Source organism: Pungitius pungitius, chromosome 7, assembly GCF_949316345.1.
Source record: "Pungitius pungitius chromosome 7, fPunPun2.1, whole genome shotgun sequence".
Taxonomy (NCBI): Eukaryota; Metazoa; Chordata; class Actinopteri; order Perciformes; family Gasterosteidae; genus Pungitius; species Pungitius pungitius.
The window spans coordinates 13,452,210-13,596,388 of NC_084906.1; the positions used below are offsets into that span (position 1 = coordinate 13,452,210).

The window sequence follows — 144,179 nt, forward strand, 5'->3', positions numbered from 1 at the left end:
ATTGTGAATGTTGTGCATAGGGAGAAAAATTTTGATATATGGACACATGTTTTGACTCTTCAGTAATGTCTGACGAGGACAGATGATTCTGAAGTTAATGTGACATTATGTTCCATCTGATGTCACCTTCTCACATCTGACTTGTTTATCTCAAAGGCTTGAAGGTTTAGTCTGGGTAAATCCATTGCCTTGTGAAAAAAAGGCTTAAATATATTTCATAATAATGTATTTAGATATTGTATATGTCCGTCACTGCTGTTTATTTGAATGTCCGAATTACTCAGAGGGTTCTATTAGCGATCAGAAGATAATATTTCCATTTACTTGTCTTGCTGGAAAGGTATTTTCTTGCATCTGAACTGGCAAATAGTATATGCTATTACCCTTTTGTCTCATTTGTTTTTAAGTTTTAAATACACTGAGCTTTGCCGGCCTATAGTGATTAAACATAAATAAGTACCTTACTAATAGTGCTTGTAGTGTACATAAACATCTAGAGGAGATCTTTTCATTTCTCCAGCTTCATGCTGTATCCTTTTAATATAAAAACCCTTAAGATGTATCCAGCATCTGATTCCCAAGATGGAAACCATTAGGATGTGGATACTATTCAATGTTGTGTATAAGTAGTAAGAGAAAGCTGAAATCAATCCGTGAGAGTTAACTTGCTGATGGTTTTAATAACTTCTATCGAGTATTGACTTTAACATGAGCAAATGAAGCTGGAGTTTACATCTCAGTTGCACTTTTCCTCCAGCTTGGCCCTATATGCTGCCAGCAGTTTTTGTGAACTACAGCTCTTTCCCACCCTTGGATGGATTTAGTTTTTGTTTCGGAATTCACATGGATTTTCTATTTTTCTTTGCTGGTCATCTTTTTTTTCTATAGCCCATACTAAACTAATCAAGAAAGCGAAACTATACATTTTATATTCAAGAAAGAGACTATTTTAGGGGAGGAAATGTAAGTGTGCCTCTGCAAATCAGGATGTATTCAGCCACCACATTGTTGGATAAATGTGCCGGCCTGCATCAATGCAATTGACTCAATGCATGTCCCAAAGAAATTCAACTCTCTAGTTCCGCCCTCCATGGTGAACCACAACTTTCTTTTAGGCAGGAAAATGGACAGCAGGAAAAAACTCATCAAACTGCTCTTAACTTCTTTGGAAACTGTTGCTCAGACCAAGATATTAGACCAATCGGACTTCACCGCCATCAAGCACATAACCTTACAGCTTAGCAGACAGCCTCGCCACTCATTCTCTCAAGACATGACTGTGTCAGGTTCAACTCATCTGTTGTGACACTTACCCTGCTTGGCACTATGATTTCAGTAAAACTGGTGTTGCTGTCACAAGGTCCAGCCACAAAAGGCTAGGCCGACTGGCATAAGCTAAATCGATACCATATGTGTGTGATGAGAAAACGTGTTGCTGCACTCTGGTTTCATGAGCACATGGTTATGGCAGAGATGATGATATAACATGCTGAAACGAATACACCTCATTTGTTTTTTGTGTCAGTTTGTGCTCATCTGGTGAAAAGTTCAAGTGGTAATCCACAAGATCCTTATTTCGTCATTCTGGCAGTATCTTTGGTGTGAAGCGTTCAGGGCTGTGGTGTTCCTGCACTGCACTCCGCAGAGTTCAATTGTCAATCAGTACAGTTTGTGCATGATGTCTTTTCCTTGGATTTTCCTTTTGTGCCAATTCATTTTGTGGCTGTGACTATATGTGCACTGCAGGTCCTTTATTTTATGTATTTTTGTTTTTTCAACTGAATAATTTGCTGCACTTCACACTTACTGGGCGCCACAAGATCTTCTTCTACTGAAAATCCACCAGATACAAGTCATTGGACAACAAATCAAACATTTTTTTAATGGCATTTGCTAAATCATATATTGTCATATTAACTGGAGAAGCCAAATGGAAATGTTATTGGAAGGAAAGTTAGGCTACTGATGAAAGATATTATCCCAAAGGTGTTCAGAACAGAGAGCAACAAATGCTGACTGAGCCTTGTCTAAATATAAGACGGAATTATTGTTTTGTTTCATTTCACAGAATTTCTGTTTCTGTTCACCTCATTCGGTTTTCAATCGCACACATAACAACATCACTCCTCACGATCATTGGGAAAAAGAGAGCTTTTTGATACATAGTATAAAATAGAGGTTTGATTAGAACTGTACATTCATATCCTTGAAACCAGGGTCGACAAAAGCCGACTCAAAACTAATATTTTACTCATTGCCACTGATCTGTAACCATGTAGCCCTAATTGCTGACCAAAGTCACATGCCTGAAAGATGAAGTTTAAATGACGAATGGGCACCCTGTTCTTGTTAAGGAAACAATTATCACTATCAAAGCATATCCATCTTCCTTTTAACAGCTAACGCCCAGACCAAGATGATTTACATGGCGACACGCCGCTCACCCTTGAGACAAAGAAAACGAAAAGATCCAACTGTCACCATCTCTCATGTTACATCAAGACCTTTGAGTCTAGATGGATCTTTTGTTTTTCTACTCGCATGCTGTAACAGGTCATTTTTGTAGGGAAACACAGAAATCCTGTTGCGTCCTGACTGTGAGAGAACTTCCAGTTGGATTATTTGAGTCCATTTCAAGGTGGTCCCCATTCGTGGCTAGAGTTGCCTCTCGCCCGTTTGCAGTTGAGACGTTTCTGTTTTGTTTCAGCTTGGTTTTCCATATACCTGTTTTTGCACAGCTGTTTTGCTTTCTGTGAAATCTGGTACACTGTGTGCTCTGTGTTAATGTGCTTCAGAGAACTGTTCAGCTCCAATTAGAATTGTGTTCAACCCCCACACTTACACATAGGGACACACACGCAGTGGCGGTAGCAATGGTGGCCGCCATGGAAGGGGTCCGTGTGTAGGTCTATAGTCATCCTCGGGTTAATAAGAACTGGGAAATCATACATGGTTTGGTTTTAAATTATGACCGATGAATGGCAACCCAAAGTGTCTTTGTTTAATTAGGGCCCGAGCCATTATAAAATCAGAAAAACAGAAATTCCAAAAGACCAAATGCAACAGCTGATCAAGTTCCATTGAGGGCATGGGGCAGTGTTATCTCTAGACAAGCTGTCCTGCTTACAGCCATACATTGACACCTTCATTATAAAAAATGCAAGCTAAAAAATCCAATCCTGATCTATATTTGTGGGGTGTTGAATCGTTTTGAAGCATGTTAATGCGTAATACGTGTCTTAAAAGGTTGTGGGGAAATTCCTCAGGAAAAGTGACAAACGTAACATGTGGGATTGGCAAGGTTTGGTTTCACTACAAAGGACATGAGCTGTGTTCCTGGCAGATCTTAAACAAAGCGTGAGTGGAAGGAAATGTCAGCAGGAGCAGCTTCCTGTACAGTAAAACCTGTTGCAAAATATACTCATTCAGTTCAAGGGTTTATGTTTTTTGTTTTGGAGGAAACAGCTGTGTTTGAATTGCTGACTCTTATCTCATAAGGTCATATATTTCAAGTTAAATGTGGTTTCCACCCACAGGTTTAAACTTTATGAATAATCTCTTGTCTAGGAAGCATAAAGCAATGTTTATGTTGTCCATCCACATTTTAAAATTCAGCTTGCCAAGAAACCAAGACCTTATGATTTCTGAGTATTGTAATCATTAATGGGAGGCTCTTCTGGGCTCACAGTTAGACCCCTTGAAGTCAACTGGCTGAGCAAAGCCTGAGTCATAGCAAACATTTAGATTTTCATCCATTAAAGAAGAAGGACAGGAGTCTACCAAATCTTTACAACATAAGGAATATCAACAGTGTTTCAGAGGTGGAGAACCAGGGGCCTCTCTGATCATTCCCAACCCAAAACATTTTGCGTTTCTCATCCTGTCCCACCTTGGTTGACCTTTATTTTGGCCTCCTCAGATACTCCCTTTATAGCACTGCTAATGTCAGTCAGAATGAGTGGTGAAACATTCAAATCTCGTAAAACATAGTTCCCCAAGTCTACTACACCTATCCACCCATACAAGAGAACATTAAAAAACACCAAAGAAACAAAACTATTAGCAACTCCAACAGAATTTATAACAATGACGCCTAATTCTTCACACTTTTCCTGGAAGCCTTGTTGGATCAGATCGGAGTGAATTTAATAATGTCAAAATTGACTTTAGAAACTGTTCTCACTTCTATAGTACCTGCAGTATTTTAGCTGTGACTGCTACAGGCATTCTAAGCAGAGTTTAGCTGCCTCAAACCAACCACCATGTAGACATCCCCAGCCTGAAACGTCTCAGATGACCAAAGTTCTTTAGGGATTAGGGCCACAAAACCACAAAAACAAAGCAAGTGTCATTAAACAAATGGGCTCCTCAGATATGGTCTATAAAATGCAGAATAGTAATTTTATTGGACATTCAGTCGGAATACAACCCTTGGGTTTGTGTAGTAATAGAATGCTATTACCCGTCCAGTTCCCTTATGTGAAAATGGGTGCAGCCACTGGAATAACAAACGGAACTATTTGATATAGAATCTGTCTAAGAGATGAGATATTTTAAGGGAAGGAGGGGAGGGATGCAACCCGAATTAACCTGCCTGTGGTGATTTTCGACTGCACAAGATAAGCCAAGGAGGCATAAAGTTTTCCACCCCTCCCATTGAATGCAGCATAAACGCCAATGATCACTTGGAGGCTATACTAATTATGTGGGTCGACACTGAATATTGGCAAAACAATGAAAAGGAGTGTTTGCAAATCACATCGGCAACGGACATTATTTGATACAAGTTGCAGTTCTCGTCAAAGTTGTCGATACCAGCACAGCAAAAGAAACAGTTCAAAAAAAACGTTGAAACAAATATGATTTAATGTTTCTAAATATATTTAATATAAATAATAGGTTTGTGCCTCAACAGACTACATCGGCATATGTAAGTGTTCAATTAGGGCCATTGTTTTCACCCTGAACAAAGGAGAGAGTTCAAAAGGGGGAGTGGTAGTGGGGGTCTCCGTCGCCTAGTGAATTAGCTGAACATTTCTATTGCTTTTTTTGGCAAAGGACCACTTCCTCTAGCAGTGTGTGTGCTGTGTCCCAGGTGTGCTGTTCTCGGCCTCAGAGCTCATATTAAAACACATGCGGCAGACCGCACTGGGCAACAGTCACCAGCCACTTAAGACTCCACTCAGACTCATTGCTTTTAGGTTTTGCACTCTGATTGTATTCAGAAGGAGTATCTCACATTAGACAGCTAGTCGTTTTGTTCACAGCAAATTGTATGGTTTTAATTAAGCTTCTTTGTCAAAAACGGATTATTATCCTGAAAAGGTCAACTAGAGTGTGCTCTTGATCTGTCATGTCAACTTGCATAATATATAACAGTCTTTTCAAATGATCTCCCTTCATCTGTTTCACCTACTGCAATATTATCTATGAAGATTAATTTGGCATTGTTATTCTAAACCGTGACCCCCTCATTACTGGTGGATTCAAATGAGTGGCGAGCTAAGAATTAATATATGCTCCAGTGTTTAACACAAAGCTAACCCTGAAATATGTGCATGCATATGTCTAGGCAGCACTGTAGTAGTCAAAGTGCTATAACTTTGCCTCAGCAATTAACCAAAAACCCCATGTATGTTTTTAAAGCCTATTTCATCTTTTGATAATGTTGGCTGCCAGGCGGCAATCCCTAAGTCTTAAAAGTGAAGCTAACGCACAATTCCTAATATACACAGCTCCTTTTGTTGAAAAATAAGTCTAATTGCAAAGATGAATTCAATTATGTGCAATTCATTTGTAAAGTCCACTATCACAGATCACGAATTTGCCTCAGAAGGTTTTACAATCTGTACAGCATATTGCATCCTCTATCATAGAACCTCAGAAACCAACAAAGGATCCCTCTGCAGGGATGGCCAGAACAGCAATAGATTTCGTCTAGAGAATTAACAGTATAACAAAATAAACATATTCAATCCAAATTATGTAAATTGTATTGTATAATTTGTAGTAGAGATATATATCCAATATATCCAATTCTATCTGGATGTTCTCAGTCAGTAGTTTCCAACCTTCTTCAGTAGTGCATTTAGAGTCAAATAAATGATGAATCAGGAAATGCTTTTTGGTGTGGCTACCTCGAGATTGACACGTCGTTGATCTGATCTGGAAGTCATCCATGTATTGAAGATATATTTTTCAGCGTTTAGTTGACTTCTACAACTACGAGTGTCATTGTGATTGTGACGACCCCTCTTTGCCACTGCTTGGTGTCTCTGGAGGTGTTATAGGTGCGCTTGGCAAAGGGTCATCAAGAGAGTGGAAACAACTGAGGCAATCAGCAACACTGGCCACATATGGGCTTTGTGTGCCAGTGCACTCTATCAAAAGGCCCTCTGGTCTCAGGTGGTGGCTCCCTCTTTATGCCCTGAGACACCGGGTTGGCTGGTTGTGAAGAGCTTGGTTTGGGTTTGGGTTACTACTTCCACTTTCAACATGTACAACTTTTTTTTAAAGTGTTTCTGTATCACAAGCAGGCTAGCTTTATTTTCTATTGCATGGACAGTGTTAGGAATTTAAGTAGAAGTGCACACCTAGCGGTGGGAAGTATGTTACATGTATCAATGTTTAGTATAGAATTGTAGTTGTGTGATTTTAGTAGATATTACATTTGTATGTTAAATAAAGTGAATGTATTATAGTCAATAACAATTTAAAGTCATATAAATCATATAAATACTGTACACATTAACATCCTGCCATGATGTAATGTTAAAACCTGGGGACAGAAGCTAATTTCTGTCTTGATGGATTTCTTCTACTTTTCCCCAGAGAGGGTTTTTTGTAGGAGTTTTTTCTCCTGTCAGGTATTAATTTAGCAATTGGATGCAAGACAGCCGCATGAGGCAATGTGTTGCACCAGATAAACTGTGATAAACCATTAAGTACTGTGATCTTATATGTTGTGATGCATTGGAATGTGAGGGAGAGAGAGACAGAGAGGGGGATCCAGAGTCACACGTGGCAGTTCACACCTTGATGTGAAAAGGCTGGACCAGGAAGGAGCCAATGACATTCAAATACACCCAGAAGACCACCCCCCCCCCCCCCGGGAGCTTCAAATCATCAAACCGGGAGAAGAACAGGCAGATTTTTCCTGCGGCCTGAGGAGTCACTTTTGACTTGGCCGGGGAAATCTCTATTTCGCGAAATATATCACTATTCACATTTTATTTCACTTTGTAATTGTGGGCCTTACTGTTTGTTTAGTTATTAAATACTTTTTGATTTTTAAAACCCGAGCTAGTTGACTTTTGATTCACCGTATCCTGCCTGGACGAGAACAGAGGGAAGCTGGTCTCCCCTTCGGCCTTCAGAACCCAACAACAGCTCAACACAAAGGGCCATCCCAACCCAAACAGCATACCTCTGTTCATGGTTACCATTTCTGCCAACTACTAAAAACGAATGACTCAACGCTGTGGCTCAGGATGCACTGTACTTCAAAGCCAAAAATAAACCATTAGGTAGGTTTGTCTATCATGAGCTGGTCAAACCTCAGGCTCACCATGGAACCAATGGCGGTGGGGCTTCGGGTCAGACGCACTTCGTCCTGGAATCCCCAATGGTTGTTTGTCTAATCTCCCCTTGGCTTTCGTCAACTGCCAAGACATGGCAGAGGTCCTTTATGTAAAACTTACCAAGATCTTCCCCTTGGCGACGCTTACTGGAATTCCACTTGAAGCTACAGTTCCTGTCACTTGCAGTTGATGAGATGGGTGGAGGAGGAATGGCCTGCTGCCTTCACCACAAGAGAGCAGAGTTCCAACTTGCGTTAGGCCGTAGCAACAAAGCGAGGCTGGGGATGCTTAAAGTTCTTATCTTGAGCTCTGCCGTTGGCCCTGCCTACAGGAAGGGAATGGTGACACAAATCCCCTGCTCATTCTCCCATGACGACAGTTTCTGTGCTAGCTGAACACTGCCCGTTTCCTTCCTCACAAAACTTGAAGAAAGGTTGTAAAAAAAAAACAATGACATCATATACATGACGTCACAAATAGGTACGGGAGTTTTAGATGAATGGAGTTTGGTTTGCTCACACATTTTTATTCTTAAAAGGAAAAGTCATGAAAAGGGCACTAACGTATTAAAGGTAATTAAACCTAGAACATGACTATAATGCAAATTACTGAGTAGGAAATTGCTTGGTTATTACTTGGAGAAGTAGCAAGTTTCCCCTGTCCCAATCTTTCTTCTCCAAACTTCCAAACAGTGTTTGCTGGTTTTATTTTGTTCCTGTGTAGTCTTAATTGTTCTTGTTGACTCATGCGCCGACTCCTCTGCTGCAAAATATGCCACCATGCTCTCACACGTCTGCTCCATAACTTATTTGTTTAACTTTTTTTTGTGGGAAGTAACAGTGATTGAATTTACACTTTTACATTTAAGAACAAAGGAGAAACCCTTTTACAATATTAGATAAGCACCATTTTAACTCCTTTATTGACTTCTTATTTTCTTTTTCGCAGCTAATGTTTTGGTCAATAAAGTGGTTATAGTATACTTTTAGTGAAGTTTAGTACACTGACATTGCCCTTAGTACTTCTTTCATTGTTTTTCACTTTGTATTTGTATTTACCAATAAACTTATTGCACGTTCACTGATCTTTAAATTCTGTAAAAAATGGCCTGGAAATATGGTTGATGATTTTTACGTCTTTCAACATTGTAAAAAGTTACATTTCTGCGGCATGACAAAGTACTCTACAGTTGGCATAAATTTATCTCCATGCAAACCCTTTCAGCCAATATGTGCTGACACCAATCCAAACTGCCAGTGATCATTTTAACAATGCTCTTCAGATCAATGGTGTGAAAAGTCGTTTGGAAATACATGATCTAAACTAATTGTCCTGCTTTTAATGACACTAAGCCTTGTAATCAATGCCAAATTGCGCTAGTCAAACATCTTGAGGTGTTTTTTTCCTACTCAAAGCACCACTTTTGGGTTTCCAGTCCCTAATTTAGTTCAAATCAACATCTCCACCCCGAACAAAAGGTCTACCTCAGATGACTCTCAAAACAGATCACACAGGATGAGTCCAGATCTCCAACCGGGCTTCCTATAACCTTTGAAAGCCCTCAGAGGAGCGTATGGTCAAGTGTTTCAGCGAATGAAAAAGGCGGATGAAAAATGATGATGTTTTTCTTTGCTGTGTTTCCTGTCCAGTTGGTTGAGCAACTGCTTTTGATTTTCAATAAGTAGAAATAGTTGATAGAAGTAGATGAAATTCACAACAACAGTATTGCAATAGTGAGTTCACAGTATAATTACTGCATACTTATCTAATGTCAATTAGTGGTAGTGGTAGAAGAGAATAGTGCTGGAAGTTGATTTTTCTCTGGTCAGTTTACTGAAACTCAATATTATTTGAATCTGTTTAGTCAGATTCCGAGTTTTGTTTACGGGAACAAAAGGGAGAGTTAATAATAATAATAAAATTCCTCCAAAGCACAGTTGGAGCCGGTGCTTATCACACTTGTCGAGTTAAACCTGAAAACCACAACAGTTGGTTAGTTAATTGAATTTCTCATTTAATCTTACAATTTTATCTTGAAAGTTGTAGTTACAAGTCAAAAAGCTAACTTAGTTAATATTGTATTGTTTTATTGGTAAGCTCCTGTTTACAATCTAAACTCCCGCATGTATTTCCCTTAGAAAGAGATCTGACATTACTTAACCAGAAAAGAAAGTGGCTGAGGTTTAACTTGGCCAATGACACCATTAAATGTTTTTATTGTATAACTAAAACGTGAAAAATGTGCAGTCTAGCAAGCTTCTCAGTCAGAAAAAAAGAAAAGGAGGACCGAAGAGGCAGAAAAGAAGAATCTTCCTCAAACTGGATACAGCAGGGCAGAAGATAACTTGGTGAAAGAAGCAGCAACACTCGAAGAAAATGGCCGACTGCCAAGAGAAGTTTGGTGGACCTTGACTGACAAAGTACTTCACTGCAGCAGCCACTTAAGGTCTCTTTGGTGGAAGCTTAAAGAGCTTTGCGCTGAAACAAGCTCACTCGGCCCAGTGCATGTGAACAGTGCACACACACATGAATGTGGTCAGACAGAGCAATATTCTTACGAAACCAACATGTGCACACTTGAGAGGTCTATATTAAGCTTCTAAAGTGCAATAGAAATAAGGCTTATGGCCACGAAAATAAAATCCATGCCAAAAAAGTCAGTATTAGACAGACCACACAAAAACTCACGGTGCACAGTGCGTTTGATCATGTCCAGACTTTCGTGTATTGCATTATTCCACAAACTCTAGACCTCTTCTCTAATTATGCATGACAGTAATCCGCACCTTAACCTTAATTCTAAAAAAGTTATGATGGAATCTCAGTTTCACGCTCATCACTTTAACCACATAAAGTATTAGAACACAATGAACCCATAATGTATTTGTGTTCCACACACACACACATTTGCTTTCACTATTGATCATCAGTGAAACACACATGCACATTTCATTGCACTTGAGAAATTAGTATAAAAAAACAGTAATATTAAGTCCCGGTGTTTGAAGTGGAAAAAGAGTCTTGCATTCAGCCGGCTAGGAGTAATATCATCCTACTCCGCCTGAGGCATCGCAAGGTGTCTCCAGGTGCTGTAAGATGGTAAAGTACAAACGCTTTTTGCAGAGTATATAATAAGGATCTGTGATGCATCCTAATTCAAAGGGTGAAACCGCTACAGGAAGGGGCTTTCACTGAAGAGCAGCAGTTTTACTTCAAGCGTCCAGTCACCAATCACTGGCAGATCAACCTGGGTTTGGATGAATTATAGTTCATATCGGTCATCATATCTACGAATGTTTAATTTCATTCATTGGCGTTGCAGGTGCTTGGATTGGGGACTGATGAGGCCTGAGTTGAGAAACCTGTGGAAGTCGGCTAGCTCTCTTTTTCTCTCTTTTCTCCAACTAATAACTAGGCCATGATGCATGGCCGTCGGGGTTGCTGATCCTACCGATTGGATTGACCCAGTAGTAGACTATGGCATAGATTGCTACCACAACTGTTGGACAGTGCACAGGCCGGCGTTATGCTAATGTGAACTCTGTAAAAGGTGACATGGCTGGTTTGCCAGTGAGGTAAGGTAAGCTAATATTAGCTCATTGAAAAAGGAGCAATGCGGTCACCAAACTGCTTCATGTCTAATTACATGCCATAGGAACCTGACCGCTCCAGTGCTTGACACCGCCATCCGGTTCTGCACTGTTTTAGGAAACAAACGTCCACTTCCAATACTCACCGCCAACTACTTGTGCACGACAAATGATGGCAATAATTTAGGAAAAAGCTCCACCCAGATGTGAGGTCAGCTTCAGGTCTTATAAAGTGAAGAAATCTTACTTTTACAACCACCCACTCTTTGTCCACTGAAAGATTTCCCTTCCGTTCCCCAAGTGTATTACTTATTTGGAGAACCTAATAACGATTATTCAGGGTGGTAGGGTGGCCTAGTGGTTACAGTGATGGCCCCATCATGTAGAGGACAAGGGTTCAATTGCAGAAACAGCCGTACATCCTGGCCAAAAGCCCTTCAGCAAAATACTGAAACCACTCAGTCACTGAAAGTCACACTGGATATGACTGGTCGCCACATGTTAACATGCTCCGAAGGAAGTGGTGTTTTTCAAATTCTCATAATAAAACTAGAACGTTAGGTCCTAAGCATTAAGCAATAAGCATTGTGACTCAGATAAACATGCAAAAAGAAATTATCGCATTGCTCACAGTCACTATACATTAGAACAGCATGTCATTGATGGGAAAGACACACATGGTGGAATTAGAGTTCAGCTGAAAACTAGGCGAAGGATTGAGAAAATGTAGGCTTTTGTGTTGGGATGAAAGGAGATCATTATTGAATATTGGATACTATATTCAATCAGCATATAATTAACGAAAACACAAATTGTTATGTTTTCCTAAGCTTTCCTAAGCCCAATGATTTGTCCCATTTTATCTGGTTGTTGTTTTAGTTTCAAATCCTCCAGATTAGCTGGTAATGAAAAAAAGCTGAAAATCTGACCTGAAATAGGGACAAACGGAAACACGGATTGGAAATGTGAGGTAGGCCCACGCCCTTGAGTATAATGCTTCCGACATGGACTTTATGGCCATTACAGGTCCCTAATGTCATTCCGCCGTACAATTCCGATACAATCAGGTCCGGGCTTGTCTTTAAGGATGACTTGTGAAACCCAGCCAATGGAAAAGTAAATCTGCATAGCAACATTGAGGTGATGGTAAAATCACTCACAGACAGAAGCAAGGATCCTCAACCTGCCCACTTAAACCCCATATATCACAATCACAGCAATAAGGCTACCCTTCATTAGAGATGTCTATTTGGCACAGCAATATGTAAATCTCTTTGTTGTTAGCTAAAACATGATGGAAACTTGTTCCTCATTCTCACTACCGTCGCAAGTTTAACAGCTTTTCCATGGGAACCTTCCCGCCAGCTGCAGGAAAGGAGCCAAGAGATGCAGGGTTTGAGTGTGGGTTCGGGCGAGCCTCCATTGAACCGGTGATCCCAGCAAGGCGGTAAACCTCGGAGTGCTTCACTCATTCCTAACGTAAAAGCCTGGTCAAGGCGTCAGGCCTGGCTAAGCAGAAACAGCCCTCCCTGGTCAAACAGCGAAGATCCAAACTGATTCTAAAACTGGAGCTTTAATTTGAACCCAATGCTAATGCTAGAACCGCCACATATTTTTTCCTACCTCCTAGTTCCTACTGTTTGCTCAGCGTTCTAGTTTACTAAACTGGTTACTCTGGGTATCCATGTTTAATACTGCATTTCCAACGCCAACCTTGAGACAAAACATTCGAAGGACCCTTCCCGTTGTCCAGTTACTGCTAGTTCACTAGCTTCCGGATGGACGCCTCACATGGCTCGCTAACATGACCATTGTTAAAATGAAAAGGTCATTATATTAAATAATGAACTAGTGTGATGTAGATCTACAGGAGGAGATGTTCCACTGAGGTTATGGTACAGTTAATCTACATTCATGCATGTCACAGAGATTTATGAGAGCGGTGCCTAATTCTGCTGGACAACCGAGTTTTCCTTTAATGTGTCAAGTGAGATGCCTTTCCACAACGCTACAGTTTCTGTCTTCTATCGTCTCTCATTTTAGTGGCGTGCTGGGCGAAAAGGGATCTTTATTAAGTTAGCTTCCCACTGTAAAGCTAACTGCCATCAAGCTCAAGATCTTTTCTCAGGTCTTAGTCCAACAGGTTTCTTTTGATGTCTGAGGATCCCAGACCTCTGCCGTGTCATTGTGCATTGGCTTTATGTGTCATACAAAGGTAAATCAGGCATTCATTCTGGTCAATCAAACAATTAAAGAAAATCAAACAATATAACATCTGCACAGTCATACGAGATTGAAGCCATGCATATCGAATTCAATCTGAGGCAAAAAGAGTTTCAAGACTTCAAAACAATTCCAATGTGTTGTAATTACCATCACAAACACTGGCTTCACCAAAAAACACAAAAATTATAGCATATGCAAATCACACACATACTGTAAATATAGAGAATTTGTATTTTTGCCATGCGCCAATATGCTCATTATAGACCTGTGTGGCCTTTGCGCAGGTCTACGTAACTTGACGTCAGAAATCACCCACTAAATAGGAGGCACATGGGAGTTTGGAGCCACGGTTATTTTGAAAACTACATTGCTGGAATGGCCTGGTTTGTCTGATCTGGGTTGGACCTCCCATCGTTCCCATGCCGCTTGTCAATACTCTGGTGTGCAAGTGGCTATCACAGCTCCAGGTGGCAGGTAAAGGCGCTTAAACGCAGGTTTCAGTGAAAGGCAAAGACATAATGCACCTCATTTCCAGTTAGCCAGAAAATTATGTACTTTTCTCCAGGGAGAGAGCCCGATAATTTATCATAGGTATCGTTGTGAATGGTTTTCACTATGCAGACTGATTAGAATAGGTGTGTAATAGTGTGCAGTGAATCAATTCTCAATAGAAGAGTCAACAGGCAACATTTTATTAATTGTGATATTGCCTGTTATGCTGCATTAAACAAGAACTGTTAAACAGGCACCAGAACAATAAGAGAAGAAGAGAGAACAATAATCATCAATACTAAATAAACATTCAATCTCACCATGATAGATTTCATCCGATAAAATAAATGGGAGGTTTCTTCTAATTTTCCATCGGTTTCTTCCGGCATCTTTTAATACCTGTTTTTTTTCTTATCCTATAAAAACACGGCTAATTGTTCTGTCTAAGTTTCACTCATTTTAAGCAGCTCTAGGTCAATAAAACGGCGGCTGAAGTCTCGGCGGCTGAAGACCATTTACTAAGGTTTTTAATTTCCCATGTGTTTGTCCTGACACACGTTCCTTGTTCTTGTTCAAGTTAGGTCAAGTAGTGACCTCATATAAAGCCTGTGCAGCTCCGGATTTGTTGTTCAGCTCTGCACTGGGTGACATCACTTACGACATTACGACAAGAGTAAATAAAAATATTTCATCTCATAGAGGAAGACTTTTTATCAGACGGTCAATTCATTGTATTACACCTATGTTATTATACTACATATTACCAAATAAATTACATCAAATAAAAAATAGATCTTATACTACTAGTTTGGCTAATATACTTTACTAACCCTACAATTTAGCTTTATTAGCTTTAATATATTGAAAATACAGGAATAACATCCTGTTCTGTAACTGTGAGTTTAAATATAAATTATCCATAAATCACATGTTTTGGAAATACTTTTCTCATAGTTAAACAAATATTAGTTTGTGATATAGTCTAATGACTGTATTAAGAATAAAGCAAATTATTTTGAACTAAGTGCTAGAGAGGCTCAGAAAGTGTGTGTGGCAATGCTGTGCATAAATGCTGTTAAAAAACAGGCTGTATACTATCACTTTTACCATTTTAATATTAATGATAACACTGGAAAGGGAATCAATAATAATGGGGGCCGTTTAAATTTAGTTTTACATAATGAATAATTGTGAGGAAGATTACAGCTAGTTTATAACGATGTCGCTAGGAAAAACATACTGACCTAGTAATATTGTTGGGCCAGTATTCGCCAATGTAAAAAAGCGAGAAAACATCTCTTGGTCCACAAAAACAAAATATCTGTCCAAGCATAGCTTTTGATTTAAGAGTAGTTCACATGTTCATCACGGCTCCGGTTTGGAATGTTGGCTGAGGCAATATAACATGAGAACATAAAATTACACATTTTCTTTGGGGTGGACAGAAGCCTAAATAGTCAGCTGTCGTGTCATTAAAAACAGAAAAATGTTTTCTAAATGTTACCTATTGTTAATTAACCCTTTTAGACATAAGAATTAGTAGAAGAAGCATTTTTGGAAATTGCCTGTGTTTTTTAAATATAATACCATGGATGTTTGATGATATCATGAGATGTAACTTCTCACAGACTCATTTGTACATGACTGAACTTTTTCCACTCATTAGTCATCTCAGTGTCTGCTCAAAACCGATGCGTATATTTTGGTTGTGGAATTACAATAAAGTAAAAACACAAGTGCATGCTTTGGAGCAGGCAATAAAAAGCTATTGTTCACATCCACTAGTGGCTTCATCAACGTTGAACATGAAGCGGATTTTGGCGGGACTCTCCTTATTTTTCTAATGGGGTCCTGTTGTGTTGCTGTAGTAACAAGCAACACAACAGTAAAAAGTGTAGTAAAAAGTAACGCTTTTTCCTGTTGTTTTTCATTATGGTTGATAAAAAATTGAGTGATATGTGACCAAATAACAAGTAATATAATGATTTTGATAAAAATGTAGGCACCATAGAGACAGATGTTAAAAGGCCTAGTCCACACAAACCATTGGTTAGAGAGAAACAATGGAACCACTAAAAAATAATTGCAGTTGGTGGAAAGATGGACTGGTCTCTGCAGGAGAGGATAGAGGCATCAGAACATAAGCTATATTTTCCAGAAGTTGAAAGAAGGGAGGATTTTATGACGTAAATCAAACAGTGTATTTTAAAACGACAAGCATGTGCAGGAAAGATTGTGTATATATTACACAAATATGTTTTATTCACAAATGTAAAGGTTACATGAAGTGAAAGAAATGAATGTACAGTATCTGAAGACCACAGGTTCAATTCAAACGTATTTCTGCAAAGAGTTTCATAGATCTCATTGCAGAGATTATGTGCCACTGCTCTCTTATTGGCCACAGAATCAACAATGGGACACGGCAATAGTTGATAAAGGAGAGAATTCTATTGTAACGACCCACAGAAAAATCATTCAAAACATAATTGCGTGTCTGTGTGTTTGTTTGAATGCACAGGATGATACTGACAAAGGCACTAAAGACGATTAATACCATCACTTGAGAGAATTGAATTGACTCCCTAGATATAACCTCAATTGTAAATCCTATAAAACATGAAACGGATACATGCAAAGATTTTTATCCACGGATAAGAATATAAAATTGCATTTCTTAGTTCTAAAATATTTTTGATCTCGGCTTGTGAGTATACAGGAATATCCATCCCTTGCAACTAAAAGCAAGCCTGTTGTTGGCACATGCAAAAGCCTTGAGAGCACTTGTGAAAAGCATTAAAATTCTCCACGCAATAAAACTGTTATTTATAGGACCGTAAGAGCCTTGTAGTTTGTCTTACACAAACCCAAGAGGATGAACCCTTGGCTCTCAATCCGCTCATAGACTCATTGCTAAGACCACGTTAACGTATGGCTCCTTTCCTGGTGGGTATAACTTCCTGATTAAACCAGTGAAGTGCTTCTTCTTTGTTTCAGCAACTTGACAGATTTTTTCAAAATAAAGCGGATAAGAATTACTCCAAAGACAGAGACAGAAAAAAAGGGGAACAAAAGGACGAAGCAATTAGCTGCTCACAGAAACCGATGTGATGTCATATGGAAAATTCTGTGACATTGTTAAACTGCACAAAAAGAGGCAGACTTATGACACAGCACTTGCGGCATTAATTAAGAAAGAATGTGTAAGAAACTTGTTAAAGTTTAAAAATAAAGGAATTAGCAATGAAAGTAAGATGTTCAGCAAAAAACAGTTGTCGAGGACACAAGGTCAGCCGAGTTCAACAGTTCCACAAGGATGTTGTTGTTTTGGTTGTGGAAGACTGCAGATAAGTTAAGATATGAAGTGTCTACCTAACGAGACCGGGTTAAGGGAGTGGGATTGTCTTTTTCTGTATTTGTTGGAAGGTGACTCTGAATTAGGCGAAAGAATTTGAAGTGTGTCCGTGATTGATGGATAACATTTTGATGATCCAGCAGAATGTCTGGTAACTTGCATCTGAACTTATGATACTTTTTTTTTTGCTTTTGGATTCAACTTCCCAAGAATCAGTAAATACTTTAAATACAGAGAAACATAAGGTGATGACTGACAAATGGGCCGTGATATTTCGTTATGAAAAGAAAATGAGCAGAGTTTGTGCAAACGGCATTCATTTCGACACAGCACTCCCGTAGGTTCTAGTACATAGAAGCAGAGTGTGAAGTAGATCAGATGAGCTGTTCTGGAGATGTGCAAAGACCAGACGGACAAACAGAGATTCTTTGAAATGATGAAATGTATCTGTGACAACAAGTGGGTGAGTCTTTGCAAGTTCCATTGCAGTCTGACACCAGAGTATGGCATGGAAGTAAGCATATTCTACAGATCGGTGACTTTTTTTTATAACTTTTTGGTTTCCATAAAGCAACGTGGGTTGCACATTATTTTTGCTTGATTTACTCGCCATTAAGAAGTGATTACGACATTCATACCACGACTGCCCACTTTCATTTATCACTCCTCCGGCAGCTTTCATTTGATTAATGTCGGTGTCGGTTGAAAATAATAGTCATCAAAAACCTTGATGGCAGAATAAAAATAAGTATGTGAATTCTCAGATCAATGGGAGGATTCTGAAGACAATGAAATGATGTCCTGGAAAAAGGCAAATTACCTACATGGGTGAACATTATTTATTTTTCAAATGCATGTCAAATCTGATGTTTTACGGGAATCTTTTTGTCCTCAGCGACTCACACATACTGTATACGTGATGTGGAGTTAACTTACAAAATCTTTTAAGCTATACTCAAAAATATTGTGCTATCAGATCGATGCAACACAATATTGTTTCCCAGTTCACCAGAAGTTTTGAGTCTGTTGTTGTAGTGTCTGTGTTACGTGTAGAGAGATGTGTGCATGTGTGTTTCTCTCTCTTACTCTCACCTCCCTTTGTCCTGCAGGTGAGGGGTGGAGGATGGCCTGCCCTGCCTCCAGAGCACCCTGTGGATTGGCTCACACTCCGGCCATTTCAGCCAATCAGAGATAGAGAACACCATTTTAAAGCTTCTCTCTCTTTTTTACTCGCTCTCTGACCTTGTCCATTAAGGTTTGTGGTGGGGGAAGTGGTACTGAGGTAAGACTGGGGTACCCTGTACATGCATACACGCAGACACTATTGTTACTCCACTAGATTACGGGTTGTTGCCACCAATGTATTTCTATTACTTTTGGACACTTTTGTAGAAGAGAGTCACGCCTTTTTTTTTCTTTTTTCTTTCCACACAGTGTTGAGCTAGGCCTGATTTTATTGTACTTTGCTTATTTTGTTTGGCACAACATCTACATGTACATCTGTTATGTTAAATAAATCTACTTTAAATAACTCCCTTACATAGTCCCGGAATTCTTCATTGGGTGTCCACGTTATTGTTTACCCCTTTAAAAACTTAACAAGTGGGGGCTCGTCCGGGATTAACCTGTTTTTCCTTATGACAATCAATGGGAAATTACTCATGGTGTTTGTTTGGCATGTGATTGAAAAGGAGTTTCAATTTAAAAGATTTTGTTGACAATCCCTCGTTTGACAAAATGTTGATGATTTTGTAGCACACTTTGACCTTACTGTTCACAAATACGGACCGAAAGAAATCAAATAAAAAATTAGTTGATTTAAATGTCCTTAGTCCTGCCCAGCCCGAGGCTGAAGTTTCAACTAATGATGTTCCTTCTAATACAGCAGGGGTCTTGTCCAGCCAGCTGTACTATTCACACCTCCTACAGCCATGCTTGGAAATCTGCACCAACTACGTTACCTCGTTTTTATCCTTTCTCTCCTCCACACCCTCAAGGGTTCTGTTCAAGTTCCAAGCTCAAGGTTCGCTTGACTCGCCTTCAGCTGGAGGCCCAAGAAAAAGTCGGTGCATAAGGCAGAGTATGATCTCCGCCTACAGGTACGAAAGTTAGAAATTGAAGCAGAGAAAGTAAGACTAAAGCAACTTGAGTTGAGTCTCTGAAAATCTCTTCCAGTCACTCGTTGAACATGTCCGACCGGTCTACACCTTTTCAAACGGTATCCGGTAAGCAAAGTTTTGATGTGAGTAAAAATATTTGTCTGGTGCCAGCATTTCGGGATGCCGACGTTGATTCATATTTCAGTGCTTTTGAACGATAGTTAGTGGGTGGTTCGACGTTGCAGTACTCCCAGACTTGCCTGTTGCTGGTGTTGATTTCCTCCTTTGTAATGATATTGCTGGGGGGAAAAGTGAGTTCAACTCCAGTGGTCATGGATGTCCTTGTTGTAACCGACACTGCTGGTGGCAAGCAAGAATCTTTTGATACCAACAAAGTGATACAACCCTAAAGAAACGGTGTCTTCTGTTCTTAGTGTTGACGATGCAAAGGGAAAAAAAGTAGCCTACACCATGGACCATGGGTTGCTGATTCGCCATTGGAGTGGCAATGTCTTTGATGGTGAGGACTGGATTGCAACCTATCAAGTTGTGGTCCCAACGGCATGTCAATCTCAGGTTTTGCCTCTGGCTCATGACAATCCGTGGACATCTAGGTATCATGAAGACGTTATAATAGAGTCCATTTTTCTGGCCAGGACTCAAGGCTGATGTGGTGTGCCATTGCTGCTTGTGTCATGCATGTAAGGTAACTGGCAAACCAAACCTTGTGGTTTCTCTTGCCCCACTCTGTCCCATACCCCTGATGGGTGAGCCATTTGAAAAAGTTATGGGGGGCCATTACCAAAGACCAAATCTGGCAAACAGTTTCTTCTAACTTATGTGTGTTTCCACTAGGTTCCCAGAGGCTGTTCCGCTACGGAGGATCACAGTTCCAGTAGTCAGTACAGACCTTATGAAGTTCTTTATGAAGTTTGGTCTTCCTAAAGTGGTTCAAACCGATCATGGTACCAATTTCACGTCCCGAGTGTTTTCCCAGATTCTGAAAACCTTAGACATTAAGCACATATCTTCAATCCCATATCATCAGTAGGTTATGAAACTTAGAGCTCGTCTTCAGAGCGCCTGCTCTTTGTCCAGAGAATTTCTATCCTCAGGTGAAAATTAAGAAATACAATGATCAGAAAGCCACTGCCCACTCGTTTCAACCTGGTGACAAGGTTTTGATTCTTTCTATCTCTGGTTCTGAACTATCTGTGAAATTTTCCGGTCCCTATGTTGTGGAGAAGAAAGTTAGTGACACTAACTTAATCATTCAAACTTCTGACCGCAGACGCAGAATCAGATTGCCACTGAATATGAAGCCATATTTTACAGCAGAAAATGGAAGTGGAACGTCTGGAGTTCCTGAGATACAAAATGTGTCACCACTTGCTCTTTTCCCAGCAATTCGTCTACTTATTCCTCAGTATACAGGAATGAATAGAGATAGGACCGGGTAGCTAGTATGAGTAATGATAATCACTACAACTGAGAAAAGGCGCTAAAACTTAATCAGAGAATTACAAGGAAGACGTCACGCTGTTTTATTCATGTCTTACAAGTGCACTTCAGAAGCCTCAAATGCTAAAACGAATGATCTTGTAAGACTTAACAAAGGAAATATTACACATCAGTGTGAGTCGTTGACAGACTCTTTCCACTTTAATAGGCACTGAATAGATTCCCCCTGTTTAAAACAGAGAAAAGCTTACAGGAGCAAAAGGACAGTTGTCTTTGTTTTTTTTGTTTTTTTTTATCTATGTTTGTTTGTTAATAATTGGCTCTTTGTGAATTGGTTTTTGAGACACTTTCTATCATTTTCTAATTCAGACACCAATTGTGGGTTTTAATGCCAAGATCTGCTTTAGAAATATTCATCAGAATACCACAGCACTTCGCTACTCAAGTTAATAAAAATCCAATAAACCTGGATATACGTTTATGTCTCAGTAAGATAAATGTGGAACATAAAATCTGGGATTTTCATTCACTCCTCCTCTGCTGTGAATAACGAGGTATCCTTTATAAGATGGTATTGATCCAGTAAACATGTGACTATGGGGTATTCACTTTTCGGCACAGCAAATACTGCCACTCTGTGTTCCAATACGGTGCTGCCTGAGATTGCAGTTCTGCTCTGCTCCAGGCTGCAGACTGCTCAGGAATCCCTTCATACTGCAAAAGGTCCTCAAAGTCAAAACTGGCGTTTCTACACCATACCTGTATTTTTGATCTATTAACAAAGATGGGGATTACCACATCCATCTCAAATTAGAAGATAAGGCTATAAACAATTATTATCAGCACATTAGAATATGCTATAATGATAAATACTATTCGATATTGCCCACCTTAACACTGAAGATGCTTCTTTAAAGTTGTAGCATATCGGTTTTAATGTGGTTAAAAGTATCTGTTCAATTATTTTCCTGTGGTCCTTTATATTTTGGTGTTACAAAGATTCATTTCAGATTGGTTCCTCATAACCCTGAAAAGCCATCTCAATTGTATTCTGGATCTTCAGTGTGCCGTAAAGACAACACGAGACGATGCATATTTCAAAGTCATATATTGCAGAACAAACATTAGCGTAGCAATTGTTAACATAGGATTCTTGGTCCAAACGCTCATCATGGTGTCTCAAAGAAACCTCAGTATATGTTGGTGGTTCCACTGTGTATGTGCAGTGCGACTCGTCTGAATGGAACCCAGATAATCCCAATATCCACAAAACAAGACTACAAATCACATTTGAACTAATAATTTAGCCAATAATGCCATTCCCATCGAGACACATCCATTATAATGATGCTCTTTTCCTAATGGCACCATCAGCCACCAACCATCAGAGCCATTTAACTTTGAATGCACCATGGTGGTAGATGTCATCCTCTGCATGAAGTCAACTTTCCAGAAACCTCTTTTGCCACAGAGGCATAAATCTGATGCATGATCTGTTTCTTTGAATCACACCTCAAGCATCGCTAAATATCTAATTTCTTTGTAATAAATGCACAGGGTTGCACTGAGGCAAACTCATTTTTTTTTTGATGCGGTTTCATTTTTTTCATTCCCTGGTAATATTAAGATACAAATAATAACACGTTATTTCATTCCCGTTGCATTATCTGAATTCTCCCTCTTAGGAGCGGCATCATCCAATGTTTTAGTCCTCTGCCAAAGTCGCTCTTCAGCTCCTGACGCGCAGTCTTTGAAACTACCTTTCAGACGCTGCATCCTAGCCAGAGTTCTGAAAGTTAAAGGACATCTCATTTCCTCCAATGACCGCGGCTTTTATCATTTAGGCTAATTAACCCCTGGCATGAGAGGCAGGTAGAGAAAACAGCGAGTTGGCGAGGAAGGGGGACCATTACGCAGGTTATCATGACATCACCGCTAGTTGGCTATAAAGTGCTGAGGACCAATACACAGAGTTGGAGAAGCACTTGAGCAGCTTTGGAGTAAAGGACGGACTGTAGCCTCTTGTGTTTAACAGCTGTTCGGCTTCAGCTACCGTCTCTCTCTGAACTTCAGCAGCAGAATCTCTTTGAGAGAAAACACGACTTGGCGAAATGAACTTGTCCTACTTGGTAGCGTGTGGACTTGTGGTCACCCTGCTTTCAGTGAGGATGGGGGCAAAACCTGTGTCTCAGGCGCAACAGAAGGTAAGAATAACTCTCATATTATTAATCCTTATTACCGAGAACTTTGTTTCGCACCATATTCCTTTGGGTCCAGGATGCGCGGCTTGATGTTTGACGCATCATGTCTCCTCATTTCAGATGTACATCACCCTAGCAAATCGGTTGTATATCATTATCATTTGATAAAGAGAAATCACATTATACATTTAATGCTCTAATATAGACTTTAAACAAAGATATCTTTTGCACCAACGCATTTGACGTTTAGGGTTTAAGTGGCCAATTAAGTAAATTGACGTCCAAAAGATGTCCATAAGTACATTTTAGCAGAAACCATTCAAATTAGAATGTGTTTTGAAGCAATATAAGATGCTGCTACACAATCAAAATAGTCATTGACAACTTGGAATTAGAATTTTCCAAATTCTCTGCCAAAATCTCAGTAGGCGACATCAATCTAAATCATTGTTTTGCGTAGTCACCCATTCGCCTGTAGAATATCGCCGATAATTCATTCGTTATTTTTTTAAATATAGGTTTTGGTTATTCACTGAGATTAGATTCGGAATGGCTACAAGTTGGTGTCACAGTCTGCTTGAGACCAGAGGAGCAGCGCACAGTCACCTGTCTATACTGAAGGCGTGAGCGATGTCTGAATTGTGGTACCTAAATACTGCAAATGAAAGTGCAGAATCCGAACTCCTTTTAACATTGTCCTTTCAATTGAACCTGATCGAAAGTGTATTTTGTATCGGACTTCACCACTTTAACAAAGGTTAATCATATAGTGCCCCGTGTGGAAAATGATAGATTATTTAATTTTCTCTCTCGGCCAATGCACAAGGGCAGCTCAAACATGCGCCAAGATGAGGTTTCTCATAATTTGAACAGTTGCTCAACGTTGCCCAATATTTATTTTCTCAATCTGTGTTCCAGTCTCTACGAAGTTTGCTGGGCGAGGAGCTGGCGGAGTTTCTGGAGTCGGAGGAGAAGGAGAGGCGGCTAGACGCTGTGCGCTCTCGGATACGGTTACTGCGAGATTTACGCATGGACACCCGGGCCAAAGGGATGTGGGCTCGTCTCCTAAACGACCAACCTGCACCTAGGAGACACAAATCGGGAAACAAGAAAGGGGGTTCCACGTCACGGAGTGGCTGCTTCGGACACAAGATGGACAGGATAGGAACCATCAGCGGCATGGGTTGCTAGGGTCGGAGCAGCACTTTTCTGGTGAGTTGTCTTCTTGTCACGGTGCAACGGGATAATAAGCATATGAGTCATTTTATCTTCTGTCAATAGTCAGTAGTGGGCTGGAGTGACAAATGGGATACTTTCTGTTTCATAAAAGGTCCTTAATGGATCTTACCTTTAGTTGCAGAATGGAAAGGGCCAAGAGAGGAAGACAGGAGGAAAAGACGGGAGAAAGCAAGCAAGAGAGAAAGAACAAACATAGAAAAGATGTTATTAAAGTCAGATTTTCTTGGCAGTTGTTTCAGCACAGCGGGGGCTCTTTGTCTACAGTCAGGCCAGTGTAGAATAAGAATCCAGTGGCAGCGGCTTAGCCTGTGGAGAGTAATGGCCATGCATGCTACTCTATCAGATGATGAATTCATAGTATTGGCCAAAAGTCGGCTTTATTATATCAAAGACATTTTGTATGTCAATAACCTCAGACTTTCTATAGAAGTGAAGATATGAAGGCCACACGATGCCTAAATCTCCTGATAACATCAAATCTTGACCTATCGCCAAGAGGTATTCCCTCCTTTGTAAAGGAACTCCCTTGAGAAAGCAGAAAAGCTAACTTAAACTGCTGTTAACGGATATATGGGAAACAATCCAGCCTTTAACCAAACCAGGAGAGTGAGAAATGGAGGAGGGGATGTAGACAGGCAAGCGCACACACATTGTAAACACGCGGCACCCTGCAGTGGCCAGGATCTTTCTGGGAAACCCGTTCTCTTTACCCCAGTGCTTTTAACAGAAGCCACAAAGAGGGCTGTGGTGGTGAATGGAGAAATGAGGAAGTGAGGTGACGCAGAATTAATCATGAGGCTTGAGGCCTATTTTGTGGTTGTGACAATCTGTGAAATCCTCTTGGAGGAATGCGATTTTGTGACCAAATTGGGGATGTGTGTCTTCAATCTGACACTTCACCAGGCAGCTGCAGTGTGTTGTAAATGTGTGAGTCTGGGTTAGAAATGTGTTAATTGTTGTCATGGCAACACTCAATGTGTTGAGAGCCATTGAGAGGAAATTGAAATGCACCCAATCTCGAATCTCAAACCTTTGGAGATTCAAAGACCAATGAGAGAACACAGGTTGATGGATAAATGGTTGATAAGCACTGCAGATCTGCTTAGGGAATTCACTTGTGCAAATTTGGTGGTTTGCAAATGCTCAGTTTAAACTGACTCCTCTTATTTCCCCTCTTTCTCTAGATTTCTGGACGATGGGTTGAAAAACAAAGGTTCCGTTTGTTCTCACCTGAGAGAGAAGAAGAAAAGCTCAACAAGTGACAGATTTTCGGTACGAAAGTCTACACGACCAGCATAAACAAAGACTGAGATGATGATGCTACCAAACCCTCGTATAAATTGATATATATGATAAATATGCAGGTATATATACATATATACATATGTGTATACCATACAAAGAATCAACTGATGCATACATAGAAGACGGCGGACATTAGTGTAAAAACTACAAACCGTAAAGCTGTATATTGTGGCTGCTGATGCACATTCATCTCCCCCTACATAAATGTATTTATGTTTTAAAAAATATTTATATGTTTATAAAAAAAGAGATATTTATAAATATGAGTTTTATTTATGTAATGTTTGGAAAATTGGTGCAAACTGCAGGTCAATTCTGTTTGTAACTTTTTTCTTTTGTTCAACATAGTTGTAAATGTTTTCATAAATGATAAAAAGAACATTCCATGTGCACTTATATGTATCCTCTTGGGGTTTTTATGTTTCAACTAAGTTCGTAAAATCTAGTTCACAAACATTTTCTGCACGGCTAGTGGGCAAAAAAAGCAGTATAGGGATTGTCTTCCTGGGCTTAGAAAGAACACTGCTCCTTTCACCTGGACCACCATTTCTTTACATGCTGATCAGATCTAGAAAAGGTTTCAGTAGCAGTGAGTGTTCACCAATAGGGGACCTGCACCTCTCCGATTTGGAGATGTATTAATGGCATCTCTATTCATATGGAATGCATCTTAAAGCACATTTTCCAAAGTGAAGGGCATTAAAAGAAAACCACAAAGCATACAGAACATAAAAACATAAAAAACATAAATATATGAGATATTCAAAGAAACAAACAAGTAACCGAAGAAATGAAGACGGAAACATTTCAAGTCCATAAAAGTCCATCTATGAGGAAAAATTTACAAATTAGCTACTCGAAAATTCGGAGACAAGTTATTCCACGGCCTTGTGGCACAATAACCCAAAGGGGAGTTGAATGCCATGCGGCCATACTTATACACTCACCGGCCACTTTATTAGGTACCCCATGCTAGTAACGGGTTGGACCCCCTTTTGCCTTCAGAACTGCCTCAATTCTTCGTGGCATAGATTCAACAAGGTGCTGGAAGCATTCCTCAGGGAGTTTGGTCCATATTGACATGATGGCATCACACAGTTGCCGCAGATTTGTCGGCTGCACATCCATGATGCGAATCTCCCGTTCCACCACATCCCAAAGATGCTCTATTGGATTGAGATCTGGTGATTGTGGAGGCCATTTGAGTACAGCGAACTCATTGTCATGTTCAAGAAACCAGTCTGAGATGATTCCAGCTTTATGACATGGCGCATTATCCTGCTGAAAGTAGCCATCAGAAGTTGGGTACATTGTGGTCATAAAGGGATGGACATGGTCAGCAACAATACTCAGGTAGGCTGTGGCGTTGCAACGATGCTCAATTGGTACCAAGGGGCCCAAAGAGTGCCAAGAAAATATTCCCCACACCATGACACCACCACCACCAGCCTGAACCGTTGATACAAGGCAGGATGGATCCATGCTTTCATGTTGTAGACGCCAAATTCTGACCCTACCATCCGAATGTCGCAGCAGAAATCGAGACTCATCAGACCAGGCAACGTTTTTCCAATCTTCTATTGTCAAATTTCGATGAGCTTGGGCAAATTGTAGCCTTAGTTTCCTGTTCTTAGCTGAAAGGAGTGGCACCCGGTGTGGTCTTCTGCTGCTGTAGCCCATCTGCCTCAAAGTTCGACGTACTGTGCGTTCAGAGATGCTCTTATGCCCACCTTGGTTGTAACGGGTGGTTATTTGAGTCACTGTTGCCCTTCTATCAGCTCGAACCAGTCTGGCCATTCTCCTCTGACCTCTGGCATCAACAAGGCATTTCCGCCCACAGAACTGCCGCTCACTGGATGTTTTTTCTTTTTCGGACCATTCTCTGTAAACCCTAGAGATGGTTGTGCGTGAAAATCCCAGTAGATTAGCAGTTTCTGAAATACTCAGACTAGCCCTTCTGGCACCAACAATCATGCCACGTTCAAAGTCACTCAAATCACCTTTCTTCCCCATACTGATGCTCGGTTTGAACTGCAGGAGATTGTCTTGACAATGTCTACATGCCTAAATGCACTGAGTTGCCGCCATGTGATTGGCTGCTTAGAAATTAAGTGTTAACGAGCAGTTGGACAGGTGTACCTAATAAAGTGGCCGGTGAGTGTAGGCACTGATGCTACTAAGGAGGCAAACATTGGTTCAACTCATAACTCAAGCTCATCACTGTAAATGTGCATTCCTCTTACAGACCGTTTTAGCTGTTTACTCCTTCTACAAAAGCTTTGAAAGTAACAATAATGGTCAAAACTTTGTTGAGTGAATCAGGTTCTAAAACTAAACCTAATCCTTCATACCATAATGATAATGATGAAACAAGGTAATTTGCTTGATAGAAACAGTGTAAGCTAAAGCATTCTTCATACAGTCAGTTTTAGCTGTTTACTCCTTTTTACTCAATGGTTAACGTGTATTTATAGAACAAATTGTTTTCTCATCAAACTTCTACAGAATGAAAAAATCAAAATTTAGTCTATCTTTGCACACCCAAAATGGACCCGAAAAAAATCTATCTATGAAACATTTGGATTGAATTTGTAGAAGTTGAGTGACTAAGGTGTCAGAAGCTTTGTCTCCTGTATCATGTATTTACATCTGTGAGATTGTCTGCTGGTTATATTCAGTGCAATTTAAAAGACATCTCCCTGGCAGATGGCAAATCATTTCAAATTAATGTGGGGAACCTATCAGCATTTAATAAGCAAATATAAAAACACATAATGAGAAACAAGAATAAAAGATTATATTGTACAATATCCAGTATGAACAACTGAAACACTAGAGGGTAAGTGCCCCATTAGTCTGAGAAACACAGAGGCAACACGTCACTAGGCTAAAGGAATCACAAAAAAACAAAACGGTAAAGTCTCATAGAAGCTTTAAAATCTAAAAGTTGCTTTAAATGGTTGCTTAACAGTTAGTGTAAATGGGCCATCCTAATAAGATTAATTTATTTATATGGCTGGAATACAGTGTTCTCATTATGTCCCCATATTTCAAGATTATAATTCCAAAACCAGATAGATAACAGTTGTTAATATTGAATTTCATTGATGCAAAATAAATTTGACATGTGTTTTTCAAACATACTGTTTACTTATAGCAACAATTTAGAGCCAATTTCAAATTTTACATGGCTCTGTTTTGGATGATTGCCCACAAACGAATAAACGATAAATGCAAAGGCAGGACTTTACTAAATTAACTAATAAGAAGAAAAAAAATGCTGTAACCTCTAACTAATGAGGTGATGGGAGACATTTAGCTTGAATGGAAAGGCATTCTTCATGCACTGCCCTCAGGAGGCATTTCAAACACAATGCTGCCTCTGTGTGGTGTACAGGGTTAATTACCCAATGGTGCTGCTCGTGTCTCCTGGGAACCGGTTGAGTCTAAGATACTGTAGGCTGCACCATGTACACAACACGTGCCTCAAAGGAAGACTTCTGGTGAGGTGTTTTTTCAATAGCCTACACTTCTGGTAAAGGAGCTAAAATGTCAATTTTAATATCTTCAATTTCAAAATAGCTTGGCCTACTCCATCTGTTGGAGAAGATCATGGGGTACATTCAAAAGCTCCAGAACTGAGATTAGACTTCATGAGGTTGTGTCAACTATAAGCCTATCCAATGCTTTCTCTTGCTTGGTGGCTATTTTTCTTGATTAATATCCGACATAATCATATCGGGGAGAAGGCGATTTCAAAAGCCTGGGCCAAAAACCCACGCTGTAGCCCACATTTGTTATCATAAATTCTGTTTCTATCATTATTATAATAATAATAATAAAAATGAGCTTTTGCTGGAGTAAAAGCCTTGGTACCCAAAAGTAATAGCCCTGCATGTGAATCTCATTCTGCAAAGCGAGCGGTAAAAATTGAAGTGTTAAAGTTAAGTATTAGGCTGAGCTATCTCAAAATGACAAAGAAGCCCAATGTTATTTGAGTGAATGAAGTTGCAATTTTTACATTTGCATTTTGAATTTATCCAAACCGGCTTACAATCTCAGGTCTCAGGTTGGGCAAAAGACAGGATTGGTTGTTAAGAGTGTCATCATCATGGCAGGTAGGAGAAGCCATGTGTACAGAGAGAAGAGGAGGGGACCAAGGACAGAGCCAGGATGGAGCCTTGGGGCACCCCAGTGGTGAGTATGGCTCGATGCAACTACTGCTCCACATGGCAGGCTCCATGTGGCTGATCTGTGATGGCAACTGGCCCCTACCACGTGGTTTATATAAACAGCTGCGTGGGACATGCAGATGCTGTTCTCTGTGGCCCACATAGTCTATAGTGGCCGAAAAACAAATGTACCTGTATAATTTATGAAAGCTATTTTAGCTTTGTTTTTTTCAATCTGAACATTTTAAAGTTAGGGTCACAATACCTTTACACGGTCTCTCGTTAAATTCAGCGTGGCATTTATGGTCAGAACGGTACACAGAACCAGACGTTGTTTTAAAGATGCGTTAGCAACAATACATTCAACATATTACCACATGGTTGTTTTCCTAGCTCGTGTATGAATTAATCAGTGGCTTTAAAATGGTTTACTTCTGTGGGCTGACCCAAATACATGCTGTAGGGGCAATGCGCGGGCACGATGCAAACCCTGCTCTTTGTGATTGGCGGAACCAGTCACGTGGGCGGGGCTCCATGAACGCGCAGAGCAGGAGAGTAACCAGCGCGGCTTCCACTTCTCAGTCTTTCCTGCCCAATGTTCCACCGAGTAGGCTGATCCACGTGTTTGCATTAGCTATTTCGTTATTTGTTCCTAAACGTCCAGTTATTTGTGTTTCACTGAAACGCACAGCAGCACAATGGTGAAACTTGCAAAGGTAAGACAACGTTGCTTTTCCATCGAATGATCTTAATGTTTGCATTTATGCTCCTAAGCTGTGTTGTTACGCATGAGGCCTTTGCTAATAAGTTGCTGCGTTTTTGTGAAAAACGGAAATGACACCGGTCGGTAAGGCCTCACTGCTACTGCGTTCTCGTGATTATTTACGCCTATAACCAAACCGTTTGCACGATCACGAATACACAGTGAATTTAACCACGTTTTTAACATTCCCGCTTGTCCACGCTAGGCCATGTTTTACCTCGCTTTTGGTTTTCGGGCCTTGCCCGCGAGCTCCTACTGTTAAAGTCTGAGTACCCAAGATGGCATTCATGCGCGTCCTCGATTTCAAGCGTGGCTTTTTTAGCGACTCATTCAATACGGGTTTTTTTGTGTACACAACGCCTCCCTGCTAATATTACATACCTGCTTTAATAAGTATTGAGAATTTATCATATGATAACGTGCGAGCCAACGTGTGGTGAGTTAGCGCTAGCATGTTAATCCTGAATGCAGAGCCGTGCCCACGCCGAGGGTAATCTCTCATAATGACTTTTCGTTTATTAGTTATCGATATCCTAAACCGTTTAAATGTAGGTGTGCTGATTCCTCGCGCATCGATCTTTCTGTATCCGAGCAGCGTGCGTTTTAGGAACATTCTTCCGACCTTAGCCAACATGCTAGCAGCGCGAGCTCCACGTGGGTCGTGCGCCTGCTCGGTGTGACACACGAGGTGTAACGGAGTCTCACGTTACCGCGCGGACACGCGGTTACTCCCAAGAAGCACATGGCAGACCAGCCCCAATAACTATTATTTATTTATTATAGTTTTGCCGTTAACTTGGTAACCCGTGGCATAAACCCAAATGTCACTGTGCAAATCGGGAACAATACTAGTATTATGGCCGTTTGTCAGAACTTATTTCTGTCGCCTAATTTTCCTCTTATGTGAGGTACAGTACAAATATTGTATATATTAAATGTGGTTTAAGTGTATTTTTTTGCTTTGTTTCAGGCAGCAAACAAGCAGGCGACTCAGAAGAAAAAGGCCCCTCCACCCCCCAAAGAAGTGGAGGAGGAATCCAGTGAGGAGGAAAGCAGTGATGAAGAAGAGGTATGCTAACCGTGTGTGTATATCAAATCTCTGCAGACCTAGGAAATAATTCTGTTGCTAACTTTTTTTCTTGTATACAGACTCCACCCCCTAAAGTGGTGAAGAAGGCCACACCAGCAAAGGCTACCCCAGTTGTTAAAAATGGCGCTGCTGCCAAAAAAGCAGAAAGCGAGGAGGATGATGATGATTCCGGTAAGCATCCAAATTCAGTGTTCACATTCATAGGTTTACAATCTTGCATGATGTCTTGTGACCCAACAACGTGTCTCTATTTATTTATAGCTGTGAATGTACACTCACCGGCCACTTTATTAGGTACCCCATGCTAGTAACGGGTTGGACCCCCTTTTGCCTTCAGAACTGCCTCAATTCTTGGTGGCATAGATTCAACAAGGTGCTGGAAGCATTCCTCAGGGAGTTTGGTCCATATTGACATGATGGCATCACACAGTTGCCGCAGATTTGTCGGCTGCACATCCATGATGCGAATCTCCCGTTCCACCACATCCCAAAGATGCTCTATTGGATTGAGATCTGGTGATTGTGGAGGCCATTTGAGTACAGCGAACTCATTGTCATGTTCAAGAAACCAGTCTGAGATGATTCCAGCTTTATGACATGGCGCATTATCCTGCTGAAAGTAGCCATCAGAAGTTGGGTACATTGTGGTCATAAAGGGATGGACATGGTCAGCAACAATACTCAGGTAGGCTGTGGCGTTGCAACGATGCTCAATTGGTACCAAGGGGCCCAAAGAGTGCCAAGAAAATATTCCCCACACCATGACACCACCACCACCAGCCTGAACCGTTGATACAAGGCAGGATGGATCCATGCTTTCATGTTGTAGACGCCAAATTCTGACCCTACCATCCGAATGTCGCAGCAGAAATCGAGACTCATCAGACCAGGCAACGTTTTTCCAATCTTCTATTGTCCAATTTCGATGAGCTTGTGCAAATTGTAGCCTCAGTTTCCTGTTCTTAGCTGAAAGGAGTGGCACCCGGTGTGGTCTTCTGCTGCTGTAGCCCATCTGCCTCAAAGTTCGACGTACTGTGCGTTCAGAGATGCTCTTATGCCCACCTTGGTTGTAACGGGTGGTTATTTGAGTCACTGTTGCCCTTCTATCCGCTCGAACCAGTCTGGCCATTCTCCTCTGACCTCTGGCATCAACAAGGCATTTCCGCCCACAGAACTGCCGCTCACTGGATGTTTTTTCTTTTTCGGACCATTCTCTGTAATCCCTAGAGATGGTTGTGCGTGAAAATCCCAGTAGATTAGCAGTTTCTGAAATACTCAGACCAGCCCTTCTGGCACCAACAATCATGCTACGTTCAAAGTCACTCAAATCACCTTTCTTCCCCACACTGATGCTCGGTTTGAACTGCGGGAGATTGTCTTGACAATGTCTACATGCCTAAATGCACTGAGTTGCCGCCATGTGATTGGCTGCTTAGAAATTAAGTGTTAACGAGCAGTTGGACAGGTGTACCTAATAAAGTGGCCGGTGAGTGTATATGCCCCTATATTCCAAACAAGCATTGTTAGCACTGGAGATGTCTTTCACATGCCACAAATGTAATTTCCCTGCTTCAGCAAGTTGAGGTTATTAAAGTTTTGTAACTACAACAGAGGAGGAGTCTGAAGAGGAAGCCCCTCCACCAAAAAAGACCCCAGCAAAGGCTAAAACCACTCCAGCAAAAGCTAAGCCCACACCCGCAAAGGCTAAACCCACACCTGCAAAGGCAGAGGAGTCAGATGGTAGGACCTTCAATATTGTACCATGATCCTTTTATGAATGTTTTTAGTGGCTTGTATTTTATGCAATTTTCAACCGCAGCGCCAAATGTACTAAATCTTACACCCTCTATTTCTTGGCACACACGTGGTTGCTCAGTACTCTGTGTGTGAATGTACGGAGGAAGACTAAATGCAGCGCTATGTCTTCGGTGCCGGTGTGTATTTTAGAGTCTGCCGGTTCTATCCTCAATCGCTGTAACACGTTTGTCGGGGTTCAAAGAGGTTGTACATTTTTGCTTTTTGTGGGAATTCATGAGTCTTGTGTTTATTTGTCTAGATGAGTCTGAAGAAGAGGCCCCACCCCCCAAGAAATCGGCTAAACCTGGTGCCAAAACCCCAGTGAAGGCCAAACCTGCAAAGGAGTCCTCTGAAGAAGATGAATCAGAAGAAGAAACAGCCCCACCCCCCAAGAAGGCTACTCCAGCTGCCAAAAAAGCCGCAAAGGCTGCTAAAGAAGAGTCTGAGGAGGAGGATGATGAAGAGGAGGATGAAGACGAAGATGGTTCGTGGAAACTCCATAAATTTTATTTAATCTGAATTGTTTTTGTAGGATAGTATATGATGATCAACAAGGGACTTAATACTGATTTTGTATGATGTCACCTTATTAATGAAATCTGATGTTGGCAAGTGGTCAGTATTTTGAGTTTTGGCACAATGATAATACCTAACAAAACAATGCCATTGGCTCACCAGAATCTGAGGAAGAGATGGACACCACTCCTGCGCCGGCAAAGGCAAAGAAAGCCGGCATGGTCAAGGCTAAGGAAGAATCTGAGGAAGATGATGATGAGGAAGATGATGAGGAGGACGATGATGAGGATGATGATGAGGAAGAGGGTATGTTTTGGTGATATTGTGGTTAACCTCCATAAATGTGCCTAAATAGTGCTCAATTGACTACGTACGTCACCATAATGTCCTAATTGAACACTTCTGTGTCCAGAAGCCCCAGTGACTCCTGCAAAGAGGAAGGCAGAGGGCAAGAATGACACACCTGCTGCCAAGAAAGCAAAGCCAGATGGCGAAGGTAGGAATGATGCACTGACCCAGAGTGTTGCATTGTATCATCAAACTAATTTAGTTTAATGCAATTATGAGTTTTATGAATTAATCGTGAATTTCTCTAAATCTGTTTGACGTAATTGGTATTTTCAAACCCAAGAGATGAACATCTAATCTAATCTAATTCTCTCTCCCAATTTACCAGGATTCTGTCTATTTGTTGGAAACTTAAACGCCAACAAAGACTTTGACGAAATCAAGGACGGTCTGAGGAAATTCTTTTCCAAGAACAGCCTTGAGGTCGCCGATGTGCGGTTGGGTGGATCCAAGTAAGTGATCAATGAGAAATGGATCAATGCATGTTTGTCATTGTCCTGGGGTGTTTGGGGGGAAATGTAAAAGTACTCTATGATTTATCACTTTTGACCTCGAACGGCAGTGTAATGGTTCTTTCATGATGCCCTTCAACAGGAAATTTGGATATGTTGAATTTTCATCTGAGGAGGACATGCAGAAGGCTCTTGAACTAAATGGCAAGAAGCTCATGGGTCAGGAGTTGAAGTTGGACCGGGCCCGAAGCAAGGACAGCTCTCAGGATGGCAAGAAAGGTAAATCAGTGGACTGGGGTCATTCATTTATTTGTGAATTACCAGCAGCCCCTCCATTTCTTGACACACACGTGGTTGCTCAGTACTCTGTGTGTGAATGTACGGAGGAAGACTAAATGCAGCGCTATGTCTTCGGTGCCGGTGTGTATTTTAGAGTCTGCCGGTTCTATCCTCAATCGCTGTAACACTGACCTTGAGTATTGCATTTGTTACATCAGTCTAGTAACTATAATTAAGAAGCCTTTCCCAAAGCTGATGTTGAGATTTGTTCCCACAGAGAGAGATGCACGAACGCTATTTGTGAAAAACCTTCCCTTCTCTGCCACAATCGATGACTTGAAGGAAGTCTTTGAAAATGCAGTTGACGTCAGGTTACCACCAGGCCAGAACGGTTCTAATAGAGGGTAAGAACGCCACAAAATAAAATACCCATTGGCTCAAGATCACTTTCTTGGCTTGTGTCTAGTATTCAAACCTGCCCTACAACAGCGTTCATTGTGTCCCAAATTTTTTTTGTTTTGACAGAATTGCCTACATTGAGTTCAAAAGTGAGGCTGATGCAGAGAAGATGCTGGAGGGGGCTCAGGGAGCTGATGTGCAGGGGAGATCCATCATGGTTGACTATGTTGGTGATAAGAGCCAGGGTCAGAAAGGGTCCATGTCACAAGGTATGTGGCCACCTTTGGTCTTTATGCTGTCCAGGCTTTGATGTCATATTTGAAATGGGGCGAGAGCCGCATGCCTTATCTCACTGGTTTCCTTTCTGTCCCTGTAGGTGCCGGAGCAGCCAGTAAAACACTGGTGGTGAATAATCTATCGTTCACTGCCACAGAGGAAGCCCTACAAGCTGCTTTTGAGAAAGCTGTTTCTATTAGGATTCCACAGAGAGATGGCAGACCTAAAGGGTAAGACTTTGTACTGGCATAGTGATCTGGACATATTCAATGTACAGTTGAATGTTCAAATCTTCTAATAGTTGTCTAATGTTAATGTTAGTCTAATGTTCTTCAATTGAAACATTTGACAATGTCCCTCATGGGATATTACACTGACATTTTTATTGGTGTGTGTTTTCATATTGTACAATTGGGTTTGTTGGTGTTTACAGTCTCCTAATACCATGTATTTTCTTTTAGCTTTGCTTTTGTAGAGTTTGAGAGTGCAGAGGAGGCAAAGGATGCTCTGGAAAACCTCAACAACACAGATATTGAAGGCCGGTCAATCCGACTGGAGTACAGTCAGAACAGTGGCAGAGATGGCGGCAGAGGAAACATGGGTAGGTTCACAGATGTCGCCCTGTGCATTTGAAATACGCTGTTTGGATATCACCCCCAAAAGTTACACGTGCGAACTCCTGATCTGGTCATGGAACTTCTGCTCGATTTTGAATTTATCCATATTGTGGTGGATCAAAAAAGCTGTAGTTTAAACGATGTCCTCTGTTACAGGTCCAACAAAAACACTTTTCGTCAAGGGTCTCTCTGAGGACACATCAGATCAGACCCTCAAGGATTCATTCGATGGTGCCGCAGCAGCCAGAATAGTAACAGACAGAGAAACGGGGTCCTCAAAAGGGTAAGTTTAGAGAATTTAAAATATTCCACTTTTCACAAGATCATTCAAAAGGTTATTGTAAATCAATACTAGGTCAAATGTACCATGTGCTGGACTAACTTGTATCCTTCATCCTTAGTTTTGGCTTTGTGGACTTCAACAATGAAGACGATTGCAAGTCAGCCAAGGAAGCCATGGAGGACGGCGAGATTGATGGCAGAAAGGTGACCCTGGACTACGCCAGGCCCAAGGGTGAAGGCGGCTTCCGTGGCGGTCGCGGCGGTGGTGGATTCGGCGGCGGCGGCCGTGGTGGTCGCGGAGGCCGAGGTGGCTTTGGTGGCGGTTTCGGCGGAGGTCGCGGCGGTGGTGGATTCGGCGGCAGGGGAAGAGGAGGTCCCCGTGGAGGCGGACGTGGTCGTGGTGGCTTTGGAGGTAAATTTTGGACTAAAGGATGTGTTTATTTTGCATTACTAAGACAATTTACCATTTTCATAATTCAATGTAAGAGGCTGTTCAGTAATATCTGTCTTTCTCATTTTAGGTGGAAGAGGTGGTGGTGGATTTGGAGCCAAACCCCAGGGGAAGAAAATTAAGTTTGATGACTAAATCCTTGGTCTTTTACTTTTTTTGAATGGACTCTGGTTTCATCACTTTTCAGAGCTTTTGGACATTCCAGAAAGCGTCAACGATATATATTTAACTGTTAATGGGCATTTTAGCCCTTTATTTAGACCCCCTCAAACCTTCCCCAACCCTTGTGTGCCAGAATGGTACTTTTGACCTTCTCAACTCATGAGCATTGTGTGTACTGAATGTCCCGAATGCAAGCCTGCGCCTCTCGCTCTCATTAGCTTGTTTTTTCGAAGGAGTAAAATGGAACGGGTCTGGCAAACAAGTTTGCTGTGAAAAATACGCTTGTCTTTGTCAGAAACATTGTGTAAATTTAAACAGTTTGTATGATTTCATTTTACCTTTTTGTAAAAAAAAAAACAAAACTAAGAGTTTCACTTGTATCCATATGTTTTGGTTTTATTTTGTCATTTAGTTTCCTTTAGTTACCAAGTTTTACTGTAATGTGCAAAGCATATTTTGATAGCAGAGTTGAGTCGGTGCTCAAGAGTTGGATGTTAAGAAAATGGCAAATGTTCTGTCAGTTTATTTGGTGGGGCAGAGTCAGTGTTTGAGTCAGAGGATGAATAACCTCTTGTCTATGTAACATAAAATATTTGTAGTGCATTGACTTTTTTTCCCCATCCGAGAATCTCCAGATTTTCATGTGATTTAAATAAAACCTTGTAGGTGGTGATTTTTAAGTGCCTGTCCTCATCTCTTGTCAATCGGAAGGTCTGAGTTGATGGTATTGACTGGGTTTCAAAGGCTTGAAATACTTGTTAATATGGAATTTGTTTAATGCAATGCAATATAACACCCTTTCAATAAATTTAGCTTGATTATGATTGATTTTTCAACTCCTGATTAAGGAGACTGCTCAATGCTGCTGTTAAATTGTATTTCATTCATTTTAAAGGCCCGCCTCCACAAGGGGGCAGTGTTTATCAGATGTCATATTCGTGATCTAATATGGCAATCATTTTCAAAATGTGATACTGCCATTTTAGTGTTGTCGGATTAACACTTAACACAAATGATGTGTTTGAGTGGTAATTCAATTCAATATGCTAAGAACACACTGGTACTTTACTGCTGCATACTTGCCAATTTAAAACTAATCCACAAGGGGGCAGCTAACTTCTTCTATGCCTACACTATACGCACAATGGGGTTTGTTTTAACTGAACTGTTGGGCTGGTTCCTTGTCAGTGACGTCATCCCTTCGTCCAGAGAGCTCAACAGGGCCCTTGGTGTCAGGGCAGGAGGCCCTGGTAATGGCACCATCTAATTTCTCCATTTAGAGATTTATGGGGGGATGGAGGTCCATTGACGTCTTCCTAGTCACCCGTGCTGTTTCTCAACTTAACATGTATATTTTAAAGCATGGGAACTTGGTTTTTTTTATGATTTCCCATTATGTCTAGTTGTAAGCCCCTCAGTTTGCATGTTCTATTTGGGATACAAAGTGATTATATGAAGCCAAAGCGCTATGAAAATACATTTTGTTTAGCTTAGTTTACTCCTTGGGAGGGGAAATAATGTATCGACACAGCAAAACACTTTAAACCCCACACGTAATAAAGCATTGATGCTAAATCAATGGGTTGCTACGGCTGTGACGTGTAAAAGATGCTCATTTACATGGGATTTGAATATGATCTGTCCTCTGGCCCGTTGTAGACTCAAATGTAGTGTTCCGGCACTGTGTGTTCTGAGGTGTCATTTACAGATTTGTAATAGCGAGTCCTAAATGAAACGTTCCGTGACGCCTTAACTGAAGGAAACGATCTAGTCAGTCTCAGTGAGCTGAGGAATTTTTTTTTATTTATTTCAGCCTGTGCAACACGATCGCCATGGTTGGCCATGCTGACGGTGGGGCTCCAGAGGGCCTTTAAAGAGAATAGAGGGCCGATGTGAAAGCCCACAGCTTTCTCCAGCCAAATCGCATCGACCACGCACACATCAAAAGCTACCACCAATTACTGTGAGCAAATAATCAGCTGCGGGGCTGCAGGCAGGTTGGAGAGCCAAATATCATCACTAGAGTGGCACATTTACTCTGGGTTTTAGGATCCTTTCCACCTGCAGGTTTTTCCAGACAGCTTTGAGGAGGTGGGTGAGACAGACACAAACAAACACAAACTCACTGTTACAATACCAAATATCTGGGAAGGATGTCCTTTATCAAATAAAGCAAAACGGTTAAGCAGTCACAGGGTGCAATCTAATTTCGAAAATGAAAGTACCATCAGGCTTATTCTTAGAGCACACTTTTCCTTGAACAATTCACTTTCAGAAAAACAGGAAATTGGTGAAGGAAGGCTGCGGTTAGCGGGATTCAGCACGTTTTCTTACATATCCTTAAACTATGCTCCTGTGTTGCCAATCGCACTGACGGCGGACAATATATGATCTAGTTTATGTCTTGTTTATGTCCCTGAAGAAATTGTGAAGAACAACAGAAAGTTATTTTCTTATCTTTCGACACTGCTTGTGCATTTTGAGCCAACTTAAAGCTCGAACCGATACAGGTTTCTGCTTGGTGTACTTGACCTAAACAAACTGATGATTGGATGTAGTTGTGTTATATTTATTTTTAATTTGCACCAAAACAGATGTTGCGTAAATGTTTTAATGCTGCAGCCTTTTACAATTAAACATTGCAGGAATTAGGTAAGTGAGTTCTTTGACTTCCTGTTGCTAGACATTGATCAAATTACCTAGTGTACCTTGTTTCGAGTACACAAATTATTGCTTTTTTGAGCATGATATGTGATCATGACTGTTGGACAATAGAGGCTGAACGCATGTAGATGTTTGATGCTGATGACGGCAGACACAAAAGCAACAAATCCGGGGCAGAAAAGGGCAAGTGTGGTGTTAGGATGTTTATTTTGCAAAAGACATTTGATGTACATATTGATGATTTAGACATAGGTATCACCGACAACATTCCGCTATATAATCACTGAACCTCCCATTAATATGCTCATCTGATGGTATAAATTAAATAACCACATCCCACATTCGCCCCCTTTAATTGGGCATTAAATAAACATGTCATATATTCGTACCAGCAAAAGGTTTAGTTCAAAGTGTCGTTGTAAACCCTTTCTGCAATCCATGTCAGGCTTCCGTTCAAAACCACAGACAGATGTCACAAGTTTCTTTTTTCCACCAGTATTGTACGAGTGGCAGACATGCAGATCAAGCGAGTCACACCCCCCCAACAAAAGAAAATGTGCAAAGACTACGATACCAAAAGGGGATTGACATCCTACCTCCCCAAGCGTTTACCGGTGATGAAAGATATCAATAATTCTTTGGCCCAATGAGGTAGAGAGAATTGTTTCTTTCCCTTACTCGATGTTATGCGACCGTAACATGCCGTTCTGCTCCAGGGGAAGGCAAAAACATGTCCAAAAAGCCCAAAAAGCCAAAATGACTGGAGGCTTGGCAGTATGCGCAGTGGCTTTTGAAACCAAGACTTCAGGGCTGTAACTTATGGTAAATTCATTTTTTATTTTCAAGAAAAAATCTTCCCTGCTATCTAAAAGCACATCATTCAACAAATACATATTCATGGTTCTGTCCAGTGGTCATAATTGTTCTTTAACCTATAATTTGAGGTGTATTCACATTCATGGATTTTCTATCATTGGTGTTTGGACGACAATGGTGCCACATGGTTCCTGAACAACGGTATCCAATCATAAGGGGAATGATACTACGTGTTGTCCGTGTGTCTGGCTGTGATAAGGGTTAAACCCACTAAAAAGATTACGTCCAAGAATTAACACCCATCTTGGAGGAAGTGACTTATCCTCAACGTGGCTGTTGAACTTAGATCATTGTCTCTGAATCTGTTTCCTGAATTAGACCTTGAAAATGACAGTATAAATACTGTCATTTTGAACTGTATAATTGAACTGTATAATTCACTTGATTTCAAAGGAAACTCTTCCAAAAAAAATGCTTTACTGCTTAGTTACAGCAATTCGACATACTGTCAACCGTCCCTCTCCGCATGATGGAGGGTTTTCCAGGGGGCTCTCGTGCATCACAGTATCCACAAGGTACAGCTCAGCTCGTGGCTGCTGTCTTTACCCGGTGCTCCCGTCAGGCTATAGGATCTTCACTTTATGTGAGCAGACGAGGTCACTGTTGACCAGATTCCACATGCCCATGAGGTCCGACGGGAGCAGCTTGTGCACCACAATCATGCTCTTAAAGAAACACGGTTCTTTGTTCAACTTACTGTTCTTATTCTTCACCAAACCGAACGTCTTGAAGGCATTGTGTTTTATCGGAGTGACCTGAAGCACCTCCAGACACATGCCCAAGAAGACGTCATCGATGGGGTAGAGCTCCAGGGAGTCTGCCACCCAATGAAGCCTCCGCGCCAGGGTCCCGCCCATCAGAAACCCCCCCCCACCTGCATACGGAGGGTAGAGCGTCTTATTATATAGAGCCTGGGGAATGTAGTATTTGTTATTCTTATTACGAATGGGTATGGCCTTTAAAATCACATCCCCCACAAACAGGTTGTTTGCCCCCTCGCTGCTCTCTAGATACTCGAAAATATTCTCCACCCTCACAAAGACGTCATCGTCTCCCTTGAAGACAAAGCGCACACCGGGGCAGTACGTGTGGAACCACTTGAGGAAGTGAGTCTCCTTAAGTGTGAGGTTGAAAAAGCTATCCAGGAAGTCCCACTGGAGGATGTCCCGGTAGATGTAGTCCTCGTACTCCACTAGCTTCTGGTGGTGCACTCCCTCCGCCGCGCTGGAGGGCTTACCGAGAAGGAAGAGGGTCTTTATCTTTTTGCCGTCAACCAGCTGCTCTTTGCCCCAGGTTTTTCGGATGACCTCCCTCCGGTCGTGCTGGGTGGCCACGGATTTGATTACCATGAGCAAATACACATCCCCCGTGCACTTCTCCGGGTGGTTGAGGAGCATGGGAAAGTAGCGGCAGTGTCGATAGAGCATGAACTGCTTGAAATTGTCCTCCAGGCCTGTGAACCATTCCTGACTCGATAGGTTGAGGTTGGCGCTACAGTTGGAGCTGGTGACGTCCCAGGCTGTGGGCCTGCTGTCCGCGCTGGTCCCGGGAGGCTGCGTGCTGGCCCGAGCTTTGTTAGGCGGCGGGTGGCGTTTGGTAGCCTTCCAGAAGCTCTTCATCCCCGGGTGAGCTCGGCCCCCCCGCTCGGCCCCCTCGGATGCTTCCATGCGAGCCTGCCGCTCCAGTTCGAAGGGAGACCCGATGTTGATGCTCCCCCTCTGGACAACAGTCAGCGCCACCACAGCCAGGAAGAACATGATACTCGCCCTCTTGTACACCCTCCAGCGATCTCTGTTGGTCTTCCTGGGGGAAGGCGAATAGCACACGACGCCAGTCAGAGTTAGCTCATTTAATTATGAAATTATTGAAAATAACGATTGTATAAACATATACAGTATGTATATTTACGGAATCCAAACATAATAATTGTTTTATCATGTGAAACCGGTTTGGCTGAGTACACATACATTTGTGTATACTGAGAGGTAAATCAGCTTATCAAACAAAGTCTTCCAGATGCTGAAACAAGGGATCACCCGTTAGTAATGATGGTAGTTTTCTTTCAACCAGAAATACATGTAAATGCATGTTGTTTAGGAGTAATGATGATAATGATAACATACCAGAAAAAAGAACTGAATGTATTTCTTTAAGTACACAAGCATTCGTCCTCATCTACTTAAATAATGAAGAAAAACAAGGTAGACGGCATTTTAAACAACTTCCGGTTTCATGTAACGCCCGGAAAGAGATTATCATCGCAATCTGTATATCTACGATCTAAGTTAACATGTGTGTGTGTGTATATTATATACACATATATACATACACACATATCTGTGTGTGTATGCTATTGTTTGTACAAAGCAAAGATTTAACTTTTTTTAAATTTCTTTAATCACATACATTCTTTTAACATGAAGTGAAGTGTCATTGTATGTTCGTAAATGTATGGAAAGCTTCTTTGAAAGTGAAGTAGCTTCTCACATATCGCAGCCTCTCATGTTAGGACCCCAAAGACAATCCCGGGGGCCCGGGGAGCAGCCACCACCACAAAAAAACCCCCCACAAACAATCTTGAACGATTCTGGAACCCTCACTTTTCACTTATCACTTCTACTTCTACGTTTTATTGGCTGCTAAAATAAGCTCGTTGAGGGCGCACGTTTGAATAAGCACTTCCTCTTAAGGGTTTATGTCTTTCGCTATGGGTAGTTAATTCCTTAAAAGGTACAGATCCAAGAAGAAAGATAAGATAGAGTAAAATAAGCATGCTGTGAAATTGCTAATCTTGCCCACATTCTATAATAAAGACGCCACTTACATTTTCGATGCCCTTTCGAGACTGTTTCTGAAATAAAACAAAAACACGAAGATTGAGACCAGCCACTTGCGCTGTCTTCACTTTGTGTCGCTTTGGATGTGGGACAGTTAAAGTAATCCTTTCCATGGACACACTCTTGTAAAGAGTAAACGGTGTCCGTGCCGGCTGATCCAGATGTGCGCGCTGCGGTGCACGCTGCGGAGGACTGTCCTCACTCCCGCTGAGGTCCGACTCTGTTAAAGGCAAGGCTGCAGCTACGCACGCACAGAGATCACACACACACACACACACACACACACACACACACACACACACACACACACACACACACACACACACACACACACACACACACAGGATGCAGGGAACCCGCATCCTGTGCGTGTGTGCGCGTGATTGCGTGATATGTGATTCATCTTTGTTGGACACAAAGAACTCTCCAAAAATGCGCAGTATACTCCGTAAATGCTTAAACCCAAAAGCAAAGTCAATATTGATTTACTGATGCTGTTACTATGCTTTCTTTATTGGCTGGGTGACGTTCATTTCTATGCGTAACCTTTTCAGGTGAATCGGTTTTAAACCTTTAATCTATAACACTGTACAATATTGATGTTAAACTTCAATGAAATGAAAAGTGCAATATTACCTTGATGCAGTCGAGATGTTCAGGTGACATTTCCGGTTGGTGTGTGGGTGAATGGATTCTTGCATCATGATTCACAAACCGGGTTTACATTAACTGGGAATCAGAAGTAAGACAAAGTTTGGCTATCTACAATGGGAGAAATCGCAAAGAGGCTTAAGAAACAACATATGAGCGATGGAGTTGTGTTGTTGATGCTTGATTTAAGCTCCTATCGTCTCTCAGACATCAAAATGAATGAGGAATGTTGACGCGTGAAATGCAGATTGACCAACTGTTGTGTCACACTGTTTAGTGTCTGGGGAGAGAATAACAAAATGTGTCCCGCTGCTTCAAAACAGGATTTTTTTAATACATCGGAACACAGCTGCGGACCAAATTCTCTCCTTCCTCTCATTTTTCCTCCATTTCCTGGATCTAACCAGCCATCCTCCTCAGGGCCATGTGCATCCTGTTGCCTGCTATAGGTGTTTTTTCCCATTCCAGCTGTTTTTTTTCTTCTTCTGCAGTGTGAATTCTGGCTCTGCAAAGACTAAAGAAGAGTGATGTGGTGATGGATACCAAAGTCCCTCGTCTCTTCCTTGACTAGAGATAGCATTTGTCGCTCATGTCTAAGAGCGGCATCGGCCAAGGAAAACAAGGACTTTAAGAGCATAATGAGCCAATTTTGGAATTGGCTGCTGACTTACATTTTGTTGGTTTCATCTTAAAGTTCACATTTCAATAATTTGAGCCTTCATGACAAATGTCAAAACTTTTTTGGAGATGTCTACCGCTACTGTCGACAGATCCAACATCGCTTCAAGCATTGTTTTCCTTCATTAAATAAAAAGGTTCTTGTCCAAGAATCAAAACTAAAGGTCTAAAAAAAGGTCTTAAATAACAAATAGTTTCCATCTAAAAAAAACTTTTTTCATCACAGTGAATGACCACTTGGATTCAGCCAATTTATTGCACAGTTGTTAAATCTGTATCCTTTGCACAGTAAATGAACCCCCTAAAAACCATACCTTCCTTGAGCCTCTCCATCGTTGATGATTTCCCAATCATCGGTTCCGCTTATCTTTTGAGCTGGTAAATGTGGTAAGACAAAAATGAACTGTTACATGGAAAACCACTAATCCTTTGTTGGTTTAACACACCTGGGGGACCCGAGCGGAGATTACTTCGCGGTCTGCCCGACTCCTGTCAAGAGTTTGAAAGGCAAGAAGGACGAGCCTCAGGTGGTTCACTGGTTCCTCCTCCTTTCGATAAGTGAGGGGTCCGGGCTGAAACTCCCCCGTCACCATGAAAGAATTTACTGCTGGGGGAGACGACGTGGCCCGAGGGGATCCTTTTCTTCACCCTCTTGTCTTTCCCACTCAGCCATCAACTGAGGATGTTCGTCTCTGAAAAGGCTGATAGAACAAAGGCCATGTTGTCAGGCAGTGTTATATATGACCCTGTCAACTGTGGCTATAGGTAAACATGACTTCTTCAAACACCCAGAGGCCCTTATGGGCTTTAAAAAGGTCACCGGCACCTAGTTACCACATCAAAAATCCAAAAAACCTCTGAAAAATAAAATGACTGCCTACTAAAGTTCCCTGGAATTGGAATTGCTGACACACATTCCTGTTGGCTTTAAATACATTATGGGTTTAGGCCTAAAATGTCACAATAATATATATTAATGATTTACAAGATTTCATTTTTCAGGAAACAATGGTGCTTTTACTTTAGATCTTGCAGCATCAAAAAAAAACTTTTGAGAAATTGCCAAATCCAAATCCAAATCAGCTCTTTTCTCAGACTCAAAACAAACAGAGTCAGTCCGAAAGAAATCCTATTTTTTGTGTTACTCCACATTTGAGTTGATGGACTCAGCACGTGCTGCTACTGTCCTATCGACACAGGGATACAGAAAGCTGACACGCCGTCTCCACTTTGAATAGTCCCAGAGTTGAGTTTACATCATTAGCTGTTGTTTTGCATTTGGAGAATAAACTGCGGGTTGCAGAGCTGTTGATTTGATCACAGATAATAAACCCTCAGTGTTCGCATGAAACCCCAGAGGACAGCAATTAGCAGTGCAGCGGCCATTTGTGACATTAATCATTCATCGGATATCGCCTCCCTGTCGAAGAATAAACAACCTTAGAGGGACATTTACGGGGTCCCATAAAGACTATAAAGCTAGTGTTTGAAGTTGGTACACACAGAACAAGTGGAGGCACATTCATGATGAAGGTTAATGGACACTTTGTCAGGACATTCCTGAGAAGGTCAAAAATGTTATAGGGGAATTCCAACTTTACACTTTGGTCTGTTTGATGAGAGGCCTTATTTTTTTTATCTAATTTAATGCAATCTGTCAATATGATCATTTAATTATGAATCTTGAAGAAAAGACACTTAATTCCAAGTGTTTAGGACTGAAGGATAGCTGTGGGAACTCTCCGTTCGAAAGGATCAGTCAGGAGGAAACGGGATTATCAGGAGACAGAGACACTGAAACACTGTTGTTTCTCGGGTTGGCGTCACATTTTATCAGTGGAGGACACGGCGGCTGATAAACAAATCTGAAAATAGTGCCTGATGACAGGTAGGATTCAGTAGAGTGTGTTTCTGTGGTTAGAAGTTTGAGGGTCTTTAAAAAGAAAATCACACTAGGAATTTTCTAGCTTTGGTAAACATTGTCACTTTTACGATCACAAGATTTATTGTGTAGATGAAAGGATGCATTTAGGGTGATCAAAATAGCTTAAAATAAAATGCAAAGTGTAGGATATTAAAAAATAAATTGACGACCAAATAAATAAAATGCATTTAGTGTACACCAAAATACAACTGTGATTCTGGAGATATGTATTCAATAAAGAAATGGAAATGTTATAAAACCAATGTACACATATGATTGTATTCATTGTAATGTAATCTACCAAAGTACATTTGTGTAACAACACAACTGATATTGACTGAGAGGCCTTTGAAATCCGATCTACATTGAACTCACCGGGAGACCACTCCCAGGGGGCGTGGCCACTGACTTTCACACCTTTACTGATCTCTATAAATACTTGTAGGCCGCCATAGTTCTCTGGTTGTAGACAACAGACATGGTCTAGGGATGGTCATGAGACTGTCCTGTGGCCTGTTGGTTGTGGAGACCAGCAGCTCCTCAGCTGAGATGTTCTTTTTAGCACAATACCTTTTCTTTTATTAAATACTTTTGATTTTAACTGTTCATTCAAAGATGTCTCCTGTTCGTCTGGTGTTTCTTCATTATTTGAACATAAGAGCGAGAGCAAAAAAGTTTTTAAAACATGATTTAGCTTTATTTGCCATGTCTGCATACGCGTTAAAGGCGCTCACAAGGAATAACACAGGCCATACAACAAAAAGAAAATATAAGAAAATGAATACATTTAACAATAAAAGATAGGGACAAAAAAATGAAATCTCTAACCAGAACAATATGATCACAAAGTGAAAGGCTTCAAAAACAGGCTCCCAAGATGCGGTATTAAGTAAGGTTCCAGCCAATTACCCAAACTATTTAAGCTTTACAATTATTAAATCAGCCAAAAGACAAAAAAAGTAACCTGAAAGCTTTCAGCGCTCTTGGAGTTTCAGGATCATGTGCCACAGTTCCCAACCTTCCCTTGTTTATATTCTAGCCTTGATGACAATACAATAGCTTTCCAACTTGTTTTAACACAGATATTGTAAATCAGGGGGTTTAACTGTTTCCCTGCACTCGATGTGGTAAAAGGCGCAGATAAACAAACCGTTTAGTCTTAAGCCAAATAGGGATCTCCCGAGTGTTAGAAATGCCGGAGTAGCTGTTTGATGATTTTCTAAATCACTAAGCCCCAACCCGAGTCGTTATCCACATTTTGTTATGATAGATGGCAGCGGCTTCCTCTCTGTCGCCGTCACACACTGACAGCAGCGGCGTGGCTGGAGCTCGGGGTTACTTAGCCACCTGGCTGCAAGTGCGTCAGTCTGTCATGTGCGGCCTGCTTCCTCGCATTGTGCTGCTGCTCAGGCCTCGGGGGAAGGGGCGGGAGCGTGGGGGGGGGGGGGGGGGGGGGGCAGCATGTGAATAATTAGAAAAGACTTGCGATACATCAATCCTGCAGCCCCTACGTATCAGAAGGAAGTCGACTGAGCATTGACATCCTGTCACCGGACCCTGATTTTAGTAACTAGTCTCACTGGTAGTACATCGGTTTGAAGGCAGTCATTTCACGTAGAAACATTCGGACCCGTCGTGCTGGAGGAATCATAGGTGTCACTAATAAAGGACATTAAGGATTTAACATGATCCCAATCATGTGTTCCAGTATGACAGTGTTGCAGCACGTTACCACCACTGGCTCAGTGGAATTGGTCAATCGTGCGTTTTATTATTCACACCAATATTTGAGGGTCAGCACTGGCTGTCACCCACAGAGGGGAAGGTTAATCAGTCACTCATTTAACAACACTTGGGTGAACAAATTTGAGTACTTTGCAAACCACCCATTCGCACACAACACTTGCACTGCCCGTTTTTGAGAGAATAAGGCAGTGGAGGCGGCGTCTGAAAAAACGCTTTTTGAAGCGTGTGAAACCGGAATAAACTCGACAGCTTTATACTATAGTAGTCGATGATTGGCTTCTTCTTTTTTGACACAACTTCCTCATTCATTGATTTTACTTCAATGATTGCCAAACTGAAAATGTCCTCATTCCACACATATCTTTAACTGCATTCCGTTTTAATTAAAAACTCCAGCATGTCAGCACATATACAGTGTGACGTAGCTTTCCGTTTACAAAATGACACGAGTGCAGAAATCTTAGTGAAATTGCTCGGAGCAACACAAAGACGAGCACGTATCCCTGTGTGGGCAAAACATGCCAGCCGGCCGGCAGTAGTTGTGCAACAGGAAGTGTTTTATGATTCAATACTGCGATGCAGCTCTTAACAGTAGCCAAATTGGGATGTAGCACCCAGTTATCAAAGTTGATAAATTAAAAAAAAGCAGCTAATGAGATGTAGATACCAAGAGAAAACAGATGACATGTCACAAATTTATTTAAAACAACAAACAGTAATCAAATGAATTACTATCAAATTACAAATACAACTTCAATGCTGGAAAACAAAAAGATGTTCACAAAGTTGTTTTTTGTCTGATGTGGGGATTGCTGTGTATGTTAATAGCAATAAACACTTATCTATTAAATATTACAAACAACAACAAAAACACTACCGGACTGACGACACGTCTGTCTCTTAACACATCCTAAAGCATAAGTCAAACGAGAGCAGCAACTCTGATATGAAATAATGCCTTTTCATTTGAAGCGAAGCCTGTACAATTATTCGTTCATGTGGATCGATATTTTCAACCAGTCAAAAATATAAATATACAGTACGTAGTGAAAAGCTAAGGTTTCAGATTAATGTAATCAAGATGAAAACTGAAAAAAAACAATGTTTTTAATATCTGTACAATAAATTCAAAGACAAAGGAGTAGTTTCCCTTCATGATTTCCAATGCAATATCCTATGGGATATTAACAGAAAAATGATGATATACATTGAATCTCTCTGTCTAGTTCTGTCAGATAACCGGAAACATTCCTGCCAGTTCTTGAGTGGTTAAAACTAGGCAAAAACATATTGAACATAAAAAATATTGTAGATTTACTTTAAGACTGGCCATTCTTCCAAGTTAGATTACCCGCCTCTTGACTATTCTTTTTATAGCTGGAGGATGTTGCACCTATTTAGGTGTGCCCACCATCACCTTGATGAGCGTGGAGAAAGTTGCACAGGGTTGGACGGCTGGGGGTTGTGGTTATTGTCTATATCATGTTCCAAGTCTGTGGTGAGGCCAAATGGGGGAAGAAAAAAAATGGAGGGGCACAATGCTTTGCATTGTTTGAGCGACTACTCCCGCTGCTGCTGATCCTCGGCCATCTCTGTCGCCCTGACCCTGTTCACAACATGGATGATGTTACAGGAAGCATGAAGCCCCCGGGAAGATAGGGCTCCTCCATGGGAATAGCTCTCTTTTCACCTCCTGTTCAACAGGCTGCCTGAAAGAAGGAGGGATGTGGGGTTGGGGGAAAAGAGATGGTGAAGAACAGTCCTATTTTGACTGCGCTCTAAACATGGCTGGCAGCTACCAATGCTAGCAGCTTCCAGTGCTAACAGCTACCAGTGCTAACAGCTACCAGTGATAGCAGCTACCAATGCTAGCAGCTTCCAGTGCTAACAGCTACCAGTGCTAGCTGCTACCCGTGCTAACAGCTACCAGTGCTAGCTGCTACCCGTGCTAACAGCTACCAGTGCTAGCTGCTACCCGTGCTAACAGCTACCAGTGCCAGCAGCTACCAGTGCTAACTCTTGAACTTGTTTGTTTTCCTCCCTTCAGCTAAATAATCTAAAAAACACCTTTATTAGTCATTATTCAAACATTATTTGACAGTAAAACTATATTTTTCAATTCCTTTTAGCTTAGGTAATCCGGTTTAAGATTGGTTATCATCCTGATAATAACTTAAAATCCAAGGTTTTGGTTCCGTTCTATAATTTCCTTCCTATTTGGGAGAAAAGAAAACCTAATATCTTATTTCTTTCACTCCAAAGTGACAATCCGAAGACACTGCAGCACGGCAACATAACAGAGAACTGTCATCACGTGATGTCGGCCTTGTCAACAGGACTGGGGAAGGATAATGCAGTCATTTTCCGTCCTCTCAATGTGGCGATGCAGTGGCAGCTCCCCTCCTTGTTTGAGCTGGCTGAGTGGGTGGTCAGCTAGAAAAAAAGCCTCTTCTATCCCTCGTTCTAAAGGAGTGTCTCTGTCAGTCACAACGGATGTGTTATACAAAAGTGGGCCTGTCTCAGCATGTGGTTGGCCAGACTCGGCTAAGCTGAAAACATCAGTCATAATAACACCTGACAGTCCGCAGCAACTGGATCGAAGTGAAAAAAAATATATTGAAAAGACCCAAAGAAAAGAGAAAAAAACTGCAGGGAGCTAGCAGGGAACATACCCATTTAAGCTAAGATGCTCCCAATAAAAGTGTACTTATTTAGTTTGCCTTGTCATGTGCGCCTGCTTAGTGGCCTTTAAGTGGAGCTACAATTAAGTGACTCATAAAAATCAATAAATATCTGACACTTGCCAGACCTTGAAAGTACAACACACACAGGAAGATGTGCGGGTTTGGGAAAACCATTAGGCCCTATTGCAGGCTTCATGGTAAGGGCAGCCGGGGTAAGAGCCAGAGGTAATCGCTTATCAAATGGAGTTAAGATGCATGAGAGCATGGGGAGATGCTATCACCCCAACTAAAAGCATCAGAGCAGCGGTTCAGGCCCTCCTCACTGCAGTGACTCAAGTTATAAGTTTAAGATGCGGAGATAATACATATGGCCAGATTAAAACTAATTTCCTACTGTTTTTCAAGTCATGTATGTACTGCTAACAAAATGATACTATCAAAATCCTATATGAAACTACTGAATCACAATGTGTAACTAAAGTGTGCTCCACAGCAACCAGAACCTGATATGTCTTCTCATAGTATATTCCACTTTTGTCTTCTTTCATGTTATTTCAGTTTTTTTCAAAGAGAGCAGGAAAATTCAAAATATATCCAGGATTTTAAATCAGTGAGACCGGCAGAGAGTTTTATTGTGATCCCGAATACCACGTAATAATCGGCATAATCACGTTATACCCCCTAAATGAACAACTCGGCCTGTTATTGATTAATGTCTACATCTATTTCCTGTTATGTTGGACAGTCCAACCAGAAACAACATGCGTGCATGTGCTTACTTCCACCTTGTTGTATCCTTTCACCTGTGGAGCTTGCGGAGCCCGGCCGGCTGCTCTGCTGAGGCTCCGAGGTGGAGAACTTGGGGGCCAGCGGTGGGCCTCGAGCCCGGGGAGACCCCACGCTCTGGCCGGGTGCTGAGTCAGGTGTGCGGGGAGTCTTGGGCTGGCTTGTAAATGCAGGGACATAATCACTAGTAATGACAGGAAGAGGAGAGGGAGACAAAGACATATGTAAAATGAATATTGAGGCTAGTTTGACCAAGACAGCCTCTTGAGAAACGACATCAACTGTATTTTGTTGATTCATTTATTGCAGCTTCTTTCTTACTTTTCCTCCGTGAAAGGGATTATCCGGAGACGATATTCTGTTATCTGACGAGCTACTCGGTAGCGGTGGGACAATAGAGCCGCGAACAGCTCTGATTTCATTGTAGGTTTGATTGCGTTGAATTCTTGTCATTTCTGGGTACAACATCAACCTTGCACGAGCCTTTGACACTTGATAGCATCCACTTAACTTGTTTCAGTCGATCGTCTCCACTTACGGAGAAAGCGGGCCGGACTATTTCACCAATACTTCCAAGATACCCGGTGTGGACAGCTATCAGTGGGGATATCCACACCGTACAGGCATCATAAATGTATGCATGTATTGCAACTCTATATGTCTAATTTGTCTCGGAACATCCAGATATTTTTAACATTAAAATTGCAGGTTTTTTTAAACAACAAAATAAATGTAAAATCATAAGTGAATAGTGAAGCGATTCAAATTATGGGCAGGGTGTCAAACTAACAAATGTCTATAGTATGAGTTCATTGGGTCTTTCAACATTTTCGGCACGTGACTTTGCAGTATCACCAATTAAAAAACAGCTTTTGTTGCCGAGACTCTTTTGGTGCGGTTTGAACCTTAAATAGTGACATGCAAAAACAAAACATGCATCTTCTCTCCCATACATTTTTTGTTCAGCTTGGACATGCTTAACATTACACCGATGTACTAACACTTCATAGTTGCATCCTTTTATGCAAATGACTTACTTACATAGCTACTGCAAATTGGGTTATAAAATGATTGGCTTTGGAAAAAGGCCTTATGGTGTTACTGAAACTACAACGGAATGGAATGGACTCATCAGACAGGAGCCAAATGACCCACATCCTGTGGAGAAATGTGTCCCCATAATAGACGGATGGATTTCATACAGCTCATTCTGCTCACAGTAGTCGTATTGGCTCCAACCTCCGTAATATCATATTTTGTAGCCAAATGTTACAAGAAATTAAGGCGATCTCAGATTGGAGGGGATCGCTGCTACCTAGAAACCAATGTGGATTAGATACACAAAGAAGGGAATTAATTGAAGTAAAAAACTATGACAAAAATGTAGATCCTGTTGTGAAATCTCTTCACAGTATAAAAGTCTTGCCTCCAAATGCGGGTTAGTGACATCCGTATTGTGGAGTTATGTTTGACGTGTTATTTGGTGTAAGGGGGTGATAACTGAAGCTAGGACACATCACTCTTGGCGTAATTCAGGACTCAAGTTCCTCTGGGATTTAAAGGAGAAGAGAAGGTGGGGAGGTTGGATTGAATGGGTCTCTTTGTGGGACCTGCTCGTTTAGACGCATGTCACAGACTCACAGACCAGCTTGGCGGTGCTGAGTCACAGAACAATGTGAAACAACCCTCTCTGATTCGGATTCCACAGACACACAAATACACTGACACACGTTTCAGGTTCTCACAGGAACCTCAGCTGACACGGTTTATACCCGTTTGCATCATTCCTTTACAGTCTGCTATGTCTCTCTTTTAGGGTAGTTGCTGCTAAACAAATGATTGTAAGGACTTTTTATTGTGCTGTGGTTGTGTTTTCTGGACTCATTCACTCTATTTAAAATCACACTGACCTGAGATCGGTTCATGTCGTTCTGAGATTGCAACACGCAACCTGCCACCTTGGCGTCAATGAACATGGCAACCATTAAATTACAGACCCATCCATGCAACAGTCCTTTCTTTCTTACGTACATGTGTGATTAACATTTGTGTGTCTGTTTACCTGCCAGACTGTCCGTTGTGTTCCTCCTGGGAACAACTTTTTCTGGATTGCCCCTCGAATGGCCCGTCCAACTCTGACTCCTGGGACAACCGGCCGCACTCTGAGTCTGAGAGGAGGGGCGTGTTAGAGCTTCATCACACTACCTTTAGAATCCTGGACCATAACTTAAATAAAGAAACTTGGCTGGACTGTACTGCACATTTGTATAGTCACTGTGGAACGCATGAGCATAGAGTATATGGAAATGTATAATATACATTATAGGAAATAGGATTTGGCCACAAGGTCTCTCTTAATTTGTCCTTGCCCATTAGACCTCGGGCATCACATCAAATAGTTCCACATAAACTAAATAAAAAGCAGCAGGTGAAATCAAATGTCTCGCAAATATGCAACCGATTTCCAGGAAACACAAAGTGTAATAACACCATTCACCCACCGACACTGTGGCGTAGGGAGTCAGCAGTGCTGGGGCGACTGCCGGAGCGTGTAGGAGGTCGGGAGTAGTATCGAGAAGGAGGCAGGCTTCCTTCCTCGCTCTTCTGTCTGCTAAAGGGGAATTCCCTGTTACCCTCAATACCTCGACCGTCGGACCGATAATCCCTAGGCATGACACAAACAACAAAGCTCTGGTTATGCATCCGGACTCAATGTTTGTATTTTGGATTATCCTATTTGTATCACATCTTCAATATTTGAATCCACTTGGTTCCCTGACCTTCATTGGTGCTCCCTGGTTCCACAGCGTTGTATGTAAACTCGCTACACGAATAAAGGTTAGCATCACGGTTGGTTCTCTTTAGTAACTTACTAAACCAGCATATCAAGGACTTATTTTAAGTTGATGGTCCTTTACCTCTGGTCATATGTAGTACAACAATTCCTCACAAGTTGCATATCCATTATCTTGAAATAAGACTTTCTTTAATCCCTGAAGTGTGAATTACATTTTTTGGAATGCCAATGATCTGCCTTTCAGTGCAAAGCAGCTCTAGCTGCAATCTCCTCCTGCTGACTCATTCCTTTACCATCAATGAACAATTCAGCTTGGCTTTGCGAGGTATAAGTGCTAAATGTATTTTAAATCCCTCTGGCTGTGACCTACTGCATTAGTTTCAATAGATGCAGGAACATCCGAATCTATGTGGTCGAACAGAGGACGGCACAATAAAACCACTTTAAGAATAAAATAGGCCAGACATCACATGACTTTATCTAGATATGGCCGTCTGTACAACTTAAGTATCCTTGAGTAAGAAACAAAACTGTATCTTGCACACTACCAATCCACCCAGGAGTCGTGAGTGGGGAATGCCTGGTATTGTCTCGTGTGTGTTTTTAACTCACACTGCGTTGAACTGACGGTGAGAGCTGGGCGTGACTGGCCGTTGTAGGGGTTCGTCAGCACTCTGTTGGGACAGAGGGGTTGACTTCCTCTTCACTTTCGCCAAGTTGGTCATAATCTACGCCACACAAACACAAGACAATTTATATGAAAGTTATATATCTGTGTTCATTTGTTATACACGCTGCCACCTCTGAAATACGGACAAATGATGTCATGCAGTCTCCTAACACTCGACGTGTGCAAGTGCCAGTGTCCAGTGGTTGTCCCGTGTCCGGTGCCCTTTTAGGTAGCCAATCTCAAGGTCATCGTTAAGGCTGTGTAACAGCGTGTGTTGGCTCGTCCGCTTTATTATGCGTCTTCTAAAAAAGCAACATGTTTTTAAATGCATGGTGAGGAGTGTGAATGTGTTTTACTCTTACTCCCAGGTACTCTGTAGTGAGCAGACTCTCCCCAGACGGTTCCCTGGGCTGTGGTTGGAGGACTTCTTCTGCATCGAGGTCTGCCTCCATTAGGTCTTCCTATCACAGGGCAACGGCAATAAATTCAGATCAAAATGACATTGTCTGTGGTGAGTGTTTTCGAAAAAATGCAAGAGATGAAGGTCAACGAAGACTACACGAGTATGCAATCAAATGATGCAATAAACACAGCTGACCATGTTCAACTTTTATGAGAAGTCTCCTGCCACAAACAGATTACATGAAATATTCTGAAGTGTGTTGATTGCTGTGACTGTGGTTTACTTTACTTTTTCACTATAACACTATAATATAGGATGTGAGTCTACAAAACGGGGGTGTAACACAATACTTGGCATCAAGTCCCTCGGCGCAAACAAGAGACCAGTGTAGTCTGCACTTGCTGTGGACATGTATATATCGGTCCACCCTTATAGCCACGGTAAATGGATAGCAGCTACAAAATACCACATCTGAGATCAGAGGCAATGGAACAAGGGCACTTGCACTCAAGGAATTCTTATACCACGACAAGGGGAATAGGAGTGTAGGGGGATGGGAAGCACACACATACTGCACACACTAAGGAAATTCCATCTTCTCCCACTTAAACTTACTACATGCCTCATCTTGATAACACTGTTTCGTTCCTTTACTTTCATCTTTAGAGCAACTGAATCGCTTGTTAATTTCATCCTATTTCTTTTTTCTTTGTATTTTCTTTGGTTGATTATTTTGCTTTTGGTTTTAATTGCTTTAGTGTGTCTTAATGCTTTATTATTTCTACTCCTAGAGTAGTTATCATTTAAGCTTTGTATTAAGTGCATTTCTGTCATTTTTAGTTGTCCATATCGTAAATCAGTTCCTCCCTGTGTATTTCCAAGGTAAAATAAAAGGTTCAATAATGTGTAGATAGGTATATAACATTATGGTGTAAAGCAATAACGTATGCATCTTTAGTGGGTTTAGGGCAGGATTTACATCATTGTCGTCCTCATCTTCCTCATCATCTGACTCTGGTCCCTCTTCTTCCGCTGGGTGGTACAGAACATAGGAATTAAAAAAGTCAATCAATTTTCCAAAAAACAACAGCTTATTATATTGGGAATAAAACTAAGTATAGTTTATACAGTGTAAATAATCAATTATAGCAAAAAGGGATTAACAGATTGAGAACCACTTACAAAAGCCACTAAACTTTATAGTCAGAAGTAGATGTTATGAAGTGCTGTTAAGGACTTCTTAACAGTAGATGTTATGAATAATGCCAGTAATACCAGCTGCACCAAATTCTAAACAACAAGCCAACACATACTGTATGCACACACATTCATAGTCAAAAGATACATTTATTGTAGCAGTCAATTTTACTTGACTAACCTGAGTTTAGCTGTTTAATGATGAAACCAATCTGTCTGTTGAGGTCTGGGTTCTCCTCTTTGCTGTAACAGTGGAGAATCTCCTCCACACTCTGCACAAGTGAGAGGCAAATACATGACCCACGAATGTACAACATACATTTAAAGCTAAATAAAAATAATTTAAAAAAGCTTTGAGGCTGAAATATGATGTTTTTTGGACTGGATGGGCTCAGCCAGACTCTCCAGCTCACCGATACCTCGGTGCAACAAACACCTGCCGTTTCCCTTCCACTGGTTGTGTGGTGACGTGAAAAGATAAATGCAGAGCAAAAAAAAACAACTGGGTCTGTTTGCTCCAAGCAGTTGGACACATTTCTGCTATCTCACCATCTCTTTTGCTTCCTGTCGCACAGAGGGAATACACAGGATACTGTACAGAGCTCCGTTCACATATGGTCGAATCTGAGAAAGCAAAGTGACACACACACAGTGACACACACACACACACACACTATCATAATGATGATCAAATGGACAGCTTGTTTGAAAATACAATAGTAAGGGAAAATAGACACAAAGAGCAAAGAGGACCTATACTATATTTTAGGAGTAACAGCAATGAGATCACAATTTATTGGCCCTACAAGGTTGTGAGCAGCTTTTTTTTTACCACATTGAAAGAAGCTAGTATAATTTAATGGTATCCTGGGTTGTTGTCTCGGGTAACAATTGTATTTCCGCAGACTAAGTAGTGATGAAGCTGTATTTGTGAGGGAATAATAAAGTTGTTAACTCACAAAGTGCTGTGTGCGTTTAGATAGAAGTTTGACGCTGCAAACTAGACACTCTCTTTCATGAGGGTGAGTGAAAATGCCTTTCACGTGGTGTTTGTTTTTCTACCTCCATAAGATTGTCCTCCGCTCACATTACATCTATTTTGTATTCAACATTACATTACATGCCATTTAGCTGACACTTTCATCCAAAGCGACTGACAATAAGTGCATCTGTGTAACAGTGTTGACGGATGTGTCACCTCATGGTTCTCATGGCCAAGGACGTCAGTTAGAACCTTTAGCACATGCCTGGCATTTTCTGCACACTTCCTTTTTCCTGTGCAAACATAGCCATCCAACACACAAACACGCACACAAACATTTGGTTAGTAAAAGATAAGATAACGTTTGAATTTGGGTTAATACTTCCTTCCAACCCAATCAATTTTTCCTTTGCATGTTAGCTTTCTTTGAGCAAGGTAATGCAACCACTGACACGGTGCAGTGTCATTACAAAAAAGGCCCTCGGGTAACAGACACAAAATTGAAGGAAATATTTTGATCAATTTTTTGATCTTGTGTGTGCATTAATTGCGAGTAACATGAACACACACACACACACTCTGGGTGTGATGTAGGCGGAAAAAAGGACGAAGGAGAGTGCAGCGACAATCATCTACCTTTATCTACCTGTGCTCATATGAAGCTGTAAAAGCTAAAATGTTAAATTAAGGAGCAAACAAATAAAAGGCCTGTGGACCATAACAATCCCAAAGGAACAAAGTCAGACGGATAATTGATGAATTTAGAAATAAGTTATTAAATGATTTAGTCTCAAACAAATCTACCGAATATTATGGACATGATCTAATTGAATGTGCAGAAAAAATACAAAAACGTTTGAGTTATTCAACTATATTGTTATATACTTCTTTCTCTATTCTGCATCTACCTGTTCCTTTCCTTTACCTTTTGTCCGCAGACACAGGTTCATGAGCAGAGCGGCAGCATACTGCAGGGTGTAGTCACTCAGGCAGTCGGAGTCCTGCAGCTCATCTACCAGCCAGCCAATCAGATTGGCTGCTATCATGGCAGTCTGCTGGCTCCTCCTACCAAGAAATGATTATAAATTAACGTTTTAAGCATGTGACTTTGCAATATCACTAATTAAAAAACAGCTTTTCGGTGCTGCTTGAATCTCAATTAGTGACATGCAAATGTTTTGTTCAGCTTAGACATGCTGTTGAATATTACAACGATGAACACTTCATAGTTGCATCCTTTTTATTCAAATGACTCCATTTGCCAGCTTATGTGTATTGGATTATACTTTGGAAAAAAGCCCAATCGTGTTACTGAAACTTCAAGGAAGGGACTTTGTTACATGTCTGCTCATGTCCTCATCAGAGAGGAGCCGGATGACCCACATTCTGTGGAGAAATAAGTCCCCATATAACTTTTTTTTATTTACCTGAGGCTAAGCTTCTGCAGCGCCACCAGCACATTCTCTCTCGTCAGAGAGTCTTTATCCTCCGTCTTGAGCGCCTCTATCAGAAGTTTCAGAAGAACGGGGATATGGGAGAGGTAAACCCGACCTGAAAGCATTTAAACAGCATGGAATTAAGATCTTAAGGCAATACATTGCTAGTAGGAGCTTCAACAATGAAATAACATAATTAATTGAAGATTGAGCTGTAAATGAAGACAACACATTAATAAAACCACAGTATCAAAGGACTGGTTGCAGACTGGACAGGGGATCATTAGCAGTTTCAAACCTGAGTGCACTAAAAACCATTGAGGTCTTCTGTGAATCTATACCTCTAAATGCCTCCAGTCAGATGATGAATAGTGTTGCAAAGAAATAATAATTCTTGAGCACTTACCTTCTGCTAAGGAAGCAAACGCATTGATGAGACGAGCCATGTATTGCCGGACAATCTCGTTCTTCGATCTCATCAATTGAAGCAAAGTTTTCTGTGGAAACACAAAATGTAGGGTGGATTAGAATGCTAGGAAATGCAAATGCATCGATGAATACTACTGCTGCCACGTAAAAGCGGTAAATAGAAACCTATAAGCAGGTCTAAGTGTGGTAGATAAATGCCGCTTTTATTTTATCCCCTTGAATCTCAACAGCGGCGGACATTTCAGGATAAAAAATAAAAGTGCGACCAGTACAATCTTTTTATTTGAGACTGCTTAAATACATACCCACCCAGAGACAGTTATTGCATCGCATTTGTATTTCATTGTGCCTTTGCAAGCAGTTTTTCAGCTAATAGAACACACATTATAATAAAAATAATAATAATGTAATATAAAGTGAAGTTAGCAGGGCAAAGACAGTTACAGGTGTGCTGGGAAAACATGGGCCACCATCAAACAAAGATGCATTTTATTTGATCATGTGAATTCAACACCCTTCCACTGTTATTAGAGCTCTTGCAGTAAATGGCTCAAGTGTAATTTATGGGGTTGATCGGAGCACTTTGGTAAAGACAAAGAGCTCAGGTGGGAGATAAAGATCACATACTCTTTTGTAAAGGGATTGTTTTTAACATGGCGCCCTGAAAGGAAAGGTGAAAGGAGCCAGGGGTGCCAAATTCTCCAACTCAGGTCCTCCTGAAATTAGAGCCTGGGGTTTAATTAGGCCGTGAGGCCAATAGAGAAGAAGTTATGTTCACCTTTAACTCTGATGGAGATCAGACAGAGATGTCTACCATAGCAATGCTACTGTTATGGGTGTTAAACATGCCCCAGTAAGATTGCACGAACAGCTGCGGCCCTGAAATCTCACCTGTTTTGTGCTGTAGCGCTCCAGCAGGTCGTTGCTGATAAAGGCCTGAAGTACTGTGTCTCTCTGTTCACCAGGGAGGGAGCGAGTCAGTCTCTGAAATGACGTGAAAGAAACAACAATGAAGACTCACAGGAAGAGGAGACACGCGAAGGCAACATCATTGGTGCTTGTTAACTGCTGTATGGTAAAAAAAAAGAAAATATTCAGTTTGTCAAAATTGAAAACCTTCGCTGGGTTAACAAACGATCATTAGTAGAATACTAATATCAAGACTATGATTACGCACCCAGCGCAGCGCCTGGAGCAGCAGGGCCTTGAGTCGGTCTGAGCCGTCGACCAGGTCTTCCTTCAGCTTGTCGTAGTCCACTGAGGGCAGCATTGGCACCTCCCTGGATTTCCTGGAGATTAACACAAAAGAGGAGTCAGCCATGTTTTCACCATGGCGCAGTTTTCCAACCAAACATATCAGAAGTTCCCAATTTGAGACTTACTGTGGCGCGATGGATGCTCGTAGCATCGAGGAGGCCTGTGTGCGAGAGCAAAATTGAGAAAAGAAGACACGGAGGAGTGGAGCTTATATTAGAATTTCCGACTACACTTATCACATTGTTAACTTAAAATGTGGAAACCACTAATCCATGTTTCATCATCCTTACTACCTGGTCCTCCTACTTACCCAGTGCTACCCTCATACCGCATTCAAGTCAGCTACTGATGAGCTTGGGTTATTTGATGGACATGCATACATCATGCTTCTGGCACATGCTCAATCCCCAAACATACAGGTGTGATTTTAGGCCCCATCGCCCATGCAGTCAGTGTCAAGGGGAATAAGATAATTTGGCAGATTCAAAAGTACCAGAGAGGGCATGTTAGTGTGTGACAGACATCCCATTTTGTTACACCTCAGTGTGAATGTACTGTGTTGCTGTTGTAGAGAAAAGGAAATAGAGACTCACATATCATTGCAGGGAGGGTGTTAGGAAAAGGGGTTAAGTAACTAAATTAGATAAGGCAATCTGTGTCGTCTGAGGGATCAGGGGGACGCGATACATTTTTGTTTTGGTGTGCAGCGGGAAATATGTGAGCGAAGAAGAACACTGTCACTTAGTTTCCTTCTCAAATTCCCTTTGTCGTAAAACTTTCAGTATAGCCATGGAATGCGAACATGTTTTATCTTGCGAAATTTACACACGGTGTGTCAGGACTCAAGGTGGCCTGATGAAGAGATGAATGTATATCAATAAAAACAATATTCTCCAGTTACATTTCAATGTATGAACTCAGATTTCAGTTAATCTACAACATAATAAGACAAGACTTGAATCCTCTGACAGTGCACGATTTACACAGCTATGCCTTTACTCTCTTCTCCTTCTCAGCATGTCTTCTCACCAATGACCCTGATATGACAGTGGGGGACAGCCGAAGGCCACCCATTGTTCTTCTTTTTTTTTCTTCAAGTAAGTGACTCTGGTCTCTGCTTTGATACAGATTTTTTCATTCCCCCAGCAGCTGAATAAACCATAGTGGAGTAAAATAACATCTGTGAAAGCCATAACAATATTATGAAGGCATAAAATCAGCGTTTGGAAATATGTTGTGAGAAAGGGAACAGTTGCTCACTCATGTGCGACTTGCAGCTTTCATAAAATAAAGATTAAATACTAATTACATGTTGTTAGATCCTTCTACTTAATTTTAACTTTGTATAAAACACTTAAAGGCTGGACCTGACGTTCCATGGAAGTTAACTGAATAAAGAAACACAAGACATCCTCTAGGGGAGAGTTAAGAGGATGATAACTTGATGAGGTTTGAACAATTTATCTGACAAACCAGACCAAATATCACTTAAAACAAGAGTAATCGAATACGAAATAAGGGGAAACAACAGGGATCATAGGCCGAGACATGTCTACATGTGAGGAAAGGGAGGCAGACACAAGGAGAAGGAGGGGGCGAGGAGGAGAAAGAAGAGGCACGACGAGGCATAAGCAAGATGAGAAGTGGGGACCTGAGTGATGGCAGGATGTAAAGATGAAAACATATTAGACTTACATAGCCATCATCATAGGGACTCATAGAGTAATATCCCTTTGTGGACAAAAGCATAACACACGGAGAAACACAAACACACAGAAAGAAGTTGTTCAGTTCAAAACAGGGAGAAACAAGATTTGACAAAGCGTAGCTCAACACCACAATGGAGGCCACTGACAGGAAGCGGGATCGTTAACTGCGTCGTTAAGTGTGCACAGTTTGGGGATTTGGTGTTTTTAATTTGAATATGTCTCCGCCACCGTTGGCATGGAATCAATGTGTATAGTATCCGTTCGAACCACTTTCAAAGCTTAACACCCAAAGCGGAGGATAAACAGCTAGTGCCACAGTTTTCTTTTTTTCCTTTCTTTTTTACTGCAGTCAGAGTTGTGGCATGCACAAATAACTTTTAGACAAGCCTTGTGAAATGTACGCGTGTACTAGAGCCACACCAGGATGTCAACAAAACACTGACGACGTGGCTTACAGTTGGCTGTACGACGTCAGAAGAACCTTCTTTTAAAAATCCTTTTCAAACAAAAAGGGCGACTCGACCAATGTCTGTTACGCAAGGCCCCCGAGGTGCAAGAGGAAAAAGGGGAGGTGTCTGTGTGCTCTCACTCACGGTGCCAGGCCTGGTGAAGTCAGTGCTCTGCACCACGCTCTGCCTCATCTGGCTGCTGAACAGGCGAACAAACACACTCTGCAGGTACTCGGGGGAGATCTGCAAAAACACACACGGTCACCCTTGAGCTGTAAGACGCACCGTTTCGTGGGCAGAGGGAGGGCAGGGTGGCCGTTTCCCCACCCCAGTTTAGGAGTCTGTCGTTTGTATGTGCGTGTGTGTGTCTCTTTCTGCGTGTGTCAAGGTGACCTACCATTTTTCCACTGACGGTGGCCTCCAAAGAGTCGACCAGCTCGGCGCTGATTCCGATCAGGTTGTGATGGTCGGCCTGCATCTTGTGTAACTTGCGCACGTAGCTAGTGATGCGCCGGTCCGATTCAATTAGTTGGAGGTGCAACTGCTGCATGGCCTCTGGGAAATCATGCGCACACACACACACACACACACACACACACACATCCACGCAGTAATAAAGTGGCAGGATGTAAAAGAGGAAACAAATATGCAACAATCATCATAACTTTAATCATAACAGTCAAAGTGTGAAATATGTCATCAGAGGATTGAAATGACAGAAACGAATGGATGGGTGCTCATCATCTTTCCAAACAATGTGAGCTAGTCAAAACTTCAGGTTTGTTCCATCTTTAAGAGAACATTCAGTCAATTATTACTCAACCTCAAATAATACTTCATCAGTCATGGGTTTTGGCTTGAGTATCTGGAATATTTGTCCATCGCTGTTAATTGATAAGCCAGTGTGGTCTTAAGATCTGAGGGTACAGGAAGCCGTGGTTCCTTCCCAGAACACATTAAAGGATCTGATAAGGAAGTGAAAGGCAAAAATGCTGGCACCCACTCAATAAACACAAGTTTTTTTTTGGCAGTCTGCGTAAAAGGAGAGATTTCATAATTCCGACAGACATTTCAAAAAATTGATTACTTGGGAGGGATAGTTACCTTTAGCACTCCCTCCCTCCTTCTGCATTAGTTCCTGTTAAGGACACTGCTCGAGCACTCAACTGAACACAAGTCAAACATTACTGTATTTGTTTCCCGTTCCAAAGAAACATGCAAGATAATGTCTTCTTATGCTTGACTGGATGTAAAAGCCAAGCACACAATATGTCAAACATCCTGTTAGAAGGAGGCATATTTTATTTGTTTTAAAAGGGAGCGATGGATCATTTTCAAATAAGGGCCCGGGGCCAACACCCCCGTGTTGGCAAACACAGTAACCATTGAGTGCGTTTAAACATACGTAAACGCTTGTGTGCGCTCGACAAACAGCGGCTTTCATCAGTGAGTGTGAAAAAATTACAAATGTTAGATCCTCTCGTTCCATTATTTGCCATCAATGTCCGAAAATGTATATTTTCTTTGGTCAGCTCTTGGTATGATAGTTGCTTTGTTCATCTGACTGTTTTGATCATTGGCCAGCAGGGAACGGGTTTTATTTTCATGGTATGGTTATCATGCGTGGAGGGAGGAAAGTTGACCCGTCGGCTTTCCAGTAAAAGCATCAATTTTTGTTATCATTCAATCGCCTTTCTATTTTGAAGGGGGTTAGCCTGCACCTCACTCAAACGCAGCCATTTATAAATGCACATCCGGCAGGATTCGTTTGCAGCATCAGAAATGACTAAGTCACTCTGAATGTTCATTCATTCTTTAGTCAGTCAGATAAGGATTTTATCTGAGATTTCAATGTGCGGTGCAGCCAGAAAGACGGAATAACCACTCAGTATTTGGCTTGTGGGGAGATTTTTAAAAACATAAGTCTATCTATTTAAGTCTATTCTATTTAGAAAGACAGACCGGGCCCACGGCAAATGAAAATGCAAAATATTATGGAAATAATATTATAAATTATACTTCTGTGAAAATGGCTGTTGTGAAAAGACCCTGCTCCCATATTAGTGTGCTCATCTGATAGGTCTACACAGCTTTAATATTATATTATTACAGTTCTGTAAGCCATGTCTGTGAGGCAGGTCAGGGGCTACACACTCTAGCATGGTTTTAGCGCAATGTCAGCAAGATAGCAATGACAAAAAAATCTAACTTAATTACCTTGAAGTGAATAAAAAATTTCACTACAGCTTTTTTTTTTTTTAAAGATACATGACTTTGTTTGAGCTGTTATATTTGCACACATTTGTTAAATTTCCTACTTAAATCCCACCACTGAGAGCAGCATAGGCATCAAACCAAAGAAAATTTCTCAGCATCGACATGTGAGTCACGATGGAGGATACATATAAACTCAGCAGCCTTGGGGTGTTGGACGGCTTCAGTGTCCCAGACAGAAATCGCTCCAGCTTATCCTTCAACTGTGGTATCCAGGAATCCTATATGTGCACAGTGTAGGATGCGAGAAGATATGGTTATGTTCATTCTTTTTTTAAATATTCTTTTTGCTTTTTTGTATGAACTTAATAAATGATGAAGCCGGCACTGGCTGATAAGTACAGGAATTGATAGTTAGCAACCAACAAGGTAATGTTCAACAATTAGATATGCACCTGGAAAAGATCTTTGAAGGAGGGGTGGACAGTGGGGTCGGGAACAAAGGGCAAGGCGTAATAAGGGAGAAACTCTGCGGTCTGACTGAGTGCTGCTCCCCGAGTCTCCAGGTACCGTTTAAAGTGGGAAATCCTCTCCTCAAATGCAGCTCGGTCCTGGAGAAAGATTCAGGTTTTCAAACTAACAGATATATTTGTAGTCAATTACAAAATTGAGCCCATTACATTATTTAAAACATTTCCTCTGACGCATACACCCATTCTCTAGATAGGATTTGTTCTCTTGGCTTGCTAAACCAAAAGAGAAGCTATATTTATAAAAATACTCACACCACAAAGACCTAACGAGTGGCAGAGCATTTTTTAGAAGAAAGGGACGTCATCGATGAGAGCAAGCCGATAGCACAGCTTAGTGGACATTTTGAAGAAGACCACGTAATGCTATTCAGCTGAAGGCTTGTGATACCATTTGATTAGCAATGCTCTTTTTTTAAGAATGTTCAAACAAAACCTAACATTTTTTTTAATGGATCTACATACGTCTCTACCCGGGTGCCTCCTCAGTGGGTAGATAGTGAAGTGGATGTGAAGGTAGAACTCCAGGCTCTGGGCTTCGGTGTCTGTGTCTTTTATCTCAGAGGGAATATTCTCTGTCCACAGTTCAAAGAACACTTTGGGATCTCCATCATCAAAAGAACTAAGAAGGTCTTTCTAGAAAAGTCAGATATGTTTGGAAAACATACATGAGCAAGAAAAATTTTAGTTTTTTAAAGCAATTCGCTTTACATATCACACCTGATAACTGACACATTACAAATGAACATTTAGAGAAGGGGCCGATAACAATAAATCTATAAATAAATAGATAAAACGGTATTAAACAAACAAGAAAGCCGATCTTGACTGTCTGTCCTATGGATCATATGACTCTGCCCCTAATTGCCACCTCCACAAATAAAATCAACACACTTCTTGAAGTAACGACAAGTTAAAAGAATTGTAGGATTTACCTGAATGCTGGTAATCTTTGAGTTTCTGACGGTATTTACATGAGGTTTGGAGATGAGCTTGCCTTTGCTTTTGCACTCCTTGTCAAAACAGTCAACAGTTTCCTCAAATTCCTGAAACTTAAGGTACTACAAAAAAACAGAAACATGTAGTCAACATTGTGTGTGGTATTCTTCTCCAGATCACACATACAGTTGAAAGTGATGAAATGAATGGACAGTGGCCCACAGTACCGGGCATTGCCTGCGTCGATCATGGTGTTATTTTTCATGCATTTAAATTTGTATCAATATGTTGAGGCAGCATTTTAAGCCAATAACAGTGATTTTATTATTATTTGGGCTCATCCTGTTTCTCATAGTGCTGTGTGGACAATCAGGAAATTTGATTTTTTTTACCTCCTTGATCATCCCTAGAAGATCGGCTTCTGTTGCCAGGATGTCTCCCATCTTGTTTGTCCCCCTGGAACTCATGTGAGTGACCGAAACTTTTCAAATATCCACTCATCAAATATCTCAGGTATGTCCATCGAGCATTCTGCAAAGCCTGTGAGGAGAGGACAATGTATGGGGCAATGAAATAATCGTGTGAGGGTAGCACCCACAAAAAAACAAAGCCATTTTATCTCAGTCAACAATCTACAAAATCAACGTTTTCCAAAATGTGGCAAGCTAACGTTAGCGGAGTTAACGTTACGTTACTAGGAGACAAGCTAATCAGTTAACGTTATCTAACGTTAAAGGCGAACACAGCTAGCATTATTCTCACCTTTTGGCACACATTCGTGAATATGGAGTGTTGTCGCTTTCAGGGTGTTCGTCCGCGACTACAACGTTTACAATTCATTATAGACGAGGCTTATGGGCTTCGCTGACCATATTGTTTAACTAGCCATTAGTTAGCAACCGTACACAGATAGGACGCTAAAACACCTAGCAACCAAGCTGTTGGAAAATGCATGCTGGAAAGCAGAGGCAAATGTCGTAAATGAAGACACTTGGTGGATCGGGGTTTAAACACGACTTATTTCTTAAGCTACAACGTTTATTTCCTATATGCACGATACTACAGTTGTTATCCATAGACAGTCAAAAAGAATACCTTCTATTTTCATTTTCAACATCAATCGTTGAATTTAAACAAGTTCCCTTTTTCAACCGGAAGCAGTTGGCGTGTCAGAGGTTGAGCGCATTTCTCCGCGGTACGAATCCTCCAGTCTACTCGCACAATATGACTGGTATCACACGGTAACGTCAATGAATGAAGTTTTACTCAAATACGTTTTCTAGCACACGCGTTAGAAACACACTGACACAAAGAGAAAGTGGGCAACATTATCCCGTTCACAATATAATACAAGAACGCCATCTCATTTGAGGTAAGCTTGGGACGCGTGTGCACAACATGCTAAAGCTAACAGCTAGCCCTAGTTGTTGCGGTACGTTAGTTAGTCAACCCAAAGACACCAATACGTGGTCGTATTTCGCTGTGCTTTGCCGCAGGGTTGTTGAATTAACGGCGACTGAGATTGCTTTAGTCGCCAACACATGTTTGAGTTTTAACGTTTAATAATGCAAAGTTAAAATGAAGTTCCGCATGGACTGGTGGGGCACATATTTGTCGGTGTGATTCAACTAACGTTAGTTATGTGGAGTAGTTTTCTGTCTATTGTCGTTATTACGTTAAGTTAGGCTTCACTTTGCAGTGTCCAGGATCAAGAAGCAGGCTTTGAGCGTGTAGTCTGGAGATGTACTGAACATATACGATGCAACCGGTAGTTTTCATGAATCTTCAATGCCAACGTTTACTCGTATGTTAACGTAGACCGGGTAGAATATAAACAAAGAAATGCCTTAATACACATCTTGTGTGTAAAAGCACACTGCTTCCATTAGAGAATAAAATACTTATGTAACCTGAAGTTTAAGTGAAGGCTTCCCAGGCATGAGAGCTCTTTTCATTGAACCAAAGCTACCACAATTATATTCTTTTGTTTTTTTCCCATCCCAAGTGTTTAGATCAAGACAGAGATGGCTGGAATTTTGTTTGAAGACATCTTTGATGTAAAGGACATTGACCCCGATGGCAAGAAGTTTGACAGAGGTGTGTGAAATTTCATTAAAAAATGTTGAAGAAAGTGCAAAGTTATAACTGTTTTCTATTACTGTACTGGTTAAAGACCAAGTAATCCAACATCAACCACCTTCAAGAACTTTTTACAAGAACTTTTAAACTACCAATGAACTAATCAAAAATCTAATACTACCACAGTATCTCGTCTGCATTGTGAAAGTGAATCTTTCAAGATGGACCTCATCTTGGATGTCAACATTCAAATCTATCCGGTTGATCTTGGTAAGAAGCAGTGTTTTTGTGTATATTTATTTCAAGATAAATACATTTTGAAAGTTATAATCTAAAGTCAGCTTGTATGCAGTAAATCCGCTATCTTTCCTTATGTCATATGGGTAAACTTACGCCTCTTAAAATTATTCTACTCTTTCATGAAGTGGCCATAAATGTGTTTGGGTGTACTCATTTTGCACTAATATAGCTAAATTGCCCTCTTATTTCCACTCTATGTGAGAGCACCATTAGATAAAACACTAAATAAGCAACCTACTGTACCAAGTAACCAAGGGTTTGAAAGCCCCCAATAGAAACTAACTTGCATGTGTCCATTTCATTTAGGTGACAAGTTCAGGCTGGTTATTGCCAGCACGTTATATGAAGATGGAACACCCGACGATGGAGAGTACAATCCTCAGGATGACCGGCCATCGCGGTAAGACATTAGCTCTTCATTCATTGATGCATTTAACATTTCCAACAGGATGTAACGCCTTTTTTTTCTTTGACTGACACCTGTGATATACAATTTTTTCCTCCTGATTTTGATACATGTCTTTGTTTACATTAACAGAGCGGACCAATTTGATTATGTGATGTACGGGAAGGTTTACAAGATAGAGGGCGATGAGACCTCAACAGAAGCAGCGACACGCCTGTGAGTGATGTTTCTCACTCTGACTGAGGCCTTAGGGCTATGCATAGATTTTTCACTATAATAACCAATAAATTAACCATTGGCATAGTAAGTAGCAGTTAAGTTATTGTTGATGAATTGTTTTTGCAATTCCACAGATATTAGCACAGCAGAATTGGATGTAAATTAAAGCTTAAATAATATATTAAAGTGCCAGATAGTAGTCATAATAATCAGTTCCCTCATTGGAATTAGCATTTGTAACATTAATCAAGTTCCCTGGATGTCCTGCTTCTTTCAGCTCTGCCTACGTGTCTTTCGGTGGCCTCCTCATGAGGCTGCAAGGAGACGCCAACAACCTGCACGGCTTTGAGGTGGACGCCAGGGTCTACCTGCTCATGAAAAAACTGGCCTTCTAAAGCCCAGCTCTGTTCGCCAACTTCACTGGTTCATCAAATGCCACAGTTGACTTTGAAGTCACAATAAACTGTGTACTGAACATTCTTACACTCAAGTCTGCAACACATGGCCAAGATCCAAGAGCAGCTCATAGACGGAGGCCGAAGAAAGCATTTAGTTTTTTTTACTTGTGTAGTTAAAAAATGTTTCCTTCAAGGAGGATGGGCTACGGATTGAAGAACGACTTAAGAGCTACTGCCATCTCCATCTGCTGGCATTACTGTAAATAAAGATTTATTTTATACCTAATGATTCTCTCCCTTTTTCCAGATATTTCATTTTGCAATGTTTATTTTCACTTGACTAACATTTTTTGTTTAATTAAGAAGCAGGCTCTCACTGCAAAAAGCACTTAAAGGTCTTAAACATGTTTTTTTTTTGCATACAAGTACAGTCCATTTACCAAAATATGGACTGTGTACATGTATTTAATCCTTTGTTCCACCACTTAGTAAAGCACTGACGTATCTGGTAGATATTTAATCCAGACACTGCTTTGAAGAAGTTGCGTTTAAGGGAACGGAACAGTCGTCACAGTCTTCCAAGAAACAAATCAAATCTGCTATGGATCCATTCATATACAAATCATGTTAGGTGTAGCCTGCGAATGCGTTGCTCTAAGTTTATTTTGCCTTCAGTGCTGCATTCGTCTGCTTTGCAAATTTACGAAACATTTCCAGACGCAGTGCAATCTCTGAACCACAAGCCCACAGACCCTGGACTTTTCCTATATCTTGTGTATGATAAAAAATATTCTTTTACCAAGCAGGACATGCAAAGAGGTAATTCTTTATTAGTTCCTATGTGATAGATTTGATGTCTCAAGGAAAGTACAAATCAAATACTGGCTCCCTGTTAAATCAAGAATTTAAGGTACTTCTCACCTACAAGGCACTCGCTGCTCAAGCAATGTCTTACCTAATGGAGCTTATCATACGATATTGCCCTACTAGAAAGCTGCGCTCCGTAAATGCAGAGTTACTTGTTCCTAGAGTTAAAGAGCAGGATGGTATTGAGTTATCAAGTTGCTCTTTTGTGCTACCAGCCTCCACTTTCAGTCCGGGGGGCACACAGTCAGCTTATTTAAGACAAAGCTTAAGACTTTACTCTGATAACGCTCGTAGTTCGGGTGGGCTCAGGTTAGTCTGGACCAGCCCTTAGATAAGCTGCTATAGGCCTAGACTACCGGAGGACTTCTTTGGACACACCAAGCTCCTCTCTAAGAATTCACATCTCTAGTTCAGCTTCTTCTCCAGAGTTTTTGTGCTTTCTCGCCTCGCGAGGGTTCTGTGTGGACCCTGTTCCTGCCTCCTGCCATGGCCCCCGCTGACAACATCTGCTGCTATCACTATCATCATAAATACTAATCACATTACTATCACCATCATTATAAATACTAATCACATTACTATCACCATCATCATAAATACTAATCACATTACTATCACCATCATCATAAATAGTAATCACATCACTTTCACTGTCATCATAAACAGGTACCGCCTTGACTTCTGTCCTGAAGTCATTGTCCCTCCCGACAGGTTTCTGTGGATGGAGGTCATGTCTGATGGGGGATGTCCCTGCAGTGGTCCTGACTTATACACCTGGCTTCTCAATATTTGGCCTCTCAATATTTGAATAATTTCTGTCAGGGGAAATTAATGTATTTTTACATTTTACTTTTACGCTGTTCATTCTGTACACATGACTTCCACTGTAGTCCGTCCATCCCGGGAGAGGGATCCTCCTCCGACGTTCTCACTAAGGTTTCTTCAGTTTTTTTCCTCCCCATTAAAGTTTTTTTTCAGTATTTGGAGAGTTTTTCCCTGTGCCAACCTCGCTCAGTCGCTCTCTGATTTAACTGTTTGTACATATTTATAAAACCTAATTTGCTTGTTCACTTTGCTTGTTCATTTGACTGTGTTGTGGCGATCCTTATATATTTACAGACGGATTGTATGGAATTACTCTATTTAATCTTCTTTGTTTTACAGGAACTATCACAAGAACAACCTCAAAAAAACATTTCCAAGTTTAGATGTTACCACAGCACTCTGGCATATCATTTCGGAACTTAAAATATTTGACTTTTATTACCCAGCGTGCCATAGTCAATGAGCCTGTATTTGCTTGGATGGCAGCAATTTAAAATGTGGATACTCATGAGACAGAAGATTGAATTAAGGGGGAAAAGGCAGCTTTTTGTGTGCAACACAGGCTTCTCAATGTGAGCGCTAATGGGGGTCACAGGATGGAGGAACACGGCAACTGACTCACACTCCTGACGTGCTGAGAAAGCCTTGCAACATTCAAATGTAGGAGAATGTCGAAGAAGCTTCCTCAACAACAAAGTAACTATCACTACGCCAGGCAAGTTACTAGAAGAATATAAATGTTAGGCCTACTCTTGGCAATGATGGATTTGAATGATGTAATCTATGCTTCTATAGAAAATATTGTGCTGATGACCAGTAATACATTTATTCACAAATTCAGTGCTTTTCCCCAGAATACTAAGTGTCGACATGTGAAAAGTGCCTCTATAACTTGCAATCACACAGATTTAGAATCACTTGTGTCCTGTTGCGCCACACTGAAGCAGGCCTTGTTCCCCTATATTATGCCACATGCCAGATAGTGTGCTTTTCTTACATTCTTTCATATTTTCCAGTGGAACATCTCAATGTAATAACTGAAATGGTATTTTCTATCTTGTCTTTTTTTATATATATATTATTTTCTACAACTATAGTTTACCTTCACAACACCTCTGAGCAAGTTTTTTTTTCTCTTCATTTAATGATTTTCAAATAATCTCTCACGCGCATTGAATAAACGTCTCCAAATGATTGGTCACTGGCTCAATCTGAAAAGCACGGACTCGTCAGCTCATTTTACCTTTATTGGAGGTGGAGGGAGCACCGCCTGCTTCTTCTCCCCCGGAAGTGACGTAGGCCACAGCAGCCTACGCAGCAGGGGCTGCCGGATCGTTCGAGCTTCCAGACCTACCGGTCCAGGGAGTTAACTCCCGTCCACGCACCAGCGCGCCGTGCACCACATAACCCACTGTGATGTCACGTAGCACCACCCGCGCTCCTCTTGTTCGTCACACGAGAAAAGACGGGTTTCCAAACGGGTTTTGAGGGAGAAGCTTGTCGTCATGTCGCTGCATTCGGATTTAACCGCAGTCACTACGTTGGGGATTATGTCAACAGAGACTCCAATGGACATGCATCCCCTGCTATTGTAGTACAGCAGAAAAAACCACGATGGATTATCGAAGAAAGAAGAAGTTCACCTTCTTCACCATCGGCCTTATATTTCTTCTAAGCGGTGTGGAATATGGTCTGTATTTAACAAATCACGTTCCCTTACAAATCTCAAATGTTTTTGTAACAACAACGATGACATCATTTCATGTATGTAAAACTATGTTGGACAAAATTACCACCGTTCCTAAATTGGACATTGGATAGTAATATAGAGTGGTGGTTAAACTATAGTGTCTTTAGTACATACTGTGATTGAAAAGATGGTTTAATAGGTTGTTCAATTGGTATGAGAAGTTGCAATATGTATATTATATGAATCAGATACCTGTCCTGGTCTGTGGGAAGCATTGTAGCTTTACAAAAGGACATTTTGAAGTTAATATAATGGTAGGGGAAACCGTGTACATATAAGACAGAGCGGTCTTGGGTACCAGACTTCATTTGACTTGACTTGATACTTTTAATATGACTCCTGATGCCGCCTGTTTAATAAAGCTTTCTTTTTTGAAGCTGTAGGCTCATCTTCTGTCTCCCATAGACACCTGTAACACCTCTCTCCATAAGATACAGAAAGATAACACGTATTAAAGGACTGTGTTTTGTTACAAACCCACTCGTCTGCGTTCGCGTGCCTCTGTCAGGGTTCAGTTTCCTTTATTGGGATCCCAATTAGCCTCGACAACTATTTTTCTTCCTGGGGTCCATAGAATGCAAGAGTAAACAACACAATACTTAAACACACACAGAATAACATGACAAACTAATATTAAATGAACAGGAAAATACTATAACAGACAAGACATGCTCCTGCCATGTGGAGGGGTTTTGCACTGAATTTTCTTAAAGACTAGCGGATATTTCACTTCCTCATGACTCAAAAATGTAGTTTAGAATCCCCTGAATCAGCACCATGGAGGCTTTGACATGGAGAAAGAGCTACTGCTCTCCCCAGCATTGGTATTACTCACATGGACAAAAAGTTACAGACTACAAACTACTATCTGATCTCTTGTTTCACCCACTGATAAATATCAACACGAGGCTCAGAAGAGTCCCAGAGGAAACATGAACACCGATGAGATGCCACAAGGACGCAGCCCAAGAGTGCCACAGTACGGTCCATTGACTCCAAATGGGAAACCATCACAGAGGCGACCCGTCTTCGCACAGTTTGGAGCTTATGATCAGCTGAATTGGGAGTGCAATGTTGACATCATACCGCTGAAGGGTGACATTACTTCAGATGAAAAGTGCAATTCAGACTTCAGAAGGCAGATCAAATCTAATCTGCCTACTTTTGTGTTCCCAGCTGTAATATTGCCCACAATATGGAGGTACCTGCAGACGCTGGAGGCTGCACCCTACTTCCTCGGTTTGGTGTTGTCGGCGTTCAGCCTGAGCGGCCTCCTGACCGGACCGCTGTTCGGCTACTGGTCGGACCGATCGGGGACCACCAAGAAGATCATCTTATTTGCCAACTGTTTTGAGATAATTGGTAAGTCCAGTTATATTTGTGATTTGCATCACTACTGTGTTGAGATCATATTCTTTCAACAACACCACTACATTTGTTTTTCTGTTTTTTATCTAGTTATTATTGTATATATCACTTTTTCTTTAACAACTTTTTGCTCCGCAGGGAATTTCATGTACTTTATGGGCTTCTCCAAGTGGCTGTTACTGTCAAGCAGACTGGTGGCAGGTGGGTGCGAACCAAATAACACTAACTTATGAACCATTTAGCTCGTAGAACACACCTCTCATAGCAGCATAGCCTGGCAGTATCACTAGGTAAAGATTTGCATTTTAGCTTGTAAATAAAACGTTGCATCGTCATTTGAGCTTTCTAACAGCTGCTGTAAATATTGTGACGCATATTTAACTCATAAACGGCCAAATCTCAGAACATTGATGTTGCTCTGATGTATTTTATGTGTGTAAAAACACATTATGGGACATAATTCCGAGGATGAACATCCTCTCCGAGCTAATTTACTCCTGAAATATGTATTTTTTTCAAAAGGTATCGGCACTGGTGCTGGCTCCTCTATCTTTGGCTTCCTGACCAGAAGCACTTCCCCCAAGGACCGCGCCACTGCCTTTGCTGCTGTCATGGCATGTCGACAGGCTGGCCTTTTGATTGGTCAGTGCTTGCCGCACTCTCTTATGAAAAATGTCAATCATTTTGTGTTTAATTGTTATGAACCCGTATTGCTTTGTGATCTTTACACATGAAATAGATGCACATAAAGTGATTTGAGTGGAGGTACTTCCACCGTTTAACCCAATGAATGCGTGAAGCTTGAGGGGAAATATGGACAAAAAGACTTGTTTTAACTTTGGGTTTGACGCAGGTCCTGCGTTTAACATCTTCCTGAGGCTGTGTGATTTCAACATGGGTCCTTTTGCCGTCAATAAATATACTGCGCCAGGGGTAAGGGTCCCTTGGAGTTTTGCATCACACTCTTTGCCCCCCCCCCCCCCCCCCCCCCAAAGAAAAGTTGTAACTCTCGATCCGTCTCCTGCAGTTGTTCATGTGCCTCATGTGGACTCTCCTTCAAGTGGCGGTGATCCTCATGTACTGGGACCTACCGCCTCTAGAGAAGGGCACGGCCAAGCGAAGACTGACGGGCCAGACCAGGGAGGAGGAGACTGATCAGGGGCTCGTGGAAGAGGACGACGGCGAGGAAAAGCCGCTAATGGGGTCGCAGGAGGTGGGCGGGTCCTACGGCTCGGTGGTGGCATCCAACCCGCCGGGACGCGACCCCCCTGGCGCCTCCAATGACACTTTAAGCTCTCCGCCTCCCTCTCCCGAGCCGCCTGAGTCCCAGGCGCCCTCCAGCTCCGTTAAGACTGTCAGCATATGCCGTGGTGGGTAGTTTACAGTTTGTTTGTCGATATCGTTCTGGGTCCATTAAAAAGTCAGGCAAAAGTTGAAAGAACCACATTAAATTCTTAAAAGTAATGTCTCTAATGACTCTCTTTGTAGAGTTCCTGAGGGAAGAAGTGGTTGTGCTCCTGGCTGCTCAGTTCATCACCCTCTTCAATCAGACCGCTCTGGAGGTGCAGAAACACAGACAACAAGTAATCATTCTGCTTTCAGTGAATTGATGTGTGCTTTTCTAAGCTCTGTACCGGCATATCCACACATTCCCTCCTCAGACCATGGTGACTCCGATGACCCAGAAGTACTTCAGCTATGGGGAGCTTGAGAACAGCGTCATGTACTGTCTGTGCGGTGTGGAGGTGATCGCCGGCTTCCTGTTTGTGCGCTGGCTGAGTCAGCGTGTTGCTGACCGAGTGGTCCTGGCCATCGGTCTGACCATTTGCAACATCTCTGGTGTCTGGTGCCTCATCTTCTTGGCTAACCCACTAGGTCAGACTGCACTGAAAACACTTGTATTATTGCATGCACAGATCTCAATCAAATGTAACTGATTTGGCCCAAAAAAACCTGTTTAATTCAGCATCATTCACGGTTTGATTTGGCAGGTTTACATGTTTATATGAATCGTTGCTAAATATAGAACATGCTCCTCTCAATCAAACATGTAAGATACCCCGTCAGACTACCTGTATGCTTCATGTATCAGTGTTTCTGTGTTCTCTTTTACAGGTATGTTCCATTGGCAGCTGACTGAGTTCATCATTGGGGTGTTTCTGCAGGTATTGGGTTTGCCTTTTGTAGCGGTGGCTCAGGTTTCCCTCTTCTCCAAAATTACCTCTGAGAAAACACAAGGTGAGAGACTGCGCCATCCTTTGGAAAATAGAAAGCATTCTTTTTTTTGGAAAGCACGTCTTGCATTTTGGGGTATTGAGTCTCTCCGCTTTGCTGTTTTTGCAGGTTTCAGTCAGGGAGTACGTCGCTCAGTGGGGGGTCTGGCCACCATCCTGGGCCCTCTTTGGGCTGGTGGCCTTACTGAGAACATGTATATCATGCTCGGGATGATGATGGCGCTGCTGGCACTGCTAACGGTATGCAAAAGAAACCTAGAAGACAGAGAATGTGTATCCAAATCATCGTGTCTGGGTGAAAGTCATTATGGCTGTGATTTGGGGAATTGTCAATAAATGCACCACGTGAGGACTGAAACCATCAATTTTGGCATCAGTTCTGACAGGTGTGGCATTATTACTATTGACAACCAAATCTAATTGAATTCAGGCTTTTGAACTACTAATGCTGTACATTGCATGTCATACATTTGCAGTTTGCCTTATAACTATAGGTATGACTATTTTTTTCGTTGAATTTATCCTTATTTAATATCTGCACAAGGCACAGGACTTAGAATGTTTGAAAGGATTTGTGTAATTAGGGATATGTTTCAAACAAAATTTGCACCGACACTTGAATAAGAATAAATGAGAAACAAACAAAGCTCAGAGAAGGGATAGGAGATGTGAAATGACGTCTTATAGCCGGCAGCTTGTCTGGCGTTCTGGAACAAACAAGCATAACTAAATGCTTGTAAAGATGTAATGAAGCATGAGAAAACCATAGCCTGCAACATTTCCACTATCACTGAGACAGAAGAAAACACAACCTTAGTCCGCCTGTGTTTGGAGGACTCCGTGTTTACACTTTTGAATCATTTTGAAATCTTTTCAATTGGGCCTTCTGTGAAACCTCCTTCACAGCCCTGCCTTTTTCTGTCTTACCTTTTTATGTATTGTTAATGATATACTGTTACATGACTGACTTTGAGGCAGGGTTTTAAGATTACGGTTTCTCTAAATCAATTAATTTAGCTGGAGATTACTACCAAACAGTTTCCCCCCTTTTTGTCTTTCTTTTAATACAAGCACTGTACATTTTTTTAGAGATTTCTCCAAAGTAAAAGTCCTATATTTGCAAGTTCTAAAACACAATTTCTCCACATTTGGACTGCAATAAAAACAGATTTAGCAATAATTCCAGGCAAAGACCAATGTACCTGTGTTAAGGATCTCCTAGACTACTACCAGGATGAATATCAAGCATTTTTACTGTACAGATTTTAAAATATCTTCAAAGTAAAAGTATTTTTGCATGTTGAAAAACACCATTTCTCGAGAAAAAGGTACAGTAAAAATATTGCATTTACTGTACAAGAGTAGACTGGTCCCTTACTCATACTTTAGTCATTGTCCAGAATATGTGATTAAATAGCTTTTATTTCGGTTACTTGCTCAATACCGTAAATGTCAGCATAAACGTGCACTAAAATTCAAGTGTCGGCTGAGTTGACCGCAGTCGAAATGACGGGGTTCTGGGGGGGGGGGTCCCGGACCCCCTATAAGTCATCAGGGACCACCTATAAGAATTTATTTTTAGATTTTGGGGGATCCCCGACGAATATTTTTAATATTAAAAATGATTGTGAAAATGATAGGTCTTTAGTGACGTTTTATATTTACAACAATAATTAATTAATTTCCTAGCGCGATTGGGCAGCAATCAGGTCAGCCAATAGCAGCACAGATTGTTGTTGTGGTCTATGACGCAGACACGTAGGTCACTGTTGAACGCGGCAAAACGAAGCCTCACAAAGAGTGAAATCCCTAATGAAAATCCTGTAAGTGCTTCGATTATGTTTATATCTCCATAATAATTGCTTATTATAGTAAAATATTTGGAGTTGGTGTTCCTATATCAAAAGTTGCATTAACTAACTTAGATACCCAGTGTAACGTAATGATTAGAAGAGAACGTTTCTTGCTGTACGTGTATGAAGCCAAACAAACTGCCAGCTAACAGCAGACATGTAGCAGTTAGCTAGACTAGTTATTCAAAGCTAGCAAACCAACCTAATTGTCCAGTCAGTGATTACGAAAGATAGCGAGGACTTAATTCAAGTCTGTGAGTTTTGAATGGGAAAATGTCATGAACGTGAATCGTGTAGATCCGAAGTTGTTTTTTTTGGGGGGGGCGGGGGGTCCGACCCGAGACCCGTTGCTAATACGGTACAGTTGTCTTAACGTCTGTTATCTACCGTCACTAAAGATTTTAGTTCAGGTTATAGATTGACTACTTTAAAACAAAGTAAACCATCTAATGTAGGCACAGTCTTTATAGACATCATTATTATTCAAGCCAGCGGCTAGTTGTTTTACAAAGTCCATTAACATAAAGGATGAGAAATGCCATTTGTATTTCATCCAACCCTTTGAAGGTGCATGGTGCTGCCATAATGAGTACACCTGGTGGATTTAGGTAACTTAGTTAACTTCCTTGCTCAAGGAAAGAATGACCTGTTATCCACTTTGTCATGTCAGGGATTTATATAAGGTGCTGTAACTTTGTTGCTTCAGAATCAGAGGGTTACCTGTTTGATTATAGCCAATCCACTTCTCCAGACACCACTACAATACTGGGACTAGCCTAAACCATGAAAAACATTAGTCATTTCGAACCCTGATTACAAGTGCTCTAATATTTTCTCCTGCAGATGATGCTGGCTTTCTCATATAGCCGTCTAGTTCCACCGGCTACAGAGGAGGAAGTGGATGCCTCGGATAACTGTGGCTGAGCCGATGCAACAAAAGTGGATATTGGAAGGTAGCCTTTTACGAACATAACATATTTTGTAGAGGAAAACATTGAAATATGTTCAGGAATCCAAAACATACAACGTTACTTGTATTTATTTATGCTCATGGATTTTGGACCTCTTTGTTTGTAATAATAAATAGATGTGTTCTTCGCAAAAGAACATCTGTCGTCAGATAACTTCCGGACTCTAAATAGCAGCTTTGTCTGCCACCGTACTGCCTCTCATCCTGTATTTCACAATGGAGGATTCGCTGTGCTCTTAGAGTCCCTCCACAGTTTAACTTTTTGCATCGTGTCCAGCGTGCAGGGTGACACCAATAGCACACGGCTAACTTCTTAGTTCACATAGTCCGTTGAAATCAGCGCTATGGTGGTTTTGAAATGGAGAAAGAGCTTCCGCCCTCTCAGCCTTACTATTATGGGTAAAGTTGCACCTAGAACAAAAACATAGACGTCATCTGATTTCTTATTTTCTTGTTTCACCCACTGAGGCACGTCAACTTGAGGCTTGGCAAAGTCACAGGGGTGACACCCATGGCACAAACCTAACTTCTTAGTTTATTTAGTACATTGAAATATGCAGTCCAAGTTCTGGATGAAAAATTGTGCACGGGTAATACAATTGGTGCATCACCAATTGATAAATAACCCTCTAAATTGGTGTGGATTTTGATGACCCACGCTCTTGAATTGTAGGAGAATAAATGAGCTGTTAGTAGGTTTATTCTTCATTTTGTAGAACAGCAATTTTAAATGATTAAGCCTTTGGAAAGGGATGCTCTTAACTCAATTACTAAAGGTTTTTTAATGTACAGAATTTTTTTAATGGAATCGGCTTTTATTTTAAACTGCTTTATTTTCTGTACATTTCATTGTAAAATAATGTGCTTTGTTGATCAATACTTTTAAAGGAGCTTCTACCCTTGCAGTGTGATGAGTCACTGTCTAAAAGAACTACTAACACTAACATTAAACAATTGAATTGATCGTTCGTTTTATCTACTCTGTATCCTGAGTCGTTATTGTTCCATTTGGATGAAAATGCTGCATTTATAACCTCACAGTTATACACTTCTCAGGGAAAAACTCCATGCAATGGAAGTTATAATGTTTTATGGTTCTGGCCTAAAAGGCTGACAAAGTATAAAATAAGTTTCTTGTTTAAAATGAATTCTAATTGTTTGATGGCGATGCAGTACATGTTTTCGGCACTAGTGGGCACTCTTAGTCTTTCATCCAAAGTAAATCCTCGTCTTTCCTGCTGAGGCAGCCGCTTGTTGGACCTCTAGGTAGTTATTTTATTTTCACAATATCACAAACATAATAAAAATGTTTGGGATGAATTGTTTCAAATGTATTATACATTAATTAATTAAAACCCCCTTTGGCCCAGAACATGTACACACAAATTTGGTAATGATCCTTACCAAAACCAAAACGATTACCTTATTTTGCACTACAATGTCTTGTGTTTCATTATTTTCTCAAGAAACAGTGAACGTGTGTGTCACAGTAAAACATAAAAGCATGTAAAATGTAAATGTTAATTATAACATTACTTACAAGAGAAATATACAGGAATATAATATATTGCTTATAAATACACTTTTATTTATTTTAAAAATTATTCAAGGTCATTTAAGAGTGCTATGTGTAAAAGATGCATTTGCTATCTCGGGACATGATTTAAAAATTTAATTTCATTTGGTGTGGGGTTTTTCACCTGATTTTTTTCAGCAAAAATTAAATTATTGTATTTATTTTATTTCCTTTCTGTTAAAAATCCCAATATGTTTATAGTCATTCAAATATATTTTGTACTTTTATTTTCAGTTTATTTGTTCATATTTTCAGTATTTGTTTCATTGAGCAACATATCTTTTGATTATTTTTATGTTAAACAGAAATTACAAATTTATATTACTTTTTTCTGCCATGTGGCTAATATTAGTGACATTGGCTATTAATAAATTAATCAATAAATTACTTTTTTTTGCTGTTGTAATCTATTTTGTTTTCAATATCAATTTTCCCCAAACACAATATTTAGTTTACAATGCAGTAGAATAATTTAAAGCGTGACATTAAAAGTAAATCTCTTAAAGGATAATATAGAAATGTACAACACGTAATGTGTTGTAAAAACACTATTTGAATTAAATTACTCGTTCTGTTTCCAGGATTCTTTTTTGAAGTTATATATAATAATTTTTTTAAATAGCATGCGTCATTCACAAAAACAAAATACGAATGCTTCAACATTTTCTAAATGATACATTAACATATAGGAATGTATAGTTACTCACTAGGAATATTATAAGACAAATAGGCCGCAAATCGTCATAGTTTTTCAGATGATTTTAGAATAACGCATGTTTTTACACAAAACGTTGGTCTTGATGGTTAATGGGTCAGTGGTCGGGCCCTCTGGGGGTCGCTGTGAGCCAGCCAACCGAACCAGGAAGTAGAGCGTAGTTGTCGTCTTTCTGACTCATGACGACACGCCGTCCGCCCCGCTGACGTGGTGGCGAGGGGGTGTGGCCTCACACGTGAACTCTCGTTGAACCCTTTTTCGCGTTGGGCGGGGTAGGCTCAGAAATGTTACGACACACGGCCAGTGAAAGGGATATTTGGGTTTTTTTTTTTTTTTGCTTAACTGGATCCCCCATCACACACACACCGCCTAGAGCGGCGGTCTGACCGAGCAGTGACCCTGCGCATCAGGTCACGTATAAAACGCGCTGTGTGTCATATCAACAGCGGTTGTTGGGTTAACTTTTGTAAGCTCCCCTCCTCATCCTTTCCCTGCCAATCACAGGGATGCGGTACGAGGCGCATACAGCCCGAATTCTACAATGATAATGGGCATGAACTTTTGATGAACTGTGTTTTTCCCTCGACTAGAGAGGGCAGCGAGGCCAGCGATGGCAGAGGGGGCAGATGGAGTTCAGTGGGACTTTGCAATATCATTCCTCAAACTGGGTTCAGCCCGTGTAGAGATGAATATGGATGATGCAGTGGGGCGTGCGGGACGCAGCGGCTCGGCCCAACGTACATATTTGACCCATGGGGAGTGTTGACAAAGTCACACGGCAGCTTCAGCTCGCACTTTTCCCCACATACCTCCCTTTTCCAGCTCTTGCACTTTACAAGACCCTCTCTCCCGTTCCTCGGACAACTTGGCGCTTCATAAATAACGACTTCAATTTGGTCATTATAAGACTTGCATGACTGTAGTTGAGATGGGTAATAAATGGATAGAAGGGCTCTCAAACCTGGACTTTAAAGCTTTTGAGCTGCCACGTGTTTGAAATATTTAGTTTGTGCTCTGGTGTCACAGAGTCATAGTGGGGTTTTTTTTTTTTTTTTTTTGCAAAGAACTGCTCGAGCCACGAGTCAAATCAAAAAGGTGCCACCGACAGGAACCTGTGAAAGTCTGTGAGTGTTCCTGCACGAGTAGCACTAGACCTTTGTTAATAATACATATGACACTCCGTGCAGCTGCGACATCTGAAAAAACAAGGCGGTCTCGTGAAAAACGGCGCCGAGGCGAGTGCTCGAGTTGAGAAGGAAGAGGGAATGTGCCGCGGCAGAAACAACAGCGTAATATACCAAACAATCTCATGCCAGAGAGAGACTTCAACCTGGCTTTCCTTAAGTCCAAAAGGTCATCCACTGAGTGCTGTTTGGTTTGGTTGGAGTCCAGCTGGAAATCGAGGCCGTGCGACCCATACGGGATCCTCTCTGCGTTGGTGCTATGAGGAAAGCGCGGCGGCTGTGTGATGCTTCTTGTGTCTGAATGAATAATTGAGTGCGCGTAGCCTGTGGCCGGGGCGGCGTGGGCCGTGTTGTGCGAGGCGGCCAGCTGCTGTCCCGCGGAGAGTCCTGTTTTGGCCTGAATGTGTTGCGCCTCAGTCATCCTCAGTGTTGGAGATTTCTCCCCTGCGTCTCTTTGATCATAGAACTTCATACCCTCGCAGTGGATTTGTGATTCAGACGGCCCCTTTGATCCCTGACATTGGACCAGTTCTGTTTCGAGCGTCGACCCGCGTGGTCAATTAAAGCAGAGCAGCAAATGAGGGATTTAGGATAATTACGTCCCATTTGACACCTTTTCAAACTCTTTATGTTGGCCCGACCCACCAAAAGAATACTAATTTGTGCTTTTCACTGTAATTCTATTTGATCATCTTTATTTCTTTAATGCAACTCGGTGAATCCTCATTTCCTTGCATCAACATTTTAACTTTGATATGTTTTGAAGATTGGTGCGCTCTAGAGCCAAAACGTTGTTTTTTCTGGCAAATTGCTGAAGCCCAGAAATAAAGGAACATGAAAGCATGAGAAAAATCTAATCCCCTTATATTATGTCTGGCGGTTTTTTGTTATCATTGCAGTTTAGGCAGCTACAATTTTTCTCTGAAAATATTTCACATTCAGGATTAACGAACATTGAATCTTTCATTTTTCTTGTTCCCGAAAAACCCCTCATCCCGCACCCACCCAAGCAGGCACGATATACCTCCACCCTCACCCACCCAGTTCGCTCTGACAACAGAGATTACCAGCCCATCTGTATCACCAGAGCCAGTCCACGCTAAGCCGAGGGGAGCCCTGCTCAGCAAGGCACCGCCGCAATTGTTAACCCTGATTAACTTGACGTGGCGTTCAGTAGGGGGAAGAGTGTGAAAATCAAGCCAGTGCCGTGACCCACTGCCCTGCCGCTGAACCGAGGGGGAATTGGGCAAACTCTGGGAGGGCGGATGGGAGAAGAAAAAGAGAGTAGTGATATTAAAAGAGGAACAGGGGCGATGGCAAAGAGGTTTTTAAAAACCGGACATTGTGCCGAGGGGACAGATGTATGCACATATCTTTCTCTGCTTTAGCTTAAAGAAAACTGGGTGCCAGTTAGGGTAGAGACTTTGACGTTGAAACACAAATTGGAGTGACTTTCATTGCTTCTGTGAAGCTGCTGAATGCAACAGGACATAAAGGATTCAGTTGTATTGAGATTATCATTACGCAGAAGAGACAATGTGGAGGTTTAAGGAACGCGTACAACATTGAAATACGTCCATTACAATAATAATTTCATTTTTGAATTCTCCTTAACATAATGGAACTTGTTATGCATTATGGTCGTACCCCAGTTATTTTGGTACGTTTGTATATTGAGCATTAAGTAATGAAACACAACGAAAGTCCTTATCAGATAGCATTTGAATTTTTTTTTTATTAATGAGCAGGGATTCACTTCAATTTAACAAATAACAAATTTGCCTCGGAGGGCTTTACTCATGCAACATTCTCTCTCCCGGGACTCTCACATCGGTACACCACAAACGGGGAGAAGAACAGGCAAAACAAAGCCTTTAGGAGGGATCTCTCTCTCCCAGGATGGACAGAAGTGCAACACAACGAACGGCATAACAGAGTAACAAAATACATTCAACGCATATGGCAGATATTATTCATATAATGAGAGTAGTGAGCACAATGATACTGGAAATAAAAGCAGCAGTGGATATAATAGAATAGCAACAACAATACGTAATGGTATCCGCAGCAGCAACGCTGCTACTCGTAATAATGATCGCCCCCGGGGTGTCGGGCACGACCACGATCCACTGTTGGAAAGCACAAAGACTCCGGCAAAGAAGCAGATTTAGTAATAATGGTTTGGGCAAAATACCAATGTGACTAAAGAGATGAAATGTACAAGCAGGTATTACACCGCTGTGCAATGGGTAATGACGTATTGTAGGACTTTTTCTTTTCGATATCCTTACTGAAGACACTTCAATTCGAACGGTTTGCACATGAAGATGCGTTTGGCCATGCATCGTCCTCCCGGGAAATGCGTTGCGGCCAACGGCTCGCCCTGAAAGGTCAAGTTAGAAAATGTGTCAACAGCAATGCCAGCCTTTATTATTTTGGTTGTGACATATTGCTGGAACAAGCTGACTAGCGGTGTGACCTGGCACGAGTTCATCTAGTCAGTTTGGATTCTAGCTCAAAGTAAAAAAATCCTTATTATATTGCTATAATACGTAGTAGGTTGTTCTTACACAATCATGTTCCGTGCAGCTTTGACAGCACATATGGTTGTGGGACGATACCAACAATTCCACTGTGTATGGTCAACATTTATAACAATTTAAATTCTTCATGTTCATCTATATTCCAAAATCGAAAAAAGTAAATGTTCATAAGAAATGCAAATGTGCCCTTAGCCGTGGGGTGATGTGTGGCACGTCAACAGTCGTATGAAGTTATACGTCTGAACGACCTCCTGGCATTTTCTTCCCGATTAACCGCCGGCTGTGTCTTTGTCCATGTGTGACAGAATGTGACCACGTACTGCAGCGTAGAAATGTGTCCATCTGTTGCCATGGGTTTAACATATGAAGAAGCATAAAAGACTCAAAGGGAGAAATGATTTTGCCATAATTGTTTTGTAAACTTGAACTTAAAATGCATCCCACAAAGCCAGGCATTTTAATAAATCAGCATTCCTTTGTATGTAATTTCCTGCATTTGCTTGTATTTTACATTTGCACTGTCATATGTTTGCTAGAATATTTATAGACAAAAATGATATATTGTGTATTTGCCAAAATAAAGAAAATGTATTTATTTACTCGTAGCTGTAGCTGTCAACATGGTGGTGAGAGGGTGCGGGGGGGATACTACCCTAATACTAATACCTTTAGTGCATTTGCCATGACACCCCAAACAAATGCAGAGATAATAACATGTTGAACCCTGTAATAACGTAACTCATGGCCATTTCTCTTGACCTAATAATTAAGCGGCTTTCGGCTTTGCGAGTTGCGAAGCTGCTTTGCCAAACTGCATCGACAAATCTGTCTCGGCTGAACCGCTGCTTTGTCTTACTTGGATGTTTCCTAACTCACAAATATTTTATTATCACCCCGAGAAATAAATCATAAATTTGGAATCTGTGGGAATGAGAACAAAAATATTCCCAACAGGAGAGAAAGTGGAGACAAAGTTTCATGAGATGACCTTCATTCATATAGTGTCATACCTGAGTGAGAAATGAATGGCAGCTTTGACCACATGCATGGCTGACTGTGGCATTGTATCAGGAGCCTGTATTGTGAAAGTCATTAGAAATGTACAACCTACAACAAAATAATCATACGTTTGAGCTTCACAAAATGCAGCGTGTTAATGACCTCATGAGCTTTAAGGAAAATACCAGTGAGTTGGTATGTTTGAACCCATTTACCTCTTCTAATATAATGAACTGTTTTGCAAAAGTCTGAGGTGTGTTTTCTCAACGATAAATGCAACTTCGAAAAGATTCAAAACACTGCAGCACAGTTTGCAAAGTTGTCTGCATAAAAGTGCACATAAACTGTTAGCTAGAGGGCTAAAACATGCACAAACTAGTGGATCGTTGCACCACTCAAACTAGTTATGATTGACATTTACTTGATTTAGGGGTGAATCTTGTGCCGTCATGACAGGTATGTTTTAGATGGATTTAATCAAATTGTGTGACTATAACATCGTCTTGTTCTGCCAGATGAGATCATTCCTAGCCAGATGTCTTTTGGATGAAATAAAAAACCCAAAAGGAGACTCGATGAAATTGAGCCAACTACAAAATAAACTAAAATCTGGGTAAAGCAAGACAATATTGAAAGATGCATCATTCGAGGTCCCGTTGGATTGTTTTTTTTCCCTTTTCGTTTCCATTTTTGTGGGATTTCTTCAGCCGGTGCTGGGTCCACATTAGACAGGGTGGACATTAAGAGACACAGACAGGGAGGTGAGAGAGGAGGGAGCGAACGTGTTCGGGCAGCAATGAGGCTGCCGAAGAGGAGGGACCTGGGACATGCTCGCATTAGAAAGCAGTGACCCAGAATTAAGCGCGGTGGACAGTAGGGGGGTTGATTTGATCGGGCGGTGCTGTGTTGTTAAATCGCTCATTAAATCCAATTAGTGAGAGATAGAGGGGGACAGCATGGAGGGTGCGCAGGGGGCAGTAGAACTTTTAGTCTTGCTGCTCCTGAGTAAGATGCGCCAAAGCCGAGCAGGTGACAACACTCCAACTCTGAACTCCTGACCTTGCCATGGGGACGCCCCACTACTTCATTCTCTTTTTTTTCTCCACCCTTCTTCTCCCCCTGGTTCCTTCTCAGCTGCCCACTCACCACTTCCACCTGCCACCTCTTTTGTCTTTGTGGCACTACAGTGAGGTGTGAGGGTGCCGGACATGTCAAAGAGCAATGGCTTGGACCAGGCTTTAAAAATGCAGAATACACGGTCAGGCCAATGAATGTCTCATCAGATTACGGCAAAGCGCGGCCCGAGTGTTGCTCTCATGTTGTGCCGAGACCCCTGCAGTCACACGGGAGCCGTGCCAAGAACAAATGCCACTCAATCGCACGACATAACACCACCCCGCCGTGGCCTCTCAATAACCTCCGTGTAAAAGTTAACGACGGACAACGCCCCGACCCTCCTGGGTTTAATAAGCCATCCTGTTTCCCCCCCACTCTCCATTTTACATTCCTCTCAACATGGATCTTTTTTTTTTTCTTTCTCCCAAATGGAGCGCCTTGGTTTTATGGCGCAAACAAACGCGGCTGCATTAAGGAGGACTTTGATAACTTGGTCCTTCTCGTTTGGTGTGGTGATCTCTGAGCTCCTTCTTGTTTACTTCACAGAGTGTCACAGCACCGCCGCTCTCATGCTCATTGTTTCTCCAACTCCGGTTTCACTGTCTGTCCCTTATCTGGGATCCATGCGTCACGTCTCTGTTGCCTGTCCCCCCTAATCCAAATCCTCTGCCCTTTTGTCAAAGGTATCATTCCATATTCTCTAAGACCTGAGCTAAAAAAATGGGGGGAAGAAATAACATGTGTGAGATAGTGCAACAGCTGCGCCCTGATAAGTAAGAATCCTATGAAATCAAAATGCAGTTTCCTCTCAATATACTATATTATATAACTAGCATACAGCTATTACAAAATTACTATTATTGTAAATGACTGGACAATCCTACGTTTGTAATCTTTAGGCAAAGATCTCTTTTTACAGTATTTTAGAAACACCGAGGCCATGTAAGATCAGCAAATTCTCTTTAAGAACTTAAAATATTTAAAAAATCGAAAATTAAAAATCAATTTGTACACTTTTTCTGTTTTTTTTTTTTTACATGCGCCTCTGCCAAATTATGAATAACTATTTTTTTAACGTCTAAAACTAAACTAAACTAAAAACTGTCACGTGTCTAAAAATGATCGGCAACCAATTATACGATGCCAACTGCGCTTCAAGTCCAGAACATTAAGATTAAATAAATACACAATGAAATGCGATTTGCTGCTACCACGGCTTTAAAACACTCACAAAATATAAGTTCAATTCATATTCAATTAATAAACCACGGTTTATTGTTCATGCTACCCTGTTCCAAACATTTTACAAAAAGAACATGCAACGGGTGAGGATCCTCACATGAGTTTTAGATTTAAATGATGTAACTTTGACTACGTATGCTCTTATTTGCCTTTACACGCTCTCCTATTTAATAGAGTGTAGATATTTATGATCTGCTTCTTGGTCTTGATCTCGGTGCTTCTTTATTATCTTAGTTTTACTTGTGTTTATCACAGACTATAAATCATTCCCTCTTGGTTTTACCTTGCCTCATTTATCTCCTTGTTCTTTCGATGTGTAGACATTTAATGGTTCCTTCTGGGTCTCTATGCAGATTATGGGATGGCTTTAGGAGCTGCTTTGGTTATCTGTCCCCACGGCCCGTCTGAACTAATGCTGGCGTGAATCTATAGATAGAAAATACTTAACAACCTACGTTTTATTTTGAAATATTTCGATTTCATGTCTTACTTAAAACATTTCCAAAATCTCCTCATGTATTTATGAATAATACTGTAAATTATTGATATAACATTTTAGAGCAACAACTCAATTATTTCAAGAATATGTCATGTTTATAGCTATATATATCACAACTACACTTTTCAATGATAAGGAAGATTACACTTAATAGTCATCTTTACTCAACTTTGGAAAATAGAAATTCAACTTTGAATGAAGATAAATGCATTTGTTACCCTCAGATAAATTATAAAACACTTTCATATAATGCCACAATGTAAAGATAGCTTTGTACATTTAGGAACTAGTCATATTTACTTATGTTAAGCTTTGCTAGAGACATTTGATAAAACACAATAACAAGGAATACAATTGAGTTTGATGTATTTATATTACATTTTAATAACAATAAAATAAATGCACGATCATTTGATACTTTGCAGTACTCTGCCGTATCCAGTGTGTAATTTATTAAGCAGTTCAACTATACCTTTAAGCTCTCTGGTAGTTCATATTTGCATAGTAAGGGTTTACGGCACTGCAAGTTTATTCTTTATTTTTTCGGTATCTGCTATAGTCAAGCCCTGTCGGCTATTAAGCATCGGCGCTAAAATAGCAACATCATCTTCAGCAAGTTGAAGACTGTTTTCAAGATTATAATAAAACATGAACAAATTCAGTTTTTTACCGGCTACTTACTTTTCAAAGTATCTGTATTTAGACATTATGTGGCCCCTGACCATCTAATTGTAAAGTTTCGAAAACTAAGTCCCGCAGCCAGAGGTGTTCCCCCCCCCCCCCCCCCTGAGTCCCGTGACCCCGAACAGGCCCAGCACTCTTCACAATCATCTTACCGGGTGGTTGAAACCTGTCCAGAGGCTTTTCCACCAAACTTGTCTATAAATTCTCTCACGTGAAAATGTTTCTGCGTTTAGTGAGCAAACCAAAATGAAAGCCATTCTCAGGGGTTTTACGTGGCGTTGTTTCGGCGTCGATGTGCCTCGGCGATAACATTTCACTTAATGCCACCGCTGCTGGCTGCCTTCAGTGAGTGTTAGCATAAAGAAAGGGAGCAAAGAGCACAAGTGCCACACGGCGAGGGAACCTTTCACCCTGCATTTTAGCGCTCTCGGCAAATGGCCGCCAGCCAGCAGAACGGAGGCCGTCGGTTTGCAGGGGGTCTGGGATCAGGTCTGGGATCAGGTCTGGGATCAGGTCTGGGATGAGGGGGCAGCAGGGTCAACGTGGAAGTGGTGACTTTGAGTGTGTGCGCAAGTACCAGAGTCTGAGCTCGCTGTGCCTCGTAACGACGACCTCATGACCTCGTGCCCTTGTTAACATTGGGACATGTCTTTCCCCAGGACTTGGAGTCACAATAACAGTCAGGATAACTTGACCTCTGCTTGTCTCTACTCTTTTCACTCGGCTCTTAAATCTCAGATAAAACATCCAGTTCTAACACTAACTCCCCTCTATGTGTAACACCACAAAAGACCCGGACAGTCTGCTCGATGGGATCCTCGGCGTATTCAGCAGACCACCTCGCCGGCTTTTGCCCAATATGTATCCGGATGTCTGAGGGGGACAGTTAAACCAAATCTCTTTGTCAATACCCTCGAGAAAAGTAGAGATCTGTCCTAACAGGCTCTTGGTCCCAGAATAGATGACAACTTTGACACTGATGTATCATGTCTCAGCAGTTCAGACGTGGAAGGCGGCCTCCGTGGCTCGATGCGGCGCAGACAGCGAGCCGATGGAGGTACACAAGGAACGCGGGGTGGGGGTGGGGGGGCCTATGGGCTATTTAAAAACAATCCTATCTGCGGATCCACTGTAGGGAAAACAAAGGATTGAACCTCATTAAGATAAGAGAGTCCAACTAAAGCAGACCAGTTGTTATGTGGAGATGCAGTCAGAGAGGCCCGTTTTCTTCCCTCTCTAAATAGCGGTGTGCCTTTCCAGCGCATCACGTCTTTGCTAGTACTGGGCGCGCTCGTTAGCGTCTCCCCCTTCCATTCCTCGCCATGACGTCGACATGGCTGCCAGTCATGTGTGTGTGTGTGTCAGGAGTGGGAAAACAATGATAAACATTGACAATAAGCGCAGCTGTGTTCCTGATGTGCCGCAGAGCAGAAGTAATACGGCGAGGCTGCAGAAAGCAGCACTAAAGAAAACACTTGTTCCTGCAAATTGAACCCCCCCCCCCCCCCATCTTTTTATGTTCCTGGGTCAGCTCACTCATGACCACAATATCAGACATTTTTGTCTCTTTTTGATTTTAACATGATTTGCAAGTTGTATATTTAGTAATCTTCATATTTATCTCAAGCGATTTTTTGCAAGACAAATTGAAAGCATGTATCCAGCCATCCATCTTCAAAACATTTATCCTGTATTACATAAAGCATGTAATACTTCTTAAATAAATCTAGAAATACAATATTTCTAATCAACTTATGAAACAGATACTTTCAGTTGTTACAAAATGAAGTATTAAACAAACTTAAACCACGACAATAACATTTGGTGAAAATTAAACAGACCCTAAATTATCTTTAATCGATGTTTGTGTTCAACAAACAACTCGGTCAAATACCAAAAGACGTTAACAAACCACACACAAGTACAACAGGTCTCATTTATCGCTTTCTGAAATATTAATTTCAATTAAACTGAATGACTTTATTTTAATTAAATAAATCGGATATGAAAACATAATGAAGAACACTGCTCCTTAAAATGTGTTTAAATCTTATTATTTAAAAGAATACCAGATTAATTTGAGAATTTAATTAGATTAAAAATCTAGTTTCAGCGTAGGCGGGTGGATTAAAGCTACCCAAATGTTTTTTAAGACTTGATAAAATAACGCATGACTTTCAGTGTACAAATATAAGTAACTCTATTTCCTTTTTTTTCTATATTGTAACGTATATTGTCTTATTGGAGTTTGGAGATGTAGAATTACATTTCCTAAATGTTTTTTTTCTCTAAAATTCTGTCAAGAATCTCTGTCTTGTGTAAATTGTACCGGTGTTTATTATATGGATCCTACTCTAGTCACATTGAAATAACTTAACGGTGACTACATTAGTATTATTAACATAAATATTATAAATGTTAATATTATCAATTAGTCTTCTTGCCCCACTGCCTTATGCTGGTACAAAACAGTACATTACGATACTGTTTACCGGGCATAATTACCCGCATGTATTTTTTATTACCTCAACAAATTGTTAAAAACCATAGATAACACGGATTAAAACTAGACTAAACCATTTAATTTGTTATATTTAATGGAATATACCTCTGTAAGTAGTACTACCGCCACGGTGTTTAAATATTCAACAGAAACAGAACATAATAAATGAAAATAAATAACATGTAACAAGGTGAGGTAAGATAGACCTAGAAGATATTCCTTTATAGAAAAATGACATGTATTCTTCTCTCTGTGCCGGGTTATGTTGTGGTGGTCCGACTTTTCGGCAGCAGAGCCGGCAAACGCTCTCCAGTGACTTCCTCATCAACCGATAAAATGCCTTAAACTAATAAACAAATTCCCTCATCTCAAGCAGTGTGTAGGACATGTGCGTAAGCTTTATTATTAGAGAATAAAAAGAAGCTTAGCTCTAAACTCAGACAGCATGAACTCTGATTGACACAGGGTTCACACAGAGGTCTTTGGTTCAAATTAGCTGAAAGATCTAGTGACTATTTGTTAAACCACAGAAATGCTCCACCAGGGGGCAACATTTTACCTCGTTTCGGGAAATGCTAATGTTTAGGGCAGAGTAATGAATACAGAGAAGAAGAAAAAAAAAGAGTGAGAGAGATATAACCCTGTGATGAACTGCAAATCTGCTGGGAGCTCAGCGGGGCATTGCTGACTGGTTAAATGCCAACCCTCCACCTGCGATGGGAGAGCAGTGACAATGGTGCATCTAAATGAGTGGGAGCCACTGGGATTCTTTGTGCTCGTGTTTGTGTTTCCATTCCTCGGCATTTGAGCATCAGGCAAGTTTTTTTGGTGTGGTCACAAGGTCCTGTAACATCCTAAATTTCCGCTTTGTCCACTTGCTCATATCGCTACTTGTTTCTACAGTCGAAGCCCTGGGAACATTTTCCACCAGATTATTTAAGCCTTTTGCTGCCAGATCATTCCTCCTCAAACAATCCCTCAACCCCTTTTTTCTCTCTCCACTTTCTGGACTTTTTTTTTTTTAACTCCCTCTCCTTATTTTTCTCCATCTATTTATACAGTTTATCTAACAAAAGCCAGGTCGGGGAAGCACGTGATCGGACTGCCGCTAATTGGTATCAGATCTACGGGTTTGTTTTTCTGAAGCCCAAATATTGCTCTCATCCGCATCGAGCGCGGGCCGCCGAGGGCCCAGGTACGTCGGGTCTTCTCCTCGCGCGGCCGCAGAGCCGCCATCGCGCACGGGGGCCCCCGCTGGCCCAGACGAGCGCACACGTATGACAGCTTTCATGTGCGAGCCAAACTCTGATCACAGGACCTCCGCATTGACACCCTTCACGGTTCGTTAGCACCTTGACAGTGAGGAAGCGGGACAGCTGAGGCGTCTGCGGAGCGACGGAAATTGTGACCAGCGTGGAGAGAAGGCTGAGGTTAAGAGAGGGAGGGGCGGACATGGGGATTAGAGAATTGGGTCTGCGAACCATATTTTCCTCCTTCACGGCCCCCAACCAGGGAAAACTCACATGCACACACGCCCGGGCAAGAAATATAAACATGTAATGCAGGAACAAACTTGTTCTTGTCACTGCTAATACACTCTGTCGGCGAGCGGCGTGGATTCTGTGGGTTTTCGTTAAATAAACCTGATTGGCTACGCCGCAGGATTGGTTTTGGCAAAGCACCCGGGTTTTTTTCGACTTGATCGCAGGGACATGATTTGGCAGCAGGCGGGGTTTGGGGTGCACTGCAATGCTGGGAATGGAAGAGGAAAATCAACAAAACAGGAAAAAATGCTCACTTAATGTCTTCAACCAGGGAACCCCGGAACCCAGAAAACAAGTACCTCGCAGGTTGTCAATGGCTAAAAAAAGGCAGGAACGCACTTGTTATCAAAAGGGTCCGGGGGGGGATTGCGGGGGGAGACCGGGATGACGAACTGCCGGGCTTTACCTGTGAAGCTCATCACACTGAATCGCTGTGCTCAGCGAGAGCGTCCAGAAGATCCAAGGCCTCAGCTCAAGATTCCTTAAGGACAATAATACATTACTGTGCTGGACTACTTGCTGTGATCCATCATCAATAATATATGTGAAATAAGGTGAAAGAGAGGTAAAGTTGTGTCAAAGGTCCTCAAAAGTTTTTTTTTTCCACTGTGGCATTTTATACTGATTTATAAATGTCATAAATAACGTAGAAATCGTTGATGAGAGCAGCCTGCATTACTTATTCAGTCTGCCTTTTTTTTTTAGTTGGTTGAATGAGTGAAACCAGGGAACTTTTCAGTTGGGAACCCACTATCTCTGATTCATCACTTTGCTTCTGTGGTAATATCCCCTGGTGGCTTCCCACTAATCTGGAGACTTGTTTCCTACAGGTGAGTCCTGTGTCACCCTCTTGCCGCCTATCTAACACATCCCCCGACACGTTTGACTTACTATTCCTCCGTCACTGTCACGCAGGCAACCACCTTGGGGACCAAAAGTTGGAGAATGTTAAGCTCCATTTAATGGGAGAAGACTCAGAAGTGACTTTCAAGTAAACGGGGGGAAATTGAATCGCGTTAGGGGAACTGATGAATGCTGACTAAGGCAGGAAAGTCTAGTGGGCAGAAGAGCTTCTCGACCACCAGTGGATCCAGTGTCTGGGGTTCATGCCGTCAGCAATATTATTTTCCTGAAAGACAAAGACAAAAAGTACAAGCTGTTTGTCTCCATGGTTGACCGGGCTGTTAAGTGACGCAACATCAAATAATCAGAGCAAATGTTGCTTATTGCTGAAGAAAGGACACCTTTTTTCGAATTTCATTTAAAAAAAAAAAAAACAGCCTATAAAATGGCGAAAGCTAGTACAGACATCAGGCATATGGTTATACTTCCAGCAGTGACTCAGATTGTCCAGCTATATGCTGTCAGCCTTTTATTCCAACCCTCCATCAGATAACTAAACAATACCAATCAGGAACTTTGATTGGAAGGGACAATTTCCCTGCTTCAATGTTGTGTGACATTACAATGAAGACAATGACTTCAACAATCATGACGAATCAACATTCGTTCACTAATTAAAATAAAGGGAGGTCAGAAAGAGTGCTATGGCCCTTTACTTTTGCAAAGCTCTGTGTGGAAATACAACCCTTCCATTTACTACGTTGGAGTCACCTCATTCTCGCTCTGTGCCCCGTGCTCTCTGAACGTCTTCCAAGCACAACAATCAGGGACACAGCATGAGCAAAAAGCTGATATAATGTGATATCTCTCTGTTTTTTTCTTCTTGCCACTCCTTTGCTTACAAAGTCTCTCCCTCTCCCCTGCTGACACTGGCACATCCAATCAAATTGGATGGATGGGAATGGAATTGCCGCTTGGGAGCCATGTGTCCCTAAATTCATCGAAGACAGAGAACATGGACGAGGAGTTCAAAGCCACTCCCTCTCCCCCTTTGCTTCTCGTAATCCCCGACTGGAAACCGAAGAAAGGAAGAAAGGCAAGTGTGTGTCGCCCGAAGACTTAACAATAACAAAAAAAAAACCTTGCTTGAAGCACCAAAACCCCTTCATAATTGAGGCAACGGAGGGAGGCCCTTTGGAACAAGTGACAAGTGGTGTGTGTTTGCATCTGTGTGCACGGACAGCCCACCGCGCATGGGTAACAGATGGTGCCTTATCATTGGCCGGGATCGGCGGCACAGCGCGCATTCCTAGACATGCTGGTAATGCCGTTTGTAGTGTTTGACTTTTTCTAACTTCACATCGAATTAATAACTAAACACCAAATTACCGCCATTACAGTATTAGCAGAGAATTGAATTGAGCACACTGGGCGGCATTTGTGGAGATAATTGTTTGGCCTTTGATTGGACAGAGCTTTTACATTTTTACATTTTATGTGTGTCCTATAAATCGCACATCCTTGCCCGGCACCCGTTACCACCAGCCTAATCCATTTGTACCTGCGAGCATGGGCCTAAACAAACATACTTTCTCACCTGGTCGTGCTGATAGCTGGCCTTTAGTTGCCCCCCATCCCCGCCCCCCCCATCACTCTTTTTTATAATGCCCTTTTATTCCTGAACACATTATTAAATACTGTCAATCAGGCTAAATACCAGGGATAGTTGGATAAGAGCCTAAACGGAGGTAGGGAGGATAAACGGGGTGGGAATATGCTACATAGACTACTCTGAGTGATGAATCTTTTTGAGTCCATAAATGCCGGTGTTGAGAACAGAGAGAGAAAGGTAAAGGCAGGGAGGCTGAAGGACGGCTGGAGGGAGGCCAAGTGCATTATGCCCGCGGTGAGGAGTTCATGGAGTGCAGCAGGGGGGCCGGTGTTGGCTCTGGCAGCGCGGCCTGTTGGCTGCTCAGCCAGGAAGATGATTGACACCTGGTATGACTGACTGCATGATTGACAATTGCAGTGGGCTTGTTAAAGTCGGTGTGGGTGGAATGATAGTGGGGGGTTTTCTGACTGCACGGTTTTATTCTCGAACAAATGTCTATGTGGGCCTTCTGGGGTGCGAGGTATGTTTGAGAGCATTGCATTTGTCTGGGTGCATTCACAAATGTTTGCCTCCATGAGGTTCAGTTTCTCCCATATAACACATCTGCTATTATTTTAGCAAGAAAGAACTTTCAGTTAATTTAACACATCCTCTGGCAGCCATACTGGAGTTCTGCTTGATGTAAAACTGATATTGAAGGCTGGCTGAGCAGAGGAAATGTTTCTGTGGCTTTATTGGAGACAGAGTGTAATATTTTAAGAGTGCTTGAGTGTACTTTCTCGCTGAGTTCACTACAACTTGTGTGTCTGTAAGCTTAATATGAAGTCGGGAGATCGATGCAGAGGGAAACCATCTAAATGCCTACCACCACCCTTTAAGTGTACTAATTATATTAAATATTTCAGTTGTTTATTTCATCTAATAACTTGGCAGTAAACTAAACGTATTAAGATAAATAATTGATGTGAATATGACTATTCCTGACATACAAAAATACTGTTGGATATCTAATGTTGCCAGCTGACTTGAATATCTCTGTAATGCTAAAATCTATCTCTCAGTTGAGCTTCAACTCACATAAAGCAAAGATAGTTTCATTACATTTTGAAAAATGAGCTTATGAAGCCATAACATGTGGTAACGAGGCAGTTACAGTTGGGTGGGAGATTTGAAGTGCCAATGAAAAGCCCCTACGGTGAAATGCTACACTACTAGCTGACACAATGACTAATGGCACTACCAAAGTGCCCTTGTTTTGATATTTAATAGCCCCATACCCCCCAGTGTGAGCAAAAGCACATGACATGGCTTAACCAGGGTTGTGACAAGCTTAGCTTTCTGGTCCCTGTGAGGAGTGACATGCTGATGGGGAAAATGAGTTTTCCAAAGCTTTGCGAGAGTAGCCACAGTTTACTGATGTCACCGGAGCAGGTCGTGGCACATGTGCGCACACTCAAAGACCCACAAGCATCACCTGCCTGGAGACAGGGTGGATTATGGAGAATTAGGGGGCACTGTGTGCCTTGGCACTGATACTGCGTGTCCCATTGTTGTCGGCGCAGGATCGAAAATTCTGCCAGAACACATTGACTCATTCTCACAATAGAAAACACAAAGATGAGTGAGGAGACACCGATACGAACACATGCACAAGGTAAAGACACATTTGTGGCTGCATGCATGTGCTGACACATGCACACGGGGCCTGCTGCACACACACACACACACACACACACACACAAACATATGGATGAGATCCCTACACTGTAAATGTGTCCCCTACCCAACAGTAGCAACTGTAACAATGAAAAGGCTTAGCGGTGCAACAGTAGCCCGCCTGTAGATTGACATAGGAAACCGCTGTTGGTACAGTGGGACCACTCACAGCCTCGGGGCTCGATCTTTTTTTTTTTAGCCAACACTAACGTGCAGCTGTGCACTGTTGTAATTAACAGTGAGGCCTTTACATGAGACGTCAATCTGTTTTCGTGCTTTTAACGACATGCGTATCCAGCTAATGTACACTGTGATGTGGCGTGGTGGACGGAGGATACAATTTGATATGAAGAACCTGTTTGACTCTCGTGCTTCAAGATCAATCTTACAGTTTAACTTGCAATTTAACCCAACCTATTTGTCACAGAGATTACTCAGTGCTATATGGTAAGTAAAGAACTTTGGTTCCAAACTTATACTTGCAGGTTTCCATCGATGGGGGGGAACCCTAAACCCCCTTTCCAAAGATTTTATTTTGCATTAACCTCTGTGAAAGCTCCAGAAAATAGTTAACCTTGAGCTAATGTTTTGTCTTCATTGCGAAACATACATTTAAAAAAAAACCTTTTTTATTTTATTTTTTTAAGAGGCACCTCTTGCGACACACATCTCACAGTTTTAAAACACACATGTCGTTCAGGGGAAGACTTGCACTCAGAAAAATATTATGGCCATGGCATACTGTGAAGAAGTCAGCTGTAAATGCACTGCTGCTGCATGTTAAACACACACACACTCACACAGCGTACATGTGCATGCTGGTACAAACACATAAAAACAAAGACACAATAGACAAACACAATAAATAACATATTTAAAAGCGTCCAAAACACTTGCATGCATGCGCAAAAATACACACGTACACACACACCTACACGTACACACGCACTCTCTTATAGTACACCGTATCATGCATATCTCTCACACCCTCTGCCAGTTGTCAGTTATTGCCTTTGAGCACGAGGCCTCAGGGACTAGATTAAATCCTTCTGGAGACAGGATGACGGGTACAGAGGCCTCCACTGAACACATACACACTGAACACACACTCACAGACACACACATTGAATGACGCCATCTTATGTTCTAACTATCTTTGCATGATTAAACTCCTTGTTCTTTCCCTGGATCGTTTGACAGGCACTTTTTATCCTCAAATTAATTACTTCTGACTTTAATATCTCTGTCGAAGCCTGTTGAATGTTGAAACTTTTTGTAGCCTGTTGCTCAAACCAGGTCAGAAAAGAAGCGCCCACCAGTAAATATTTTCTTGTGATTGTCTGCAAATAGTGAGAAGTAAACATTTAATTCCATTTGCCTTTAGGGGCAATATAACCAAATGCCTGAATTATTCTTTATCTAATAAAACAGATCAAAAGTTAGTGTCTCAGTGTTGTGTGGCGCTAGTCTTGATATACTTATTTAATTCCCTAGTTAATAATATATAGACTATACTTAAAGCCATTTCGGTATTTCTTTCCAACCTCTTGGAGAAATATTGTCAGGTGATTACTGAATACTTGAAATTGCCCTGTTGACTTGTTGTGATTTGCGCAGTTCCTCGACTGTCTCATGACAAAGTGTCCCCTGCGGATGAGTTGCAGGCGCATTTGTCCAGGCATCACAAAGCGGTAGCAGCTGTAATCAACCTCAGAGTTTCCAAGCTCGAGAATGAAAGTCAACCAGAAGACGGTGATGAGATGGTTAGGTTTTTTGGCACCGGGCTTCCACATTATTTTGCTCCTTTGCTGAACCCGAATGGCGACGTGAACCGTCTTCCTGTGAGCGGCCGTCGCAGCTGTAATAATACTGCAGTGACTGAATTAGCAAAGGTTTACGACCTCGTTCCTGCAGTGAAATGGGGCCAGTTACTGTACGGCTGTGTGAGTCAAACCTGATTAAACGAGTACAATGGATGTTTAGAAATGAACCAAACGCTCACGTAATGGCAAAAGTGACTGTGTGCATATGATATTGGTTGCCATCCTTTGTTTCACTTTAAACAGCTGAAAGGAAGTTCTCATCCCCACAGATTGCACTGCATGTTTGCTGTGGAAGCAAGAAAGCGTTTTATTGACAGATGACATCATTACGGCGCCCCCCCCCCCCCCCCCCCCCCCCCCTTCTCCTCACTCAGATGGAAGTTATGCTGTGGATTGATTGCAGCAACATCTTAAAATCCTTCACTTCACCCAATAAGCATCAGCTGAACTGCTCCCAAAAGAGACTACTTGCTGTCAAAGACACTTATGTGCTGATACATTTACGGCACTCGTGGTAATAGTTTGAACATTCAGACTCAAGGTTTATAATAGTCGTCTAGTTTCTGTGGAAACCTCTGGCACCCTTGTGCCCTTGGATTTGGAAGCCGTATGTGTGGCTCTGCACTTATAGTGTTTTTATGTTTTTGATGAACAGGCAATGTGGGCGCCGTCCAAGCTCAAGGGCATAGCCCATCTATCTGCCATCTGTCAGCGACTTTTCATCCGGCTTTAGTAATTACACAAGCGTAAATAAGGCCAGGAGACAGGAGTTTGACAGCTGTATAAGATCTATGAGATCTGTGTGTGTGTATTTTTGTGTGTCCCTGGTAAGCAAAAAATAAAAAACAACATTTCAGGACTTGAAGCTTTTCTCTCAGAATGTGACCAGGGCTTTTATAGACCTTCTTGGAAGTAGCTAAGGCCTCCAAGCTTTAATTCCTCAACAGGGCGTGTTTACTGGGTGGCGACCTCCGGTGCAGGCTGGGATACGAGAGTCAGATGGGTGAGATGGATATTGTATCAATGCGTACAACACAAAAGCATAAAGAGGACCAAATTAATGTATTTCTTCTGGTGGATTTATTTCATGTAACATCACAGGCAATGTCTGCAAAACAAAAAAAGTGTGTGATAGGGCTTTAGTGTTGTTAAGCTGCATTGGTACCGTTGTATTTCCTTTTTTCCCCTTTGCAAATTTTCTTTGGGATACGATCCAACCACTTTCCCGGTGAGGACCTTCTTTCATTAAAGCCTGAAATTATGCTGCTTTCCAGTCCTTTGACAAGTGGTTATCTCTAAAGAAAATAGGAAGCATTTTACCGTCTTTTCAATGCAACCAGAAGAATGAGCCAGCCAATGAAGAAAGAAAAGAGTGGTTTTAAATAGTGGTCTAAATCTGACCAGATAACTTATAGGGGGAAAAAATGTGGAAGCAATAACAAAAAGGACTATAAACCAGTGTGGGGAGATCAGGGAAACCAACATTTCACTCTGAGGCTTAGCAGGAAGAGTAAAACACCTTAAATCTTCCATCCTGCTACTCTCCATTTTAAACTGCAGAAAGATTCTTTATCTTTATGTGTCTGCAGTAGTAAAAGATTAAAGTTGTCCGCATGCAGTGAAGGACAACTCTAGGTGGTCTGGCTTCACAGACCTCACAGACACACACTCCTTCCTTGGAGAAAAAAAAGGAGCTTTGTTCATTATATTGATTGTTTCCCAGCACGCTGGGTCTTTGAATCCAAAATTAAATCGTCCACAGATCTTTCAGATGAACTGCACAATGTCCACAAGCTAATTTTTAGTTTAGTGATTCTAATGATGCTCACTGTAGGACGATTGAACAGGACTCGAGTGCTCCCTGTGTGATGCATGTGTATCTTTGCATATCACTTTTTCATGGTGCTGTGTGCGCTGCTAGCATCCGTCTTGATGAATCCATTTTGGACTCAGGGGGATCCTTCATCTTTAGTTTGTGATGAAACAATCTAATAGAGCCAGGAGGCGATTCAATAGCGCCAATTCACTGATATGGTACAGATGTAGAAATCGACTGACCGTGTTCAACAACCCATGACCACACGTTCTATACGTGTGATGTTGAGTGCAAGGTGAACAACACATCAAACTATGCCTCTCTGAGAGGCCATAGGAAACGCATATCCACACATTGATATCAATGGGTATTTAATTAATGTGGGTTAGAGATGTAATGCGTGTAGTCAGAGCTCAGGGTGAACTTGTGCCTACTTGAACATTTTCAAAACGACTTATTTTTGCATTCAGTCTGAATACGCCTGTGAAATCCACTGAAATGCCGCATGCTTCACACTCTCACTTCTGTATTCTGCAGAGCTCTCAAACAAGCGCTGACTCAGTAGTTGCTCAACTGACATTTGCTCCCGCCGATCACAACTTTCTTCTTCTACCTGTCCTCCCCCCCTGCCCCCCCCTTTCCTCCCCTCCCTTCTCCCGTGCCCTTGCCCTTCTCCTTACCACTCACTCTTGGATTCTCAAAATGTATATTTGCCTGCCTCGCTTTAGCTCCTCTCACCATCAGCACGCGGTCCCCTCTTCTCCTCCTGCATCCATAGACCAGTGAGTGCTGATTGCTGACCCAGCAGCCCCCGCTGTCTCGGAAACACTTGCGTTTGAGCCGTGCGAGGCCAAGGACGGCAGACAGGGGAGACTCTGACGTCTTAACCTCAATTTGTTGGAGGTTTCTCTTGTGGCTGCGTTTTGCTGCTGTTGCGTATTTGTGGCACTGCTTATGTGGGCAATCGGCAAGCTATTGGGACGCGGTGGAGGGTGGACGGGTCATACTCATGAGCCCTGTCTGAATTGCAAATACAGAACCTGTGATCACCTCGGTGTAATCATTTTGAAATGGATTATTTTAACACACATTTTATGGTGTTACGATACCAGAATGTCTTTTTTTAATCATCAACAACAAACACTAGCACAGGATTTAGTGCAAATATCCATCGTGCCCAAATGCATTATAGTCTCTCTCGAGCCACCACAAGTTTGACATTTCAAGTGAAATGTCGCGACAACGAGTCAACAAATTACCATGACCCACTGCACTTGAATGAATGTTCCCATTAGGATAGATTGCAATCACTTTGGTTAGATGTGATATTACCTGCTACACAGCAGTGTGTTAACATTCTCTAAGTAGAGACTCACAGAGCCATCAGCACGGCAATCTCCAACCGACACAACTCTGGGAGAGCTCTGTACATGCTATAAAAGCAACACAATAACGGCTGCTGCTCTCATTTCTCTGCGTGTGTCCCTTTGGTCACCGCACACACATAGACGCACAAACACAAACACAAACACACTTACGGCGACCCTCCAAAGAAAACAAGCCTGCTACGAAGTGGAGCGCGTAAGAAGAGAGCGTCAAGAAACGTGCCGTAACGGCAAACTAAAGAGTAACGATAACAACCACCGCTGCCCCACTGAGAGCCTTGTTCATCATGGCTGAACTGAGCATGAAGCCCAGAACACAACAAGTGAGCTACATGAAAAGATTTAGCAATGAAATGAATGCTGGTGGTTTAAAAATACTCCTCTTGTGCCTAACAAAGAATAACTGAACTTTCAGAAGTTCAACTGATTTTGACTTTCCTGTATGTAATAGCGTTTGGATTGCTTGTATTTAAAGATCCCTATTGTAGTGTATTTATTTCTTAAAAGTACTTTTTAAAAACAAAGAAGAAAATGATGTGTAATAAGTATGAATAATAACTATTTGTATTCATCAGTTCAGATTTTGATACTTTCATACCCGGCGGCTGTGGTGTTGAAATCAACGCTGCGAATGAAAGCCATGAGCTAAGCACAGGTGAGAATTACGTTGACTGGACCATGATCATTAAACCCCCACCCCACCAACACAATATCTCTGTTTAGGCTTTTATAGAATTTTATAGACTTCAACATCCTGCTGCTGTATGTGCAGAAAATGCTTCCACCGGCCAACTTGGAGTAATGAATTCTGTTAAATTATTCCCTCTGGCTTATTAAAACCACATTAAAAGAGCCAAAATCTGGAAAAACGTACACAGAAAAGAGGAAAAACAAACCACTCAAAACAGAATGATCAGCCCCCTTTTTATGTTTTGGGAAACCAGAAACAGGCTGCTTTTTTTGTTGTTGTTTTGTTGGGCCTGTCAGCTCCCTCCCCACTGGAGCAGGCTAACAGAGACATGAAAAGAAGCGAAAGGGAGATGGGGGACATTTCTGTATTAAAGAGTTAGAAAGGCTCATCGGGACGTTCTCGGTGAGGCATGAGAAAAAGTGAGAGAGGCGAATGGAGGGAGAGAAAGGGATGGAGGGATGTTTTAAGTGCTTTTTGTAGCTTTAGCCGTCCACATGTATTGGGAGGTATGTGTGAGGCACCCTTTACTGCGTGTGTTTACAGATGAGTCTCAGGAGGCACCAGTTGGAACACTATGCAGACCCGCTATCCTCGGTTTTCTCCCCATTGCTGCCAGGAAAGTTTAAGCGATAGGCTGTCTCTGTACATTTCCCAGGCTGGATATAAAACATGCAAAATGCGTCACTTTTAATGTTTCTGGACACGTGCTTTGGCCGCAGTGGCAGGTTGTGTGCGTGCATGAATTGAGATTTTGACTTTCTCACACATTTTTCAGCAGGCGAGTAAGTGGGTGGTCAGTGCCAGAAGCTTGTCCTGCCTCACAACGTTGAACGTTTTTCATTATTTGACAAGAAAATGCTCGGTTTCCGTGTTTTTTGTTCCTCTAGGATGCAATTCAAAGACTTAAAAAAAAAAAGTTTAGATCTGTTTTGTCCCAGCCGTTCCAGTGTATGAGTAACTCGTCAGGTATTTTCTGAATTTATCGTCAGTCCTCACATGACACCAGAGCCATGTTCAACAGTTAACAGTGACACTTCAATCGACTGGAAATAAGGGAAAAACACTGCTTCTACAGTAGTTGACGATGAATTGTTAGACTTATCCAAAAGGAAGTGAGTCGTCAACGTAAACCCGGGTTGATTTACTGTTGTGTTTTCTGCATGTAATTATAAATTAACCGGTCCGATGCCAAGTGGGAAGAGGCCCGGGTATTGAACTTTAAGAACTTTTAGTGTCATGCTAAAAGGTGTCTGTTTTTAGTGTTAAAAAACAAACTTATAGTTATTAAATAGCTGCCGAACAGAACAAACTAAATGTTTCACGAACATTTCATTAGATGTGGTTGTGTGGGTCTGTGTGTGATACCGTGTTCAGGCAGTACCTTCCCTGTTGGCTTTGCTCTCATCAGCACAGCTTTCTGTCTCCTTCAGTAAATCCTCCAATTTCCCTCCTGTTGTTTCCAAAAGGCTGCGAGAGAAGACCTCGGGTAGAAAACCTCACTACCGATTCAACGTGTGGCTTAAAGACGCCTAATCCCCCGCCTGATACTCTTTGCTGCTTGTTTCCAATAAAAGTTGGCTGAGACTGCTACATTTCATTGATTTAAATTAGATCCGTGTATTAGCTGTAACATGTAGCTTCTATCACAGTTATATTGGGCCTTGATCCAGGCATTCTGTATTACTTTAAGACATATGGCAGACCTAAGTGTATTTCACTCTACAGAAAGCCAAGATAATGCCTTCACTTGTTCCAGAGGTTGAGTAGTTGAGATTGCAAAGCAGCTGTGAGGAACAGGACACCAAAGACTGTCCCCTGTTCTATTATCGTTCACCTTGTCTTGTCTCAGTGTTTCCCCTAAAACATTTTGGATATCTTACATCTCTGTTGCTCTTTGTGGTAAACCTACAATCTCTCTCACATCCAGAGCCTCTTGTTCAATCTCGCTCTGTCTCTATCTTACGCACACAAGGGTCTCCACTGCTTTGGTCCTGTTTCACGTTGGACCCTGGACAGTTACACCTAGATTTAGCAGAGGCTTGAATGGGTTTATGAGTCAGAAACCACAAAGATGGGGTCCATTCTTGTGTCTTTTAGTGTCAAATTGGTCCTTCCTGATTATGAAAATTGAATTTGAAATAGTGCACAATCAAAAACTTTCTTTTCTTTTCAAATATATAATAAGGTAATATTAGTTACGACAAATTGATTGACGGAGATAAAACTACAGTGCCCTTGCTGATTGACACAGAAGGGGCTCTTTGAGACTTCTACACAGACTTTTAGTGATTATTGAATTTAATTAATTGTTATTTAAAATATTGAATATTACCCAGATTTACCAAAATATATTTAATTGATTTCTGTATTGCAAATTAAAATGTCAAATCATCAATCATGTTAAACAATAGAGTAGTTTCACCTATACCTTTACTTCTAAGTTTGGCGTCTGAGTGTTTTAAAGTCATAATTAAATCCTGTGGCCTTGTAGACTACACTCTGAGATGTGTTTACAGTGAGTACTTTGGCCCAATGCACCACGACACACAGATATTAATTCCACGGATGGTTTCATCTGCTTTGGGGATCCATGTGTACACCGGGAACGTGAGTGGACGACCATGCGTGAGTCTTGCATGTGTCTCGATGTGTGTGTGTGTGTGTGTGTGTGTGTATAAGCACTTTACTGCAGTCCATGCAGCCATCTGTCTTTCACCATGTAGACTACAATACACCCTACTTACCACCATCAAATATCAATTTCATGCCGATTGTCCACCTGTGCTCTGCCTATATAATGTGCATTCGTATGCAGCCTGAGATCATTCCGGTAATGGCCAGCCATTTCACGTAGATCAGCAGTGACAAGCGCAATCTATCTGTATGGCAGCAGCATCCACAGTGCACTGCGCCCCATTTACAGTCCATAGGCTCCTCCATAGCAGAGGCTGAAAACCCAACACAGCAGAGCCAAGATATTTTTATTTAAGGTTTCTTTCTTGACGAACTTCTAATGACAGCGCTCATCATGTTTCTTTTAAATATTTTGAGCTTTGATAAGCAAAAGCGTTAGCAGATGTTGAAGCACGCAGAGGATTGGTTGATGTCAGAGGGAGTGAAGGCCTGCAGTCATCACGGAAGGAGAACCTCATTTTCTAAATGTCTGGACAGATTGCCGATTGAGTTGTTTGGCCGTAAATGATGGAACAACTTACAATATAAAATGTTAGAGTGTGTTTCCTCTTCCCTCTATTCCCTCGGCAGCATTCCCGCAGACAGCCAATGAATGGCGGAATGTCATCATTCCGCCATTCATTGGCTGCCTGCTTTTGCTGCCTTATAAAAGTCCACGTCCCTTGGCTAAATATTTCGTTTAGTTTCAGACGACAGCGCCAACGCAGCGCCTCTCGTTTTGAACAGTTTTCACATTGTATTACGCACAATAAAAAAGATATGTTACATAAACAGCCTTTCAATTGTTTTGTCTGACGGAAATTAGGAAAACAGGAAAGGATAAAGGAACATCCCCATAATGGCTAAACTGCCAAAGGGCTGTTTTAAAATATAAAACATAAAGCTTTCATTTTGTTTTATCTTAACATGAGGTACTTAATGAAGTTAAATCCAACTCAATTGTCCTGCAGCTTTCAATTGAGTTTGTTCGAGTGTGAAGTGATGTCACCCAAAAAGCCCTAGTAATATTCTTCTCATCTTCTAAACCAACAAATGTGTCTAACAGGATGTTTCAGATCTAATCCGTCTCAGTTGACATCATTGTTGAATTCATACGTTAGGATTCTGACCAAATTGGGCCTTTATACTTATTTTGCCGTGCCTTAATTTCACATGTGATTAGGCTCAAAACATTTGCGCTGTGTGTCGTGGTGGCGTATCACATTACCACTTTCAATAATCGCCACGATCTCTGAGCATGTGAGATACCAGAAAAGACATTTTCATTCTGAACTGCCCGGTGAACATTCCAACACTTTCCATTCTTGGCTAAAGGTTCTTATCTCGATGACCCAATTTCTCTTTTTGGAGAAGGCCATGTGAATTAACTTCTTGGATTCAGGTATTTTACAGACTGGTCTTTCGTCCCGTCTGTTCCGTCTGATTAAAACTCACTCGAGCTGGAGTGCTCATGCGAATACAGGTATTTGATTGGCTGAGTAGAATCACATTATGTGATTGACAATGCGTGTATTGGTTGTTGTGTTTCCTGCAACGCTGAATGCGTACCGTAAAGGTTAGAAAAGCTCTGCCAGATGAAATAAAAGCCCTCTGTCAAAATGCCATCATTACACCATTCACTTCCACCCTGACGAGTTCCCGCCTAATACGAGCTCCTCTTAACGAAAAAGCAGTGAGTACGTTTCAAGCCTGTTCAACTGATAAGGCTCCATCTCTTATTTACATTGTGGTATTAGAATGAAGCTTTGAATGTCTTAACTTAACTAATTATCTATAATGAATAGTCCGGGGTGACTCTTCTGGTTTTTTGCTCTGCACCACACGCTTTTCTTCTGGTTTAGTCCGTTTTGTTTCTCGCTCCATGAAGCCCCCTTTCTCATTTCCGTTCCAAGCTAGCGCCTCGCATCTGAAAATGTCTGAAAAGTCAATCTGCAGGCTGGACATATGCAAAGACAAACCCCAGACAAACAGGGACACAAATTGCCACGCACATACAAACATGCAGAGCTTGCACACCCGAATCCTAATTCAAATCCGTAGACGAGGCAGATTGCTGAACGGAAACCTGTCACTAGTGAGGAAGCTCACGGTCCAAGTTGGCAGACAGACAGACGTGCAGAGAGGCAGGCGGACAGATGACAGCATGCGTTTGTTTCCCGGTCTTCAAACAGCTACATAGCTGTCACTGCCAAGTTGGAACAAACAGTTTTTAAATCCCCAAAAGCAACTGACGGCAAACAAGAGAGATGGATGGAGTATGAGTGTGTTTTAAATTGGGTACAGAAAATAATGGCTTGTTTAAAAAGTGAAATACGAACACATTTCACAATGCTAATTATAGTATCTTCCAATTTACCGGTCATATTAATCCGTTTTGTGGCAAAGTGTTTTTTTAGGAGATCATTTGATAAGTTTGAATGCTTGTTGATTTAAAAGAAAGAAAGTACCAGTTCTAAAAAGATATTGAGTGAATTGCTGCTTTAAATTGTAGTGTGTTGGTGGCTCCAAATTGCATCAATATCAAAGAATACCAACATATTATTACTGTCCATCTAGGTGGGAAAGCCTGATTTCTTTTTTTGATTGTGAAGAATAAATAGGTTAATGTAGAGAATATTATCTCTGATCATTCATTCAATTAAGTTGAAAGTATCTAATTTTTATTTTGGGTTGGTGAGAATCATCTCAAATAAGCTGAGAGGACAAATGCAATCTTGCACAGAAATATTTTGCAGCTCTAATCAACCAAATTAAGATTCAACATTTAAAAAAAGTGTATTCTTTGAATTGCTGAAGCCGGTCTTCAGCATTCTTGCCTTACTTTGCGGCTACTTCAGCAGAGCCCTGTCCTCATATCTATGATGGAAGTATTAAGCATTTAATAAACACCTTTGAAGTCAGCTGACCTCAGCAATGATATGGTATGGTTCCAAAATGCTAAATTTTCAGTTCTGTTTCGTAGTCGGGAGCTGAAGACACTGCTCTCATTTAATAAGGTAAGGATTATTTAAGAAATCCAAAAATACACTAGGCTGTTCAGTTGAAAGCAGTTGTACCCAGCTGTGTAAAATACCTGAATAAATTGCTGTAACTAAATATTAAAACATTCTGGGGGGGACCTTAAGAAATGTATATGTATTAGTAAGTGTGTGTGTGTGCATGTGTGAATGGTAGATGGTGCACTCTGATTTCCACCAGAGCACACTTTCCGGTCTTTAAGTTATTTAAGCTCTTGCTCTTTTGCTGCACTCATTTCCGAGTTACGGTACATTCATAACTCATTGGTTTAAAGTGTGTATTACGTTTTACCCCCAACGTTTGCACCCAGATTCCATTTGAATTGATTTTATTACACTCTGCGTCCCTCGTTCCCTACACCCGGTCCAGATGAAATATCTTAATCTCCAAAAAGTCTTACCATATGCCCTTGTTTACTTTTCATATCCATCTTTCCTTTTGATACGTATGGTTGTTATAGATTGAATCCATCCAAAGCCTATTTTTATCAATTTAGCAATCTGCATGTGACACTTTTTGAAATGTACACCGGCACTATAGGTAACAAAGAGAGCTTCATGTGTTTGAGCTGCTGGTTTCATTTGCTGTGGCGGCACCAAACACAAATACAAACACTAAATGGATGCAGCATTGCGCTGTCAAAGCCAAATATCACTATATAACGCACAAGAGCTGTAAACTGTCTGAAGGGATGTATTATTGTATTATCTCACATTTATCAAAACACACCCAATTCCATATTTTGTCAGCTGCCTTGATCTGAATTAAGTCGGGTGGGAGAAAAAGCCTACCTCTGCTCATTCCACTGTCCAGCTGAGATCCAGGGACTTGCAATGAACCCTGCATTGTGAGCCTCGCTGTAATTACTCCATTGTTTCTGCACGAAGCAGCATGCAAAAATGTCTTGACAGAGCGTTTTATGGGAGATTGGTCTAACTGTCACCTGGGGCAATATGTGCTTCCCCCTCCTCTTCCCCCTAAAGTGCACACAGACATATTTCAGTTAGTCCTTCTTTCTCCTTACATTTAGACTGAGAGATGCACGGAGGTAACAAGGGTTCAAATCTGCCTTTTCAGAATTGAGGAAAAGCAAAGGTAGGACACAGAGGTGGGAATCAAATCAAAGTTTAGATTGTTTTAGGCTAAATACAAATAATTGGGATTCCTGTTCACTCAATTGTGAACCCACATGTGAATGTCTGTCACACAAAAATGCAGAAAAGACACAGACAGAAAAGTACTACTACTAAAACTAAGTTTTGGTCATTGTATGGGTATTACATTTTGATGAAACCGGGGCTGTCGACAAATCTAATTTCACAACACTTAACCAGACAGTTCATTATCACATGAAAGATTGGTTGCATGGAGCTTCACTTGGAACACAGCTCAGGGTGAATAGGGGGTACTTATCCAGGCTTTCCAAAAATCAGGAGGAAGGTCCCAACGACAGAGAAGACACTCAAACTATTGCTCTCCAGCTGTCAAGCATGAGGCATCAAACTCAATTTCCTTGTAAAAATATGCGGTGAACGTCTTGAATGTGCATCCCATGGTCGCACACTGGGAACTGGAGAGCGGAGCTCTCGAGATTTAACCGGCAATGCAGAAAGGGCGCTTTTGTCTCAATAAACCAGTAATTACACTCGTGACTCAAGGATTTCCGCTGCTGTTTGATCTCAGTAAATTGGTATAATTTTCCCTGCATGAAACAGAAAGTGAATGAGATGTACTATAAAATGAGGCGGTTATTGATGACATTTGAGATTGGGCATGCCTAATTACACTCATAAATGTCTTAATGACAAGTCCAGCTTCCCTCTGTTGACGGTGCCATTTGGGCAAAACGTGGTGCACAGACCATGAATAAAGATTAACACAAGTCAAATACTGGTAAGGATTGTTTCCTGCCTCCAGATTTGTATCACTTAAGATAGCTGTTTTTGATAAGGCTGGAAAACTTACCTACAATCTCTCTCACATCCACAGCCCCCCCTCCCATCTTTCCATGCCAATAGGGGGAGCTGCAGCATTGTATTACAAAGAGAGAGAGAGAGCGAGAGAGAGAGAAAGGGAGAGGCAGAGGCAGAGATTGAGAAAATCAGACTGAGTTGACCCTTTCAGCAAGTTTGTCTATCACTGTACTTAAATGGGTGCTTTTATTTTAAATTACTTGTTAGTAAAGAAGCAATATGTGATTATGGCTTTAGCTTTTTTCTTTTAAAATAAAGCCCTCTTCATACTGGAATAAGTATGATTGACCAAAAGAATACTGTGCTCAATCGGTTTTACGATGCATTACTTTATTTGAAAACCACTTCATATCAATTTATATTTGGTTTTGGATAAGAAAAAATATCTTTAAAATGTCATTCTACTTTAAGCATTTCATATTTGCGTGTTAGTGAGGGATATGGCCTGAAACTGGACTGCATAAATTTAAATTTGATTAATCTAAATGGAATGTAGCCCATTCATTTATTAAATCATGATCACATTAATGGCAATGGACAGTTAAATTCTTAATCTCCCATATATTACATTGTTAATAGGAAACATGGATCATCAAATCAATTAGTGATGATAACGATAACACTGCAAAAGTATAGCTTTTGATCAATTACAGGAAGGACTGTTCAGATTAATGAAATGAATGAATGGTCAGAGGAACGGGATGTGATTGCTGTTTCCAAACTCTGGGATCCTGCAGGAAGGATGCTATAACACGTGTTTAAGACTTTCCTATGACAGAAATGTTACAAGTTTAATACTAGGAATAGTGAACATGTACTTGAAATAAGTCATGTAATCTGTTTAAGTGTACTTGAATATATACACTAAACAATATTTACAGTGTGTTGAGAGAGAACCATATAACAGCTTCATTTTGGACTGAGCTACATCAAAGTGTCCCCTTCTTTTCTTACATATTAACTTACAACTAATAGTTTTAGTAGTTTTTTGCAATTATTACAAATATTTATTAAAATATCTTGCTATATGTGCTATTTCCGAATGTATATTTAAATGAACGGTATATTCTTAGATCTGAAAAAAGAAAACATATTTATTTCTTTCAAGAATCGCAAATGAAAGCATTTGTTTGCATGAAAAAGTTTGTTCCATATGTCCACGGACTTGCAGCCTTATGATCCACATTTTATGTTGAGTTCACATGTACTGAGCTGCCTACATCAGTCGATGGTGTCAGGTAAATATAGCGTCTGGGCCTTTGGCAAAAGCACCTTTCTCACTTCCTGGCTACGCAGGAAAGGAGTAGGTGAGAAGTGCCATGGAGAGGGAGATAAGAGAGAAAACATAGTCAAGCAGAGCTGAGGGGCACAAGAGACACGAACCTTTTTGAATCATGAAATTGTTGATACCGGAAGTCAAGCTATTTTAAACCTAAAAGGGGTATCTTTTTTGTCAAGTACTTCACCTTCGTTGCAAACCAGTGAACAACTGTTGTCGATTTGTGACAAAATATCAGGACCAAGGCAGACAATCATGAAGGGGGGGGGGGGGGGGGGGAACAGAACCAGTGAAGTTAACCGAGGGACACAAGAGGCAGGGGAATACAAAATCTAAACAGGAAGAACCCAGACTCTGTGTCACTCCGGATGGGCTCGTTACCAGTGGGACCGAGTGTATAAAATGCCCCATGACATAAAACCTGAGGACACAGAACCAAAAATGATATGATTCTGAGGATTCTTGAAAAACAAACACAAACACGGTCCCACCTCTGTGTGATGTTGATTGTGGTGCCGTTGGTGCTTCTCGATCATTACAAACCATTTCCCAAACCAATCGCACTCTCAGTCCCACAGCTCCATTCCCAGGTGCCACAATCATTCACCTTGCCATTAGACCTGTATCATAAATCTTTCCCACCCCCCTTTCCCTTGCATCCACCGTCCATTGTACCTCCCCTGCCGGCAAAAGCCCTATTAACCCCTTGCTCTGCTCCATATTGTTGTTAAATAATTGAAGGTCCCTCCACAGTAAAAAGAAAGCTAAATAATGAATAGGATAGGGCTTCTTTTAAAGGTGGAAGAGCCCTGTCTATTATTCAGTGGGCACATCTGTAGTAAAAGACACATGTTGCATAGTAAGAGATCTGCAGGCCCAGCACTGCTGTTTATTGATGCACCAGGTTCCCTACAGTTCTTAATATGTGACAGCACAGATGGCGAGGTTTGGCCAGCTGTACTAATCAATACATTCACCTTGCATTTAATACATTGCTATTATAGAAATATCAATTCTAATGGATGTATTTGTTTTTCAGTTAGCAAATAAGCAAGAAAACCTAAAAGTAAGCAAGCATTTAGGGCTAAAACAACTTTGCCATCACACAGTACAGCTTCTAAATCCATGAAAGTAGATAAAGGTGATGACAGTTGCTGTGCAGAGGACAGATGAGAAAATAAATGTTTGGAGTAGCTTTGTCGTTGTACCCCCGTTGCGCATCAAAGAGCAGCTCTCTGTCTGGGGTCACAGCCACCGCTGAGAGCACACCTGGCAGCTCTGATACAGTCATTTTTCCACCAGAGAAAAGCAGTGCGAGTGTGTGTGTGGCGTAGCCAAAGATTGTGACAGAGAGAAAATACAGAGGAAGCTATGTGTGTGTCTGTTACAAGAAGGTGAGGGAAATGGTAAAAGACTGAATGAGAATGTGTGTGTCTGTGTGTGTGTGTGTGTGCCTGTTGAATGTTCAAATGTGTATGAGGTGGATGCTTAGAAATTGTTTGTAAAGAAAATGAAAGTGAGGATTATAATCAAGGAACAGAGGAAACAATGAACTGTCACTTTGATTTCAACATTAATCTTTATTTGCAGCATAGTGTGTAACATTAAACAATCATTAGATGTGGAGCAAATCCTTTAATTATTCCTACTTTAACAAGTTACAGCAGTTTTCGATTCAGAAAATAATATATATATATATAAAATAATATATACTCTATGACAGTTGGTATTTCCTCGTTCCTTTTCTCTCTTTCTTTCTTTCTATCCTTGTGGATCTAAATATGGAAGCACTTAAAAGTTGCGAGGGAAGTGCAAGAGGACCCGGTTCAGAACCTTGCGGCACTCCACTGCCAACAGCTCCATGCCAGTTCAGGCATCACAGATGAGCAAGGGCATTTTATTATGAATAAATGTCCATAATGTATGAAGAAACAATCCAGGTCCCCATCTTCTGCTCTGCAAATGTAAATTTGCCATGACAGCATGCAGTAAATAGAAATAGAAAAAAACAGACAACTCAATCCTGTTTAGCAAGATGTTAAATGAGGGACTAAGGTTTTTCATTTATCACCAAAGCAGCAAAAAAAGCATCCTACATTGCTGTGTTTATACCTACATAACGTCTCAAATGCTACCAATCTTTAATCAGCATTTATAAACTTCAACATCACCGGAGGGATGGGGGATGATTGCATTCTCCGCTATTATATCTGCCATTCTAATAAGTATTTTACTCGCACTAGATAAACCTGTCAAGGTTTTTCTAAGCAGTGAGTCTTCCAGTTAAGCTGAGTTTGGCGCGGCATGGCTGATTATGTCTGTGACCTGCATTGTTGCAGCCATTACTGTTTCGCAGCCCTTTCTGAGTCTTCACACTTGTTCTCATTCATAATGGATAGTAGAGGAGCTGCAATATTAATAAGCCTTCGCGCCTTGGGCGCTGGGTTTATTTAAGGATTCAGATTATGAGGACAATGGTGGTGACATATGTGCGTGTGTGGGTCTGTGTGCATGGATGTAGTCATGTCTTTATTGACATTTATTTTTTATAATGTAAGCAAAATGTCACAGCTTTCTTACCCTGACCACTGATACCCTGCTTGGGAAAGACAGCAAACACCTGTTTGTTCATTCACAAACCTTTACAAGTCGTTTGATTAGAACTTCCTGCCTCAAAATGTGACAATGTGCACATCAGGTATACCAGACTATATCACCACAGTGATACACATAACTGGAGCTATTTTGTGTTGATCATTTAAAATTGGTATCATTTTTGTTGTTTCCTATACAAATCTGCCAGTGCATGGAGCAGTTAGGGTCCTGTAAGAAACAACTGGCCGGTACGGACTCATGCCAAACAACTTGTGAGAGGTGACTGTTGAAAGAGCATACATGCTATAAGAGCATCAGTCATATTCTAACTTTTATAAATATATTTTTCTGGTTTATCTAATTATCTGCCCAGGATATTTTGAAAGTTCCTCCCCTTTTCCAAACATTTACCAATGACGGCCTTTCAGATGGTTCTGTGTTAAAAACCATCTGGAAGTCAGTTTACATATGGCCACCATAAACAGAAAAAAGGGAGATGGGAAGTTAATCTTTAGTTCTCAAGCCAGCCACACATCCGCTGCAGTGACGCTGCCTGGACTGATGCATTTTTGATGAGCTGAGTAGTCAAACAAACCTTAGCTAATTGTGTCGGTGCTTCTTCTCGATCGGCCAACACTTTGTCTGCCTTAGTCTGCATATTTCTGTGTACAATTACAACATCGGACATGCTGGCTTTGATGGTAACCTCTACCCTGGAGTTGAATAATTCAGACTTTAAAATGCAGTCGGCCTTCCCTCATGGATTCAAACATTCCAGAGCAAAAACATTTTGACTCACTTTCATGGAGCAGAGCTTCAGATGTTGCCTGGTTCTAGAGATTAGCCGGCAAGGAGAGTTGACATCATGTTGTTTTCATTCGGAACATCTTTAGTCAGACAGATGTTTATAAGGGACTTTACCAAGATGTTGTAAACATTTAACAATGGGTTTTACATAAAAGCACCCCATATGTTACTATTTTACAAAGAAAATAAAGAAACACCGGTTCTGGAATCTGCTCCTCTATTACATGCAAGATTGTATGTTTTTGAATCATTGGATGTGGCAGATATGCAAACTATGTGAAAGAATAATGGTGGATATTATTATCTGAAGTTCGTTTTTAATTGACTCTGGTCTGATTATGGCCTTTGGAATTATTATTTAATAAAATCACATTTCATGTCTAGAACACTTGAATGAAACGCAACAAATAAACATGGGTTTATTGCTTTTATTTTTCATGAACATATCAGACTAAAAATTCTTCGGAATCATAGCACAATATGTGAACAGACTTTCTGGAAAGTTTTACCTTGATTAAGTGAAGCAGAACAGAATTAGAGAAGTTTTAGTACAGATGGTTCAGGCGAGGTTTCCAAAATAGCTATTTGTGCACATTTTGACACCATCTGTACCAATTTTCTCATGTACCAAGCTATATATTTCACTTAAGTATGTTAATTTGCTGTGCAAAAATATATCCAAATACTGCAGTCTGGTGCTTCTGTTTTTAGAAAATCCAACCAGACCTCTAAATATATATCTGATTGTGAATTGGCAATTTCCGACCTGCAGGCTTTTTAAATCAAGGAACTATTTCAGTCAATAATTGTTTGATTTCATAGATCGACCCCTCCTTTTAATCGTTAGAGCCAATATAATTGAGCTACACACAAGTAGAGATGAGTGACCGCATCGTTAGCCCGTCAGAATCAATAACAACCCCAGAACCTCAAAATTGCCCCTAAATGGAAAATACCGTTTTTTTGTATCAGTTGAAGAATGCTGGGAAATATGCTTTTTTCCTTGAAGACACCAAATGTATGGAGCATTTCTAATTGTTGTGGTGTTTGCTGTGGTGTTTTATGGCTCATATCTCGGTGATGGTGTCACACGTTTGGCACCATCCTAGTTTGTTTTCATCTTCTGTCTTTTCAGCGGATCCCCCCACATTTTTACCCTCACATGGCTCTCCTTGCCCTTCCCACCTGCGATACATCTCCTCGTCAGCCACTCACCATTTAAGCCTGTCACTTCCTGTTGTTCTCTGCCAGATTGTCTTGTGTGTCTGCCAAGTTGCCCAGCGGTTTCCCATAAAGCCTTAGTTTACATTTGTTCTGACCTAGTCTGTCTTTAGGCCGCGGATTCACTGCTTTTGGGATTTGATTGCCTGCCTGTGCTCCGTCTCTGTGAAATATATATACATGATTCTTTTAGTTGTTAATTGACTTGTATTTTTTGGAGCATGTCCAATACTGGACTATGACCAACTAACTATTGTAGACTGGGTTCTGATGTTTCTCCCAGGAAAGAACATTATGTTCTTGTTGAGTCTTTATTTGCCGGTATGTGGTAGACTTAATCGAGGTTCCCTTGTGGGGGACCCACGTTTTTTTAACCACCTATTTATATAGTTGCTAGAAATACAAGTACAGTGTTATGGGATTCATTACACCAAACTCTTTTCGAGCAGATCAATGGCGGATGAAAAGTTCATTATCCAAGACGAATCCATACGCCTTTCTGCCACATCTTCGGCCGTTATTGTCATCAGTTCTTTGCTCGGCTTTTTAATTGTCATTCAGTCATCAGTCTCTGCTGCACTTGTTCTTTTACCCACTCTGTCGCTCCAGTCTAATGACACAAAGGCTAATTTTACACCCACCAGTCGTTCTGTCAAATGACTGACTGTCCAGACTTCCCTGGGTCAATCAATAACAAACCGTACCATGATGGAGAGATGCTTTAGGAGGAAACGAGTTTCCATAAGGCACTTGAGTTGGAGGAGGGTTAGAAGAGTCCAGACCTGAGTCTGGAGTTAACTAATAGAACGGAGTTAGCAGGAGCAAAACAGCATGTAGATATTTGGTCATCTTTGACAATTTACTTTACCACATCATGCGTTACTTTGATATTGATGATCTTAACTGCTGTTTCCATAATTATACGATTCAAAACATTGTGTGAGAAAATCATTTACATTAAAATCTGTATACTGATTCTCTACTCTTCAGAATCCGAATTGGCTTATTGGCCATATATGTTTATACATATGTGGAATTTGTCTCCGGTTACACGTTGCTCTGTCGTACATAGATATAAAAATAAACAACAGAAATATAAAAAGACAAAAAAATCAAAATAGAACCCAAACACTAAGGATAAACATTTACTGGTATGTACAATATAAATTCGGAGGTGGTAGTAGTCCTATATAATACTCTTGTGGTACTTAAAAGAAAATTGATTAGGAGAATTAACAGTCTGGAGAGGCTTGGGATGGACCTCACATCAATAATAATAATAAGGAAAATCATTGAAACCAATGGCTGTAGATTTTTCTTCTGCCAAAATAACTTCACACTATGTAATCAATATATTTCACAATAGTCTGCTCTGCTTTCAAGGTGCAAATAAACCGCAGAATAGTTTTCCCTGTCCTTCTGTTAGTATATAAAACAAGACCTAACTGTGAGTGAGAGTTGCGAGGCATAATTCAATATTCAGTATTTTCCAGTTAAAGTTGATTAAGTGTGGCGCTTACTGTGCAGTACAGCAAGTTTATTATATGCTGAATGAAAATGTGATTGATTTGACTCGTTTTTCACTGCAACCCCCCTTCCCCTCCGGTTAATCTCAGCTAGAAACAGAAGAGATAAATGACATTTGACACTCAATTCATGAATCAGCGCCCAAGTAGCCATCGTGATCAATTAGATTCAAAACAAGGCTTTCTACTCTAGCAAGCAAGCACATGTAATTTGTGTGACATGATGATGAAAATGAGGGTTACCAGCCTGTGTGATAGACAGATGTAGAGCCAGTCCAAATTGCAGCGATATCTCTGAATGACTCGATGGAAGTCAACCTGTTATCCCAGGAATGTGCTTTTCTTTCAAAATGCCTATAAATGGGTTCTAATCAGAGACAACCAATGGAGTCAGGTGAAGATGCTCGGTTACTGGAGACCAATGGTACACAGGGCGGTGCTGGGAACTGATGGTGGAACTGAGTGGCCTTGGCAGCGCTAATGGTAAGTGAGAGGTAATTAGAGAGAAAAGACTTGTGTGCGGCTCTCCATCCGGCAAACAGAGCGGGGAGCCGGCCTCCCCGCTGCCTCATTTATCATCATCTGCTTAGGAGGCGGTTCAGAGTCAGGACAAACAGAACAAACCCCTTCCATCTTTCTCCTTCTCTCTACCTCTTTCTTCTTATTCTTATTCTTGCATGATAGCTCAATCTCTTTCTTATTCTCTCTGTCTAATTTACCTGTTTGTCCAGTTGGTATTGTCTTTCATCTCCTCTACTTGTGCCCTATTGTTTACTGTCTTTATCTTTGTCACTCGTCCCCATTGCACTTCCTACATCTATTTCTTTCTGACTTCAAACCGATGTTTACCATTTAGTTCTTTTGTTCATTCGTCTACTTTTACTGTGACTCATCCCGTTCCCGTCAGTTCTATTTTTTGAATAAGCGTTGTCTTCATTGGTTTGATGCTTTCTGCTCTTCATTTCTGCATTGTAATTTTCCTATTCTGTTTTCTATCTTTCCTACCTCCACCTCACTGTGACCCTTGATGTTTTTCATATTTCTTTCATTCTACCCCAATTTATCTCTTAGTTCTCTTCACTGAGGTTATTTTTCATCGGGTGGATTCTGATATGTTGATCTCTCTTCCCTATTCTGTGACTTGGGGCATTAAATCCCTCTCCTACTTTTATCCAATACTGTATCTTAATCCTTTAAAAAGTATGTAATATCCCAAGTATTTCAATCACGGTCACGCACAAGAAAACCATCTTTTCCATTACTATTATATCGAAAAAAAACAACCGAGGAAGGTAATGATAGATGTAAATTGACTAGAAAAATAAGAAATTATAAACTTAGACAACACAGCTTGATGTTAGAACCCAAGTTCAATGGATGGTTTAAGGCTGCTGTGACTTGAATAAATAACCAACTGCTATGATTTCTAATATAATGACCACTTGAAAACTAAGGATGAGGTAATCTGCTTCGCTCACAGATGTATGATGGATGGATAATTAAATGTTAATAGTTCACAGGATGAGTAAGCAAGAAGTACAAGTCTTGCAGTCCAAATTCATCAGCGTAAGCACCTCTTATCTGTGTGCAGTTGTCATTAATTAATGACTTGCTCTATGACAGCAACAACGAGTCAATATTGATAATGGGCTTTAACAAGAGACAGGAAGATGTAACATAGCAGCTACGTTATAGACGTGGACATAACTCCAGGGTGTGACGTGCTAACCAAACTAATTTGATGGAAAAGTAATATGTATCACTCATGACCAGTGACGTGCGGTGAGGAAGTCAGATTCACAAATACTGATGATGTGCACTTGACGTTCGCTACTTGAATGTTTTAGCTAGCACATGCTAACTATACCATTGGTCCGTAATTTCTGAAGAAAAAGAGAGACGGAGATACTGGCTCAGCCTCCAGCAGTGAAAAGCGCTAAGGGAGGCTGACAGTCCGGCTGCCTCCCTTACCACTTATTTACTGCGGCGTTATGTCAGATTAGCAAGACTAACATACGTGAAATACAGGACCCAGGCTATGGGGTGTGAGGACATGTGATAAAGCTGTGTACAAACATTACATTGGTAACATATAGAGACATTAATTACACATGCTGAAATTGATTTATTGGTTTATGGGGGATTGCGCAATCCGAGAGGAGGCGCAGCTTGTCGCTGCCTCGTATTTAAACAGGATAATATACAAATTCAGCGATATTGCCCATAATATTCTATATCACAGATCAGTGATATATATATATATATATATATATATATATATATATATATATATATATTAATCATTATTATTGTTTATCATTTTTCTTTACATTTTATGATGACATAGGGGAGGCACTGCCTCCAGTGACCGCACGTCACTGCTGCCCACTTCCGTTCTACCTACTTTTGAGAAACCAGTATCTAACCAGTATCAAAAGGTGGATGGACCACCTACACAGACCTAGACGGACCCAGAACGCCTCACTGTGACTCCAGAGAAACGACTTTGGGCAAAAGAACGTTTCACCACCTTCCATCTTCCACCCTTCCATGTTACACCATTCCATGTTCTACATTCCACGTTGCATGTTCTGTTCTCCACAACATAAGAACACACCCTGGCAGTCAGTTAGTTGCCAGCCTTGAAACTGCACCCACAGAAGTTTTTAACATGTGGGCACGTATATCTGCGTTTTTCAGGCACCGCAAAGCCGACGAAGCTCAAGGTAAGTGAGGAATCCAGACAGACGTCTGCGTTAACTGGTGTTGATGGTTCATTGGACTTGTCAGGTGGAGAAGGCTGGGTACCTCGAGTAAACCTTTGAGTAAACCTCTGATTCCTACAGTTGGGACTGTTTTCATACTGTTTGTTTTGAGTCTGAGGCGTGAAAGGATAAAAGAAGACTGTTTTAATGCAGTTGGTGACTTTAGTTCACTACAAAATGAATGTTGCTTTCTGTTTTTTCTCATCTAGATGACAATACATCGGACGAAGAAAGCGATTACTCTGATGATGATTCAGCGTCCACCTCAGCAGAACCTGGTAAGCTGATTGTGTGAAAGTGCTGCTGGAGATGCTTCCCATCATTAGTTCACTAAACACTTGGTGTATTTATCTAGATAAACGTCAATCCTCTTCCTTCTAGTGATATATGTCCAGATGCATTGATTTTCCCTCAAGATTTTAAATGTCTCTCCCATATTATAACGGTGGTTTTGTCATTTATTTTACTGATATGTTAAAACATGAGACCATAATATCTGCCTTATTACAAAACCTATGCCGACATTGTAATCCCAGCAAGTTAAAATAGAAAACAACCAAGGTATGATGTTGGGTGATTTTAAAAAGACACATATGTGAAGTTAAATTGTAAATCGATGAGCACACATGAAATTTCAAACTATTATTCTGCAGAGTTGTTGGGGGTATTTCTCCCATATTGGGCTTTTTTGGGAGGATCTGTTAGAAGTAATAAAATACTCCTTTAAAGAAGATTCAGCCGAGCAGAAAAGACAAACTCTAATTGTTTATTTCTTTTTGCCTGTGTGTAGGAAGCTGCAACACCTCTGTGGAGGTCGTTGGCATGAGAGATGACAAGAGGAAGGTCATCGCTGCTGAGGGCGGACCGTTGAGGCTGGTCACAGAGGACAACGAGGACAGCGAGGAGGAGACCGAAAAAAGTCAGTAGTTTTAGATTTTATTTACGTTCAGTGTCAAATTAAAATTGGTATTACCATTGTAGGATGGGTAGAGTTTAGGTGACATATAGTCGCTGTCACTCACAAATGTATTAAAAAAAACATGTTTGTGTCTGCAGATGAGTCTGAGGAGGCAGACGAGCCTGAGGAGGCAGATGAGCCTGGGGAGGCAGACGAGCCTGAGGAGGAAGACGAGCCTGAAGAGGCAGACGAGTCTGAAGAGGCAGACGAGTCTGAGGCCGACGAGTCTGAGGCAGACGAGTCTGAGGCAGATGAGCCTGAGGAGGCAGACGAGTCTGAGGCAGACGATGAAGAACTGGATGACATCAAGGCAGGAGGATGGCTATCGTATTTCCACCTCCGCAAAGCCGACAACGTACCTGCAAGAGTTAAAAAAGCTCCATGTAAGTGAGGAATCCAGACAGACGTCTGCGTTAACTGGTGTTGATGGTTCATTGGACTTGTCAGGTGGAGAAGGCTGGGTACCTCGAGTAAACCTTTGAGTAAACCTCTGATTCCTACAGTTGGGACCGTTTTCTTACTGTTTCTTTTGAGTCTGAGCCGTGAAAGGATAAAAGACCGTTTTAATGCATTTGGTGACTTTAGTTCACTACAAAATAAATGTTCTTTTATGTTTTTCTTCATCTAGATTGCAATACATACACTGTAAAAGATAATGTGTTGAAAATACAGTGAAATACTGGCAGCTGTGGTTACCAGAACTCCAACGTAAAAATGACAGCGTCAACGCCTTAGACATTACATGATGTTTTTTTAACTGTAAATTTCACAGTTCAGAACTGTTATTTGTTTACAGTGTACTCATCGGACGAGAGTTCAACATACGAAGAGGAGATTCAAGAGGCAGCCGAAAACCCTGAGGGTCACTTAGCGTCCACCAATGGTAAGCTGATTGTGTGAAACAGCTGTTGGAGATGCTTTCCATCGACAGTTAGAGTTTAGGTGACATATAGTCAGTGTCACTCACAAATGTATTCAAACAACATGTTTGGGTCTGCAGTCGAGTCTGGGGCCAACAATGAAGAACGGAATGACATCAAGGCAGGAGGATGGCTATCGTATTTCCGCCCCCGCAAAGCCGACAACGAACCTGCAAGAGTTATAGAAGCTCCATGTAAGTGAGGAATCCAGACAGACGTCTTCGTTATCTGGTGTTGATGGTTTATTGGACTTGTCAGGTGGAGAAGGCTGGGTACCTTGAGTAAACCTTTGAGTAAACCTCTGATTCCTACAGTTGGGACCGTTTTCTTACTGTTTCTTTTGAGTCTGAGGCGGGAAAGGATAATTTTAATGAAGTTGTTGACTTTAGCTCACTACAAAATGAATGTTCTTTTATGTTTTTCCTCATCTAGATTACAATACATACACTGTAAAAGATAATCTGTTGAAAATACAGTGAAATACGGGCAGCTGTGGTTGCCAGAACTCTAACGTAAAAATGACAACGTCAACGCATTAGACATTACATGATGTTTTTTTAACTGTAAATTTCACAGTTCAGAACTGTTATTTGTTTACAGTGTACTCATCGGACGAGAGTTCATCATACGAAGAAAGCGATAACTCTGATGATGATTCAGCGTCCACCACAGAAGAGACTGGTAAGCTGATTGTGTGAAACTGCTCCTGAAGATGCATCCCATCATCACTTCACTAAACACGTGGTGTATTTATCTTCATATCTATATTTATATTACGTTCAGTGTCAAATAAAAATTGGTATTACCATCGTAGCGTGGGTAAAGTTTAGGTGACAAACAGTCGCGGTCACTCACAAATGTATTAAAACAAGATTTTGGGATCTGCAAGAGGATAGTTATTTACCGTATTTCGGCCACCGCAAAGCCGAGAACGTACCCGTAAGCGTCAAAACAGCTGAAGGTAAGTGAGGAATCCAGACAGACGTCTGCGTTAACTGGTGTTGATGGTTCATTGGACTTGTCAGGTGGAGAAGGCTGGGTACCTCGAGTAAACCTTTGAGTAAACCTCTGATTCCTACTGTTGGGACTGTTTTCTTACTGTTTCTTTTGAGTCTGAGGCGTGAAAGGATAAAAGACCGTTTTAATGCAGTTGGTGACTTTAGTTCACTACAAAATAAATGTTCTTTTATGATTTTCCTCATCTAGATTACAATACATACACTGTAAAAGATAATCTGTTGAAAATACAGTGAAATACTGGCAGCTGTGGTTACCAGAACTCCCAACGTAAAAATGACAGCGTCAACGCATTAGACATTACATGATGTTTTTTTAACTGTAAATTTCACATTTCAGAACTGTTATTTGTTTACAGTGTACTCATCGGACGAGAGTTCATCATACAAAGAGGAGAGTTTCAATGCAGTTGAAAGAATGTTCCTTTTTGTTTTTTCTCATCTAGATGACAATACATCCGACGAAGAAAGCGATTACTCTGATGATGATTCAGCGTCCACCTCAGCAGACACTGGTAAGCTGATTTGTAAATCGATGAGCACACATGAAATTTTCAACTATTATTCTGCAGAGTTGTTGGGGGTATTTCTCCCATATTGGGCTTTTTTGGGAGGATCTGTTAGAAGTAATAAAATACTCCTTTAAAGAAGATTCAGCCGAGCAGAAAAGACAAACTGTCTTGTTGTTTATTTCTTTTTGCCTGTCTGTAGGAAGCTCCAGCGACTCTGTGGTGGTCGTTGGCATGAGAGCTGTCAAGAGGAAGGCCACCGCTGCTGAGGACGGACTGATGAGGAAGAAGAGGCTGGTCATCATCCCTCGAGACAGCGTGGAGACAACCAAACAAAGTCAGTAGTTTTATGCTTTATTACGTTCAGTGTCAAATAAAAATTGGTATTACCATCGTAGAGTGGATAGAGTTTAGGTGACATATAGTCGCGGTCACCCACAAATGTATTAAAACGACATTCTTGGATCTGCGAGGATAGTTATCATATTTACCGTATTTCGGCCACAACAAAGCCAACAACGTACCCGTAAGCGTCAAAACAGCTGAAGGTAAGTGAGGAATCCAGACATACGTCTGCATTAACTGGTGTTGATGGTTCATTGGACTTGTCAGGTGGAGAAGGCTGGGTACCTCGAGTAAATCTTTGTGTAAACCTCTGATTCCTACAGTTGCAATGGTTTTCCCTCAGGATTTTAAATATCTCTCATATTATTTCAACGGTGGTTTTGTCATTTGTTTTACTGATATGTTAAAACCTGAGACCATAATATCTGCCTTATTACAAAACCTACACCGACATTGTAATCTTAGAAAGATAAAATAAAAAACTACCAAGGTACAATGTTGGGCGATATTTAGAAGATACACATGTGAAGTTAAATTGTAAATAAAATTGAAATTTAGAACTATTATTCTGCAGAGTTGTTGGGGGGTTTTCTCGGGTATTGGGCTTTTTGGGAGAATCTGTTCAAAGTGATAAAATACTCCTTTAAAGAAGATTCAGCTGAGCAGAAAAGACAAACTTTTTTTTGCTCGTCTGTAGGAAGGTGCATCGGCATGAGAGCTGTCAAGAGAAAGATCACCGCTGCTGAGGACGAACCGATGGGCAAGAAGAGGCGGGTCATTGAGTTCAGTGAGGAGGAGAACAAACAAAGTTAGTAGTTTTAGGCTTCATTATGTTCAGCGTCCAATTAAAATTGCTATTACCATCGTAGGGTGGGTAGAGTTTAGGTGACATATAGTCCAGGTCACTCACAAATGTATTGAAACAAGATGTTGGGATCTGCAGGAGAATTAAGAGCCGACAACCTACCTAACGTTCTTTCTGGGATTTCAGGATCTCCAAATCTAAGAACATTACACACGAACCTGTCAAGAGACACAAATCTGCTCCTTTTTATTTCACATTCTGAGGATGGTCCTCACCTTTCTTCTCCTTGTCTCTCCAGACTTCAAGGACTTCCTCCAGATTTGCCTGAGATTCAACCCTTTCACAGGCCCAACGCTGGAGCAGCTCAAGAATCACCCATGGCTTAGATGATCGGAAAAGACTGCAAACCTATAGCTAAAATTACTTAGGGATGCACTAAAATACTAACATTTAGATATACACAAATATACATATCCACTAACATTTATATACACACAAATATACATATATATATATATATATATATATATATATATATATATATATATATATATATATATATATATATATATATATATATATACATATATATATATATATATATATATATATATATATACACTTATTCCCACTAACATTTAGATACACACAAATATACATAAATATATATATATATATATAAATATAAATACCTTATTCCCACTAACATTTAGACACACATATATATATAAATTCACATATACACAATATACATACACATATATACATATATATATATATATATATATACATGTATATATATGCACACACACATAAATAAATATATATATATATATATGCACACACACATATATATATATATAAATACACTTATTCCCACTAACATTTAGACACACATATATATATAAATTCACATATACACAATATACATACACATATATATATATATCAATCCCATATATATATGTACATATGCACACACACATATATATATATATGCACACACATATATATATACATATGTACATGCACACATGTATACTGATAGTATAAATATTGTATTACGTTCACTTTGAATCCCGATGACAATTCTCAGCTTTCTGCTCCTCTAACTGCTGATTACTGCATATATATATATATATATATATATTGTTTGAAGTATGTTACATGTATCAATGTTTAGTGTAGAATTGTAGTTTGTGTGATGTTAGATAGTAGATATTACATTTGTATGTTAAATGAAGTGAATGTGAATTATAGTCAATAACAATTTATAGTAATGTAAATCATATAAATACTGTACACATTAACATCCTGTCATGATGTAATGTTAAAACCTGGGGACGGAAGCTAATTGCCGTCCTTTATGGATTTCTCCCATCTTTTTTCCGAAAGAGGGTTTTTGATGGGAGTTTTTTCTCCTGTCAGGTATTAGTTAGGCAATTGGATGCAAGACAGCCGAATGTGGCAAAGTATTGCACCAGATAAACTGTGATAAACCATAAGAGCATATAAATATGATTCATCGTAGTGTGATCTTCTTTGAGGGGCTTCAGAACCCAACAATATATATACATAATTATACACTGATAGTATAAATATTGTATTACGTTCACTTTGCATCCCGATGACAATCCTCAGCTTTTTTCTCCTCCTCTAACTGTGGATTACCAAGACTTCATGAGGACCACACGTGACTCCGAAACAGCTGACTATTCAATTTATCAGCACAGAATTTAACATTGAATATAAATGTTAAATAAATAAATAAAATCTAAACCAAATCCATTTCTCTGTTCCTTCGACCACAAATAATCATCGTTCTGTTTTTTTTAATTACTTTTTGACTTCCGTTAAACTACAATGTTCTTGAGTTAATGAGGGTTTGTATATAAAAGACACATGCAAGTTGGATTGCTAATATTTTAGTATTCAAGTGTTTACTCACTTTCTCTTTTCTTAAGACATCTTACCTTCAAATACATGACAGGAAGAAAAAAAAGTAACTTTCAAAGTAAATAATCGTGCTTTGAAACATAACTATTTTCATAAGAACTAAGTCAGGCATTTAAAAGCACATATTAATTTGATTCACTACTAACAAACATACTCAAACTTAATTTACATGATGTTGACGTGGGGTGCTTTCGCGTTCTGCCGCGTTGACTGAAAACATGGACGGAAATTTATTTATTCATTTTTAATTTACCATGCAAAGGCCCACTACAAACGGGACCCACCAGTTGAGACACACTGCATTAAATGACTGCTGCGTCAGTTCATCGGTGCAAAGATACAGCGTATACGTGACTTTATGTCGTAGGGTAATGGTGGGGGTCAAGGTTATTCATTTGACCTTTAAATGATACCCACGCAAGCATAGGCGTAACCACGCATCCATTGGGGGGGTCGTGTCCCCCCCCCCAATATTGAGAACCACAGCAGAAAATATGTAAAATGTATGTTCTTCTTTTATGAACCCTGTCAATGGATCGTTCTCATGGCTCGTTGTTTGAGGTTCTCACTCCAACGTGCGCTCACTGAGCAACAAACTGGACCAACTTCAGCTGAGTGTAAAACGAACCTTGATATTTCCATCTTTAGCTGACATTTCCGACTCAAAAATGCGCATATTTCTCTCTCCCCAGTGAGCACAAGTTGGTTGGTTGAAACTGGGTCTGAACGTCTATGACTTAATTTCAACGTCCTTTCAACCGGCCAAAAAGTGTGTGAAACATCAACGTACTAGAAAAGGGTAAATTTCTTGATAATTTGCCACGATCGTTTATATTTTAACTTAGGAAAAAGGGAACAAAAAGAAACCAGCAACGCCAACCCAGGAAGTAACCGAGGGAAAAGGAAGAGAAATCTATGAATAAAGTACATTTCTAAATCTTAACAAAGGACAACACAAGGTCGTTACACTGAGCAGGCGAGAGACTGGTTTCCAAAAAGAGATACAAAAGTTTATTTTGATCACAATTAAAATAGTTACTCTTTATTTATTGGTGCAGATGGAGGTGATTTCAGGTATACTATCCCGATTCAAGTGACTCAGAGCCAGATCTTGTTACAGAATCTGAAAAAGAAGTTCCAATGATTCAGAAAAATGGGCTACAAACAGAGAATTCTAAACAAACTTGTCCATGTTGTTGCTGCACTTATTTCATAATTTATTTTCACAAAATGTATTTCATTTTTGTATTCTGTTTTTGTATAGGAAAAGTGTTATATGTATAGTGTTATATTGATATGAATAAATACAAATGAATCAGATGTGTTGTTCTTGTTAAGGGCTGTTGACATGACAACAGACCTCTACCACAAAAACCGGAAATGTGTAATCAATGTGGAAGTGGACTTCCTGTCAAGTGTCAACACATCAGGAGATAATGGAGTTTTCACAACATCGCTCACAGATTTATCTACACTTACATTTGCTGATGTTGCAAGACTGATGGAGGAAAACTCCACAAAATAAATGGTACACATCAATTTGTCCATCAGTATCAAGTTTACTTAAGTGATAGCGATCAGGCTAACTGTTAGCTACTGAACACAATGTATGTAGAGTATAGAGGATATATAATACTTTAATAAAGCATTATAGTCTGTCCAAGTGAACGTCTTGTGTGTAGCGACAATGTTAGCCGAATGCAGACTTTAACATCTGCCGGCTCAAACACAGGCTCCGTTTTTTCGTTCCAAGGAATAAGACTTGGGCACATATGTCAAACTCGTCCGGTGCGGCCAGCACGCCGGTGTCCGGCTGCCCACCGTCAGCCGTTTGCTCGAAGTGGGCCTCTAGTTTCAAACGGCAAACAGTGATCTGCTGCAGGCACAAGTGCTCCCATAGATATGAGTGCTCCCCCTTTTTAATGCTAAAGTTTGGTCCGTCATTCCACCGGATAGCCTGAATCCATTTTCGTCAAACATCGCCATCAACAGGAAAGGAATGAAACGACAGGTTTAGCTGCTTTGGGGAATAACAAGTATGCTACAATAAACTTTTTCTCTTTGCTTGCGCCATTTGTTTAAAAGCACTAAAAGCGGCTCAACATTATAATGAACCAGTTTATAGGCTGGTGGAAACAGCCCATACAACTATCAATTCACTTCCTACGTTGACGGGTCATCGCAAAATTGACATGGCTTTGACAACCACACAAAGTAAATTCATAAAATTGCTGCATGTCAAATCATAGTCATCTGAGAAAACCTCTCGTGCTTATCAGCTGACCTATCAAAGCCTAATAGATACTGCAAATATGCTCATGTCAGATGGCATGCATTCATTTGGAAAATGGCTGTCTTAATCTATATTTCATCAACTGGTCCGAATATATTAATAGTAGATATTCTTGTTAGGATTTGAACCTCATCAATACTCCTGATGCAAAACCCATGACAGGGGACTGAAATGATCCTGGAAAAAGTATTCTCTGTGATTTGTTGTTAAATGAAGCTAATATGTTGTGGAAAGCTTATAAGACACACCGATTTCATGAGGGGAGTAAGCGCAAATGGCTCTCCGATAGATGCCGTAATGTATTACATGGGTCCAAGACAGACACCCCGTTTCAACCTGGCTGGAACTTGGATGAGTTTAGTGTCCATAAAGCCACTTCAATACAATAAGACAGACAATAAAAACTTGTCAAAGACAGATTCATAAAATCTGAAGTAACTGGCAAAGCCAAATCAGATGATGGAAGACATTGATCTGAAGTTTAAGGCACAGTTACTCTCCTATCCTGTCTACCCACCTCGCACACACACACACACACACACACACACACACACACACACACACACTAGCACATCCTTCCCTCAGCTTCTTCCCGAGCTTATCTACTGTCACACTTCCCTCCCATCTTGAGCACGTATCTCATGCGCCAATGTACGTCACGCATCTGTTGCCTTGTCTAAGATAGGACATTACACGGCAAGATTCTGCCGTTTACTCAAGATCTCACACACGGATGATTCCAGCCTGCAGCCATTTTAGCAGAGAGGTGTTTGGTCCCATATCCTGACAAGCGGTTCGATCCTCTCCCAGCAGTGCATTTAACCATGTTTGTTTGTGCAGCTGTGTGTCTCCTATCACCTCTCTTTTTTGACTAACATTGATATGACAACATGGATGACGTTTATTATTAGCAGGTGTGTCGACAATGAAGACAAAGGCTAAGATTTTACTGTCTAATCTTGACAATGAACCAAAAGTGATCCATTGCTGCTTTGAACTTCTATGAAAACTTTACAAACAAAACATTGCTTAAATGCTGGTGACATGATGTTTGTTGCTGCATCTCTTGTCCAATAGCGGGCAAGCATCTTTATCCGTACATGCATCAGAGTAACTAACTTAAAAAAAGACATTAGTCATGGTTCGACTGACCTAAGACGCACCTAGACTTAGTCAAGAGGTGTAGAAAACGTGCAAAAAGACATCACAGAGAGATCCAACTTTAAAGTCTAATAAAATAAAAACAAAGCCGTTAGAGAGATCTTAGAGATAAAGGAACGTAACCCTTTTCAGTAGTAGCAGTATTATATCTGATAGCCCAGCCAGGATGGAAAGGAATACATCAGGGTGGTACATGGTGCAAAGGCTTCCTCGCTCCACAGCCATTCGGAAAGATAACGAGGTGATGACACTCACAGGGTAACAAAGGATAGAAAAAAGGAAATTGGAAAAGGGAGGAGAGCTATGCAGTAAAAGATCACAACATCTTGAATGGTCTTCCTTGAGATACTGCTGTATGTTTTTTTTGGAATGTGAGCTATTGTGTGGAATCCAATTTGATCGGTATTTATTTGCTGGTCCTCTGCTTTAATTGTGACGATTGTTTTTAATCACAGTTACTACAGTATCTCATTTTTTCCCCTGTAATACATTCATAAAGACACCTATAACTCTGATTTTCTCAGATAAAAACCCAGTCCTCAATACTTAACAATTCCACTAATTCCACCAAGCGGGCTAAATTATTTGTGCAAGGAAAAGAAATCAACTAATTCATTCACTCAATTTCTCAGCACATAATTTCCCATGATACTGCAAATTCAGATTGAAAACCCTTCTGCAATATTGGGGCCACAATACTAACACTCATATGAAAGATCGTTTTATAAAAAAAACATAATTGGCACTGTTGACTCAAGCCCATTACAGTTATACATTTTAGTGGACTGCACCAGCAGAGTAGAAAAGCAAAACGCTTTAAATATGGTGTTGAACAAGGCATTACTTTCATTAGAACACATCAAAAGTGAATACATTGAAAAGTTTGGCACAGTCCTTAAATTAGTTTTTCAGAATGGCTTCTTTGTGATGTTTCTTCTTTTGTTTTCTTGGTCTCTGGAGGTTATGGACCTGTCGCTGCAGTAACAATGATGAATCTCCTCTCACTCTGCCCAGCAGAGGATTGGAGATGGCCCCCAAATATGGATGCAAGCGGCTGGTATATAGTGGAACAAGGTTTAAATCGGAGTGGAGGGAACACGGAGACTATGGGGAGTTATAAATCAAAGGCAAACATGTCCCTGGAAACAGACAGTCCCAGTTTAGCATGAGATAACAGCCCATTAGTAGAAAGGCATGGCCATCACATTGAAAAAGTGGAAAACTTTGTTTCAGAATAGAGTGAACATTAAATAACAAATAGATCACATTCTGTAGGCTCCATTTCATGGCAACCTTTTTGGGTCACACTTCCTCTCTTTCCTGTCCCAACAGCAGAATTAATTACTTGTATTAGCTTCTGGGTAATATATTGATATATTTGACATTAGTGCAATTATTCTTGACAACATCTCAATCCATTCAGGCCTTTACTCATTATAAGAGAGGCATTCTTAATTTTTGGGGAAGTCTTAGAAAGAAAAGTTTAATAACATGATATCAGATATACAGTATAGAAATTGCACAGCAGTGCCCTCTCCTCAAAACCCCAAATGTTCTACTTGTGGCTTGGACTGTTAATTTATGCCTCCCTGGAGCCCATAATCATGCCTTCCAATTGTTTGGAAAACAAACCGTGAATTGATCTTTCAGAGTTGCATTGTGAGTGGGATTACAGCAAGAAAGCAGTGTATGTTTTTCAGTTTTTTGTTGATACAATGTGTCTTTTAAATATTTGATTGGGTTCAAGCACAACGAATAATCAGTCATTTTCTTTGACTGGGGAAACATCATGGTTTTGTCATGTGATGAAGGTAATAACAGAAAAATAACACATAACAAGTTGTGCTGAAGTCCAAACTTCGTCATCCATCGTAACCCCTTTGCTCCCTGCGTAATCAATAAGGCTACTGGAGGGCTTGTCACTTGGCGTCATGGCAACTGTTATATCCAAACTTCAGTTTGTCTATTATCATTGCTTATAGCCCACATATCTGTCTTTTCCTCTTATTCCTCTAAACATCTTATAGTCCCATATAGTTTTCTCTCCAAGGCTACAACCAATGGTGAAATCAGATGTTTTCTGCACATACCCCCTCATGCTGTCTGCACTATGATTTTTTGCTCTGTTAAACCCTACTGTTGTGTGCTGACCTGAAAATGAATGCAGTAGACCTATATACAGTAAGCTGTGACTGAGCAGCTTCCATCTGAAAATGCAATGTGGTACTTTCTGGGGTTTTTTAGCTCACTTCACACTCTGGACACCAAACTGTGGCTCAACTCCAAGGATTGGCGTGCTGGCCATCTCTAATGCTGAATAACCTGGGGCTCTGACCTTTCTGACAGGAAGTGAACTGTCCATTCTGGTTTGTTTTACTGGTCAGCATTGAATACTTCTTATGACACCTTAGGCCCTGGTGTTATAAGAAGTATTCAATGCTGACCGTAACAGCTTAATCATCCCAATGGCCTCAGACAGAATATTAATTAATTTAGCTTGTTTAGGTCCCAGGAAATAACTAAAGGGGGGAATTGTTTCTAAAGATAGTGCTCACAGACATTTGCGGTCAACCACTAAGACCATTTGAGTGCTCATTGCATTTACATTGCAGAACTTTCTTGATGTAAATGCTTCGGGTCGATCAATAGGAAAACGTGTGGCCCTTTGACTAGTGTGATGGAAACCAATTGAATTAAAGGCAACTGCTTAAATGTTTGAAGGTGCAAAAATTCATAGTCCATTGAAAACACATCCATCTGTTCCAGTGGTGAGTGTGATTTAGCTAACAGGCATTGAGTCGACAGGCTCCAAATAAAAGAGATATGAGACACCATAAGCAAAATAAAAGATGCAAACATTTTGTGAATTTGGACTTGAAGACTTGAAAGCAGACTAAAGGTGGATGAGACACGGCTTTGTGAACTCGGGGCCAGAGGCCGCAGCAGGTATGTTGGGAATTTTGCAGCAGTGTATTGTGAGCGTGGTGAACACTGAAGCCTGACCTGGCTTTGTGAAAGGATCTCTGTACTCTTGGAGGGTAATTGAGCTCCAGGGCTACAGACATTGGGTAAAAAAATAGAAGGGACGCACGCATCAGTTTGTCACAAGACGTAGACGGCCAAAAGACAAGAGAGAACCATTAGACAAAAGCAAGCTTGGTTAATCTTTCATAATAGTGTGAGTACAGTACAGTACAGTATGTACAGCTATAGCAGTGTCAAAGTAGGTCATGAATATTTCAATTGGGCCTATTCTTAAGGGAAAATACAATTATATTGGACTGCACAGTTACACACACACACCCACACAGACAGGGGTGTGATGATTAATGGCAGCACCCAAGGTCTAACCTTGGTAACCCTGCGATGGTAACACTAGATCCCTGCATTTGGCATGCAGCCACATAACCTTATACTTTACCTATCCTCTGTCTCAACCCACTCACCTGTCTTCCAGCTACACCTGTTCTGCCATTCTAGGAGTTCACCACTCTTCTGATAATGCATTTTTAGTCCCATCACACCCTGCCGAGTGCTTTAGATAATACATTTGAATCTATGCGTGCTGCAAATATAGGTATGTTCTGCCCTTTTGGGCTTTTCTAAAAATAAATAAATTAGAGTTTTGCCTCCAATCTAATCTCTATCTAATATTGCAAAACCTTGTATAGTTGCAGTGACCCTATGGCTCAAAGAAAAGTTATTGTTTTATTACGGATCAGACAATCGGGGGCTTCTCCGGCTTTTGTTACAGCCTGTCGGGAGCTAAATATGATTTATTACATTTTTGGAAAAAGAATAAGAGAGTCCGGAATGCACAGAAGTTGACAAAACCAGGTAGATTGTCAGTAATACATTTCATATTTGAAAAATATCCAACTGCAATCTCCAACTGGATGTTTTATCATTGGAAGGCATTTGATCTTTCATCCCATCGGCCAATATATGCCTTGGAGCAATTCCATACCTGATAAACGGGAAAGAAGTTGGTCTAAGGCTCTCCTTTGCCTCATGAGACTTGACTGTTTAGGACAGATTACCTCAAGTCAGAGATTGCTAAAGTGAGATACATAGGGGAGAAAAGAGCAATAGGAAGATCAGAGTAAAGGTTGTTAAAGAATGCCCTTCAAGTTTTGAAGTGGTCCAAAGAGGTACCTCTTTTGGATGACAGAGTGTCTGAATGATCTGGCGGAAATGCCAACCCAAATATGGGGATGAAAGGGCGGATCAGTTGCTGGGGGAGGATGCAATGATGGATGGCGGATGTTGGATACAGTAATTGCGTTCAGGTAATTCACCAAGCTCCCTTTACCTTTCACACTCTCCTTCCGGTGAGCCGAGCATTCCCTCCCAATTCCACTTGTGTTCTATAGATGGGAAGAAAAAATGAGCAAAGAGGAACCATTTCCAAGTATTTTTGGCCTACCTGTTTGGAATTATCGGGCTTTTACTTTAGCTCACAAGTGGCCGCATCTCATCTCATTTCAGCTCAAGCAATAATCTCGTGTTTTTCTTCCATCTAAACACTTGGAAGAAACAGGCATCAAGAAAGACTCAAGATGAATGGATAAAAGATTGTTCAAGACCCATTATTAATACATATTGCCTGAAATGTAGAAGAAAAGGAAAAAACAAAAACAGCATGACAGATATCAGAAGAGCTTTTTAAAAAAAACCAAACTTCACACTGTATTTTTTTGCAATCATTAGGGAGTCCCCCAAAAATACAATTTAGGCATTTTTTTTTTCTTAGGAAGTGTTTCTCCAAACAGTATGTTTCTATAAATGCCACAGTTAACAAACTAGTTACCTCAGTTAACAATTTCTGCCTATATGTTACAAAAGGTATGAGACAACAAATTTGATGAATAAATTGCTAAAAGACCAACCATACAAAGAGTGGATTTTTTTTTTTGATTTACATGAAATTTGAATGATTAAAAGCTACGCTTAACGTGTTCAATTCGACCATACATCAGCCTACACTACTCTCATTGGAAAAACAACAGCCAGTTAAGACCACGGCAGTCCTTTAGTGTTAATGACAAATCCCTACCTCCCCTCTTGTGCCAGTGGAGCAGTGCCTAAAATGTTGAATTGTCATGGCTTCATACGGAAGAGGTGATGATGTACTTTGCTCTTCATGCATCAGCAGATAATGGGAGCATTCATCACAGGTCCCACACCCTGTGCTAATAATCAGTTGGGTATATCTCAATCTACGACCTCTGATTTATACCAAGCTCTGCGGTACGATGACACGTTTTTAAATGGGGCTGCACAATGTAAATCATAACCCTGCTGAGTGGAGTAGAACGGGTCATGTTGAAATATGAGAAGGAAGAGAAGCAGTCCTTTCAATTTGCAAATAAACACTTCTCTGTGATGAAATATTTGCTTTTAGTTGCTTATAATTACTTATTTTAATACAAATATTAGGTTCCAGATATGTTCATGCTAAAGATGTCGCTCATGACATTTCTAATGTACTTTCTTTACTGTCACTTTTTATTCTCACCTTTTAGAACCAGGCAGGAAAGAAGGCCGATGTCACCGAGCTAACACAAGCTATAAACCTCCCAACTTAATCTTGTGTGATCCAATGGCAAAGTAGTTTCTGCTGCATCTTTTTTGACCTTGCTCGCACTGATTCACAGTCTGGATGCTGAGGAGTAAGACGGTGTGTAATGTCCATGGCTTCTCACAGTTTTCATTTCACAAGCATGCTGTTATTTAATTTATCATGAAATACTGGTGAGATTCCAATTCCTTAAAAGACATTGTGATGTCAATTCTCAAAATGTAATCGTTTGCTTTAATAAGAATGTACAGTATGTGTTGCTATGTTACTTCTGTATAGCAAAATAGAAAGTAAATCACGATAAGAAGTCAAAATACATGATTAAATGATTTTTGGGATTTCATAATCTGCGAATACTGTTGTATTGGAATTATAAAAGAAAAGAATGCCCCTATGCTGCCTTCACCACTCGAATTGACCTGCTGTAATGGCAATATCGCTGAGGTAAATTGAAATGTGATTAATAACAAATTAAGGCCATAAAAGGCCAAAAGGCCATAACGACAGATTACAAATCCGGACTCCAGCTCCCTCTTTCTACAAGGTCACTCATTACCGAAAGCATCATCTAAGCTTGATCCTGTAATGATCTGCCATGCAACTCCACATATTGCCATTTCCCTTCTTTATTTTTCTCAGTTCACTTTCAGCCCTCCCAAATTAAGTTTTAATCAAAGACACCACTGCAGATTATAGAAAACAAAAGGAAATTCAATGAAACCCAGTGGAAATGATTCAGTAGTATCTTACGTAATAGGCATCCTATCCCGTTCCCAACGTTGCCTCAAATCCAATCTCTGCCCCTGCAACACATCATTACACTATCTCAGGTGTATTAAATAGAAATCTGGGCTTGGTTATAGGTCTTGTAATGATCATTCGGGCCACCTAATATCTGACAGTTTATCCAGGCAGGCCGCCACAACGGACTCCCTTCAATCTGACATTGGTGTGACTCCATTAGCCAAAGTGTTGGAAGTAAATGATGGTATGCAGCTCTTGGCAGTGTCAGAGCGCTCAGATCAGCCGGCCTCTATTGATTCAATCTCAGAATAATGGATGGAGCAAGGAACAGGAACCCCAGGTGCATTTCGTGTGACCAACCCACGTCTTTTAACATTGGCACATTGCAATTCAAGGAGCCATTCATTCCCAACACGGCGTTGGTCAAATGTGGCTGAAAGATCACACTGCCACACAATCACACAGCTGTAACTGAAGCTCCCAGGTGAGGCAGAAATATATTGGTCGATGAAATACACAAGTACACACGCATTCGCCCTCTCCCATCAACACAAAACAGAGAATGCTTGTAAAAACTTCATTAGAATAAAAAACACATCGTCTTTGTTTTTTTCAACCCCATTTATTTTTACGGTGTAATATTGCACAGTCCCACACTCTGACTGTGTTAAAACACAAAGCTTTAGCCACATTCTTAAGTGCTCACCTCCGAAACCATGCTGAATGTATTCATAGTCATCAATAGGATGAGTGTGAGGGGGTAAAGGTTACGGTAGCTTGTTTACATTCAGGCCTAGAGTTAAATCCCCTTTGTCGGGTTTGGGCAGTAGGTGGTTTTAATATTTTGGTGCAAAGCAACTTTGCACTCTCCTTAACTTTCTGTTTTCTTGAACTCTGCCCCCCACTGTTTACGTCACACCTCTTGAAGGACTTTGTCCTGTCTTAATTACTCAGTGGGGGATCCTGCTTAAGGGAATCGTCTGTAAATGAAAGCATAAATAACAGCTCTGTGTTAAGCTGGGAGTGGGGTAGCAAAGTGCTTGGAGATTCTTTTCTGCTAAAGAAACAATTTTAATTGGAACCTTAAGCCCACCAACACCACCTCACTCCTCACAAATTAAAAAAAAAGTCTGCTTATTTCTCGGGGAGAGCAAAGGTCTCATACATTTGTCCTTAACAAGTCGCCATTGGAAATGTTTTGAGTCCTTCTGATCACAAGTTTGAACAGGAATCTCAGTTTAATACCTACAGTTTAAATTTACAGGCTGTGTTTTCCTAAGGACAAGAACTCTGGAAATGGCTCCCCAGAGACACAGACTACATTTAAAGATGGAACATCATCATCTATAGTAACATTAAAATACAATATACACGCCAGGAGAGTGACAGTCACATCTATTTCTACAATAATATTGAAAAAATAAATTCCTCCAGCTCCTCCAGGAGCTATACAGGCTCATACTTTTACATATATGACTCATTATCAAAAAGTGGGATTTTTTTATACAATATTTCTCTAAAAAAAGGATTAAAAAAAGATTCTGTTACGGTATGACCTCTGACATTAAAGAGTGGTTGCTGCATATTAGAAAGTCTACACTGTAATAAACTGAGATCCACAATGCACCATGTCTTGCAAATGATTCCGATACTCTTGGTCAAATTGAATCCCACTGATGAAATCCGTCTTTGTTTGTCAACCGTATAATTTTGTTGGACAAAATAATTGTAAACATTGCCTCCTGATTGAAGCCATTGTCACTTGGAAAAATGCAAGGAAAACATTAACATTTGATTTCTGGTCTCAATGAAAGAAATTAATGAACAATCACGATCCAATATATTTCTGTTCTGTTTTTTCAGTACTCAACAAAAGACGAAACAACTAATCTAGTGCAAATAGATTCATTTTGAATCCACTGTTTCCTCTCTCCCCTTTAGCGGGAGGAACACTCTAAGGCAGAGGACACGACAAGAAGCTGAAGCAAGCCAGCTAGTTAGTGCACTGGAGGTCTCGCTGAGCATGGCTCAGCACAGCCTGACGCCGTTTGTCCCCTACACCTGCTGGTTCCAGCTGCACCAGTGCTGGTCTCCTCTCTGTCAGGCGGTCCCACACCTGCTGATGCTCCTTTACCACCTCAGAGGAGGGACCTGCACACTGAGGAATAGCTTTGCCAGCACAGCAAAGGAAAGCAGACAGATGGAGGATGGAGAAAAGAGGAATTTGCGGGGGTGTTACACACTGTTGTGCTGGGTAGGGTGGCAAATGGTTTGTTTATTACTTATGTGAAGGCGTTGTGCATGTCATTGGCGAAAAGCCTGACAGTCAGATCGATGGCAAGGAGTTGCTGCTGCAGCAGCCGCACTAGACGCACGCGGTTTGATTTTGCTGCTTTGCTGATGAGGTTCACACTTTGATTCTCGATTCTCTTGAACATGAGGCAAATCACATACTGTATACTCTTTTCAGTATTTTTTTATATTCTCACTTTAATAAACACAAATTGTAGCTCACTGATGTAGAAAAATGTGCACCAAGTACTGAGTACCACTGGAAACAATGTAAATGTTAACACTTATGTTCAGCAAGTAGTGGTGTTTTTTATGTATAGATGCTGTCATTAGGTTTTGTTTTATATATTTTGTATCATTGAAAAGGTACAAAACAAAACAAGCAGGCCAGAAATACATCCAAATATTATTACCCAACTTCTCCTGGACAAATAAAAACAATAAAAAAATGGATTATATAAAGATTTACTCTATTGAATAAACAGTTTTGAGCATTACCTCTAAAGAACCACATCCTTATCAATAGGTTTCTACTAGAAAGTGAGCCAACATTCTTTCAATGTTGTTCATCTTTTTGATTTCACCATTCATTCCCTTTAGGTTAGATGAACACAAAAAAATCACAAGCAGAGAAAGATACTAGCGGGATACGCAGTGATCTCAGATTTACATTTAAAGCATCTTTTAGACGGCATGAAACAGATTTGCCCCTCTAAAATGGTTTGAACAAAACTCGATGACAAAAAGAAAGCAATCAAGACAACTTTCCCTGGAGGAAAAGGCCTAATAGCCCGGAGTGCTTACCTTTCAGGTGAATGTGGTTGTTTTAATAGGTGCTTCATAATAGAGGGGAATGCAGTGGAAAGGAGGATACAAGCCTGAGCAGGTACACAGAACACAATAGGATTAGAGAGTAAATTGATCCTGCAGGCTTTGTGCGCTGTCGTCTGGCTAGATTACCACAGCCACCATTTTATTCTGTGGAAAATGAACAGAAATGTGTTTTCAATTGGCCCAGCACTTGAATTACATTTGGGCATGCTTATTTCTGTGTGTGTAAAAGGGGAGAGGTGTGGAGAGGATAAATGTACCGTATAGGGCATGCTACAATTTCCCAGGATTAACCCGTTTGTGGGAGAGATAATTGTGTCGCTGGCAACTCTAGATCAACTGTATTCATTTGAATGCTTGACATGAAACCTGGGCATGTAGGAAGACCTTAACAGAGGGAAGTAGTGATGAATATTAGTATGGGTATTTTTAAATGGGGACCATGATAACCAGCCGTAACGCTGAACATGTACAAGGTGCAGAGTGTTGTCTGAATCGATCGGGTACGGACCGCATGTCGCTGCAGCAGTTCGTGTTTACCGCCGCTTGCTTAAAACCGCCAACGCATGTATACAAAAAAAGGGTTCCATTGCATTTTAACAGCACATGCTGCATTTTGGGAAAACACACATTATTTTTAAATGAATTGAATTAATTTTGTACAGCCCACAATCTCAAACCAAATATTTGACTCACAGGGCCCTTTGTAATTTCTAAAAGTTTTCCTTTACACCTACTTAGCACTTTAAAAAGGTGTGTTTTCTTAGTCTGGTTATGAACTATCCATCTGCTGATTTTATGTTTAGACTTTCAACTGTTTTACAGTTTAAAAATATTTGTTAATATATTTTTGCCATATTTGTCTGGCATATTAATTAGGAGAGTTGAGACTCACTACATAATACTGCTGTATTATTACATACAATTCTCAGCCTTCTTATCTTAACCTGCCCTCTACCTCTTTGAATCTCCTGACACATTACTACTTTAATGTGCATGACTTGTGCCATATATTGAAAAAACTCAGCATGCAGCATATATCCATCCAGTTTTACCCCATTTGTTATTATTATTTGAATTGCATTGGACTGTGGTGATTGCAAATTGGAAATGGGAGTGTGAAGCGCAGTCCACCTCAGTCCCTGCATTTTAGGCACAGTTCTGCCTCAGTGAGCTAGGCTGATTGTGATGCAGCCGGGTCTCTCTCTTTCTCTCCATCTTGCTTGCTCCCAATGTCTCTGGTTCTGCTCGGTCTGAAACAGACATTCTGATGAAAAACAGAGGGGGGCAAAATGTTTATGAAGGCAAGGCACATGCAGTGACACATACACACAAACACACACACAACTTGTAAGTCCGGGCAATGCAAACTGAATTTTAATACGGCTCCAATACTTTAGCGAGAGATTGAGTTGGATTGTTTTTGTTGCATATGTTCAATAACTGCTTTACCAAATTAAATGTGCATATTTAAATGGAAAAAAAGACGGAGAAGCAAAGGTAGAGTTAGGAGGAGAAGATGGAGTCTGCAACTAGACAGTGGATTGTTCCAACAACCCAAAACATGACAGCAGTGTCAAACTGTCAACCACCTTCTAGACCAGCTCCAGCAGACCATTGCAAAACAATGGTAAACCAGTAGAAAAGACTGGTTTACACGTTTGGTGTGAATCAAATTAGTCCAGGTCAACATAAACAGCGAGTGAAGATTGATTAGGTTATAAATATATAATGTGTTTGTCTTGTTCACCAAAAAAGTAGTTTCCCCCTTCTATTATTGGAGAATATCATGAAATGAATCATCAAACTATATTGATCAGAGCAGTGATGTTTCTCAGTGCCATGCTAAAACCTTACATACAGTGCTAGCTAAGGCAGGGCTGAAAGTAAAGAAAGAACAAATATACCAAGTTATTTTTAACATAGACAAAAAATATCCTGCACCTCCAACAAAAATGTATCCTCTTTGATGGCAAGTTGTAACTAACAAAGCGAGAGTGGAATCTTGTGCGAATCCATAGCATGTTATTTTTAATGTATTTGTTACAAATCAAATAATTAGTGGTTGCTCAGACGTGTCAGTAATGCTGTCAATCTCAGGCAGTATTAACACGCTCGTT

The 144,179-nt window shown here is 40.9% G+C and overlaps 7 protein-coding genes and 2 non-coding genes across 15 annotated transcripts; 7 read left to right on the forward strand and 2 right to left on the reverse strand.

The window, feature by feature from the left end:
* The first annotated feature begins 22,639 nt into the window (after positions 1-22,639).
* nppc (natriuretic peptide C) lies at positions 22,640-25,960 on the forward strand. Its single transcript, XM_037469679.2, has 3 exons — positions 22,640-23,007; positions 23,923-24,216; positions 25,428-25,960. The coding sequence occupies exons 1-2, from the start codon at positions 22,915-22,917 to the stop codon at positions 24,193-24,195; spliced, it is 366 nt and encodes a 121-aa protein (XP_037325576.2). The 5' UTR covers positions 22,640-22,914; the 3' UTR covers positions 24,196-24,216; positions 25,428-25,960.
* Positions 25,961-30,278: 4,318 nt separating this feature from the next.
* Positions 30,279-37,832, forward strand: ncl (nucleolin). 2 transcript variants are annotated; one of them, XM_037470726.2, is made up of 16 exons: positions 30,279-30,436; positions 31,454-31,552; positions 31,633-31,744; positions 33,185-33,313; positions 33,630-33,854; positions 34,049-34,192; positions 34,299-34,382; positions 34,563-34,686; positions 34,829-34,965; positions 35,243-35,369; positions 35,491-35,633; positions 35,741-35,870; positions 36,102-36,241; positions 36,414-36,540; positions 36,659-36,951; positions 37,061-37,832. In XM_037470726.2, the coding sequence occupies exons 1-16, from the start codon at positions 30,419-30,421 to the stop codon at positions 37,123-37,125; spliced, it is 2,097 nt and encodes a 698-aa protein (XP_037326623.2). In that variant the 5' UTR covers positions 30,279-30,418; the 3' UTR covers positions 37,126-37,832. The 2 variants fall into 2 exon arrangements, with proteins under 2 accessions (XP_037326623.2, XP_037326624.2); XM_037470727.2 differs by lacking the exon at positions 33,185-33,313.
* Positions 33,417-33,556, forward strand: LOC119217316 (small nucleolar RNA SNORA57). Its single transcript, XR_005120253.2, has one exon. It is a non-coding gene; the product is annotated as a small nucleolar RNA SNORA57 (small nucleolar RNA).
* On the forward strand, positions 35,016-35,155 carry LOC119217315 (small nucleolar RNA SNORA57). Its single transcript, XR_005120252.2, has one exon. It is a non-coding gene; the product is annotated as a small nucleolar RNA SNORA57 (small nucleolar RNA).
* Positions 37,833-40,001: 2,169 nt separating the features above from the next.
* b3gnt7 (UDP-GlcNAc:betaGal beta-1,3-N-acetylglucosaminyltransferase 7) lies at positions 40,002-45,215 on the reverse strand. Of its 2 annotated transcripts, XM_062563636.1 has the most exons (3): positions 45,173-45,215; positions 43,517-44,258; positions 40,002-42,495 (listed from the first exon to the last, which is right to left on the reverse strand). In XM_062563636.1, coding segments are annotated over exons 2-3 (1,242 nt in total). In that variant the 5' UTR covers positions 43,519-44,258; positions 45,173-45,215; the 3' UTR covers positions 40,002-41,255. The 2 variants fall into 2 exon arrangements, with proteins under 2 accessions (XP_062419620.1, XP_037326626.1); XM_037470729.2 differs by lacking the exon at positions 45,173-45,215 and having other exon boundaries at positions 43,517-44,435.
* A 3,994-nt stretch (positions 45,216-49,209) lies between these two features.
* Positions 49,210-67,981, reverse strand: LOC119217240 (lisH domain-containing protein ARMC9). 4 transcript variants are annotated; one of them, XM_037470734.2, is made up of 26 exons: positions 67,773-67,980; positions 67,403-67,550; positions 67,007-67,132; positions 66,537-66,707; positions 65,997-66,152; positions 65,730-65,822; positions 64,432-64,453; positions 63,725-63,882; positions 63,472-63,570; positions 62,865-62,900; positions 61,295-61,329; positions 61,090-61,201; positions 60,804-60,896; positions 59,890-59,980; positions 59,475-59,598; positions 58,973-59,112; positions 58,264-58,340; positions 57,615-57,689; positions 57,247-57,337; positions 56,848-56,900; positions 55,828-55,926; positions 55,408-55,523; positions 54,500-54,663; positions 54,061-54,166; positions 52,016-52,182; positions 49,210-50,237 (listed from the first exon to the last, which is right to left on the reverse strand). In XM_037470734.2, exons 2-26 carry the CDS (start codon positions 67,475-67,477, stop codon positions 50,215-50,217), a joined length of 2,502 nt encoding a protein of 833 aa, XP_037326631.2. In that variant the 5' UTR covers positions 67,478-67,550; positions 67,773-67,980; the 3' UTR covers positions 49,210-50,214. The 4 variants fall into 4 exon arrangements, with proteins under 4 accessions (XP_037326631.2, XP_037326629.2, XP_037326628.2 ...); XM_037470732.2 differs by having other exon boundaries at positions 51,992-52,182; XM_037470731.2 differs by having other exon boundaries at positions 49,210-52,182; positions 67,773-67,981.
* Positions 67,982-68,151: 170 nt separating this feature from the next.
* polr2h (RNA polymerase II, I and III subunit H) lies at positions 68,152-70,708 on the forward strand. Of its 2 annotated transcripts, none has more exons than XM_037470735.2 (6): positions 68,152-68,382; positions 69,016-69,107; positions 69,276-69,359; positions 69,696-69,789; positions 69,928-70,011; positions 70,292-70,707. In XM_037470735.2, exons 2-6 carry the CDS (start codon positions 69,035-69,037, stop codon positions 70,407-70,409), a joined length of 453 nt encoding a protein of 150 aa, XP_037326632.1. In that variant the 5' UTR covers positions 68,152-68,382; positions 69,016-69,034; the 3' UTR covers positions 70,410-70,707. The 2 variants fall into 2 exon arrangements, with proteins under 2 accessions (XP_037326632.1, XP_037326633.1); XM_037470736.2 differs by having other exon boundaries at positions 68,154-68,251; positions 70,292-70,708.
* A 2,664-nt stretch (positions 70,709-73,372) lies between these two features.
* On the forward strand, positions 73,373-82,143 carry mfsd8l1 (major facilitator superfamily domain containing 8-like 1). The gene is made up of 11 exons (XM_037470411.2): positions 73,373-73,794; positions 75,031-75,216; positions 75,361-75,423; positions 75,745-75,864; positions 76,076-76,155; positions 76,250-76,592; positions 76,711-76,784; positions 76,884-77,097; positions 77,338-77,460; positions 77,566-77,696; positions 80,153-82,143. Exons 1-11 carry the CDS (start codon positions 73,719-73,721, stop codon positions 80,231-80,233), a joined length of 1,491 nt encoding a protein of 496 aa, XP_037326308.2. The 5' UTR covers positions 73,373-73,718; the 3' UTR covers positions 80,234-82,143.
* Positions 82,144-122,233: 40,090 nt separating this feature from the next.
* On the forward strand, positions 122,234-127,715 carry LOC119216241 (S-antigen protein-like). The gene is made up of 10 exons (XM_062563577.1): positions 122,234-122,926; positions 123,439-123,567; positions 123,705-123,989; positions 124,403-124,489; positions 124,607-124,720; positions 125,127-125,207; positions 125,989-126,057; positions 126,254-126,388; positions 127,094-127,204; positions 127,500-127,715. The coding sequence occupies exons 1-10, from the start codon at positions 122,830-122,832 to the stop codon at positions 127,589-127,591; spliced, it is 1,200 nt and encodes a 399-aa protein (XP_062419561.1). The 5' UTR covers positions 122,234-122,829; the 3' UTR covers positions 127,592-127,715.
* Positions 127,716-144,179: the final 16,464 nt, after the last annotated feature.

What these genes read in the sequence shown, in the direction of transcription:
- nppc (XM_037469679.2), top strand. Translation starts at nt 22,915, where the DNA reads ATGAACTTGTCCTACTTGGTAGCGTGTGGACTTGTGGTCACCCTGCTT. An exon ending in TGTCTCAGGCGCAACAGAAG is followed by an intron (nt 23,008 to 23,922) that starts GTAAGAATAACT and finishes TCTGTGTTCCAG; the next exon opens with TCTCTACGAAGTTTGCTGGG.
- ncl (XM_037470726.2), top strand. An exon ending in GGAGGATGATGATGATTCCG is followed by an intron (nt 31,745 to 33,184) that starts GTAAGCATCCAA and finishes TAACTACAACAG; the next exon opens with AGGAGGAGTCTGAAGAGGAA. An exon ending in AGAGATGGCAGACCTAAAGG is followed by an intron (nt 35,871 to 36,101) that starts GTAAGACTTTGT and finishes ATTTTCTTTTAG; the next exon opens with CTTTGCTTTTGTAGAGTTTG.
- LOC119217240 (XM_037470731.2), bottom strand. Translation starts at nt 67,477, where the DNA reads ATGAGTTCCAGGGGGACAAACAAGATGGGAGACATCCTGGCAACAGAA. An exon ending in CAAAGATTACCAGCATTCAG is followed by an intron (nt 66,708 to 67,006) that starts GTAAATCCTACA and finishes TGACTTTTCTAG; the next exon opens with AAAGACCTTCTTAGTTCTTT. An exon ending in GACAGGAAGCAAAAGAGATG is followed by an intron (nt 57,338 to 57,614) that starts GTGAGATAGCAG and finishes TCACTTGTGCAG; the next exon opens with AGTGTGGAGGAGATTCTCCA.
- polr2h (XM_037470735.2), top strand. Translation starts at nt 69,035, where the DNA reads ATGGCTGGAATTTTGTTTGAAGACATCTTTGATGTAAAGGACATTGAC. An exon ending in AATCTATCCGGTTGATCTTG is followed by an intron (nt 69,360 to 69,695) that starts GTAAGAAGCAGT and finishes CATTTCATTTAG; the next exon opens with GTGACAAGTTCAGGCTGGTT. An exon ending in CAGGATGACCGGCCATCGCG is followed by an intron (nt 69,790 to 69,927) that starts GTAAGACATTAG and finishes TTACATTAACAG; the next exon opens with AGCGGACCAATTTGATTATG.
- mfsd8l1 (XM_037470411.2), top strand. Translation starts at nt 73,719, where the DNA reads ATGGATTATCGAAGAAAGAAGAAGTTCACCTTCTTCACCATCGGCCTT. An exon ending in TCTAAGCGGTGTGGAATATG is followed by an intron (nt 73,795 to 75,030) that starts GTCTGTATTTAA and finishes TTGTGTTCCCAG; the next exon opens with CTGTAATATTGCCCACAATA. An exon ending in TACCTCTGAGAAAACACAAG is followed by an intron (nt 77,461 to 77,565) that starts GTGAGAGACTGC and finishes CTGTTTTTGCAG; the next exon opens with GTTTCAGTCAGGGAGTACGT.
- LOC119216241 (XM_062563577.1), top strand. Translation starts at nt 122,830, where the DNA reads ATGTTGCTTTCTGTTTTTTCTCATCTAGATGACAATACATCGGACGAA. An exon ending in AAGAGTTAAAAAAGCTCCAT is followed by an intron (nt 123,990 to 124,402) that starts GTAAGTGAGGAA and finishes ATTTGTTTACAG; the next exon opens with TGTACTCATCGGACGAGAGT. An exon ending in CGTGGAGACAACCAAACAAA is followed by an intron (nt 126,389 to 127,093) that starts GTCAGTAGTTTT and finishes GCTCGTCTGTAG; the next exon opens with GAAGGTGCATCGGCATGAGA.